This window comes from Alligator mississippiensis, chromosome 5 (genome assembly GCF_030867095.1).
Source record: "Alligator mississippiensis isolate rAllMis1 chromosome 5, rAllMis1, whole genome shotgun sequence".
In the NCBI taxonomy this organism is placed as follows: Eukaryota; Metazoa; Chordata; order Crocodylia; family Alligatoridae; genus Alligator; species Alligator mississippiensis.
Genome location: NC_081828.1, coordinates 32,711,345 through 32,828,861, shown reverse-complemented (window position 1 = coordinate 32,828,861; position 117,517 = coordinate 32,711,345). Strand labels below are relative to the sequence as shown.

Sequence of the window (117,517 nt, the reverse complement as noted above, 5' to 3'; positions counted from 1 at the left end):
ACTGCGTGCTTGTTGCCAGTCCAATGGTGGTTTCACATCTCCACGCATTGTCTCCATGTTGATTACACTTGGCTTCCCAGCCAATGCACCAGTTTTGTGATAGGTAAGTAATATCTTAAGGTTCCTGCTTATGGATCTAGGAAACTGGCGGCTATCTTCGTTCATTCACTCACCTGCCACGCCTTTGATGGGAGACTATATGGATATATCAGTAAACAAACAGAAGATAATTGCAGGTCATACAGTCAGGTTTATATGATGGTCCTTAATATGCCTTTTTTTACCCGGTGTGGTCATACACGGAGTCATAACAAGGTCTATCTGGTGTATTATCTTGAGTCATATTAGTTAAGTTTATCTAGCTCACAAGATGGGTGCCACCATGTCAAGGAGCTGTACGTGTATTCGCTCTGACATGGCTTAACTTAATTTGACGTAGTTAACTCGCCTTATTTTAAGTGGACTTAGTACCTGTGTACGCACCCCATGTTAGTGAAGTTTACCATAACCTGGATTGGTATAGTCATTGAATCTCTTCTTCGCTAAGCAGAAAAATTTAGCAGCATTCCTTGGAGACAGGAATAGTTATCATAGGAGGGAGGCTTTATTTTGTACAAATTTCAACAATAAAAGCATGAGAAAGTCTGCACAGTGACAGCAGACACTTAAGTTAGTATTCACCTTCAGTAAGAAATACGGTATCTCTGTAAAGAATCAGGTGAAGGGCATAAGATATATTTTATTAGACATAGGTGGATTTGATACATGTCATGAATATAGCTCTTCCATTCTACTTGTTCAGACAGGTTGTGCGTACAGATTTCTACTTTTTTTTCAATTAGGAAAAAATACGCCATAAAAAGCAGCTGCTATTTGACAATACAAGATATGTATGAGTTATCACCTGAAGACTACAAATGTGCGCAGAAATTTTTCTTTTGCCTGATACATTAAAATGCAGTCAATAAAAACATTTTAAATGGTCAAGTACAGTAAAAAAATTCAGCTGGTAGAATGAAAACTGATAGATATATGATTTCATTTTATATGGCACCCCTCCATTGTTTCATTATAAATTTGTAAAAGGCACCACACATTAAAATTGTAAAGCAAGAAAGAAATCAAAACCAAGCAACTTTCCATGATTTCCATACTGTACAAATACATACATCTTAAGGCATGTGTTTTTATGTGCAAAAGACAGGTATACAAGTAAAACCAATTTTAACATTATATAATCTCACACTATCATTTTCTTTTAGTAATAACATTGGTGTTCAAATATTTACAGTATATTGAAAACACTTTTCTCTAACAGAACCCAAAATAGAAGGTAGGCTGGATATATGGCCCTGATAACAATAAGTTTTTAAATTAAGAGCTTTTACAAAGACCTCTTAAAACACGTAGGAAAAGTCACTCTCTTTTTCTTGTTACGTCTTCTTTTAAAAAAGTCCATATCAACTTGTTCACTATGTCAGGCTGATCCTGCTGGAGCCAATGGCTGGCTTCAGACAAAATAGTTAACCTGAAATGATTTTTAACATAAATCCGTGTAATTTCTGCCATTTCAACTTCCATAAATGCATCTTTTTCTCCCCATAGCAACAGGGTAGGCATGGTGACCTCATGATGCTGCAGAGGTAAGCAACTTTAAAAACAAAACACAAAGTTTAATTTTGTTTTACAAAATCTTCCTGGTAAATGTCAATCAGTTTAGCTTTCTAATTATAAACATATGAAAGTCTCACTGTAGGCTTTCAGGGTCCAAGTTATCCATAACATTATCAGGAAAATACTAATTTGGACTACAGTCCTTTAAAATTAGACATAAACTTCTTTAAAAGGTATCTTTATTACTGCATTTACCATTGTCTGAAACCTACAGATGCTTTTTAAAACAAAATCTCATTGCTGATCTAGCCTGTTTTTAATTGCTATAGCAAGAGATAATTTTAAAACTCATTAGTTGGAAAGGAACTTTGTTAAACATTTCTGTAATACAGTAATATCTCTGCACCTATAGGCAATGCATAGGGGAACATGGAAGGGCATGTGCCCCTCCTGAGATTGGCCACCAGGGCTTGCCACCTCCCGCCCACCCCCACTGCTGATGCCACCAATGGCTTCTGTGGTGCAGTCACTGCTCACCACTGCTGGCTTCTGCAGGTGGTTGGCACTCGCTACCACTGACGCTGGCTTCTGTGGGTGGTCACCAATCGCTGCTCGCAAACCTTCAACCCCCCCACCCCCACCCCCATCCGCCTCTCTGGCTTCTGCAGGTGGTTGCCACTTGCCACCCTGCCACTGCCACCCACAAATTGTGCCCTCCCAGTCTTGGGAGGCACCAGTCATTCACGTTTGCACCAATTATTTGCAAATCATTTCCAAGTGCCCTTTGCTTTATCTGATATGTTTTGAACTGTAACTATTTAAAAATATCTTCATGTGCCTAATAAATTATCTGAAACAAAAAACAAGCAGCAGCCAGATCCCTACTCCCAGTTTTGTGTTGCAAAGCAGACTTAAACTTGGAAAATCTTTTTGGTAGAGGACCCCCCCCCCCCCCCAGCATGAAAGCGCCTTGTTACATGGTAATTTTGGGCAGCGCCTGGAGCTTTTAACACGTGGATTGTGCATACATTAACACCTGAAACTAGTTTTAAGTCCTTGTTAGGGCCTTGTTATACCTTACTCTGTCAGCCAAACAAATGTTGATTGGCTTAGTGTTTGATTTAGTGGAGCAGTCACATGGTAAGGTACAATGGAGGGCCCAGCACCAGAGGGCATGCAGACAGGGAACAAGGGCCCAGTGATGACAGGAGGCCAAACTAGATCAAAGCCTCAGAGGGACAACGTTTGAATACGACTGCGAGGCATGGGGCGTGGTAAATGGGTGGTTTTGGAGCTATGCATCTAGCCGATAAGGCTTTGGATGGCCCACAAGTCCCTGACTTTAAGTGAGACCCAGCAAGGGATCCAAGATCAGCAGGATCTAGTGGGGTTCAGCAGGACTGTGACCACATAAAATCATGGGAAGCCTCCCAACTTATTATTTCAACCAATAAGACATGGCAGGTGAGATTAGAAGGTGCCCGTAGAGCAGAACTGGCATGGTCACAGAGCCCTAGGGTTATCACGGCTATCCCTGGGGACCCCATGCCATGACATGACTCCATGATGAGCAGAGCTGTCAGGGCTTAAGCCTGGAGGCCCCACTCCCAGTGCAGAGTTGCTGTCAGTTTCAGTGAGAACAGAGGGCATTTTTACATGTGCTCCGAGAGGTGTGGGAGGGCACTTTAATTAGCAAGCCACACTAATTAAAAGTGCCTGAGTATCATGTGCATCAGCATTCCCGTGCTGAAAAATGGCAGTGGGGCACTTTAAACTAAAGCTCATTGAATGAGCTCATCGAACGAGCTTTAGTTCGAAGCACACCATCGCCATTTTTCAGCACAGGGGTGCTGATGCATGTGATGCTAGAATCCGCTGGAGCATGTTTATTTCTGCGCTCCAGCAGACTCGATTAATTGATTAATCTGGGACTCTGTTCTTGGTGAAATTGACACAGCGGTTTGGGATTGAGAACAGGGCTGCCAAGCTTAAACCCTGATTGCCCTACTCTCAGCATAGAGCCACTGTGTCAGTTTCATTGAGACCAGAGCTCCAAGGTGCCCAATCCTTTTTTCTCTGGAGCTCAAGTAAGAGCAGAGCCAGTCTGGGCAGTGACCGGAGGCACCACAGCCATCAAGCACTCTGGGGAAAAAAGGGTTTGGGTCCCTTGGAGCTCAGGCATGCCTGGCTGACTGACAGCCTGGCTGGTGGAATGTGGGGAAGTGGATGCTTCCTGAGTGCCAGAGAAAGAAAGGATAAGGGCCCTCAGAGCATTCTGGGATACTGGAGGATTTCAACTTGAATGGAATAGATGTGAGAAGCGGCCACATGGTAATGGAACAAGAACAAATTTAAACAGATTGGAGATAATACTACCCTGGAGTGGTGTAACTCTACGCTGAATCACCTGTGCTTTAAGCCAGATAAAAGGTGTTAATGTGCAGCCAGTCCAGGGGTTAAGAGCTCCAGAAGCCACTTAAACTTAACTGTGTACCAAGGCCCTTATGTGATTCAAAGTTACGCCACTCCAGGGCAGGATTGTCACTGATCTGTGTTACCCAGCTTGTGTTGCACTAAAGTGTAGCCACACCTACCCACTCCCTCTGGCCTCTAGTTGTTGAAGGCCTCTCTTCTTTCTTCACATTCCCTTTTTATGTTATGATTATTTATTCATATGGCAAAGGCACCTAGAAGATGCTACCGTAAACCAAGACTCCATTTTGCTAGACAGTGTACAACTATAGGACAGAATGTCCTTTCCATAAAAAGGTATAGGCAGTAGTGATAGTTACACCCTGTTATCCACTTTGTTTTGAGTTGCTCCTCTAGGCTTTCAGCAAAGAACCTTAACACTTGTGGCAACAAATAGAAGACCACTATCACATGACGAGTGAAGTCTGCAGACTACAAGGTGCATAGCCAAGAGCCTGGAAACCAATTTTTTAGGCTATTTCTTCTGTGGATAAGGTCTTAAAGGCAGAGGTTTTCATTTATGAGTATGGGCATTTAATGATGCTATTTACATGAGCGTACCTTCATCCTGCTTCTGTAGAAGTTGAAGGTAAAATTCTTCTTTGGTTTTCATAGGAGTAAGCCTGTAATCTGAAGTACCTTGAGTTTTTATGAAATAAGATTTTCATTGTTGTCATGCATTAAACTCTCTTGGACTATCTGGCTTATATGGAAGAAGGAATAGATTTAATAAATGTTTTGTTCCCCTTTTTCTGTGCTTCAGATTTATTTTGTAGAATTGTTGAAGTCTTCTCCATACATAGCTTTACTGGCTAGTAGCAGGGACTAGGGATTCTCAAACTTATCTTTAGAAATACTATGGTAGTAAATTATGCTCTGAGGGACCTGCTGATCTAGACGATGGCCTAGATGGTAATGAGATATGCAACCTTTAACATATAGGTCACCAGTTCCAATCCACTGTGAGCTAACAGAATGAAAATAATTGGGATCTAAGTGATGTCCTGTGTCTTAAGGAAAATCAAATGGTGGCTTTAAACTATTTCCTTGTGAACAGCTATTTATGTGCCATGTTATCTCCCTCGTAACACATAACTGGTTCTCCTGACATCCTTCAGACAGGCTAGAACTAAATGAATCCAAAGGCTGCTGCATTGTGAGCTGTGGGGCTTTAATACCCTAAAATTGTATCCCCTCAGTTTCCCAAAGATGCACCTCCATTTTTAAAAACAGTTGCTAGCTCTTCTGTTTCTGAAGACAATCTGAATGACAATTGATGGAGTCTTTCTTCTCAAGTCTTAAGAAAACTTGAAACAATAGCCCTGTGCCATGTGACCACCCTATTTATATTATCCATATCCTAATGAAATTTAAATATCAGAATGTTAACTGTTTCACTGCTGACTATTTTAACAGAAGCACCTGGTTAATGTGCTCATTGGTGAGATGTTGTCGTAGACATGTGAAATCACTTCCTGCATTATTTTAAACAATGACATTGGTATCAGCCAGCAGCTGGGAACTTTTGCAAACCACAGGCCAGAACAACCCATCTCTGGTCTGATTCAAGCCAAATGGCTTTGGCAGCACATCAGTGGTGGGGGGGGCTTTCCTTGTGCCTGCACCATTCCAGGCAGCTGGGAGCTGTACCCACACCATCATCACTTCTCCCTGCTCCTCACTTCCCAGCTGAGATGCAACTGCTGCTTCCAGGCAGCGACGAGCTGTGTCCATGCAAGCTGTGTCCATGCTGCTGCCACTTCTCTTTGTGCCCCTGCACCAGCCTCCCAGCTGTAGTACCAGTGCAGCTGGAAGCTGCCCAGCCCTGGCACAGCTCCCCACTGGCTGGAAGTTGTGCCCATGTCTCAACCTTGGAGAGGACATGGGAGGCGTGGAGAAGCAGCGGTGCCATGGGTGCAGCTGGATATTGCCCAGCCCTGACTCAGCTCCTCACTGCTTACCTCCAGCATAGGTATCAGTGTGGACATGAGCAAGGGCATGAGCATAGGTAAAGCCCTTTGGCTTTGTGGGTCAGATCCAGTGGCTCCATGGGCCAGATCTGGCCTGCAGACTGTATGTTGCCAACTCCTAGTATAAGCAATACTTTTCTTCTCTCTCCAACTTGCTGTGCCTGAGTTTGCCCACTCAGTGAGTTTTGTGTTGCCTTGTTTAGAGGAAGGATTGTTGTCTATGGAGAAGAATGACCCATCTCTATAGTTTTCTGAAAAGGCCCAGGAATAGAAAATTGTTTGTGGGGGTAGGAGTATGAATATTGAAATATGACTTTCTGCCTCTAGAGTCAGCAGCTGACTCCTATCCTCCAGTCCTGTCACTGTTTTGTCTGTTGGTTGCACAGTGTGCCATGGGGGAGGAGAGAGTAGGGAGGCACAGAAAATAACTGTTTGAAAATAGCAACAAGAGGAGTCCTGATCTGTAGGATCATCTGCTTTTCTAATCCATCATCTGAATTCAGAGAGGGAAGAGGATAGGATGTGTTGCCCGTGATCATTGCTAAGGATCATTGTGCAGCCTGCACTGGGATTCGAGAGACATCAAGGAAACTAGGTACTTTTGAGGATGATGGGGAGGGAGCATAAATAAAGATCTGAAACCCACTATCAAACTTCAAATCAACTCCCCCTTTATCCAGGGAAGTCAAGACATTAATATGTGGCATTTATCTTCAGGGATCCATCTGAGACGTGGTACTTGGTTTATAAACATTGAAAATGTTATATTTACCTGAAAATATTTCTGTAGTGGTTAATTGGTCCAGTTAGCGCTCCAGGTTGAGAGAAGATGTAGAGATAAGCATCAATATCCTCTGCTGTTAATCTGCAGCCTTTTCTTCCAATGCCAGTGGTCTGGCTGGTAAACAGGTTTTTCAGAACCTGCAAAAGGATAGCACATAAGCTATCTTGATGACAAGACTGTAACACTTTTCTCCCTGGGTAAGAATTATTCATCTAAAATCCATTTACCACTTCGTTTGGAGTATAGTGAATGGTAAGGATACTTTTTTATGTAGATAGAAATAACAAAATATAGAGGTTTTTTTTCTGGTATGACTTATGTCAGAGTAACAAGCTATATATATAAAATATTACAAACTTCTTTACATTGGGTCCTAACACTGCCATAAGCAAAGGTAGGTTCTGTATACAGATTTTGAGTGTCCTAGATTTCCTAGAAGAAAAATATATTTTAAATGCTGTGATTTGATTTAAAGCATTATTCTTCTAGAAACTTCAATTCAGTTTTTTTAGTTTGTTTTCTGATGCTCGAAGCATGGTCTGGCCATACAGATTACTTAGGCAACTTACAGCACATAAAAAAGTTTAATATTTTAGAAGTCCTTGCTCTGAACTAGGCAGCCCCTTCCTCAGAAGCTACTGTTGTATTGCTATGGAAGGAAGTTAACATGTAAATATTTTGGATTTGTTTTGAGAGAAAAAAGGGATAACGTTTCTTAGAGGAAGTTCCACTGTATACACAAATACCCACTAAATTCAGTGAGCATTCCTTATACACAGAATTTGATCTCTGACAGAAACTGGTAGCATATGACCAGCTGGGTAGCCTTGTTGAAATATATATTATCACGCTGGAGGTCAGGTATATCATGCTATATTGAAGTACCTACTAGGAAGCCTGGCTGAGGTTAAGTAATGAATATTATTCAGTTCTACCCATACATAAATTAGTCTGCTAAATGCTAAGGCTAATATAAATTAAGCCTTGCTAAAACCCAGATTGTAGTCAAGTCTTATTAGCCAACCTTAATATTTCCATAACTACCACTATGTCAGAAAAGAATAAGGCAGGTGATAGTATTTCCATCAGTAACATGTTAAACATATAAACAAGAGCCCTATTTTTGCTCACCTTGAAATCATTTATTGTAAACATGAATTCAGGAAACCATGGCATTTGGAAAAAGAAGTAGTAGCCAGATTTAATCAGTTGTGAAGGATGCTGTAGAATATATTCTGGAACAAAAATGCCCATGCATTAAAAATGAAAGCTGATGACAACAACAAAAATATTGTTTGTATAATTATTTTAAAGGAACATTTTGAAAAGGATTTAGTTAGCTCATGCTGCATGACAATAAAGTGAATACACTTTTTAAGGAACAAAATCTGAGATATAGTTCCAGGTGTTTCACAGACCTCTGGAACTAAAAGCTGTCTATACCATTTCCAGTGCCAGTTAGTGTAGCTACCTTCAGTGTGGCACTGCAGGTGGGCTAATTAGTTCTGCTGACATGAGGCTGCATTGTGATACATCTTCTCATCAGGTGCATCAGTGTGCCAGGGATGTAGAACAATCCAGGACCAATTTCTCAAATTCAGGGCAGGAGTCTTATTTGCAGATATTCTTTAGAGATACCAGACATAGCTTTAAAATGTGGGTCTGTTCTGGAAAATTTGAAGAAGAGGTACTTTGTGCCCAAAAGCTTGTCTTGGGTCCAATAAAATATCACCAACAAAACAGTGGGTACATTAAAATATATTACCAAAAACACCCTGCTTCTGGAAAATCTGGGTCAGTTAGATGCTTTATCTAAAGAGGAATGATTATAGTTTTAGAAATATATGAAGTAGCTGTTAACATATAACCAATTTATTTTTCTCTGTCTTAAAACAGACCACAAAAGGGAGGCCAACCAAAAATTGAGAAATGGGTTCTAGTCTGGAAAGGGTTGGGATCTTGTTCAAATTAATTGAAGAGATCTCTTGTTACTAGTCAAAAACATCTTCCAATTTTACAAAAATAATTATATAAATAGCATATTAAACATTTCCTCTTTAAGAATGTGATGCACAGAAATCTGTGGATAATAATCCTTTCCATTTTCTCAAAACAGCATCAATCCTGTTTATGAAAAGATAAAACCAAAGTCTTCTTTCTTAGCAGGTATAAAACTGTAACTAAGATACCATCATACCACTTTGGAAGCACATTGAAAGCATGCATAATGTAGTTAAATTATTTTCTTTGTTGCTATTAAGGACCTTAAGCAAGTGGAAGTGCAATTTTGTGCCTGCAAAGCATTGTAATACAAATTTTCTGTGTAGCCCTTTTATTGTGTAGGTTGCAAGCACAGGAGGTGGAAGTCTAAAGGTTTCTAGATGTAAAGTTAGATATGCAATTATTTGAAAGCGAAAAGTTGCCCCTAAAAAGGGAGCTCTATCTCAAATGTCAGTTCCTAAAAATGAAATTAACTTTTAAAATGAAGTAAATGTAATTGCAATTAATAGCTAGAGTCCCGAGTGCCTTTTGAAACATTCAGATTTTATACATTCTTAAATGTCTTCACCTGTTATGCTTTTCCTTTGATGGCTCGCCAACACTGGTCCCTTGACTTTTCTGCACTATAAGACAATGGTAAACTAACATATTTTCAGTATTGCCTGATCTCTAAAGTTTTCATTTAAATACTGTCATTCTACAAAGAGGACTATAGAGATCTGTTCAATATTGGAAAAAGTTAACTCACCATTTTCTAATAGGCAGACTTCCCCACTTTGCCATTGGTTATTAGTAATACATACAGATGATCTGCCATGAGACCTTTGACATTTGGATATGTGCATATGATGGGAAGTCAAGCAATTCTTGTATGGAGACTTTGGGGAACTATGAAAGATTTTTTTATCATTATTGCTATTATTTAACAGTAAGAAATGATATGAACATATGACTAAGCAATTATAAAAAAATCTGAAGTGGCGTTATATAAGGCAGGTAGCTTAAGGCCAAGTGATTCTGACACATTAGAAATGCAATACTACCTTAGAAATTAATTTATGTATATTACTGCTATCATTAAATTCAATGTATGATTGAAAATATAAGGAAAAATCAGACTTTCAGGTACTGCACATTGCAATAGTGATTATACCAATCAGAATGTTCCAGTTATATAACTTTAATATTTTTATTCAGTGTATAAAAGACCCTAAGTAGTTAATGGTTTTTACTCTGATTGTATCAAATTGCAGAATGTAATTTATACATAGGTAGGCATATACACACTGGAAAGGCTATAATATTACTAATTGTGTTTTATTCATGTAAATTCTTGCTCCTGCTCTCAAAACACTGATGAAGTTTCCCTTGGCTATAATGGTGCAGAATAAGCCTCTATTTTGGTAAGTGTAGCTTAATTGTTCTTTAAAGTATTCTATAGTATATTAGCAAAAAAACCTGTGATATATTTTGTGAGTGAGTGGTTGTGATCTCACGTTGATTTTACCTCCGTATGACTTCATTGACTAACAGAGTTATATCAAATAGAGATAATTATTAAGCCCTTGTTAAGTACTGTTCTGGTAAATATTTCTGGAGAAGTGGGGTGAAACCACAACATTTTTAATGACAAAAAACAGGTCTGCAATTAAAGAATGAAAATTAAAGAGTGGCTGCTGTTCATCTTAATACTGTATATACACTTAACGCTTGGGAAAGTGTACATCAAGCACATCTGGCTAGAGCCAGCTATACCACAGACATGACCTTTGCATACCACATGTCACAGATCTCCTAATATATCGCTATCTTACCTTAAACTCCCTGCTTTTGCACATGTGGGCTTCTATTAAATACACTGCAGTGATTGTTCTGTTATAATGTATAGTGTTCTAATGTAGTGCAAGACCATAACTTTTAATTTCACTGGTCAGCTCTATCATGGTTACATTCTAAAAGCCAGATTCTCATTTACACAAAGGCTGGCTAACACCATTCAGCCAGTGTAAATGTAAACACCGCCTAAGTGGTCTAAAATGGCTTTCGTGTAAATGAGGATTAAGCTTCCTGTTTTTCAAAGACAAAAGCCAATGTGTTTGCATGCAAGGACCCTTGTTCCCTATTGTGTAACTGTGCATTAATGAAAAATATTTGTCACGTCAGTGTTTCATGTAATTGAAAATCTAGACTTTGGGCGCAGACAGAAGTTATGTTTGTTGTGTGATTGGCCTCTTGAAAGCATTCTACAGCCATGCACTTACAGAACTGCATGGCTGCAGAGCACTTTAAAAAGACTTGATCCCACAACAGTTTGAACCCTCATTACATGAGGGTTCAGATGAAGGTGCTTCAAAGCAGAGTGCCTTCATCTATGTCTGCGAGCACGCGCTGGGAGCAGGACTGGGCTGACACAGCCCAGCCCTGCTCCCAGCACTGTCTTCAGAATGAGAGGGGAGTGGAGGGAACTCAGTCTGGGGTTTTTTCAGCCAGCGCTGGAGAGGGGTGGGTGGATTGGAGCTCTGAGGTGCGGGGGGAGGGCTCCTATTTACCTGCCCCACCCTCCAGCACTGGCTGAAAAATCCCCAGACTGAGCTCTCTCTGCTCTCTTCCGCCCCAACCATTCTGAAGACAGAGCCAGGGCTGGGAGGTGGGAGGGGGCGGCACTAGGGGAGAGTGACTGGAGACTCGCAGCCACTCCAAATTGCAGCTAGATCCCTCAGTGAAAGTCTGTTGGGTCGGGGGAATCACTGTAACTCATGGTGCTTCCTGCAAAGCAGCTTGAGTTACAGTGGGGAGCTGCACTTCTGTCTGCACCCATTGAGAGGTGCTGAGCATCTGTAGCCTTCTTTCACAGCACATCTTGGGGTCTGGCTCTTCAGAGCTTCTATGAACCTGCCCATAAATAAGCATCAGTGTCTACATGGAACCAAGCAAAGCTATGCAGAAATATTTGGTCTAGCCACGGGTGTCTGGTGCCTCTTGAGTCAGGGGGGGCAGATGCCCCCCCTGACACCAGTCAGCAACCGGGGGGAGGGTCCCTGGTGGCCGATCCTGCTGGTTGCGGGGCTGCTGATCTCACTCACTGTAAAAGCAGCCATGCCACTGCCGGAACTCCTGAAGCCACTTCTGGGAGCAGCGTAGCTGCTTTTGCTGGCTGCCCCGCTCCCTGGCCGGTGCTCACAGGGGGGGCACTGGTGCTCCCGCCTGGCCCCCTACCCATTGGCTAAACAGGAAGTGCGGCCTGACAGGGGGTGCACCGGTGCTCTCAGGGGGTGCACATGCACCCTCGTGCACATCACCCCTGGGGTTAGCTCTGCCTAAGCACTATAGCCTAGTTCAGGAGTGGGCAATTATTTCAGCTGGAGGGCTGCTTAATGACTTTTGGTGAGCTGTTGGGGGCCACAGGGATAGCCCTGCCTTTTGACAGGTGCCCTGCCCCTTGGTCACCATCTTGGGACCAGAAGTCCCACCCCTAACCACTGACCTTTGCCACTAGAAGTCCCTCCCCTTGCCTCTACATGGGGCTCCCAGCCAGAAGCACTCCTTTGGAGAGGGCAGGGTTGCCATCTTGGAACCAGGAAAAAAAACAAATCTTATACTAAAAATCAAACATCTACTATAACATATTTTAATTTTATTTCAAAAAATATTTTTGTCCTGATTTTACATGAGTTTGCATAGTGTACATAGAGCTGATTGCAAAATAGCTCAAAATAAAGTTTTACTTTTGTATGGGGGGGATTGGTATGGGTGGTGTGTGTGTGTGTGTGTGTGGGATTTGTGGGGGGTGGGAGGGGCTGCAAAGGGGTGTGGGTGTGTGAGAGCAGGTGTGGGGTTTGGGGTGGGGGGAATTTGTGAAGGGGTGCCAGAAAGAATGCCAGGAGCTGCATATGGTGACACAGAACCTGCCTGACCTGATGGCGCACAACTCCCTGTGGCTCCCGTTTCACATGACATCAGGCCGAGTGGGCTCTGTGCCAGCATGTTGGGCTCCCACACTGCAGCCGGGAGAGTGTGCCGTCGGGTTGGGCCAGGCTGGCTCTGTGCTTCCATGTGCGGCTCCCAGCACTGCAGGTGAGTGGGGAGCTCCCCTCCCCACTCAGTAGCTGACCAGTTGTGCGCCATTGCACTTGGTACCTGTACATGGAGCTCCCAGCTGGAGTGCTGGATGCTCCACAGAGCTGCAGGCATAGAGATGGCCCAGTCTGATGGCATGTGACTTCTGAAAGCCTACCTCCTGCTGGCTTTCACAGGAGCAGCTGTGGGATGGTAATAATTGTTTCTTGGATGGGTCCCATGGGGCCGGATAGAATGGCCTGGCAGCCTGGATCTGGCTCAGGGGCTGTAATTGCCTGCCCCTGGCCTAGTTAGTGTAGAGCTACACTCTGTTGTGTATTGAGTGTGTGTATGTCCAGCTCTCTAACAGGAGAGAGTGCTGCTTAAGCTGCATTATAATGTGGTGCTATTTGCTGTTCTGCTCTTATCATATAGTGTTAGGGAGTTGTTAGTTACTGTTAATAAAGATGGTTCTCCTGTTCTTCCTTCTCTCAAGGACAAGAACCCAACAGATATACAAAAATATCCATTACTGAGAAACAGACTGGGGCAGCTGCCACACAATGGCAGCAGTGACTTCTAGCTGCTGGTGGTGGAGGCAGGATTGTATGGCTGCGGTGGCAGATGTTTTTTGTTTGTTTGTTTTTCTGTGGTCCCTCTCCTCTCTCTGTCTTCTTTGACCCCTAGGGCTGTTGCTCCAGTTGACCTGTCTTAGTTATGCCACTGAACACAGCAGTTTATACTAACGTGATCATACTGCTTCCAGCTCCAGAACTAAGGCATGCAAGTACCTCTGCATGGCACTTTGTTGTACTGCATAGACTCTGGTATGTGAGTGAGTGGCTTCACAACTACCTTAAGGTATCTCTATATGACACTGCATTGTACCATATAGACATGTCCCAAAATTGCCATGATTGTGAAAATGTGGATATCTTAGATTAAATAAAAATTATTCAGAACTTACCTGTAAACACAGAGGGATGAGGGAAATTAACCACAATAAGCTTAGTCACCATTTCTGGGTAACAGATAGCAACCAACCAAGCAATCATTCCACCCCAGTCATGGCCAATCAACATACACTTGTTGTACCCTGCCACAAAAACAGATTTGGACATTTTTACTGGCACTTATCTTCAAAAGAACTATCACATAAAATGAAATGATACATAATGATAAAATGTCCCAACATATTTGCTAACAATGTTTCAAATTCTTCAGCTTTCTATTAAGAAATTATTCACACTACAACAGTTAAGACATCTGCACTTCTACTATTAAATGTAAAAATGAAGCCCAGTGTGCTAGTATGGTAAAAAAAGTTACAGATAATTAAAATCAGTTTTCCACTGCAGTTATACCTTGCTTGCATGCAGTATTTCATCTTATTGTGTGGGATAACTTCAGTGCTTTTCTATATGTATGCATGTAACAGGAAACCCCTACCCTTGTTACTAGGAAGTGGGGAGTGTATCTGGGGCAGGTTGAAGAGAGTCTGACAGCAAAGGGACAACAGGTGTGAGCTGCCTGTGTGAACTGAGCCACTGGGTGTAGAGGGCTAGACTGCGGATGTGGGAATCAGTACTACCTGAGCCATGGGAGTAGTGAACTGGATCAGATGACCAAAAGGTGGCTGGGCTGGGCTTGGGCTCTGGTTTTAGATGGGGCAATCTGAGCCTGCTTGTTACAGGGGAAGATGTTTTGAGTGGTAGTGATTGTAGTTTGAGTCAGACTGGCCCAGGTAAAGTACCTGGTAGACCAGGGGGTGGAAACAAGTCTACCTAGGTAGGAGGGCTTGAGGACCAGAGACCTGGAAGGATTTATATTTGAGTTAGAGCTGTTTAGGTTGCTGTTTTGAGTTTGACTGGAGATTTGGGTTGTGGCTTTGGGTGAAGTTTCGAGGCCATTTGACAGGGTGCCAGGAGCATTCTGCAGAACTAGATTTGCTCTGGGCAGGGATGCAAAGAGCTGAGGCCTAGGAGCGAAGGTCTGAGGCAGTGGATTAGGGCTGAGAACTTGGCCAGAGAAAAATGGGCTGAGCCTGGGATGGCTGAAGACCCAAAAAATGCTTTGAGTTGTAAGGGGGTTGCCTTAAAGAGGAAACATGGGGACCCCTCTTGAGCCTGAGTTTGGGCAGAGAAGCTCAAGGACAGAGTCGGAAGGGAGGAGCTACTCCCCTCAGGGACCTCTTGGGACTGCTTCCTCAGTAAAATAACAGGAATGGTAACGTTGTGGCAAAAGAGAGACTAGAGGTGAAGGGGGACTAGTGAGTGCAACAGGTGGATCAGACCTGACGGGGGGAGCACCAGGCACTGTGGGTGGACACACAGCATGCTATAATGCAGTATAGCTAAATTACACACACTGTTCAAAATCTCAGCTGCAGAGGTAAATGTCTATTTCAATGTGTAGTCATGACAGAGTGTTCACTTAATTTTTTTTCCAGAATGCGCAGTGACTTTAAAGTTTGAAATTAAACACTGCAGGCACAAAGACTTTAAAGACCACCTTTTTTGTTCCAAATTAACACTTATAGAATGCTTTGAACATATGGGGTAGAATTCTATTATGCTTTACACACCTAAATAGCATTTATCAACCATGTAAGTGGCACTTGTGCACTGTCTGTGATTCTATTACTGATGGAGTGTGGGTACATAAGTGTCCATATGGCTATTGTGCATACTCAGTAGGCTATGTACAGGCCAGGCAACTACATGGCTCCATACATACCTACATACCTGGGCACAGATTCCATCCTCCTGCTCTGCCTTTATTCCTGCGTTTAGGACACACACTCGGGAAGCAGAAAACCAGGTTCCAGGTCTTCCCTCCCCGAAAAGGGGTTGAATTTATGTCTTTCTGACATCTGAGAATAGTGCTTTAACCATCATGTCACAAAGTAGGTATTAATGAAGTCACTCCTCAGCTTTCCTTTTGAAGTTGAGCCACTGCACCTTGCATTTAGCAGTCATTGAATAATATAGGTGGAGAGTAGTTGAAGTTTTTTGCTCCATTGCATGTAAGGATGTAGGCTAGAAACCTGAGCTCCAGAGTAGCAGTATTCATTGAGCCTCACATCTAGTCTGGTTTCTTTCTTCTGGTCCCACATGCCTCCCTCCCTTGGTTGCTCAGGGGAGTATGTGGGCTGGAGAAGGCATACTTTAATGACTAACCTGTGTTGTGGTACTTAGCACTATGATGGGAGTGTAGAAAGAACTAGATTCAAGCCTACTAGGTAAGGGGGACCTAAACTAGGGGTCTCCTTTTTCTTGGATGAGTACTTTAGCAGATCAGCTCTTGGGGCTAAAACATGAGGGCCTTTCTCTTCCCCTCCAACCAGTCATGGACTTTTGTTGGGCAGAATTCTGTGACTAGTGCATCTATCAGCATACCTGCCTAGCAAGTGTATAACCGATTGAGCACATGAGGCAGCTGTATGCATGCTTACATGTCCACTAGGGGTGTGTGAAGTGGGCCTTATTCAATTTGGATTCGGATTCGCCCTGAATCAGGGACAGTGATTTGATTTGTTGATTCAGATCAGTGTCCCTGATTCGATTTGGTCGAATGCGAATCTGAGGATTCGATGCTGATTCAGAGAATCAGCGATTCGGACATAGGCACAGCTTTAAAATTTTTTCTATGTACCTTGAGGTACCAGTGCGGCTTGTGATGGCTGCGATATTCAGGCGCATGGAGCGTCCCACAGGAGTTGCGCCAGGGGGGAGGGGGCCTCCACGTGTTCAGTGGCAAACCCAGAAGTGGTTTAAGTCTACTTGCAGGTCTGCTGGGGAGTGCGGGGGCCCTGGCTCAGCAGTCAGCCACAGGGGGACCCTGGGTGCTCCCCACGCCCCCACCAACTCAGGAAGCACCAGTCGCTGAGCTGGGGGGGGAGGTGCCAGCACGCTCCCTGGGGAACCCCTTCCGGGTCTGCTGCTGAGTGTGCTGGGGAGCCCCCCCCTGCCCCACACTTCTGTGGGACACTCCATGCACCCCTGCATCGCAGCACTCACAAGCCCCTGCTACCTAGAGGTATGTAGAAAAAACATTTAAAGCTGTGCCTATGTCCAAATCTCCGAAACTTTCCGAATCTCTCTGCATTGATTCAGAGGGTTCCATTTTGAATTGCAGGGATTAAAGGGCAGTCTGATTTGATTCGAACATTTGGCCACCGAATCGGGCCAAATCTCCACCAAACTGAATCAGGGACCAAAGCTTCACACAGCCTTAATGTCCACACTGCACAGGTAATAGAATTGCTAACTGCATTCATGCCAAAAATGTGATATCATAAGGTTCTTAATGAAATTATGCTGCCCTGGCATTACATTTAAGGTCTACTTGTGGATGAGTAAGTGGCTAAGGGACAGGAAACAAAGACTAGATATAAATGGTGAGTTCTCACAATAAAGAGAAGTAATCAACTGTGCTTAACACATTCTTCAATGATTTGGAAAGTGGGGTGAATAGTGAGGTGGCTCAATTTTGCAGATGACACCAAATTAGCGTAGTAAAAAATCAAAACTGATTGTGAAGAATTGCAGAAGGATCTTACAGAATTGAGTGAATGGTCAATAAAATGGCAGATGAAGTTCAATGTTGATAAGTTCAAAGTAATGCAGGTGGGAAATAACTTGTGATGCACACACATGATGATGGGCTTTACATTATCTGGTGCCACTCAAGAAAGAAATCTTAGAATTACTGTAGATAGTTCTGTGAAAATATCATCCCAGTGTTCAGCAGGTGTCAATTGGACAAACTGTTAGGAATTAAGAGAACTGAAAACAAAACAAAATGTCATTATGCCACTGTATAAATTAGTGGTATGCCTACAAGGGGTGTGCGAAATGGGCCCTATTCAATTCGGATTTGGCTTGAATCAGGGACAGTGATTCAATGAATTGATTTGGATCACTGTCCCTGATTCGATTCAGCTGCATCCAAATCTGAAGATTCGATGCTGATTTGGAGAATCAGCGATTCAGCCATAGACACAGCTTTAAATGTTTTTTTTTCTACATACCTCCAGGTACCAGGTGTGGCTCATGATTGCTGCAATGCTGGGGCGGATGGAGCATCCCACAGGAGTGCAGGGGGGGCCCCCCAGCTCGGTGATCAGACACAAGGGGACCCCAGGTGTCCCCCCCAGACCAAGAAGACACCAGTCACCGAGCTGGGGAGGTGTGGGAGGCTCCCTAGCACACTCCCCCACAGACCCAGAAACGGACTGGAAGTGCTTCTGGTCCACTTCTGGGTCTGCTGTTGAGCATGCTGGGGAGACCCTCATGCCTTACTGGCTCAGCGAGTGGTGTCTCCTGGGTCTGGTGGGGCACCCGGGGTCTCCTTGCAGCCGATCGCCAAGCCAGGGGGCCCCCCTGCACTCCTGTGGGATGCTCTATCTGTCCCAGCATGGCAGCAATCATGAGCTATACCTGGTACCTTGAGGTATGTAGAAGAAAAAAACATTTAAAGCTGTGTTTATGTCCGAATCACCGAATCTTTCCGAATCTTTCTGTATTGATTTGGTGGGTTCCAATTCTATTTGGAGAGATTAAAGGGTCTCCTGGTTCAATTAGGATTCGGAGATTTGGCCACCGAATTGGGCCGAACCGAATCAATGACCAAAGCTTCGCAGAGCCTTAATGACCAGTTTGAATAATGTATGCAGTTCTGGTACTCCCACCTCCAAAAGGGTATAGCAGAACAGTAGCAGGCTGGCTGGCAAAGGCTTATAGCAGACTGAATGAACACTCCAGGCTGAAAGAGTCTGTGGGCTTGCAGGGACTACAGCCAGCTGTGAGTAGTAAAGCTAATTACAGTCCTGCTCCGAGGACTGAGCCAGCTGTGAAAGACAAGGGGCTGGCCAAAAGAAATTATAACGTTCCCAGGAAAGGAGTTGAAGAGACTGAGAGAGAGGAGATGAAAGAATTGGAAGCAGTAAGCTAAGAAAGCAAAAAGAAAAAGAATGTCACTTTGGGCATCTATACACGTGCTCTAGGGTGGAGGGGAAGGCGCTTTAATTAGAGCAGCTTTTAGAGGGAAATCACCCCAAGGAAGAGAAAGAGGATTGTAGTATAGGAAGAAGGTAGCAGACAGCTGGAGGCATCTTCTCAGGGGCTGAGTTTACCTGTTGAGGTCTGTGAGTGAACCCTGTGTGGACTGTGTTTAATGTTTGGGTACTGAGTGGGTTTTATGCTGGTTTCCTGAGAGGCCAGTGGGCCCAGAAAAAACCCTCTGTATATTTAAAGGACTATTTGAGCTAATTAAACCCAAATCCACTATAAAAGCTAGAAAAGGTACTCAGAAAGGCAAGTGATGGCCAGATGTATGGAGAGGCTTCTATACAAGGCAAGACTAAAATAGACCAGGACTTTTCAGTTCACCGAAGATGGTTGAAGAGGGACCTATAGTCTATAAAATAAGGAATGATGTGGATATGGAAAGAAAATAAGGCTATACTATTCAGAATCTCTTACAATACTAGAGCTAGAAGACATGCAATAAAATTATTAGGGAGCAACTTAAAAAAAGTCTTTAATTTGTTTATCACCCAGTGTAGAATTCACTTGTGGAGCTTATTGCCACAAGATATTGTAGAGGGTTGACAGCTTCAAAAGAGGATTAAAACAATTCATGCAGGATAGGCCCATCAGTGAGTATTGAACATGATAGCAGGACTGTAACCCTCAAGTTAGGAGTTTCTAGGCCTCTAATGCTAGAAGGTATAGGGGAAAAGGGACAGCTTAGTTGTGATAGGTTCTGCATAAATACTTTTCCATTTAGAATCTGATCTGTGCCACTGTGAGACATGGAATACTGGGCTAGATGAACCTATTGTCTGATGAGGTATAGCATCTTTTATATTCTTAGTAAATGAATTTGGATCTAAGTGTCATCATCACCTGAGAAGTGGGTTTATACCTCCATCACAGCAGTTACTGCACACTTAAATGGGTGGGCTTGGAAGGCTTCTTCACATACTCATAATCTCTTTTTGAGTGGGGCTATCAAAAGTACTCAGCATTGACCTGGTTATGCCAAGTGGAATTTCACTATTGATTTCAGTGTGAGCAGAGTCAAATTTTAAACTGATCTTTCAGAAATTCCACCCTTTATTCCTTAACCAGTGCTCTTATACATTGCAGAGTCCTTATTCCTCACTGAGAATTACAATAGTGAATCTATATGCCAAGTCAGATATGTAAAATCCAGACTATTTTGCTATTCTGTGCTATTAGAATGGCAACTGGGGGAGAGATGTCAAATATGATGCACATCTTTGAACCACTCTTTGATAAAAATGTTTGGCCACTTTTTAGTGAGATTTTCCAAACTAGTTCACATTTGGGGTGATAACAAGCAGAGGAGACAAGTGTCAAGAGTCATTGTTTCCAGAAGGCTTTAAATCCCTGTGGAGAGGGGCTGCTTGTTAGAGCACTTCAGCAAACAAAACTATGGCTTTTTACCTTGGAGATTAATAAAGATAGCACAAGTTGGAAAATGCAAACACAGTTTGTGGGTTGCATGTCCAATCTCTTGCTGAAGTTCAAAATGCCCAGGGCAGCTCTCAGTTCAAACCTGAGGGCTAGATTGAAACTTTATAGTTTGCCCAGCGTAAGGAATAAAAATTTGTTTTCACTGCCCCTTGAGTACCCAGCGAGAGACTGATTGTGACTCAGAGAATCTCCTCGAGGGCAAGTATCTTTTGCTGTGTTTATATGCAGCGCAGCTACCTTTTTGCTGTATACAGCTGTGAGTCTCAACCAGGGTGCCAGGGCACTGTAGTGTGCCAACAGATCTTTTGAAGGGTGCCCTGAGGTGTGAGGCAATAAGCAGGTACAGGGAGGAAAGTGCAGACTTGAGCTAGTCCCTGCTGCCTGGCTACTGCCCTGCCTCCACTACCCAAGCCCTTCTGCAAGGGTTAATACAATTTATCACAATAGTAATAAATAAGTTAGCTTTTAAAATGGGATGTTGCTAAATTCACAAGAGTTGGGGGTGGGGGAGTGCCTGGAATTGAACAAAGGTGTGCCTCAAGTCTGAAAATGTTGAAAGCTACTGGTATAGGGTATTCATAGGAATTGTGCAGGGCTTGCATCCCCTTGAGTGCTGCTACTGGGGTAGCTAGTGTAAGAAAAGGCAGGGCACTATTTATCACTTGCTTCCCCTTATGACTGGGCAAGCCAGACCATGATTTGACCCTTGTATTAAGGGCCCAGTAAACACAAATGCATGTTAACAATTGAGAGTATGCTGTAATATTTAGTGAGCTGTTTCCTTTTTTTCTTTTTTTAGCAACACCATACAGTGTTCACACTACTGTCATATAGTGTAAAGCATACGAATTTTACTTTGTGGATGCCAAAAAATCTTACCACATTGTTTTGAGTTATTTCTTTGAGAACTAAGACTCTGCAAGTGTGACTGAACCTTAAAACCCTAATCTTGCACTTCTGAAAACCCTATTCCTGCATAGACTTCAGTGGAAAACAGCGAGGTTTTGCTCCTGAATCCCAATGCTGGATTGGAGAAAGAGATTTTTATAGGGCTTTACATTTGATGGAAAAAAAAATTTGTATATTGTCTATGCATTTGACTTGAATACAATTTTTCACGTTCAAGTGTTAGTATGGACAAAATTAAGTCAAAACAAATTTACTTCTAGACTATCCTCAGCTTTGTGCATGTATGCATTAAAACAAATACTTTGGAAAAGTTTTTTTTAATTCACAGGAAAGCTATTCATATATCTTCAACAAATTCGACAGTTTGGCTTGTGCTAACTCACCTAGAGATTCCAAAATGTCCTTTATATCTGTAATTAGGCAATCTAACTTGTAATTTTCTTTGTGAGAAGGAGCATCTGTTTCTCCATAGCCTCTCAAGTCCAGTGCCACAACTCGATATTCACTTTTAAATTCTCGCAATTGATGACGCCATGAATACCTAATAAAGGGGAAAAAGCTATAGTTAAAAGGCTAAATGATATAATGCTGAAACTTAGTCTGAAGTACTGCTTCTTTGGTGGGGTGATATTAAATGTTATAGGTTCAGTTTTTGTAACACTACTGCCTGAATAGGCTAAATCATATTTACCTTTACTTGTATAAGTGCCAATTACATAGTTGTGTGACAGGAATTTTTGGCACTTATGCAGCTTGGATTCTGTTTGGATTCCTTGTGGTGGCACAGGAACATTTGGGAGGATATGCATCAGAGGAGGAGTTTCCACCTTTTAGCTCACTAATGTACTAACTAGGAAACTTACCCAGGGAGCAGAATACCTGGGTTCTAGGCCCCCTCATCTAGAGAGGTTTTGAATCCGCATTGACTACTTTCCAGTAAAGTGCTCAAGCCACCAGGCCACAGTTTACTGTGCTCTTCCCCCTTCCTGAAACTGGAATGCTGTAACTTGCATTTAATAATCATTGAATAAAACAGTGAGATAATTAGGATAAACAGATGCGTGGGGCCTAGGTTATAGCTTGGCCTTTTCCCTACTGGGTGCATCTACACAAGACATGTTACTGCACATCTGCCTAGTTTTTTGTACAGTAAGTGCACATCTACATATGTACATGCTTACTGCACAGTAAAATGCAGGTAGCACATTTAAGTGCGATTAGTAACTGAGCAGTAATGCATGTATAGCCGTAACCTGGCAGGAAATTTGCTGCTTGGTCTGCCCAGCCACTAGCGTGCTAAAGCCTAGGAGCCTCTCCTGCTCCAGGGCTGGGCTGCCTCTATGGCAGCCCCTGTCTGCAAGCTATAAAAGCCTGTGAATGTTTTGTGCCCTGGGGCACATGCACCAGGGAGCCTGAGGGCACTACAGGTGCTGTGTGTCCCCCTGGGCAGGCCACAGTCCTGCTGTGCCTGCCTCCCACCGCCCCAGCAGTGCTGCTGGACACTGAGCTGCCACACAGCTACCTGGGCAGGTAGGTGCAGCCCTGTCAGCTCCCCAGGGCCGCCTGCAGGCTATCTCTGGCAACAGGGCCAGCACCACATCCCTGTTGCACACCCCCAGCAGCCTGCCCTGTGCCTGCAGGTGCTGTGGGGCATAGCCTCTGCCTTACAGCTGCCAGTCCCTTGCCATACCCCTGCACTGTGCTCTGCTGGCAGCTGTCCAGGGCCAGCAACAGAGGGACAGCCACATGGGGGCCCAGAGAGCTGGCATGGGACCTAGGATAGCATCCTCCTTCCCATCCCATGTGCACATGCCCTTGCCCTACACCCAGGGCCTCAACTGGGGCCAGGAGGAGGTTGGTGACCTCATGGCACTCTGGGATGACATGGAGGTGCTGCACCAGTTTGAGCAGGGTGGGAGCTCCGACACCCACATTTGAAGCCCTGTTGGGCAGGATGCAGGAGCGAGGGAACAACTGATCGGCATGGCAGTGCTGCATAAAGATCAAGGCCTTGTGGGCACAGTAAGTGGCTGTGACTAACCATAATTGTTGGTCCAGCTGTGCCCCCAAGACTATGCCCTTTATGTGGCAGCTGACCTCTGTTCTAGTACCCCAGGACTGAGGGTGCAACTTTGTGGTTTATACCAGCATGGGCAGTTTCCCAAGCTCCCACCCCACCCCACCCCACCCCAGAACCACCAGTGATGTGTTGCCAGAGGAGGGACACTCAGGTATTCAGCATTTCATTCTGCCCAGCTCCCTACCTGCTCGCTTCACCAGCAGCTCAGAGACCTGACCAGCGCCTGCCTTGGCAGCTGTGCAGCCCCAGGGTCAGCCACAAGGAGCCACTGGCCGTGTCACTGCTAACCATCAGCAATGCCAACTCCTCCCCAGGTGGAGCCCCTGGCCAGGCACCTGCACACTGTGACCTATGGACTGAGGACACCGGGCGCAACCAGATGCCTTCATCTGCTGGAAGGATAGTGCTGAGCTCCTAGCTGTGCCAGCGCTGGATACATGGTAAGCCCTGCACTGGGGAGGAAGGGCCCTCCCTGCCCCAGCCCCTGTGCCCCTCCCTGGCTTGCCTGCACACCCCTGGCCCTGGGTTTCTCTCCCCTTAACAGCCCATGTCCCTGCAGCTAGGCAGGCACAGGCCTCACCGGCCATACCACAGCATAAAGATCAGCTGCAGCAGGGCAGAGTGGGCCGGGCATCCCTTGGCCTGCACAAACAGCTCATTGTGCGCTGCTTGGGGCACACGCAGCAGGAGTGCGGCAGGGGGGTTGGCTCTGGGGAGCCTCCATAGAGAGGCCCCTAGCAGGGAGATCTGCGGAATGGCCAGCTCCTTGTCCCAGTTGTCCAGGAGCCCTGAGTTCCCTGAGCCCAGGTGCTGTGGGCTGGGCAACAACACAGCAGAACAGGTGGCCTGCAAGAGGAGGACAGAAGCAGAGTCTGGAGCCTCAGCAGCAGGTGCTACCAGAAACTTGGCCTCTCCTGCCCTGGGAATGGAGCAAGGGAGGCAAGCTGCCTGTGGCCAGCACACAGCGGGCCACCAGCCCCAGGGGAGCATGCAAGGATGGAGGGCTTGGCCAGCGGCTGCCTAGGCCCTGGCCTACCTGCCTGACTTACCATGGTTCCTGGGCATCCATGCACAGCTGACCCCGGATCTGAGACCGGGCAGTGCACAGCCCCTGGTGCAGAGAATCTTATCTCTGAAGTATTGCAAACTCACAAAAAGCTTCTGTCTCATGGCTCTGCAGGTACACCATGTGGACACAGGGGAGAAGCTGCAGGCACCAGTGGGGATGCTGGCTCAGGGAAGATGCTGCTCACCCCTGGGGCCCTCCGGATGCACCGGTTGTGCCAGAGGTGCATTATGGACAGGACTCTCCTTCTCCAACAGCTGGTGGTGGTGGCTCAGGAGCAGGAGGAGACCGCCAGGGGCTAGTGGGAGGAGGACTTGGCCTACCAGGCCAGGTGGCGGAGGGAGGACATTGCCTGGGAAGAGGTGTTCCGGGCTGAGCTCCTGGCCCTGGAATGGGAGTGGATTGAGGTCCTTCAGGTGCAAAATACCATCCTGGGCCAGGCCATACAGGCCACAGACAACGATCATTGGACCCTGGACACTCCTGGGCCTGGTGGCCTCGTTTGTGACTGCTGCTGCTCAGGCCCCAGCCATAGTCCCACAGGCCCCCTAGCAGTCATCCACTACCCCATAGCAGACCCCTTCCTGGGCTTGGGAGGAGGTCCTCTGCCACCTCCTGCCTCCAGGAGCTCCTGGCCCAGCCCTTGCCCCAGGCTTGCTGCCCAACCTGACCCCATGCAGGCATGGAGCCGGAGATGCCTGGAGCAGCGCCAGGACTGAATGCTTCATAGATTCATAGATGCTAGGGTCAGAAGGGACCTCAGTCATCAAGTCCAACCCCTGCTGGGCCTGGACCTTGCCAGCTGGAGAGGAAGCCACCCACTTTGGCAGAGCATCAGGTGCTGTCACCTCTGGGTGAGCCCCTCACCTGCTGCAGTCACTGCAGTGTACAGACCCATGGGGGGAATGGCCAGAGGCTGGGGTGGTGCTGGCCGCCTGCCCCCTAGGTATGCCCACCCTCCAGCCCCCCACTCCAGGACTCCACAAAAACACCTTGTATATAGTTTCCAGCAGGAAGAGGGTTTTTTTATTGTTGGAGCGGGGGGTGGTGGTGGAGGGGCTCTGTGTGTTGGGGAGGGAGGTGGGGTCTGTTGTTTGTGAGGGAAATAAAGACTTGTTCTTCTGATGTGTCTACAGTGACCATGATAACGGAGGGTGGGGAGAGGAGAGGAGAGTCTGTGGGCAGCAGTGCAGGTGGGCTAGAGTGGGCAGTTTAGGAGGAGGTGGTTGGCCAGGACCTCCCACACCTGGTGTGCTGGGTGCATGGCTCTCCTGGGACCTGGGTGGGGGTGCCTGCTGGGACCAGCAGGGTCACAGGGTATTGGCTGTCACTGCTAAGGGCAGGGGCTGGAGCAGCCATGGCATCAGGAGGCAGAGTGGGCAGGGAAGGAGCTTCTGTATGCTGCCCCTGATCTGGGCACACTACTCCTAAGCAGGAATGGGACTGCCCAGAGAGCGGAGAGTGGGGCTGGCTTCTAAATATGGCTGCTGGGTGCTGGCAGCTGCAACCAGAGCCTGGAGCTTCCCTTGGTGGCCACAGGAGTGCATTGCTGGGCTGCAGGGACCTGGCAACAAATTTTCTCCCTAATTTCTGCATGTGTAGACAGCTAGCCAAAAATACTTACTGTGCAGTAAACTACTGCAAAGTAAATTTAGGCTGGAATAAATGCATGTGTAGACATGCACACTAGGGCACTTAACTATATTCCCTCTGACTTGTGCTTCTTCTCCTGGACTAGCTGTGCTGGGAAGTAGGAGATGTCTCAAACAATCTCAGGCTGAGGGGATGCAGGAGGTGGACAAAGCTCACATGTGGCAGCTGCCGCCATTGGTGCCTTGCTCCTTGGGCCATATCCTAACCATGTAACTAGACCATTGAGTTGAGAGATAGAAGGGTCCTCCCCTGGTGAGGTTTTTTTGGCAACTAAATTTTTGGGACTTACTCAGCATTATGCTCAGGTCTGGGTAATTCTGTTTCACTTAGGCACTTCTGTAGCTGCAGTGCAGCCTTCTGACCATGCTCACGAATCCCAAACTCTGTGTGTAAGTGCCAATAAATGGCAGTTGGTATGTGCTCTTTCTGGACAGCATCATCTGGAAAGAGCACAGACCAACTGCAGATGCTTCCTCAGCCTGATGAAGGGTATTTGTACCCAAAAGCTTGCAAAGAAGAATTTTTCCACCTATTTCAGTTGGTCTAATAAAAGATACCAGATTTACCCAAAGAACCATGTCTGCCTATATCCTTAGACCAACACGGCTAAACCTATACCCCTGAAAAAATGGCACAATTATGAAAGTGCCACTTGGGTGCGCAAAGGTAAAATAAGATTTAGTTCTTTAGGCCTTAGCTTGATGGTTTTGTCCAGGTAGGAATTCTACTACTAGAAGGGAAATCTCTGCATGAAGATGAGTTGGTGTACTAGTTCTACCTTTCCAACCTCTTGAAGCCCACAACACAAGAAACATAATTGAACAATAGTTGACCTGACTCTGGATGTTTCCAGTCATTTTTAGCTTCTGTAGTGGTTCCACGTAAGCCCTGAGGTTGCACATCCCATGTTCTGGTACTAGTTCACCTCAGTGTGAATTAAAACAAAGTCATCTCTCCTCCTTGCCTTGTTCATATGCCAAATAGGGTTTGGATAGAATGGAAACCAAGACTTCAGATGACAAGATACACACATTTGGTTTTCTTTTCAGGGAAAAAAATGGGTAACCCATCCACTAAGTGAAGTAAAGGACAATAAAGAATGTAACAAATTAATTTGATCAACTTATATGCTATGGTTCATCATCAATGTATTACTCAGTCTAATCCTGAAATAACAAAGAATAACAGCTATCACTGGATCAGTACTGAACATAGAATTTCAGTGTTTATGCTTCTATGTATAAAGATAGAAATCACTTAAGGGAAATCCAGAATAAAGAAGAGTTTAGTAATAATCTAGAGGTAGATAGAGATTATTCTTGATTTTAGCAATAGTTGTTTGTGACTGGATAAAAATGGGGAAAGCTAAAATCACAAAAGATAAAGGCCTTGATCCTGTGAAGTGCTACTTTCCCTAAACTCAGTTTGAAATTACTTTAATTTTGAGGCTATTCAACACTGTCTAGGAGGTGCACAGCCCCATGAAGAACTGGGCCCCATTTTGACACAATTTAAGAGGACATGAAAAATAACGTGATCATTCCAACCATAGATAACATTTGATGAACTTTTCTGTGCTAAGAGTCAAGTTTTGCTGCAACAATTTCAAGTAAACAACATGAATGAAGCATTTGGTTAGTCAAATACCACAAGGGAGATTCCTGAAAATTCTGCCAAATTGCAAATAGTATTTTACATCAGACCCTGGCCTTTTCTGCATCGAGTCTAGCATGAACCAGTAAGGGATTCTGAATACAATATGGCCATTACAGTGGCACTGGATTAAGCAAAGAAAAATTTAGTTATATAAATATGAGGTCTATCAAGTATAAGATTTAAGTAATGTAGTTCTCTAATAATGAATTTTAAAAAATCAATATACGCTGCCTCATGAGTTAAGTTTACCATGGTAACTGTAGGAGCTATGAGAAATACTTCACAAAGAAAAAATAACAGGGCATAGCAAACATTTTCTTTTTTAAGAATATGCCCACTTTCTATGCCCACATCCTGCTGTCACAGGGTCCATCAATCAATTAAAAGCTTGACTGAACAGTTAGTTCTTGCACTGCACCCAGAAGCTTACCAAATTCTAACCTTAGCAGACCATCAAAAGCAGCAGATCCAAAGCCTGGGGCTTCCAATGAGGGTATTCTGCCCTTGACCTCAGAGAATTCTGTGCATTTTATAGAACACCTTACTATGTATGAAGTATATCTAACCTGACCTCTGTTTTGCATGAATGATTTGGAAATGTTAGTAAATGCCTGTGTTTTTCTCAAGGCTAAGTAATTGTAACTTATTTTGGGGATTTTCTGATTGTGTTATTTTGGGAAGGCAGCTTATACAAAATTCAGCAGCTTAGATACCTTCTTACAGGCACTCAGCTGTCACAACATATTATCTTCACTTTAAAATATTTATATTGGCTTCTCATAACATTTGTATTGATTTAAAAATTCCTTTGCATATAAGGCACTTAATGCCTGTGGTGCTTTATATATATACAGTAATTGACTGATTTTTGTCTTTATACATCCTCAGTTGCTCACTGAGGTCAGTCCTGGCTTGTTATATAGTTTGTCCTAGGTATAACCTTGAGACATTGAAAGCTAGAAGATTTTGTAATTAAGTTTCCCAATTATGGAATCACTCCCATTGTTTTTACTATCCAAACAGTATATGTCCCTGCTGCCTTAAATGGCTCTAAAATTGCAGTTATTTTATTCAGCATTTTAAACACAGAATCTTGGTCCATACATAAGAATCCTGCAGTGTTATGACAACCCTATTTTTTTTTAGTATGCATATTTTATTCTTATACATCTCAAACAGCACTTTTCACACTTAATATTCTATTCTATTTGAACTGTCAGGTACTGAATGAGGCTAAAGCTATGACAAACAATCAATTTAGTATATTTTGGAGTCTTGTCTAATTTTCTTTAAAAATAATACAAGATGCTTTAAGTGGAACATGAGCATGATTTTCTAAATTATATCAGTATTATAAATTTAGTAGATTATTCATACTATTATATTAGCAGAAAGTCTGAATTAAAGAAGAAACACAACACATGCACACAGAACAGGGTTGTTATTTGGATAAAATCTGTCCTCTAAAATATCTTATTAGACTAGAATATGAAAAAAAAAGATAGTTAATAACCAACTGGCAGATTTTAATCTATATTTATATTTCCTTACCCAATTAATTAGCAAGATATTATTAAAACAATCTGTTTTTTTAAATTAATAGTTTAATGAGAAAAATTGCTCATGCTTTCACCAGCAGCCTCTATGCCTTCAATAGTTATAAAATATTGTAGATGTTGGGTAAATTTGAGATTGATTGCGTATGTCAGCCCATCATGGACATAAATTGAGCGCAATTTGATCTCTATTTAGGAATCATTACCATCTTTCTTTTAAAATATTCGGATTCATTAGTTCAGTTATGATGAAGGTATGTTGGCAGTAAAACATTTCTAAGCACTCTAGTCAGTTTGACAGCTCAGAACTTCAAAATATCAATATAATATAAATATCCATGTAAATGAAATCTGTTCACAACAATAAGAACAGCACCTCAAAGCTTGGAAAAGGAGTCATTGGGGGTGTCATTATTAGAAGTGGTCAAGACCCCTTTATGTCTCACCTGAACAACAATACCTCCACTAGGGAACCTAAACAAGCTAAAATCTGTAGTTTAGAAGGAAAGACAACCATTCATTGAATTATCACATCCTTTATAACCTATTTGTTCCCTGAATGCAATTTCTCTAAATACTTAACAAACTCTACTTCACTTGTTAAATTTGGCAGCTATGGGTTAAATTTTACAGCCAAAACAATCACTTTTGCATTATTCTGAGCAGGAATTTATGGTTTGTTTAACTTTGATCCACTAGGCATATTCATTTATTATAGATGCTATCACTTGTCTTCTGGTGAACTAATTATAGGACCTGTCTTTGAAGAATGTCTTGTATTTGAAAGCTTGCATTGGACCTATGCAGTTGGTCCAATGAAAGACATCACTCTAAAAAAGCCTTGCTTCCCACATAATTCCAGGACCATCATGGCTACAATTTCACTGTAACACTACCATGGAAACTGTATATACTTCAAGAAATATTTTCTGATCTTGAATAGAAGCAGAAGATTTGGTATGTTGGTATGTTGGCTTGTAACAACTCCTGGGATTACATTGCGGCTGGTGCAATTAGAAAAAAATGGTGCAATTAAAAAAGATCATAATCAAATGGAATGGTTTGTCCTGTTCTAAAACTTAGCTTTACCAGGATGCTTGAACATAGTTATGAAAAATATCAGAGGATTTAAGAGTCATAAGAGTGAGCATCTAAATCTTACAAAAGGAGAGCAAGAAGTGAATTTTACCAGAATTCTGGAAAGCCATGAAGCAGCAGCATGAGCGGTTTGCCCCTTTCTCCTGCAGCTACGTAGTGGAATCTTAGCCCTGAATCCTGGAGAGAAAAGAAAAGAAGTGTTCTGTATGTATTGCTGTACAATGTTGCTGAAATTGGGATTTAAGTGGTGTTACTTCTCTGCCTATTCAGCTATTGCACTCTGATGATATTTCCAACTAATATACCACCTGAGATGGTAACAGGGCATGTGGAATTTGCTAGAAACCAGCACCCATTAATTTCCCACAGGATGCCAAACAGTGACTAAATGGGAAGGCTTTCAGTCAATACCAAGAGTACATTCTACTGTCAATCTTGTCAGTTAGATGAGGCTATTCTTAGCTAATTAAAACTGTCTCACATTGCAATCTGGTGTACAGCTGACAGACCAAATGGAATGTTTTAAATCAAACGTGATAAAAATTAAGGTTGTTAAAAATCAGGTATTTCTGCCTCTCTTGCATGGTTGTGGTTTAAAACATGTTTATTTTTACCTTTAAAAGTTGAAGGTTCATAAAGATGTTATTCAGAGGGACAGAAAAGAAGATTAATTAACTGTCTTCTTCCAACCCTGTCTGCATTCACTCTTATTGATCGGGGCCATGAGCCTTCTGAGAAATAAGCTTCAATCATTCATTATCATGATGAAAATTATCAATAGGCAAGTTACTTGTTGTTATTTTGCCAGAAGCAAAGCCATTTTCAATTGACATAATGGAATTTTGCTGACTTACATTAGCTGAAGGTCAGGGTTAGTAGAATTTAAATAGACTGAAATGAAGATCCAGTAGATTTGTTTGGATTCCTGCCTGCTTAATGAGGAAAACATCATGCTCAACAACAGATTCCAGACATGTCCAAAAGTTCATAGTTATAGAACTGAGTAATATGACCTGGATATTGCCCCTGAGCTTGTATGGTCTTCACCCAAGAAATCAGTTTAGTAGTAGATGCAAAAAGATGCTTGTCATGGAGTGCCCCAAGGGGGTACTTGCTTAGTCTCAGGAGACCCTAGTATTTCAGTCCCTGAACCTCCTTGGTGGTCCATGCCCCTGATTCCATGAGATAGCTCTCAGTTCATTAACTGGCAGAGGGACTTGATCTCATTGTTGGGGAGAATAAGTGCAAAATTGTGACCAGCAAAATAGGTAGCTCTTCTTCAATAAAAGCATTTACTGGGGAAGAGGACACCCAGCCAGAGGTTCTCTGCCCCTTCTAAAGGGTTAAGCAATCTCTTGGTCCTCAGTCCAGTGTGCACCCAAAGTTACTCAGCTGTTCCCTCCCCAGTTTGTATAACTGGGAGCCCCAAGGCTGTTCTGCTGATTCCTGTCAACAGATTCCCTCCATCAGCAGACACTCTGCTTGTTCACCCTGTCATGACCATTATCACACTTATATCCTTCAGTTTCCCTGGAGCATCCTGGGTGTCCTGATACTATCTTGTTGAGGTGTCAAAATGGCTATTCAAGCCCTGTTAATGCTGAAGATCCTGCACATGAGCAGCTCTGGCACTTAGTAGGGAGATGTAAATGTAAAGGAAAGTAATGTCTATTTTGGAGGGCCCAGACTATCTCTTATAGTGTAGGCAAAATGTAAATTTGAAAGTTTTTCTATCAGATGAATTTTCTCTGCAGGGATCAGTTAAATGGATCCATTAGCAAACTGAATGCATACAATTGAATTTATTAATTTGGTTATAACACAGAGTAGTGCCTACTCTTTTACTATATATTGTTGACTCATTATCTCTGTCAAAAAATTCTTACGAAAAACAGCAGTGAAGTGCACCTTGCACATAGGTTCCCCATGGACTCTACAGAGTTATTGCTTATGTTTTATTAATATCTGGTACTTAGTGAAACAAATACTGAGACTGAAATTCTATTTCACCAGGTTGGGAGATTACATTTCCTGAATGCTTATTGCCAGCACTACTTTCAAGAGTCCATCAGCAATTAATGAAAAAGTCAAGAAAATATAGTGTTTATATTGTTTTTTAAAAAACCTTAAAATGTACTATATATATGCTTTCCTCACTGCAGCCAATGTCACTTCATTTAGTGTAGTTATTAGAGTAGGGGACCACAGGTAGAAGAGTCACCAGAAATATGACAGCAGTACAAGGGAAATAGGTTTTAAGTTGCAATGTCTTTGGCACAAAGGTGCCTTTTGGCCAGCATTTGCTATGACTGGGACTTGAGGTGCTACTACATGAACAGTGAAGGATGACAGTAAAAACAGAATATTGGAAAGAGTCATAGAGAAAGATCTGATAGAAACTAAGAAAAATGACAGGATAAAAGGATGAGAAAGCAAGAGACAGGAACGGAAGACTAGCCATTATGACAATATTGGGAGCCCTGCAGTCTCGTAACAACTTAGGCAAAAGAGCCACCACCGTCTTGACTCAGATCTGGCTTCCGAATGGTGGGATGGTGCAATCCCAGCTCAACCCTGTCCAGACCTCACTTCATTTAAAGTCAGGGCACACTCTGCAGCCCCGCAGGCTGGCACCAAGCAGCAGCAGCCTTGTTTGTTGGAGGCAAATCAGGTTATTTTTTGTGGGAGGCAGGACACCTTCCATCTTCAGAACCCGGAGGAAGGAATTCAGTCCGCCCAGAGGCGACTGGTAGGGGATGCATGGGGCTGCACTGCCCCCCTGACCGCCGACACTGATGCTGTTGGTAGGGCTGGTGCCCCCCCTGACAGGGTCGGTGGCTTCTGCGGGTGCCCCCAGATTCAGGAGGCTCCAGTCACTCGTGAGCCAGCCAGCAGGTGGGCAACCTAGTCTGGTGGCTCAAGACATCTCCGACCCAGCCATTGAACAGGCTTTGCTCTTCACAACCCAGTCCTGTATTTACCAACATGGGAGCTTGCTCCCAGCAAGGTGAGAGGCAGCTCAGCCACAGGGGAGGGCCGCGGTCACCTCAGGAAGGTGCGCACAGTTCATGCCTGGGGCAGGACTCTGCCTCCTGGCACCGGGCAGCCCCAGAAGCGCGGGCGGACTCGCGGGGAGCGCCGCCTCGCATTTCCCCCGGTCCCCGGGGCTTTCTACGAGTGATTACCAGCAGCGCAGCGAGCTGGTTGTTACTGCACTCTAGGACACACGCCACGTCCCCTGGCTGAGCCGATTTGCACCGCCCTGGGCTATTGGCACGGTGTTTCCAGCGGCTCCTGCCGCGGGGACGGAGTCAGGCCATTCCCGGCCTGAGCGGAGCCGATGCCGCTAAGGTCGAGGCGCTCGCGCGGAGGACGAAGGTGACCCGCAAGGATCCGGCGTGTCTCGCGCAGCAAAGCCCTGGGCCGGCAGCGAGCGGCGGCGGCGAGGGGAAGCTGCTCGGCGAGACCGTGAGCGTTTCAAAATGGATCGCTGCTCGCAAGCCCCATCTTTGTGATGCGCACGGAGCCGGGCGCGGGAGGGAGGCAGGGAGGCTGCCGGTCACCTCGGCGGGGTGCGGGTGTCCCCCGGGCCCCCAGGGCCGAGCAAGGCAGCGCCGCCGCCCAGCTCGCGAGGGGCTCCCGCGCCGCAGGCGGACATGGCAAGTCATCCGGGCGGGCGGGGGCCCTCGCCAGCAGCCGCTCCTGCCCCGCGCCCTTACCTTGATGCGCACGTAGTAGTGGGTGCCCAGGGAGGGGTCATTGAGGCAGGCGGGGGGGTTCTCGCGGGTGACCCACTGGAAGGTCTTGCCCGGCCTCCTGCCGATGCTCCACAAAAGTTTCAGCAGCTCGAGGCAGGCGCAGAGCCCGCAGTAGCTATAGACCAGCGCCCAGAAGAGCAGAGCCCGGAGCGGCACCATGAACCTGCCGCGGATCCGCCCCGGAGGCTCCCCGGGTCTCGCCATGCGGCGGCGGCGGCAGCTGCCTCTCGCCAGCCTCCCTCCCCGTTAGTGCCGAGGAGACGGGCTCCGCCAGCAGGGAGAGCAGCCGCGCGAATGGAGGCATGGAGACCAGCCCAGCCGGGAGAGGCAGCACGTCTGCCTCGCGCCAGCTGCAGGGAGCCAGCCGGGGCAGTCCAGAAATGCACCCCTCACCTTGCCCTCCCTCCTGCCGCCGCCCACCCCCTGGGCCGGGGGCGCCCCGTCCTGGCAGAGGGCTTCCCCCCCGCCCCCCTGGGCAGCGCTCCCTGCCCCGCGCTGGACAACACGGGCACGCACATCGTGAAAGTCGTGTCATCAACTGCAGTCACGTCCGTCTTCCAGCAGCAAGTGTAAGCACGAGCACCTTATCACTTCCTCTTTCAACGGGAATTAAAAGCCATTAAAAAAAAGGGAATCGCCTCCCTTATGTTTTGTCTCTCCCCTTACATAAGCATGAACATATCACTTCTATAAATATTAATTGCCTGCATTTCAACCGCATCGGTTCAGCAAATCCTAAATATGTATCTTAAAATGATGACACCGTGAGCCAAGTTACAGAGACATACGTGCATTGCAATATACACTTGTTCTTTAAAAGATCACAACTTCGCTTTCTGCAGGTGCACTTATTCTGGATGATGTCTTCAGGGGGTCCCTCCAGGGGGCAGGACCCCATGCACCTGCCTCATGAAGGTGCCAGGCATTACCTCTGAAAAACAGAAGCTGAAAAAGTGATGGGAGAGGTGCAACTGTGCAAAATGTTATTCCATGAAATAACACAATTGGTTTTTGATAGAATTGCTCCATGCAAGTTTGACTCTCTCACTAGATATGACCTATAATCGGGATATGACTAAAAACTACAAGTAAAATATTCATTAGAGTAGAAATTTTAGTACCAGTACCTAACCCAGATTATTCAATCATGTTTATTTGTTGCTAGTGGATAGTCATTTTCTGTTTCCTTTTCTGCTCAAACACACGGTGTTTAAATACCACAATTTTCTGTTTCTTACCATTAAGCCTTCTTTTTTGCCCTTAATGTGGTTGTAGTAGTCTTCCATGCTCTTGAAAATCAGTATAAACTAATCTATGGGTGATTTCACAATGAGGAGAGCTACACTGAGATCCTAAGTGTTAGTTAATGCAATATATATTTAAAAGATTAATTTGCAAATTTCTCATTTTTTTAACAAAAATTCCAGTCTGGGTCATTAGTGAAAAAGATGAAAGGTACATTAATCTATTTGTCTTATATAGTTACTCACTTTCATGGTGGTAGATATAACTATATCTCATCACTGACTGACATTGAAAGAACATTAAATAGTTTTTCAGTTTGCATTGACAAAAGTCTTTATTTATTTATGCTCTGGCTTCATTAGAAATATGCCTCAAAGTTATTATGCAAATCTTTCATTAACAGAATCACTACTTCTGTGCATACTCAGTCTTACATATGGTTTCTGTGTGGGTCATGTCTATGCTCCAAGTATGTTCCTGCAAATAAATATATTATAATTTTAAATTAATTTAAAAATTAATCATGATTGTACATGATGATTAAAAATAATAGTCAAAATGTGACATTGAATATTCTGAGGCTGTGTGACCCATTGTTGTGTTTATCCTATTGTCTCTTGCATTGCCCAGACTTTCTTTATAGATGTACAGGGATGTTTTAAAATGCATTACAAACAGCGAATGTTTAATTTCATGTAACCTGGGCGGTACTCCAAAAGGTACCCCCTCTCCAATTGAAGGGATCAAAACAGGTGCACAAGTGCTGTGGGAGGTGTAGGGACTCTCCTCCCCCTATAGAGCAGAGCCAGACCATCACTGGGGACTTAACCATATACCTTTTAATGAGGGAACAATACTGGGAACATAGCAGGCATAATCAGGGGGTATAGCGGACACTACAATGCCCCAAAGGGCAGGATTCAACAAAGGTTAGACACTTACAATCATTGACAAAAGACAGGGTTAACAAAATATAAAACACAAACAGCAGAGCAAACAATACTGGTTGGGGAAATATAAAAAGGCACAAAATGCAAAATGTCAAAGGACAAAGAAATATAGGGCCTAGGTACCTGGAAGGGGAGAAAGGGGGAAAACACAATGGCCCCTTTCCACTGCAAGAAAAATTGCTCCTTGTTAGCTTACTCACCAAAGCTGGGACTTGAACTTGGATCACCCATGTGATCGACAGAAATCCTGCTACACAACCACCAGTGCTGGTACCATTCTGAGCTGCTAGGGGTCTTGACCATCCTGGAGCCCCAGTCTCACATCAAGCTGCCTGGTCTCTGCTTGGAGGAGCTAGAAGCTGAGCTGGGAACCCCTCAGGTTGCTGCTCAGATCCTTGCTGAAGCGGGAAGCCTCTCCTGCTGGCCACAGCCTCTCGTAGGCAATCCTGGAGCCCAGTAGGAAGCCTCTCCTGCTGGCTGCAGCCTCTCGTAGGGGATCCTGGAGCCCAGCAGGAAGCCTCTCCTGCTGGCCATATGCCATGCTGCTGAGGGTCCAACTGCTGCCTGCAGGTCCTGCTCCTTCAGGCTCTTCTGGGGCAACTGCTCCCACCCCGCTGGCTCAGCTCTTGCTAGCTCTTTGAAGCTCCTTCCTTGTGGTCCCTTGCTGGTCTCTTCCCTGAGTCAGCCATGCTGCCCCTTTTATCCCCCTCCAGGTGACCCAAGGGGCCAATCAGGGGACATGAGGGGTGAATCTCTGGGGCCTGATTGGTGAGGAAAGGGAATCCTGAGTCTTCCAATCATCTTTTACCCCTTCAAAACCCCTGGGCGAAATCATTACCAGATTGGTGAGGAAAGGGAATCCTAAGTCCTCCAATCATCTTTTGCCCTTTCAAAACCCCTGGGCTAGGTCACTGCCAGCTAGCCCGTCACATTCATAAGATGTTTCATTTAAAAAAGTAACTATGATTATTTATTCCTTTTATTGAATGAATAGTTGCAACCTGATTGTGTGTATGTATTCACTGGATCCTCTGTGTATCCACTCTGTTTTATACTATGGTGCATATCTATTGCCTGCTGAAATGGCATGTTGCATGTTGCTGATTTGTTCTTGTACACACCCTATTCAGTGTTTTGTTTGCTGCCATTCTGGTGACTGTTTTTTTTGGGGATGCTGACAACAAGACCGCAAAATAAATTTGGACTGATTAAGACCTATTTAACTTGAGGCTAATATAGGCAAAAACTAAAGTCTGATGAACTCATTTGTGATTTTTTTTCACTTACAGTTATCACTGACAGTCCACCAATTTAGTGAACTCATTTCATCAGGACATACTGTAACTTGCTGTGCCTGTCTTGAGCTCCCTGCTTAGGTTTCCTAGTTGCCCAGAGCTAACCGCTGTCTTGCGGCCTGATAGTTTGACCACTGGCACCAGTTACCAAGACCACCAATGCTTCTTGCTTACCACGTCTTTGTTGGAACTTCAATCTTGGGGGAATGGTGTCAATCCCAGCTCAGTGGTATCTTGTTAGGTCTAATCGTTAGCACAAGAACATTGGGGCTTCACCTCCCCTACACCCCATCTAGTGTCAATCCATTGTTACTCCGATGTTGCATGGGTCTGATTTTACCTTGGATTTGTTCAGTCCCTTTTTCAGCTTGGTTCACCCGGGCCAAGTCAATGTCTGGTCTGGCTGTCCACAATTTAAACCATGTTTAAAATGATCTAATTCAGAGGTAGGCAACCCCTGTCACGGGTGTCAGAACATGGCACTGGAAGGCATTTTGCTTGGCACACGTGCCTTGGGGTGGGTGGTGGGCAGGGGCCAGGGCTGCGCTGCCCACAACAAGGATTGGGCCCTTCGCCACTCCCCCGCTGTCTACCCTTGGTATGCCAACATTTTACAAGTCAAGGTTGTGGGTGTTTTTGGTACTCTGCCCAAAAATGTTGCCAACCCCTGACCTTATTGTTACATGTGATATTCTCAGAGTCATGCTGAATGCTGCGATCTTACACCTAGTTTCTGTAATGCACTTCATAACATTCTCTAATTTTGTAAATACAGTGTTCAGTATTAAGATGATACAGCACGTATATCCGTTATGTATTTTTAAATTTCTATTTTTCTATTGCTAACAATATTCTCCTGCAGAATTTTTATGACTTATTCATCCAAAATGTAATCACACAGTTACAATTCTAATATTTAGTTTTTTATTAATATTTAGTTATTGAAAAATCATCTCTGGTTCCTTAGAAAGACTCTTTCTTATGACTTTTCAGCAAATGAGATGTGGGGAGTGTGTGGAGGTATCAATTATTAGCATTTCTTTTGTTTCCATTATTTTTAAAATACACGTATATAGGTATGTCACAGTCTAATATTTTATAATGATCTTTTAAAACAACTCATAAATAATTTCTTTAGCATTTTACTGAGATTCATTTAAAATAACATTGTGAAGGATTTTTACTAAAACCACACCAAATGTACTCTTTATATATACATTATTTCAAGCAGAATTCATTTCTCAAAGAGTGACAATTTACTTCTGAATGGTAGTGCCAAAATTTAAAACCTGATATAGAAAATCTATTTTTGTGTTTTTATTTTCAGCTTATTAAAACACTCCAATAGAGGTAGTTTGATCATAGCTATTAGCTCTAATTTAATAGTATTATTTAGTACTGAAATGATTGATACAATCCATAACAAAGAAAAATAACTACAATAAACCAATGATATCTGGGTTCTAAGAAAGCAATAGTCAATGAGTTGTGTAATTCTGTGTTCCCTGAAAAATGGTAAAATAAAATCTAGAGTTATACTTGTTGATGACTCAAAACATGAAGCTGGGATTATATGATATTTCTTGATTAAACTGATTGATCTAAATTGTGGTGCTCAAGCTTTTTTGGCTCTCTGGGAGCGTGAAACACTGGTTCAAGAAACAAAACACTGGTCTAAAACATACTTCTTGCTGCAGAGATATACAGAGCAACTTGGTGTCCTTGGGCCCATTTTGGACATAAAAGTCTATTTAACATTTACCTTTTTAGAAGTCATTTTCTTTGCTGTCAGTAGAATGTTAGCAGAAATTAATGCAGACAGAATGTGCCCGTTAACTCAAAAAATATTGAATTTAATCAGTCATTTAAAAATATAAGGTAGATAATATATAATCATATGTGTACAAAAAGGATATTCACTCTGTTTTTTAACATTAAACATGGAGCACAGCTTATAGACAATATTCTGTCTGAAACAGACCAAATGGTCTCTCCTACTTGTTCTAAATGCAGACTTACAAATATAGATACCAGTGGTGAAAGTGCTGGCTCCACTGAAATCAGTGGCAAAATAAATGGTGATTTCAACAAGTCTGGATGGACTTAATGCACGTGGCCCTTTGAAAGAGTTCAAAGGAGGGCCATGTACATGTTTAGAGGCCTTGAGACCAGGTCATATGAGGAGAGGCTGAAAGACTTGGGACTGGTCAGCCTGGAGAAGAGAAGACTCATAGGGGACTTGGTGGCAGCTGGTAAGTCTATCAGGGGCAGGGCCATCCCTAGTGAGGGGCGAATTGGGGCGACCACCCTGGGCCCTGCGCTTTGGGGGGCCCTGCGGAGCCAGGCAGAGCAGTGGCAGCGCGGAGCTGGGTGGAGCAGCGGCTCTATGTCCAGCCACTCGCTACCTATCCCCCCTTGCCACTGCCACCAATGGCGGTGGCAGCTTCTTCAGGTCCAGGATCAGAGTGGGGGTGGGGGTGAGGCCCTGCATGGGCTGATTTGCCCCGGGCCCTGCACCCTGCTCGGGTCACCTCTGATCAAGAGAGTATATCAGGGCCTGGGGGAGCAACTATTCACTAAGGCCCCCAGGGGAGGACAAGAAATAATGGGCACAAACTGATTGAAGATTGCTTCAGACTCAACATAAGGAAAAACTTTTTTACAAGTTGAGTACTGAGGGTTTGGAACAGTCTCCCCCACAAGGTGGTCCGGTCACCCACCCTGGCAATCTTCAAAAAGAATCTTGACACCCATCTTGCTGGGGTCATCTGACCACAGCGGTCTGTGCTGCCCAAGTGCAAGAGGGCTGGACCCAATGATCTGTAAGGTCCCTTCCAGCTCCTAAGAACTATGAAACTATGACAGACCAATGGGGCCCATACCGCCTGCTGGCCTCTACATCCTTCCCTCCAGCAGAAGCCCAACAAAGTTTCTGCTGCTATTCTTGCAGCCCCTCAAAGTTGATGCCTGGTCACCCACCTTTGGTTACACTACTGCCCTTCAGCCTAAGCCTTCTTCTGCATCCAGATTCACAGATCCCAGCTCTGCTGGCATTACTGTAAAGTCTGTACCTATTGCCTATTCTGGGGACAGAGAGAGAACTTTCTTCTCACAGTGAGATTCGTTGGGATAGAGCAGGTTTTTTGCCTTCTTCAGAACAGGCCAAGGTCCCAGTTGGGTAGATCAGGAAATGAGGTTCATGATGTCATGACTTGGCAGGTGTCAGATGTCCAATTCAGGTATTTATTCCAAAGAGGCTCTAGTTCCTTGGTAAGACAGAATTGGAAGTAGAATAGGAAAAGGCATCTCCTAAATTGTGAGGAACTGGTTTGAGACTCCTAATGTCTGGAGACAATCCTGTTTCCATGTCCCCTTAACCTGCATACAAGGAGAAAGTGACTGGGTCCTGTGAATGATTTAGAGGAATGGGGAGCTGACTGCAAGCCTCCACAGGCATAAACTGTTAAGGACAGCATACTGCAGGAGTTGTTACCAGATCATTTCTCAATGAGTTAGGTTAATAGTTAGTTGTGCCTAATTAAAATGTCATAATTGCATTCTTCATATCTTGCTTTCTTTCTGAATGTCTGGGACAATGTATCCCACCATCCAACCAATTCCTTCGCAAAACAGGAAAAGAAGAGTCATACAAATTGAATTTTCTTCCTTGGGCCTTTTATAGCTGGCTTGTAACTTTCTGGCAGCAACTTTCTTTAATTAAAAAGAAAACTTAACCCATATTTCCATTCAAATTATGACTGCATTTTTTTCTTTGTCACAGTTCTTTTGTATGCTACCCTTTGCAAATTAAAATCCTTTTCTCTACCAGATAGGGTTTTTTTTGTAAATTACATCAATTTATTAAGCAGTCGCCTGTGTGAAACTATTCTTCATCTTCCATAATCATGTTATGTTATATTAGAACTATCACTTGTAACTTCTGTTGCCATACATTTAATTTCTCTTCTGTGTGATCTCTAAGCATCATTACAGTTCATGGGTTGTTGGCTGTAGCTGTTCTGTAGGTAAATGTCTTTTACTAGACCAACTAAATAGTTGGAAAAATTGTTTCTTGCAATTGTTCTTTGGAACAATTTTTCCAACTATTTAGTTAGTCTAATAAAAGATATCACATTTACCCAGAGACCCTTGTCTACATTACAGTTCTTGAACATATATATCTTTAATAACCTTTGGAAGAACTATAGTTTCACTACTACTCATGGCATTTTCTGCTTCTGATACTTCATTTTCAGTATCTATTATTTATAGGTTTATTTTAACAGCTTTATTCTGAGGAACTACACATGTACCATAACTTGTTTGCTGACAAGGTTCCTGCTTTAATTTTTACTTACAATAGTGCTTAATTTGTGGTTATTCATAAGTGGATTTGTGCTGTTTTCTCTTTCTTGATCACATTGAATTGAATAATATAATGCATTATTAAATATTACTTTTTATATTTAGAAATCCCCTTCATTTTATTCTTTTTGCCAATTTTCTTGTTCTTAAGAAATATATTTACATCCAATGAACTACAGGTGTGCATTTTTTAATTTCAATATGCTGTAGTACTCTAAACAAATGTTGTTATCAGGACACTGCAGATATCCTGGCTGGATCAAGAAACAAAATCACAGAAGGCTCTGGTATTTAAATACCAGTACATCTGTCATGTAATGCCATACAAATTCTTTTGGAAATCTTACTTCTTGGGCATACATCAGTCAAAAGAAATGCTGTATTCTTTTTATCATGTTTCAGCTACAAAGAAAATGGCTCCAATACATTCATCCCATTCTTCCTGATAATCATTCACCATCTTCCTTGTTGGTTGGCTTGTTAAAATATTAGGAAGCAAATTTCATGGGCAAGATAATTTTTATATGGAATTTGCAAAGTGTAAAGGGGAAACAAATCATACTGCATTGCTATGATAACTTTCTGTTTTAGATTTGATAAGTAGTAATGTTATCAATGTAATAATTCAATGCTGAAGATCTTTCATAGTATGCAGCATGTAGTATATTCCCCTCTGTTTTCTATGGGTTCTTAGAAAGTCCTTTAATTTTCCACCAATGCACTCATTTACTTGGTAAAGGTACCTTATATCCTCTGTCACAAAGGCAAAGACTAAGAAAATTAATATTTTCCTTAATCTTCCTATAATCCTTAATCCTGTGTGCTTCAGAAATATCTTCATTTATATTCCTATCCTTAGATCTCACTAACATGATGGTTGTTACAATGGGTTTGCTACTAATTTTTACTGTGTTAAAACATAAGGAAATAATGTTGATGAACAGGTGAATCAAAAAGTTAGTTTTTGGCTGCACGAAGATACATACAAATGTTCACATTAACATTTTCTGCATTAAACATTATGAAGACAATGAAGGTAATGATCATATTCAAATATCTGTTACATGGTTGTGTTGCTGAAAAAATAGGAACAGGAATGCCAAATAAGAATCATTACCTTTTTGTTGCATACAGAATCCTGATCATATATGCTGTCTCATTTTTAAATACAAATGCATCCATCCATCTTGTAAAATAATCTGTATTGGTCAATATATCTTGGTTTGTATTATCTGTTGCTTTGAATCACCCACTTAAAAATATTCCAGCTAATTCCCAGGGTTTCCCTACAGGGTTGTAAGGTAGAATTACAAATGTAGTCTGTCCTATGAATTTTTTGAAAATCCAATGTCATCCATTGCTGATCCAATTGATCGAAATAACTTGATAATGTGCTTCTTATAATAGTTGGTAGCTCCACATAGCATCTTTTTTTCAGAAGTGAATACATAATATAAATGAGCTAGTCCAAAATCCATCAAATCATAACTTTCATGAGTATCCTGTGTCAGTGCAGCGAACAATAAAAATTATTGTTGCACTGAGTTGGCTCAATAGCTAGCATAAAGCATTTGTACACTTCATAATTGGCTTTTTGTTGCAATAATACATGCAGATAAAGATAAGTAATTAGCTTGGGTAATCTTTACATCCTTCCCCATTGATTTTTAAAGTAGTGAATAAAACTTTCTATCATGTAGATTTGGCCTGAAATTAAATCAATAATGCTTTGAGAATGAGAAGATGATGCCCACATTTATTAATACAGATAGGTAGGAGACAGTTAAGAATATAGGCCAGGTATAGAAGTTACACTTATTGCACTGTAGGTGCACAGAAACCTCTCTACAGCCGTAACTGAACAGATGGTCAGGGCCCATAGAGCACTGTAAAAATGGCAGATCCTGCTCTAAGATAACCTTGGATGGATGTGGTATCAGAATTCAGTGTTGTAGGTTAGAGCTCCACAACAAACATCTGTACCACATCCCATCCTGACTCATGGTAGGCCACATTCTGCCGCCATCCCATGGAGCATTGTGGCACCCTGCTCACCCCCTTCACTGGGCGGTGGTTTAGCCTGGGCCAGAACTTGTCTCCTCTGGCTGAGCACTGGGCTGGCCTGCCCCCAGGCTGTCACTGACAGGAGTCAGTGAAGCCCCTGTTTCCAACCCCCTCCCTGCCTTGTTCCCCTTGGCCAGCTATGAGCCATTGTCTGGTATTATCCCTTAGCGTGCAGATTCCATCTACTCTGTCTGGGCATTTGTAAAGATTGCAGCTTTTGATTAGGTGCTGTGCTGATTAAGGACATTGCATTCTCAGAGGGGGCTGTCCAAGATGTTCATCTTGTACAGTGTTGTTTTTAAGTATCTGTTTCCAGATCTCAGTCTGTTCAGCTTGACCCATGCTTCTCTGTCAAGGTCACGCCCAGTGGGGGACTTGTTTGGTGTTGGTATAGATTTCAGGCCAGATTACTCCGAAAAATCATGTCATTTCCATTTACCCCACCCCTTATCTAAATTTAGCACAACACCCAAGGCCACAATACCCAGTCTGCCAGGTTCTCCACAGGTCCAGAAACCTGGCAGCAGGGGAGCAGTTAGGATTTGTCTTCTTATGTCACTTGGTCTAATGCCTGAGGGCACTTGTACATGTGATGGGGGTTTAGTCTTCAGGGTTTTATTCTATGTCCCCTAAATTGTAATGGTGGCATTTTAACTGAAACTCACCTTTTCAATTTTTCCATCATGTTATGGCGAGGGGCCCATTCCTTTTTTTTATTTTTTTTTGGTCAGAGCTGGAGCCGGCCCGCAGCTTGGGGGATGAGCTGCCAGTGGGCCATGTGGCCCCTGAGCTGTGGGGGGCCCCAGTCCTTCCCTCTACATTGGCGGAGCCCCCCGGGGTGCCTGGGCTGGCTGCTAGCAGGCTGGCTGCTGCCCCAGCTCGGAGGCAGCACCCGGCCCAATCCAACTATTCCCTGAGCCTGCCCAGGGAGCAGGCACCTGCTGAAGGCAGAAACGGTGAGGTCTATCTGGCAGCCGGCCTTCCTGGCAGCTGAAAGTTTTAACTTCATAACTATTTTGAATAGTTTTTAGATGAAAGCGAGACTGCTAAAACTCAGGTGGGAGTATTTATAGTAGTAGTGCAGTGATCCAGTTGAGCATGCAGGGCACGGGCCCAGTGTTGACTTTCAGTTGTCATTACACTACTGGTACAATCATGTGGCTGCCCATGATCCTTTTTTTTCCATGGAGCCTGCCTACCTCTCCTGTGGCCAGGGGGCGAGCTAACAGCTGCATTATTGAAATTTGCAATGTTTCAAACTAAAATACATCCAGATGTAGTTTAGTTTGCAATGATGCAAACTCATCTAAAATCCCCAAATACGCATTTGTAATGTGTGATGCCATTAAGCCACACAAATGACATTTTCATCATGTGTACATTGTGACGACCGTCACATGTACAAGCACACTTGGAGCCTGAGAGATGCTGGATCCAGGATGGTTGGCCAGATACTTGCAGAGTGCCAGAGACATGCACAATCAGTGCCAGCAACATGAGGACCAAAGGGGACCATTGATGCAGGGGGTTGGAATGGACAGGTTGGTGACTGCTTGTACCTGTGGTGCAAGAATGAGGTCTACAGATGGCCAGCCGCTCTCTGTGGGAGGCCACATGTGCCACTACAGAGCTGAGAGTCACAGCACTAGGATAAGAAGTTTATGCACAGGGTCAAAGACTGTTTAGGATGCAGCAACAACACCCTGGAGTGGCATTAGTACTGCCTCCCATGGGAAAACCATAGCCCTCCTGGGCCATTCAGAGTTGTGGGGCAGGCTGCTGTCCATCTCCCCCACCATGGAAAGCCCTGCTATAGGGACTGCTCCATAGGGCAATATGCCCATGAGTCCTATGGGGCGGGGCCCTGGATGGAGGTTGTGGGGAATGCTCCACACTGTGCATTGATTGGGAGATGCTAGGGGGTGGAGAGTATCACAGAACAGGAGTCATGGTGTGTGGGAGCTGCTGACCCATGATCCAAGGAGTCAGGAAGGCATCTGGCAGGGCCTGTTCTGGGAAGCAGCAGTGTGGGAGGGGGACCAAGCTGCCTGAGACCGAATGCCAGGGTTGGCATTGGCTCAGCCTGCCTTCCAGGGCCAATTCACTACACCCAGCTGCTGGCAGTTGTCAGTGTAGGCACAGGGCCCCAAAGAGAATGGAGGGTGGAGGGAAAAGATGAGATGGGCCACATCAGGCCAGTGCCAGGGCTCCTGGGCTGAAAGCTGCAGGGAGTTGCCATTCCAGTCACCAGATTTAGGCCTGTGCTTCAATCGGAGCACTCAGAGTGTCTGTGAGGAACAGGAACTTGGTGCGGCCAAAATGAATTTTCTTTTCTTTTTCAATTTTGGGGCAGCCGAGACCATTGAGGCCCTAACAATGAGGAAGCCATCAGTCCTGGAGGCTTGCGTTGTATCTCTGGGGTGGAGCATGATGCTGGCAAGGAAAAGGGGCAGGTTTGTGGTTGCCTGTGGCCTCTTCCTAAGGATACAACTGGCCACCCCTCAGTTCATGGATTCTTTTTTTTTGGTCAGGTGGTGGTATGCATAGGTATGTGTGGTGTCTGATCTAGGCAGGGAGGTTGGGAAGGACATATCGTTGATGTCCTTGTCTGGCTTAGGGGTTTGTGTACTGAGGTCCTATCTGAATGATGGTGAATTCAAGCCTGAGTACATACCCAATACCTCACCTGGGCAATATGGGTGCAAAAGAATTTTTTTTCAGCCTGACACATAGGAAGATGAGATGGGCCATAGAACCCATCCAACCAGTGCCAGGGCTCTCACCAGCCCACCGGGCCAGGCCCCTGTGGGCCCAGGTCCTACTGCAAGGAACCCCTCTGGGCTCTGGATCAAGTTCTGGAGTGGGCAACATTCCAGTTTTTCTTTATTATGCACATGAAAAGTTTCAAAACTGTAACCTTTAATTAAACTGAGGGGTGGCAGTTTTTCACATGACATTTTCCCTGCTGCCCCAAGGTTTCATGTTTAAGTTGAGCCTTCTGTGGTTGCCCACCCTGTTTCCTCTTCAACAGTGTAACCCTCCGGTGCAAGCAGGGTCTTTCCCTACTTTCTCAGTGTTAACTGAGAAGAAGGTTCCAAGTTCTGGAGCAGGCAATATTGCACAGTTGTTGTTTAATAAACACACTAACTGTTTGGCAGTTTCAACGTTTGGTTAAAATAAGGCACATCATCTCTTTCTCATGCTGCATTCTCCTGTACCCTGGTGTGTGGCCCTGGGGGTGGTTGGGGAGGAAAAGGGGAAGGGGGATGGTGTCTGGGCAGCCTGGCTTGTAGGCAGCGGTGCCCGTGAGGCAGGGCCAGAGAAGCCCATGGCAGGCAACCCATGGTGCCATGGCATGGGCACTTGAAGCCCTCAGGCCCTACTTAGCCAGGGAAGGATCCCAGTCCATGTGGGTGAGGAGGCAGTTGGCCAAGGCTTCACAGATCTAGATGGCCTGCTGCAGCGTGGGACTGGGGCCATGCACACCGATGGGGTGCTTGCCCTTTCCCCCATCCCTGCACTGTACCAGGCCTGGTCCATAGTTGAAGTGCACCTTCCGGTGGTCCAGCTGTCCCCTATAGGGCCCCATGAGTCAGGGCAGGAGGGGGTAGGCCGGGCCCCAATGAGGGACCCATAGACTGTCTGCTCCCAGGATACTGGATCCGGTGACTGGTCCAGCTGGTCAGGGACCTGTGCTGTGTGCAGCATAGATCCCAGAGGGGCCAGAATGAGAGTCATGTGCAGTGTAATGTAGATAAGGGTGTATAGCATGGATCCTAGACTAGCTGGAGCAGGTGCTGTGCTACACACAGGGCCCACTCTGGCAGGACTGCACTGCATGTGGTGCCTGCTTTGGGAACTACGCTGCACACATTGCCTGCTTCTTCCAGTCCAGGACCTGTGTTGCATGTGGTACAGCTGGTCTGGGATCCATGCTACATGCCCCTTGCTGGACTATGCTTCATTCAGCACCTGTTCTGGCTACTCTGGGAGCTGCACTGAATAAGCACGCCCATGCAGCCAGTCCTGGAGTGGCTGGGGTGGGTGCTGCATACAGCATGTGTCTGTCCCAAGCCCTACCCACAGGGCTGGTCCAGTATGCTGTGATCTGTGTGGGTCTGCTCTGACCCAAGGACAGTACTGCAGGGGCCAGACAGCAGGTTTTCATGGGCTGTATGTTTGACACTCCAGATGTAAAGAAATCTTTTTGAATGTCCCAATCCTCCTAGCCCAGTCCTTCAGCCAAACAGCAGGTCTAATTTTTTTCCATTGAAATTACTGTTAAAACTCCCAATGAACTTCAATGTTGCATTATCAGGTCCATCATTTATGTGCCAAAAATGTTATTGTATCATACATTTGAAATAACGATTGCCTTTCAGTGAGAATTTAGCAGAATACCAACACAGAACTAGTCTCTTGTTTATTGATTTCTTCAGGGACCGTCCTGTTCTTGTATTCCAAAACCTACAAGATACTTTTCAAAAAAGAGTATTTGTCAGAGAAGATAATGCTTCATGTATTATTCATATACATTTGAGAACTGCTAACACACAATAGCTACAGATATAGTGAGCATGTTATTTTTTGTTACAAGTTTATTTTAGATTTATAATCACCATTCTGTGATACGCTGAATTTCAGGCCAAGGAAAAACTGACAATAAGGGCTGCAGAGAGATAGACAGTAGCTCAGGTGCACTGGACCTTCTGGTGGTACTAAGAAGCCTCTCAGGTGCTTAGATGATTGATGTTTCTTATATGGTGAGGGTTAAACTGATTGGCTAGGACCTCTGTAGTGGTGTAGAGCAGTGCTTCTCAAACTATCTGATGTGGCGGACCGGCAATTTTTTTTCCAGTGGGCCAGGGACCGGTGCCCGGTTCAGCCAGTGGCAGCAACTGTGTGTAACAGTGCTACACAAATGCACGACCAGCTGTTTCTTTCTCTTTCCTCACCTCGCATGACGCGACATCACCTGGAGTGTTGGAACGTACGAACTGTGGCGCTATGACATATCAATATTATGCTTCTGAAAATATATTTCTTTCTTTCCTGGCAACTCACTGTGGGCGGGGAATATATTTCTTTCTTTCCTGGCACTTCATTGAGGGCCGGTCTGCAGACCACCCCTTTGAAAAGCACTGGTGTAGAGCACTACCTATTTCCTAACAATATCTTGGTGTATTTTAATTAATCCCTTGCTGTTTGAGGAGAGAAAGGCATTGGTGATATTACTATCTCTTCTACTCACTTTTTATGGCACAGTTGTAGGTTTTTTTGCACTATAGATCATAAGCCTGACAGAGGGTATTAAAAGCAGCATTGTGGCATGTGAACCAGAGTGGATATTTCTGTGGACGCTTTTAGTTACTTCCTTCTTGCTTGGGACTGCACGGCAACAGTCTTTTCCAGGTGCTCTATGTTCCAGTGTGCAGCTGTGTGCCTAAATGCCAATTTGGCCGTAGAAATCTTCATTAAACTATTAGTTAAGGTAGAGTTTTATTTGAATTAACTGGGGCACATGCAGTTTACTCAGTTAACTTATAATTAATGGGAATGAGAAATGTAATAGTGACAGAACAATAAAAAAATATTCAATCAATCAAAAGGGGGTAAGTTATTGGTCTACTGTGTTTAAAGAAAACATGATTTACACAGCTGGCATAAACTGTTCAACTTCTAGGGCTGACAAATGTTTTCCTCTCAGTTCTGCCTCTAAGTCCACAAAATACAATAGACTGGACTCCCCCCATCCAACAAATGGCATCTTTATGAAATAAAATGAGAATAGCACACATCCATATTCAAAGAAGGTAATTTATTTATTACAAGCCACCTCCCACAGAAGATGCATCTCATGGCCCTTCATCAAACCAGCCACTAAACCTGAAGAGTTGCTATTAAGGCTAGGGACAGAAGTTACATAGAAATCCATTTAAGTGATCAGAAACTGGTTTAAACCTGTAACACAACAGAAGCTCAGTGCACATAAACCAGTTTCAAAATGGCTGAAACTTGTTTAAGATAAACCCGGTTGAATGTAGGTATCAGACTTAACTGATTCAGGTCAAACCGGTTTATGAAACTTCTGTCCCAGATCCCTACTTGGTTCAGATTAAGTGTCAGTCCCCCAGCATTCAGCAGCCCTAGGCTGGGCTGGGCTGTCTGCTCCAGAGAGCAGGGATGGCCCTGCCCCTCTACTCCCTACCTGGAGCAGGGAGGGCTGGCTGACAAGGGGGGCTGGGGGCAAGCCCAGCTGGTGGGGTGGGGACTACTGCCCAGGCAAACCCCAGCTGAGGTCTGGGACATGGGAGGGGGGTTAAACACCCCTTCCCACCCTCAAACTTACTGCTGGCTATGGCTATGGCTACAAATCCCAGAGGCACCAGGAAGCAGGAAAAAGAAGTGATGAGTAACCCTGCGGAGTCCTGCTGTTTGAGATCGTGGACTGCAAATCTCAGAGACCTTGGGGGCAGCAGGAAGAGGAAGTGCTGGCTATGTACCAGAAATCTATGCTTTACCACCACCTGGCTTCTGTCCTGAGCCACTGCAGGCATGTGACTGCATTTCATGAATCAAAGGTAAATGTCTGTTCACTTCTGTTTCAATTTAATCTCTGCAGTTTAGATTAACCTGCAAAGACTGAATCAATTCAGCCTCGGGTTTTTAGGCTGTCTGTACTTAGCCTAACTATTTATAAACTTCTTCCCCTTTAGCTCTGATTGACTCAGCTTTCCAATATTAAATATGGAAGTAACATACCAGACAGCTTTCCCACACTTAAACTCTGCATAGCTTTTGAAGCTGCTAAGTATGTCCAGTAACTACAACCATACATCTGGGCATTTCTGGGAACTTATATCTGACCTACCTCCTTGCACTCTACATACATGCAAACACAAACTGGTCATATTCAAATCTAAGCCTCTTCCCCACTGTTTTTCTCCCTCTCTGTGATCTTTCCAAAACGACACACTACAGTGCAAATATGCAGCTTACACCTGGAACTTATAAAATTTGAAACATTTTCCAAACAAATCAAAGCCTAATGTTTTAAGGACTAAGCTCTGGAATATTGCCTGGTTGCCCTGGCAGATGATGGTAAAACATGAATGAAGGAAACGAGAAATCTTTAGAAGACTATTAGGACAGGCTGTTTGTTGGCATCTCTCACTGTGTTTTGGATTTCTTTTTTTTTTTTTTAATGTTGTTGCTCTAATGCACATCAAGTAAATCAAATGTCAGGCCTAGTTGTCTAAAGGGCTTTCTTTCACAATGTACCCTGCCATTCAGGACGTGGCTTCTGCTTGCTTGTCTGAGGCCACTTCAGCTAATCCTGCTTCTAGGAAAGAGGTGGAAATGATGTCTGTCAAAACAACCCTGCCTCCAGCACCCTGATAGAGGCCTTCCTGGCAGCTGAAAGTTTTAACTTCATAACTATTTTGAATAGTTTTTAGATGAAAGTGAGACTACTAAAACTCAGGTGGGAGTATTTATAGTAGTAGTGCAGTGATCTAGTTGGGCATGCAGGGCACGGGCCTAGTGTTGACTTTCAGTTGGCATCACACTACTGGTGCAATCATGTGGCTGCCTGTAGCAGCTGTTTTTCACCCTCCCCAAATTAGCACCTGGAACAATTGTCCCAGTCACCCCACCCTAGTTATGCTACTAGTTTATAGCAGTATAAAAAATTATTTGTCTGGGTTCAAATATTCCCTTTCCTGATAGGAATAAGTAGTATAAAGTGTTTGTGTACCAAAGAATTGCATTACACTAGGGAGTTGTGCCACTAAACCCATTTTTTAAAATTTAAATGAGCACTTCTGACAAGAGCTTCTACCTTTTCTTTTCCTTCTTATTCTGTCTTTGTGTTGGGGTTGAAAAAAATAATTATCCTACTTATTGGGAGAACTGTTAAACTGTATTTATAACTGTCACAGAGTACCATCTCCAGTGGTGGCTGGAAAGCCCCTGAAGACCAAAAAAAATTACCTTTACCCTGCTATATGGGCAATGTGCCCTCCCCCCGCCTCCTTTAATTGCCACTAAAATATGAGAGTATGCCCTGGTTTTAATTGAATGGCTACCAGCTGTTTGTGGTCCAAGCCTTATGGGCTAATTGTGTGGATCCATTCCACCCCTACACCATGCCCCAAGCCTTGCAGATGGTATCCTCATTGATGTTCTCTCAATATACACAAAGCCCCACCCTCGTCTACCAGACCCCAAAGTCTCTCCCTTAGCCCCTCTCTGGGCTGTCAGGCCCCTTGGTCTCTCCCTCAGTCCCACTCTTCCCCAGCCCTTTACTGGGCCTCTGGACCCTTAGGGTCCCAGTCTTGCTTTAGGCATCCAGTTCTCCCTGTGAGGACCCACTCTCAGCCTCAGGCTCCTGTTCTTTCTGCTGGGCTCACTCTCAGCCTCAGGGCTCTTTTTCTTACCTTCTCCTTTGGACCCTCCTAAACTTGGATGGCTCCACCTTGGCTATTGTCATGCAGGGCCCCAATATCCTTGATCCCCTTCCTCTGAGGCTGTAGCTACACATGGACCATGGGCATTCGTGGTCATCTAGCCAGATGCCGGGGGATTGGAAACTAGCTAATGTAGTCCCCATTTTTAAGAAAGGGAGGAAGGAGGACCCAAGTAACTATAGGCCCATAAGCCTCACCTCGGTCCTTGGGAAGATCTTGGAGAAAATCATCAAGGAGAACATCTGTGGGGGGCCAGCAGGGGAGATCATGCTCAGGGGCAATTAGCATGAGTTCATCAAACGCAGGTCCTGCCTGACCAACCTGATTGCCTTTTATGACCAGGTAACTAAATCTTTGGATGATGGTGTCACTGTGGACGTAATCGTACTAGACTTTAGGAAGGCCTTTGACACTGTTTCTCACCCCATTCTCATTAATAAACTAAGCAACTGTGGCATTGATGCCTGCACAGTTGGATGGGTAAAAAACTGGCTGATGGGGCGCACCCAGAGAGTAGTGGTAGACGGGTCATACTCAACCTGGCAAGATGTGAGCAGTGGGGTCCCCTAGGGCTCAGTCCTCGGGCCCGCACTGTTTAACATCTTCATCAGCGACTTGGACGAGGGGGTTGAAAGCACGTTGTCCAAGTTTGCTGATGACACTAAGATGTAGGGTGAGGTGAGCACACTTGAAGGGAGATAGAGGCTGCAACTAGATTTAGACAGACTACAAAAGTGGGCAGATGAGAATAGGATGGGGCTCAACGTAGATAAATGCAGGGTGCTGTACCTTGGGAGAAGGAATCCACAGCATACATACAGGCTGGGGAGTTCCCTTCTTGAAAGCATAGAGGCGGAAAGGGATCTTGGAGTCATTATTGACTCCAAGATGAACATGAGCCGCCAATGCCAGACCGCAGCCAGCAAGGCCAGCCATACCTTGTCATGCATCCAAAGATGCAACTCAAGCTGGTCCAGAGAGGTGATACTCCCCCTCTATGCGACATCGGTCAGGCCACAATTGGAGTACTGCATCCAATACTGGGTGCCACACTTTAAAAAGGATATGGCCAGCCTGGAGAGAGTTCAGGGGAGGGCCACCCACTTGGTGAGAGGGCAGCAGGACAGGCCCTATGAGGAGAGACTGAGGGACCTGAACCTGTTCAGCCTCAGCAAGAGGAGGCTGAGGGGGGACTTGGTGACTGCCTACAAACTCATCAGGGGAGATCAACAGCAAATAGGTAGAGCCCTTTTCTCCCCAGCACCACCTGGGGTGATGAGGAACAATGGTAATAAGCTGATGGAGAATAGGCTTAGATTAGAGATCTGGAGGCAATATTTTACAGTTAGTGTGACCAGAATCTGGAACTAACTTCCTAGGGAAGTGGTCCTTGCCCCTACCTTGGGTAAATTAAAAAAGAGATTAAATGATCACCTGTCTGGGGTCTTGTGAACCTAGCTTTCATTCCTGCCTGTGGCAGGGGGTCAGGCTAGATGATCTGTTCAGGTCCCTCCTGACCCTAGCTACTATGAAACTATGAAATTATGGACCTTCAACCTATTCATTCTAAGACCCTGTCCCCACCTCAGGCCAGTTGAGATCTCCAGGCTCACCAGGCTCTGGCAGTCTCTGCAGTAGTCCTTCCTAGACCTTTTGATCCTGTTGGGAACTGGTCCCACATGCCAGTTGAGATTCCATGGGGCAATCTCTTGCTGACAGCCCTTACTCACCCATGGGCCCACTTGCTCTACTAACAACTCCCTTCTGTGGGCTCAAGCCCCCTCAGACTTTCTTCTGGACTCCAAGACACCCCTCACTGGGCCCTAGGCCCATGGGTGCTCTGGCCCTGCTGGTAACTTCCCTGGTTATAGTCCCTCCACCCAACCCCCTCTTGGACTCTAGGACCACTGGCAATCCTGATGTTACATGCCCCTCCTGGACTTCCAGCCTCATTCCTTGCCCCTCATGTGCTACAGACCTCTAGGCTCCCTGGCCCTAGCTCAGTCTCACCTCCAGGCCCTTTGGCCCCAGCTTTCTCCACCCCTAGTCTCTCTGGGCTCCCACACTCAGCACCTCAGAAGGCTCTGGACCCTTAAACAGGTCCCACATGCTTAGCTTCTCTTTAGGCCCAGGTCCCTGACCCCTCATCAGGTCCCACATACTTGTCCCCTCTTTCTGGGCTCACCTGGACCCCACAGTAGGTCCCCATAGACATAACCCCTCTTTTTGGGCTCACCTGGACCTTTCAATAGGTTCTATACACACAGCCCCTCTTGTTCTGGGCTCACCCAGAACTCTCAATAATCAGCCCCACTCTTTTGGGGTCTGGACCCCTCCCTGGGTCTCTAGGAATCTGCCTCACTGCTTTAGTTTCTTCCCAAACCTCCAAACTGCTTCAGAAGTTATCTCTGCACTGGCACCATAGACATTCACTTAGCAGCCCCCAAGAAGTTACTGTGAACTCTGTTGTTAGGGTTTGGGCTTTGATTAAGCCTGGCCCTCCACTAGTCCAATGACTCCAACAGCCCTAGCATCACCTGCAGCAGTGGCGACATGTAGTGGGTGCACAGGGGCATGTGTGCACTGCCTGAGCAGCCGTGCTTGCCGCTTAGGCAATGGGCGGGGGAGGGGGGGGCAGGTAGGCAGGAATGCTGGTGCCCCCCCTGCAAGCAGCAGCTGGGGAGTGGGATACCCCCCCCCCCCGGCTCTGGGATCCGCTATGAGTCCCTCCCCAGTCACTGACTGGTCACTAGGGGGGTACGTGACTAAAGTGGCACCAGTTGCCCATGACCTGCAGGCTCCCTGGGTCAGCTGATTGCAGTTAGTGCTGGCTTGCTCCTGCAGGCTGCTCCAGCCCTTAGTGGCAGGCACCTTAAGTATCCTGCCACACTAACCAGTCAGACTGTCCTCAAAAGATATGGCAATACATTGCAAATATGAACTCATTAATATTACCATTATCAATTAGAAAACGTGCAAGAGACAAGGTTGAATGTTCTTAGTATCACATACTTAAAAGAGAAAACTGTAGTCACGATTACAGCTACTATAGAGCAGGCAGCTGTAATCATAAGGATTTCACCTGTGATCAACAAGATTAATTGATTTTAATAAGAGTACCATCATTTTATGTGATTTGGTTATAGAAGTGATTTCCCATGGACAGAGAGCTGAACTGGACAGAGTGATATTGCCCATAATGGCTACTACCACCATCTGCTTACAAAGAAGGATCATCCAGGACACTTGGAATTTTAGTATTGGAGCTTGAGAAAGGATACCCTGAGAAGTTTTAGTCTGAGAGAAAGAACCAGGGTATCTTGAATACTGACATCAAGATTTCATAGTTGGTAGGGTTGGAAGCAACCTGAGCAGATCATCAAGTCCAACCCCCTGCCATGTTTCCCTACAAGCTTGAAACAGGCAGGTATACTTCTCCTTGGTAGCAGCCCCCTGCTTCCATAGCCTGTAGGCTGCTTTTTTTCCCCTCCAGCCTCTCCTGGATTTCCCTGCTCCACCAGGAGGGTTTCTTTGCTTTTTTGCCCCTTTTTGTGTGTACTGGGATGGTCCTTTTCTGTGCCTGCAGGATTAGTCCCTTGAGAAATGCCCATCCTTCCTGAACTCCCATCTCTCCAAGGCTTTTACCAGTCAGTCCCTCCCTAACTAATCTCCTGAGCTTCTCGAAGTTAGCCTTCCTGAAGTCTAGCACTTCCACTCTACTAGTTATCTTCCCCACCTTTCTCCAGATAGTGAACCCTATCCCCTAGATTACCGTGCACCTGCAGATCCCCCACCAACATTTTCAGATTTTGCCTGATCTGGCCCCAGAAAATAGTCTGTAGCTGTGCCCAAACAAGTGCAAAGCTACAGACCACTTAAAAAAAGTGGCTGATCTGGTAAAAATCTGAACCCTCATTGCATAAGGGGCAGATGAAGATGTTTCAAAACAGCATTTTCTGTAACTTGTGTCTGCACTACCTCCCAGCCTCAAACTTTTTTCAGAGTGGGAAGGGGTAAAAAAGACCAGAAAGAGTTTGGTCTAGGGGGTTTTCAGCCCCTGCTGAAGGGAGGGAAGGAAGTGTCTAATACATCCACCCCACCCACCAGCACTGATTGCATTCTCTCAACCTGCCCCTGTTTCAGAATGGGTGGGGGCAGGGGAGGAAAAGGAGGGGACGTTGCTAGCGGAAACTGGCTGCAGGCTCCCAGCTAGCTGCTAGTTTCCCCTCCCCTTAAGAACCAACTGTAAACTTGTTTGGTTCAAGGGATCTTTACAACTCAGGACACTTCTTGCTAAGTGTTCTCAGCTGTAGTGAGAAACTGCACTTTTGTCTGCCCTTAAATTCTTGGCATTGCCAACACTGTCTATGAATGTTTAGTAAAAGTTTCAGACTAGAAATTTGTTCTTTAGGGAGATTTATTCTTTAACTATAAGCTTATGTAGCACCCTCAATAGAGTATTTGAGAAGTAAATTTTACACTGAAGTGGCAATTTGAAAAAAAAACCCCACACAATATGCTGGTTAAGAATGATGTAGTAATATGTTCTTGACTTTAACCAACTTCAAAGTGGTACTGTGTAATAGCACAGAACTCAAAACAGGATGCATTAGGACTATACATATTTTTTTGGTATTCCTACCATAACAAAAAATATGTTTTATTATTGTGGAAACCTGTAAAACACAGTCAACAGGAAGTCTAAGTCATTTGTTTGAGTTTCTACTTTAAGGGCTTCAGCAATTTCAGATATTCTTTTTAAACTCTAGCCAGAAATAATTTAGTGTTAATGAATCTTAGGAAAGAAAAGATTGAGTTATTAAGCACTCTTCCATGCTTGTTCTCACCTGCATATAACATAAAAATAGCTACTGTATTAACAAAAATATCATCATGCCTATACCTCAATTAAAAAATTGTAAGCATACAGGATATAGCAAGTGAGAAATGGAGATCTAGTACAGACAACAGGGAAGTTTCCACATATTGTAGTTTCTAAATACAACTTCCCTACAGATTTTATATTATTACATAGTCTTTTGGTACAATCAATATTTAATAGCATATTTCTGTGGGCCAATAACAGTGATATTTGCTACTGGAAGGCACAAAACTATGGTTTGGAGAAGTTTTTGTAAAGTATGCACTTATACTTGGTGGTATGTAGAGTTTACCATTACCAGAAAAGTGGCTGGTGAAAACAAGATTGAAAATCAGCTGCAAACAATATATTAAAACAATTTTGAAAGACATTTAAACATAACATTTTAAATTCAAAACAGGGAGACAGTTGTTCCAAAAAGTCTCTGTATAAACATGTCACTTAAAAAAAAAAAAAAAAAAGCCTAGTAAAAAATGACTGTCCTTAACTAGCTAGCAACAAGTAGATTTTACAGATAAACACAAGGGAGGGAGATATCAAATTATGCATTGACAATTAGGGGTATTTAAATAGCACACAGGCATTCAGCACTTATGAATTTTATTGTACAAACAATATTGAATAGTATCACTTAAGCTGTAGCCAGGTTGCAGCCATTTTCAGGGTCAAAGATGTCACTCAAGATTTTCTTCAAAAGTTGCCATTATAACACTCTGCATATTCATATCAATGGTACCAGTCATCTGCAGGAAACAATTAACAGAGTCTTACTTATGATAATGAGTTTTGAAGAGCTAATGTTATGTCACCCAGGATCTTTTCTAAAATGACAAATCATACTCTGTTTGTAGTAGCATCCACAGTAGTACTATTATCTGCTTTCCAGGTCACATTAAAAAGAGTAACTAGTCCAGTTCCACTGTCACTTCACATAGACTTTAATACATGGTTTGTAACAGGATTCCCATTTTAAAAAGGCAGCCAGCTTTAGTCTGTGCTACTCCAATCTAGTAATTATGACATTGGAAGCACTGGAATCATATCATGAAGCAAGCAAAAGTATTAGATAGTTGAGAGTGAGAAGAGCCCTTTGATTAGGAAAAAGGGTATACAGCATTGATCAGATAGAAAGAAAAGTAGCCTTTGGGAATTTTGGTTTTTTTTTTTTTTAAAGGGGCTTTATTTTGGTATTGCAAAAAAATGGTTTGATCACAAGGCAAGTATGTATGAAAGAACAACTTAAGTCTTTTGCCTTAAGCTTTTTAAGAGATCAAAAACTATTGGGAACTAAGTATTTTGAGCTGATGAGCATAAGGAAACAAATTGGTAAATACAATTATACAAAAACCAAAGATGCTTTTATAGCATTGTTCTTTTGCATCATATTTGTTATTATTATTATTATTTTTTTTTTTTAAAGAAAACTGATTAGTTACATGCTTTGACAGAAGTATTGATGACCTACTGAGGTCCCTTCTGATCCCAACACCTATAAATGCATCAAACAGAAGAACAGTAGAGGAGTCTATAGCAGGCCTAAGGGCATATCTACATGTTAAAAGCTATTTTAAATTAAAGCTAGGGTGTGAATTTAAAGTGTTTTAATAACTTCTGGGAAGCCATCAGGATATTCGTATTCCATAACAGATGCCTTTTTCCAATTTTGTTTTATCCATGTGGGAAGCTAATGTGGAATAACAATTTCAGTTAATAGTTACTGTAGAAACAAAGTCCCAAGTTATGATAGATCCTTTAAGGGATGATCCAAAGTTCATCATAATCTGTTGGGAGTCTTTCCATTCAAGTCAATGGGCTTTGCATACAATTGCAAAACTGGTAAACTTGGCTTGCGTCTATACTTGTGACCTTCTGTCCTCAGAAACAATATATTCAAGCAGTCTGTGCTTCTCTAGGCAGGCCTCCTCCTAAAAACTGTGATGCCACTGCATTTGGATGGGTGGACAAACTGACAAACCAGGGGGCAAAATGGATAGACCAGTTTGCTTATCTCAGCCCCTTAAATGCCACAGAGATGACCACAATGCTTCTGGTAAAGATAGCCTGCCCAGAGCAGTGCAGAGTATTTGAGGCTGCTGCTCTTGGGAACACCTGTGTTTGCAGTATAGACAGTCAGGGTGTCACTGGAAAGGGCTGAGGTGCAAAATGTAAGTGCCATGAAGTTCAATTAGGATTCTGGGGAATCCACAACATCTTCATGTTAATTAAGGCATTATTTCAGTGACTGGAAGAGAAAATACCTATATTTTCACTTCTGTCTAGGCAAACTTCTACAATCTCTGCTCTCTCCTATGCAGGATGAAGCATGTGTGCCTAAAAGCATGCAGATAACTAAAATAATTCGTTTGCAAATATCTAGTTGGTCTAATAAAAGATATTACCTCTTCCATTAGTTTTGATTCCATATACCCCTAGCACATACTTCAAGGCAGCATCTTATCACAATACAGCTGTCATTTAAATGTCCTTTTCTGACCAGTCCAAAAGTAGCTGAAAGCCACCTTTGATTAACTCCTTTTCAGACCCTTTCCAGCTGCATTTTGTACTGTACCTCCTGGAGAAGGAGCATGGAGCCAAAACAGACATTTTATTTATTACCCAGAGACTCAACAAAACTTGGGTCAGCATGATCATTGTCTTCAATGATTAACACTAGCAGTAACTTACTGCTTCCTTTCTCCTGCGTTCTTGTTCCATTTTTCTAGCCAAGTCACGGTCTTTGACAAGACCTTGTTGCAAATTTTGTTGTGCCCTCAATGATTGTTGCTGTTCTTTTATTGGGTCCTCTTTCTGGGGCTCCTGGGCTTTTATTGCCACTGGTTCCAGTTCCATTCCTTCTTGGTTCCTTATAAAAACGTAGAGCAAATTATTCCTCTTTTCCCGTATCCCTTACAGCTTTTACATGTCAATGTCAGCCAAAAAGTGTCAGTTAAAGCAGCATAGCACACTTTATATGTGGTCCAACATCATGTAAATGTGGATTCACAATCCTTTTCCTTTCCAGCATAACATCTGTATGGAATGCCCAGGAATTAAAAAAAACAAACAAACACACTCCAAAACAATCAAGTAGCAATGCTACAATAACTACTGATTTTTTCCCTACATTAATGCCATAAGAATATTGATTTTTTTTTCTTTAAAAGAAAGCCATATACTTGTGAACAACACCTTTTCTCCCCCAAACAACTAACTGCTAGAGATTGGAATGCATGTTATATGAAAGGAAATATGGTAAAAGCAGTTTCTGTTGCTTGAACTTTGGTTGGGCAAAAGCTAAAGCAAAGCCTGTTCTGCTCCCTGTGGATTGCATGTAATTTGCAGGCTCTGCTTTCCCTAGCTGGTACTACTCTGTCACTCATCTACAAGTAAAGACCCCCTCCGGGTTCATTCTGCCTTTCAAAAAACAAGGTGCATATCTTATTCTAAGGCATACTGCATGCAAGAAAATATGGTATATGAACTGAGGTTTTCCTGAGTCACATTTGACATTTGCCTTACTAGGGAGCCTTGGAATCTTGGCTTCTGCCTTCCTGAAAGCTTCCATACTAAGGGAGGCCTTGCTAGCCAAGATCAGGTAATTTTTTCAAAGAACAGATTACATAGATGTGTCTTGCATTATGAGATGTGGGAAAAACATGGAGAGAAACCAAGAGCAGCCTCATCCTACTCAGTCTATAGATTGTCTAAGGACTTGCAGAGAGGCTTTAAGAGGGCATGAAAAAGAAGGAAAAAAAAAAGGGCTTGTTAACTCATGAACTAAGGAGCTGTTCAATCTAGACAGCAGAGTCAACAGTGCCCTAATTGTGTAGACAGTACAGGTGCAATGCACTGGCAGAGAGATGCAAGGCTTATGCCTACACATTAAGAGTTGTATAGGTTTTCCTTCTTTATAGAGAAAATTGACTGAAGTATCTTGAAGTCAATAATTCTTGAAGTCAATATAAATTCTTCCAGCATAGGAAGGGGCTCTAAATGATGACTCCAACACCACTGTCTTTTCAAGAATATTAGTTAATAGATGTAGGGTCAGATGGGACCTGAGCAGATTATCAAGTCTGACCCCCTGCCATGGGCAGGAATGAATACTGGGCTCATATGACCCCAGCTAGGTAGTTATTGAGCCTCCTTTTAAAGACCCCCAAGGTAAAAGCCAGCATCACTTCCCTTGGAAGCTGAAATCAGCTGAATCCAAATCTGAAGATCCAATGCCGATTCAGAAAAATCAGCGATTTGGCCATTGACACAGCTTTAAATGTTCCCTCTACCCACCTCGAGGTACCAGGCATGACTTGTGAATGCCAAGATGATGGGGCCCATGGGCACCTGACCTGAGCAGCTTGATAGTGTTTGTTTGCTTACAAGCAGACCACCTCAGGGATTCAACTTAGTCCTTACAGTAATTCCTTTTCTGTTTTAAAACAGGGGTGCTATTTAGTGTAATTTTGATCAGAGGCCCTCAACTGTTTCATGTAATTTTCATGTGAGGCAGGGAGGGAGATTCCCAGAATAGAGAAGCATTCATGCATGTCCACAAGTGACATCACCTTGATGCAGTTTGGCACCAACTGAAGCTGCTTGGACTCTACGCCCTCCAATTGCAAATAGGTATCAAACACTACAAAGGTGGAAGAAAGCCATTCCCAGTTAGACCTCCCAAGAGAAAATAAGTGAATTATTTTAAATACCAAGAAGCAGACAACAGCTAAGGACAAGATTCTGGCACCAGATGATAAATTTAGTTTTCCAAAAGGCCAAATAAGCAAAATCAAGAGAGTTAGCCAATTTCTTTACTAGATTTCTGAGGGGGAAGCTTTTTTCAAGGCACACAAGTAGACATGTACATTGTGCTTCTGGTACTGCTGCACCACTCTTAAATTTGCATCTCTCAGAATAAAATTAAATCGCTGTCATCAAGGAGTCTTGGATCTTAAGATACACAAATCTCTTGCAAGCTTAGCGTGCATGAAGAGCTCTTAAGCTGGGAGGAGATCAAGTCCCATTATTTAGTAAAAGCTGCAGAGAATGGAATCTGTTATTATGGCTCCTGACAGACGTTCTGTTTAATATGCAATTAACCTGTTAATATCTTAATTAGTAACCTGACCACATGGCCAGGTAATTAATGTTGTGACAAAATGAGAAACCATTTTACAGAAACATCCCACAAAACATGTAATGTCTTATGGCTGTTTTCCTTCGTGCCTTAAGTTCAATTCATGGCAGGTTCCTGTTGTGCATGATGTCAGCTGCATAGTGGGGGTTGGTTGACAGCCCTATTTTAGAATCGTAGCAAGTTAGGATTGGAAGGGACCTCAGGAGGTCATGTAGTCCAACCCCCAGCTCAAAAGCAGAACCATTCCCAACTAGATCATCCCAACCAAAGCTTTCACTTAAAAACCCTTCAAGGATGGAGTATCCACAACCTCTCTGGGTAGCTTGTTCCACTGCTTTACTGTTCTCCTTGTGAGAGGTTTTTTTTTTTTTTTTTTTCCCCCCCCTAATGTCCAAGCTAAAAACTTCCCTTGGTACAACTTTCAGGGTGCTGAGTCAAGGGGAACTCATCAGCTGGGCCAGAGTGCAGGTTGTCAGGAGCCAGGGGACTCCCTGCAACCTAGGAGGTTGATTGCTTTGCCCTGCAGCTCTGAGTGAGAACCAGCTAGGGGGTGGCACTGCTCCCTCTGCTTGACACTAGGAGCCAAGTTGTCCAAGTAGCTGGGCAAAGTCCTCTTGGCTACTTCTTACGTTAATATGAGGCAGGGAGGGGTGGGGGGGGGGGGAGAAAGCTAGGGCTACTCCTCCCCTCTCCATATGAGATGGCTGGGAGCAACTGCCTCCTGTACCTTCTTTAGAACAAGGTGACCCCAGGCTCCAAAAGGCAAGGAAGCTTATCCCCTGTGACTCAGCTCCTCCTGAAGGCCAAGAGAAGTGAAGTGAAGTCACAACATACGCAAGTTTATTCTCAAGAGAAACTCTCCTTGGAGCAACTTCTAACTGGTTGGAATTGTTATTTTTCTCCTAGAACTGCCATTTTTGCTCCAGGAGGAACATTTGGAACACCTGTTGTTTCTACCGAGAAAACAGCAATTCTTGTTGTAGAAACAGAATGTCTGTATGTGACCTACAAGTGGGGATAGTGAAAGCAGTTTTGAAGAAGCCCTTTCAAGTGCTGGAGGTTGTCTAGATAGGGTAAAGAGATCAACACAGGCCAACACCATATTTTTCATGGCAGAGCAAAGGCAGTGCTAAGGGTCCTCTTGCTGCCACAGAGGTTAGGATACTAATTTGACTGAACACTGCAAGCCAGCAGAAATCAAATATGACCAGCAGCAGCAGGCTCCTTAGTCAGCCCACAGCAGTTGACCATGCATTTCTGAGCACAAGACTGCTTGCCATGCATTTCTACTCTGTTCAGGAAGCTAGAAAGGTACATTTTTTTACATTAAAATTACCAGTATGACATCACCAATTTCATATAGTAAGCTGAAACACTCAAAATTTTGGCTAAAAATGCAAGTTTTTTTTTTTTTTTTTTTTTTTTTTTTTTATATAGAGTTGAAGGAAATCAATGCACACAAAGTTCTTTATTCCAGGTCCAACATTTAAAAAAAAAGTGTCCTGCACTTTCTGGCTAATTAAGAGATCTATGAACTATGCACCATTTTTTCCAGCCAAAATTACTGTTGTAGTGCACAGGTACAGTAGCATATTCCAAACAGAGGTAATTATGAGGAGATTAAAAATTTGTACATCTGTATCTTGCTTCTTTTTAGGTTTTTACAGAGTTGGATACTCAAAATATTAGTAAGCCATCTTAAGAGGAAAACACTGACATAACAAGTGTTGCACAGTTACTGTAGCAGTCTTCTATAGCAGTTTTACACTGACAGTTTCAATTCTTAGCCATTGTAATGGAACACTGGCAATTTCTAGAAAAAAAAAATTAAGTTACTCTAGATATTAAAGACTACTAATGCCCATATTTCAGTTATTGAAGAAGGTTTTATTGGCTTATAAAACAAAGAGCACTGCACATAATGTAGGCCTATCCACTAAAGCAGATTTTAGACAAGTCACATTGTATTGTTGTCAATTAAGCAGATTCCTTTTGACTTAAGAGTAAGCGTGTGTTCCTCCCATATGAAGGTAATAGAAAGTACTTAATGCATTCCACAGGGCCATCCAACCATCTGGTCCACAGGCTCATGGTATAGAAGGAGCTAAGACTTAAGAAAATTGGACTGTTGAAGTTACCTTTCTTGAGGAAGAGGATTCCACTGCCCCTCACCTTCTACTGGTTTCCTCAATTCCTGCACTCGCTCACTCTTTTCCTTTTCTAGTGCCACTTTCCTGAATTGTTTGAAGCTTTCAGTTGAAGCTTTTATGGGAGCTGGAAGTGCCATCTTCTTACATAAGCTTATCCAGGACTCTGTATTCTTGAGCTTTAAGTCCTGAAACAAAAGAAAGTACCTGTCCAGTTTAAATAGTCTGTGTACCAAGGTACATTACTATACAAAGTTCCTTAAGGTGAAGACAGAAGTGACAATTTTTGCCTGATCTGGCACCCTCGGGTCATGATCAAAGAAGTGCTTGGCGGCAAAGCACTTTAAAAAGGGCACGATCCCACAAAAGTCTGAACCCTCATTGCATGAGGGCTCAGATGAAGAAGTTTCAAAACGTAGCATCTTCAGCAACATCTGCCTGCCTCCCAGCCTGGGAAGGGGGAAAGGGAGAGGAGGGAGTTTGCTCTGGGGTTTTTTTTTTCAGCTAGTGCTGAAGGGTGGGGTGAGTCTACTAGAACCTCCAGAGGAGGTAGGGGCTTCAATCCACCCACCCCAGCCTCCAACGGTGACTGGTGAACCCCTAAAACAAGCTCCCCTCCCACCCACACCCATTCTGAAAACAGTGCCTGCGCTGGGAGGGAGAAGGGGGTCATTGCTAGAGGTTACAAACCTGCAGCTGGATTTCCCAACCCTCAACAGCCCCCCCCCAGCCAACAGCAAACTTCTGTTTTGTCTAGAGGATCGTTGCAACTCAGAATGCTTCCTGCAAAGCATTACAAGTTACAGCAGGGAGCTGCTTTTCTGTCTGCATCCTTAATTTTTAGAGTAGAGTACCAAAAGATGATGCAGTTTTCATCTGACATATTTAAAAGGTCCTGCATTACTGAAGTCATAATCTATTTGCAGTTCAGTTTCTTAGTGACTGAAATTGCCAGTATGTTTAATCCAATTTCTTATAGCAAGATGAAATACCCAGAATTTTGGCTAAGAAAACATCCCCAATGAAAGCTTCCAAAATTTGATTCAGATATTGGGTATATTCCAAGCACATCAGAAAAATGGGTTACTAGCCATTGGCACAGCTGCTGTCAAATAACTTCCCCAAACTCTCATTATAAAGACAATATGTCTTAATATTCCACTCCTAAGAAGTGCAAAATCCTTGAATAAGCTTTCTGCACAGAAGCATAACAGTATTTTCCCCTCTGCCTAGCTTCCATTATACTACAGTAAAACAAACAACAAATGGATGCATATGGCTCTATTGGAAGTACTCTGGCTTTCTACCAATATTTGCTTCACAGGTCCAGTAACCAATATTCTGTTAATAAGCAATGCCTTTAGAGGTACTGGGTTTTTTTGGAGAATCTCACTCTGTTTGACTAACGATGCATCAGCATCTGAAAAGTATCTACTACTGGAAGAGCAGAATTTAGTAGCATTACTGCTTCTGAAGCCACATGTGGAGAACAGTTTTAAGTATATGTTTTGCTGAATTGAGATGAAGTCCACTAATGTCTAGTGCCCATGAGGCCAACAGCTTGTCTGGAGAATTAAACCTTGCTTTAAAATTTAGATGATCTGCAAGCATCAACTCTTCCTACAGCCACAACTTAGTAGGGACTAGAAGATTTTAGGATGAAGTTGAAACAGGTTCTTGAATCTTTGAATGTGTTCTATTAGCCACAAGTCTACCAGGCACCAAATGCCTAAGCCATAAGAGTCATATTTATGGAGAAGAACTTGAGATAACCAACTACTACTTCATTATGTACTTGGTTAGACAAACATCCAAAACTGTTTCTTCAAATTAAAACTTATGAGGGATACTCAGAGGCTACTCCTACCTTCTCAGAAAAAATTTGAGATTTAGCCTCTAGTGGGTTTTTATCAGTGTCATCAGAATGACCTGTTGGAACAATAGAATGAGCATAGTCAGTAATGCATCAAAATCAATTAGACCTTCTGACAAACTAGTTTATTTTGGGGAGAATTAGATGTTCTAACAAAAAATGGCTTCTTTTTTTTTTAAAAGAACATGCAGCTTTTTCCTTGTGGCAGGGTTGCTTTGAATTCAGTAACAATTAAGACCAGAAAAGAGGATTACAGGAGCACCAAGGAGATGTTGAAATGAAATGAATCAATGAGTGGTTATACACCCGAATACCACTTTGAACTTGGCCCACAAGGGCCTAAACCACTGAGACAGATTTTTAAATACCTCTGAGGGACTGCTGTTTCACGATATGGTCTAATGACCAGACATCCAGAGGGCTTTCACTTTCCAAATAGAGGCCTACATCGGGATTGTAAATTTCATCCCACCTTCTTGTTCTAGGAAAGTAGGCAGGCATGGTACCTTCTTCCCCATGGCTAGAATAGGAATCTCTCTATTTACTTCCTTCCCCTGAATTCTTCAAAAGTATGACTATAGAGCAAGTTGGAACATCAAGCTAGGGATAGAGGGAGTACTCCATTTCTAAGTAAACCTACAATTTAACCTGCCTATTTCTACTTTTTATAAAATATGTCAGCCAGTAAGGTTGAGTCACATAATCCCTTCTCTTACTCCCAGTGGAAAGTGGTACAGGAGGCATAGGGAACGGTCGTATTTGTTGTTGAACTGCTGAGATCATACATCCAAGGCAAAAAACTAGAAAGGCAATTTCAATAACATTACTTCAGAGTAATCAGGTTTTCCTTTGTATTGTATTATTTTAAGATTCCTACTTTGAAGTATGTTGATCGTGTGCTTTTGCACAAGTTACTTTTTGTATACAAATACAAGAAAACACACCTTCCTAATCAGGCATTTTCATATTAGAGTATTAATAGTCGAGGTGCCTATTAGTTGCATGTATAATTTTGCAACATTTCACTGCTTGAACATACTGTTCCTGAAATAAGTGGGGGAAAGTTAAAAAATAAGTGGGGAAAAGTTAAAAAAAAAAAAGAAATTAGCACAACAACAGAAGTGGCATGTTCTACTTTTACTCCAAGTATCATTTTTAGTATTAGGAGAGGATTTCTAGTGTACTTTGCCGATAACAGCTTTCTAGCTTTCCAACCCCAAAGGACCTTGTTATCAACATGCAATAGAACTACTGTTACACTATTATCAGCACCTTTTGTGAGGGGGCAATTACAACCGAATTCTGGTTAACTAAATGTAGTCAGCAGTTTCATAGCTCTCTTATCCTGTAGCTATCAAAACCTATTAAATATTTGATAAAGTATTAAAAATACATAGAGCATCCTGGGCCCATAAACATAAAAAAAAAAAGTAATTATGAATTCAAAGACGTGTGTGGGGGGGGGGGGAAGGGGAGTAACTAAACTCTCCCAATGAACTCTGTAAATACTTTCCTGTTGGCAACAAAAAGATTCTCAAAATACAACACACATATCTAGAATAGTTAAGGAGCCAAGATAACCAGCAGAATTTGTCTAGCCAGCCCTATAACTAAATAAAATAGAAAGGTAGACTAACGTAACCTTGTGACAGGGCTCCAAGCCTGGTACTATTTAGTCTCCCTTATACATTTCTGGGCCATTTAAAAAAGCAAAATCATCCTGCTTTAGATACCTTTATGAGAGGTCTATGTGAAAGAGTGTCACTATCTTATTTAGCAGAGTAGTCCTTTTGTTCTTCTGAATGTAAATGGCAACCTTCACCATCCTAATCTTTTTGACCCCACAAACAGATGGTATTACAACAATAGGAATCCTAGAGCATAATCTTAGCAGATGAAGCATTAAAGGAAGGTCAAAGCATGCCTGCTCTTGGGGCTTGAACATTTATCTTGGTACACTGTCCAACTAGCCTGAAGAGGAAATTTACCATAATGCTGATGACTGATGAACGGATTTTCCTGAAGCAGACTGAAGATTTCACAACGGGTTAGGAGTAGTCGATTAGCACCCACAATGCTCAATTTCTTCTTCAAAACCATGGATGGTAGATCAAGTGGCTGGAAAGCTTAATAATGAAGCTGCCAGGGGCCAAGAGTTCACAAATGAGGTGTGTGTAGACTTCTGCCATGGAAGGTCCTACACTTTTAGCTAGTATTGAGCTTCAGCTAGCTTAGTTGAGACCCTGGAGCAGCCAACACTCAGCTCATGATTCTGGTAGTAGTAGTGTGCTTCACCATGAGGAAGCTTTACTGGGAGCTATTACAGGACTGCTAAGTTGCCACCAACTTGTGTAATACCAAAGTTGACTGGAGAACCTCAGGAAAAGCCATTTTCCACTATTTTTAGTAAGCCTGGGCAGTCTCAGAACAAAGCCTGATTGGATATCAATTTTTTCTGAAACTGACAAGTGGTGGAGATAAGTATACAGTTTTTAAAATAAATTGGTTTTCAACTTTTACTTATGTCAGAAAGATGTACATATTAGTACTAGCTGCTCCTACAGCATCTGTTATCCAAAGGCTACATAGTGCAATATTCTAAAAGGAGCAAAGACTGAAATGTCTTTTCTTTTCCTTGTTTTTTAAAAAAGGAAAAATGTTTTACCAGGGTATTAAATAATGGAAAAGGAATTTAAGACTTAATAGCAAGCACAGACCAGGGGAGCAGGCTATGGCAGCCATAGCCCACTGCAGTAGCAAATCTGGTACAGGTACAAGCTCTGCTCATCCTTCCTAGTCTAATAAATTAGTTAGCTGCCCCTCTTCCAAAATCCAGAAAGTTTGAAGGAAACAGAATTAATACTGGTTAACAAAAGTTTGCAAAGAAGAAAATAGAAGAGGAAGCAGAAACAAGACACACACCGAATAGGAAGAACAAAAGAACAACTTTTTTTTTTTTTTTTGTGGAAAAGGTACATTTTAAATCTCATTTAATCCCAGTAAGATTAGGATATTCATGACAAGAACTTTGTCAGAATGTTTTAAAGCAGCAGGAGTCAATCCTTTTGGCAGGCATACCACAAATTAGCCCTGTACCCTCCTTGGCTAGGGAAAGACATTACACATAAACTGGTTTAAGTGATGAGAAACTGGTTTAAACCCATAACAGAACAGACATTCAGTGCACATAAACTGGTTTGGAAGTGGCTGAAACCAGTTTGAGATAAGCCTGGTTGAATGTAGTATCAGGCTTAACTATTTTGGGTCAAACCAGTTTATGCAATGCCTGTTCCAGACCCCCTCCTGCTTTAAGTTAAGCCAGAGTTCTCCAGCATTCCAGATGCTTTGCAGCACTGGGTGGCAACCTCAGCTCCAGAGACCTGGGCTGGCCCCTCCCTTCTGCTCCCTGTCTGGAGCTCCCAGAAACTTGCAGACACAGAGGCAGAAAAGGATCTTGGAGTTGTTACTGATTCCAAGATGAACATGGGCTGCCAGTGTGAGGACATGGTCAGGAAGGCTAACCGCACTTTGTCATGCATCCACAGATGCATCATGAGCAGGTCCAAGGAGGTGATCCCTCCCCCTCTATGCAACATTGGTTAGGCTGCAGTTGGAATACTACGTCCAGTTCTGGGCTCCACACTTCAGGAGGGATGTGGACAGCACTGAGAGAGTCCAAAGGAGGGCCACTCACATGATCAGGGGGCAGCAGGGCAGGTCCTATGAGGACAGGCTACGGGACCTGAACCTGTTCAGCCTCTACAGGAGAAGACAGAGGGGATCTGGTGGCCATCTATAAACTTGCCAAGGGGGACCAGCAGGCAGGGAGAGTCCCCGTTCCCTTGAGTATTACCGGGAATAACAAGGAATAACGGCCATAAGTTGACAGAGTAGATTCAGGCTAGACATCAGGAAGCACTACTTCACAGTCAGGGTGGCTAGGATCTGGAACCAACTTCCAAGGGAAGTGGTGCCCACTCCTACCCTGGGGGTCTTCAAAAGGAGGCTGGATAATCACCTAGCTGAGGTTGTTTGACCCCAGCATTCTTTCCTGCCTGTGGCAGGGGGTCAGACTTGATGATCTGCTCAGGTCTCTTCCGACCCTACCAGCTACAAAACTATGAAGCAGGGTTTGCCTGGCTCCACCCCCCAAATGCTCAAGCATGGCTCTCTCCCACAACATGGACTGTAGCCAGCATGTGGTATGCTAGCTATTGCTGAGAGGTGTCTGTGCAAGACAGACAGGACCAAGGCAGACAGGACAGTATCCGCTTAGTGCTTTTTGGAGCTAATCAACAGGTAGCTGGTAATGTCCCACTGTTCCTTCCTTGGAAAAGCCTGTTTAAGAAGAGCTTGAATTAAGAGAGGCTATTATTTTGCTCCCTAATCAGAGCACCCTGTTGGGGCCTGGCCACTCCCACCCCCCTCAGCTCAGCACTATGGAAGGGGGGAGGGCTGCTGTAGTGCCCCCCACCACCAGATTTTAGCCTGAGCCAATGCAAGCATGTGCCTGTATTTCCTCAGTCCAAAGGGGATGTCTGTCTGTGTGGTTACAAACTGGTTCAGCCTAGCCAGGTTAGACTAACCTGCAAAGATTGAATCACCTCAGGCTCAGGCTTTTTGAATGTCTGTCCCGAGCCACAGTGTCTGGGCTAGCTCATCCATAGGTCTCCATTCTAAGCCCTAGAACTGCAAACTAGTATGAAAAGATTTTAAATACTAGTACAGCAATTTTTGTTTTTCTGTGAAAGTGTGCCTTATTACTTCCTGGAAGGCAATGGATTTTCTAATAGTAGACTTAATTTTCTAGATGATTTGGGTGCAGCTTTTATTTCAAAGGGCAACTTATCCAATCAGCTGCATAGGACTGCTTATGAGCTCTGTCTGACTTAAGGGCACTACTTCACTGTAGAAAAAGCTGCAGCAAAACAACTAAAGCTCCTTTTTCTTAATTCAGCAACCCACAATTAATAAATCAGATTGAAAGCCATCCAGATAGGAGTCATCTGGGTTTTATTGTGTGTAGTGCTGCAAAATGTTATGACATTGGTAGATGTTTCTGTCTCCATTAGTTTGGGCCCAGAAAAAAAAAAAAAGTTCCATTCTCTGATGGCACTTTCCCCTGCTTCCAAGAAGGGGCTAATCCATCCTTAGCAGGGACAACTGATTTCCAGCTCATCAAAATATATTTCAAAACTACTAAAGTCTGTTGCATCCTTAAGTAAAGAAAGAGTTCTAGGGACAGGATATTCCCAAACCACTCCCAAGACAGTCCTTCAGTCCCACTCTGAAAGCTACTTTCTGGTTATGGGCTATATAAGACCTCTTTCCTGGGAAAACTTTGCCCTTTGTAGGCAATGTTGTAGAATTCCTTACTTCAGGATGCTCTATTGGAAGTCCTAAGAGAATGAAATTCTATAGGTAGACATACTCTTTTCTTATTGCATGAGAAAAATATAAAAATGTAGAAATCACTTAATTAGACACTTCAGAAAAATGGAGCATCTGTTTATTTTGGCAGTTACTTGCCAGAAATACAGCTATTGCTATGTGGAGACATTCCAGGGAGCTTCAGAGAAGTTTTGAAGTTAAGCCAAGTTTTGTTATGTAACAGGTCATCAGTAAGCTGAATCTGAATCTAGGTTCCTTTAAAAACTTTCTGAAGCATTAGGTTATTGTTCCTGCTGAAAAAGTTCCAGTTAAAAATTAAGCCTTTAAAATGTTCATTGACTGTATGTTTTCTTCCTATTGGATACAGCCAGAAGAACAGGACATCTTTTACCTAGCTTTATGAAAAATCAGCAAGGAAAAAAAAAAAAAATAGCAAAGGAACAAAGTATACCTGGAAAGAAAGAGCACCCTCTCTTAAAAAGTGTGCATGCAGCATTTCCATATTAGCTTGGAAACAAACGTATCTGAATATCACTGGTCAAACAAAAGTACACATACATATATGTATTTAAAGTCTGTGCCTTTGATCTCCGTTATATTTCTATGATGACAATACATACTTTGTTCTTGATTTATGGATTTAGATTCAACTGTTCCTTCAGAGATCTTGTTTTGAAGAGCATTTGATTTTTCTGGATGAAGTGGCGATGCTTTTTCTGTTTCTACTTTGACATCATCCCCTGGAATATTCTGGGAAGAATTAGATGCCTAGGAGAAAAGGCAAGGCACTTTTCAAAGTATATACTCAAGCTACTGAATGGGAGATTTATGTAGCTGTTCTACTGCAAGGAAGATTTAGGTTTCATTCCTAACATTTAGTGCCATGTTAAAAAAGAAGCGAAGTGAGGGGACAAGAAGAAGCTTATGGTTCAGATTCCATTTTGTTCACAACACTTAAATTGTGCCACATGGTAGAATTTGGTTCTTAGATCAGCTGAGCTTGTGCTAAATGTTATTGCTGACTTTCAAAGGCAACTGTCCTACTTCATCATGGGGACAGTACCTTAATGTACGCTCTTGTAGAGCGTATCAAGAAAAAAAAAAAAAAGTCATTTAAAAATAGCGGTGCAAGCATAGGGAGCCAGAAGTCTTGCAATATTGGATCTACTTGTTTGGATGGATAGTGTTAATTACCAGAAGCTACCCCAAATTGTCTGTAGATAGTTTTGTATAAAAATAATGAATATTCACCTGTGGAACAATGCAAATAGGTTGGAGGACAAGAGACTGGTGAGGTTTTAGATTATTCTGAGGAACTGGCTGGAATGGAGCAGGGTGCAAGGGAGATATAGCTTTGATTATACCTAAGGAAAAGTAAGTTAGATGTATAAATTTTTCCTACTATACAACATCTCAATACTTAGTCAACTAATTTTGAGGTATGTTGCATATTTAAAAACTGCAGCTAAACCAAGTATGTAGATAGGCATTCCAGCTGGGTACTTTGAAACAGTTATGTATTTTTAATTACCTTCTCAGTTGAATAATTAGCAACCCATTCAGATTTTATATCAGAACTCAGAAAGACCCAATAAGATGAAGGGTTTTTGAACCCGAAAGCTTGCTTAATAACTATTCTCCAACTATTTGGGTTGGTCTAATAAAAGATATCAAATTCACCCAAGGAACCTTGTCTGCCAATAAGACTATGGCATTTTTAAAAATAGTTAACATTTGCTAATTACCCTTACAACGAACTGTATGTTTAGTATTCTAACCCCGTCCCAGGCATTTCAACATGGGTCCACTTCTACTATTAAAAGTAGTAGTAGTAGTAGTATTTAAAATGATTCAGTGGTGGCTAGAGCAGATGACTGATTTTTATGCATTTTAGAGGTGTAGTTATAAATGGGTTACATTATTCTATTGGGGTTATCCCTCTTCCTTGTTTTGTTGTACATAAATAGCAGAGCAACTCTTACTAGAGGCTCCAATACTTGAAATGACATCTGCCATCATGTCAAGCAACCAGACATTTTTTGCATTCCACCACAAAGTTAAACGTCAGCCCTAAATAAGTCAACTGTTGTAGAATTAGAGTTTAATATTCCCCCCTGCACCTGCATGAAGACAAACATGGACAAGCAAACATCACTTTTTTTTCCCCCCTGTACATAATTTATACAAAAACAACAAAACGAAAAAGATTATTTTGTTTTCTATCAATTTTACCTGAAGGAGACTGGGTTTGTTCTAGTGGTTTAAATGGACTGTATCGTAGAGGCCAAGGTTGCAGCTGCTGTGGTACTTTGGGAGAAGGCAGTCTCTCTGAGGATTTTTGGTTTTGTAAGCTACTAGCAAAAGAAAATGGGTTCTGCACTTGAGGAACAGCATTGTGGGACATCCTCTGTAGAGAAAGCGGCACTTGCTATAGGAAGATTTTAATGTTAGTTGGTCGTTTCTCTGCCTTAACCCCTCACCAGCTCTTACTTAGATTGAGTCAGATTCTGCTCTCCACTGCTGCCCTATTCAAAGTGGATGCACTTCTGATATTATGCAAGATGCATTTAAATCATTCTGTGTTATCTCAAGCAGATGACTAGTTGCCTTTCTAGCCCTTCTGCAAGTGTAAATATAAATAGGCATATCATTCCATTTAAAACAACGGTACCAGATTTAAGTTTAAGTTTAACATTAAACAACGTCTGCTGGCTGGTAGGTAAATGTTTTGGTAAAATATACACAGTGGACATGTCTACACATGCTTTAATGTGTAATATCTTAATGTGCATTAAAGCATCACTAAAAAAAACACAACAACAAAAAACAACCCCCCCCCAAAAAAAACAACAAAAAAAAAAACTGTTCTGGGTGCCTGTACACGAGCAAGGAGGCTACTCTAATGCACTGCAATTACAGTGCATGGGAGCAGACTTTCATAGATTCATAGATGTTAGGGTCGGAAGGGACCTCAATAGATCATCGAGTCCGACCCCCTGCATAAGCAGGAAAGAGTGCTGGGTCTAGATGACCCCAGCTAGATACTCGTCTAACCTCCTCTTGAAGACCCTCAGGGTAGGGGAGAGCACCACCTCCCTTGGGAGCCCGTTCCAGACCTTGGCCACTCGAACTGAGAAGAAGTTCTTCCTTATGTCCAGTCTAAATCTGCTCTCTACTAGCTTGTGGCCATTGTTTCTTGTAACCCCCGGGGGCGCCTTGGTGAATAAATCCTCACCAATTCCCTTCTGTGCCCCCGTGATGAACTTATAGGCAGCTACAAGGTCGCCTCTCAACCTTCTCTTGCGGAGGCTGAAAAGGTCCAGTTTCTCTAGTCTCTCCTCATAGGGCTTGGTCTGCAGGCCCTTGACCATACGAGTTGCCCTTCGCTGTACCCTCTCCAGGTTATCCGCATCCTTCTTGAAGTGTGGCGCCCAGAATTGCACGCAGTACTCCAACTGCGGTCTGACCAACGCCCTATAAAGGGGAAGTATCACCTCCCTGGACCTATTTGTCATGCATCTGCTGATACACGATAAAGTGCCATTGGCTTTTCTGATGGCTTCGTCACACTGCCGGCTCATGTTCATCTTGGAGTCCACTAGGACTCCAAGATCCCTTTCCACCTCCGTGCCACCCAGCAGGTCATTCCCTAGGCTGTAGGTGTGCTGGACATTTTTCCTCCCTAGGTGCAGCACTTTGCATTTCTCCTTGTTGAACTGCATCCCGTTGTTTTCTGCCCACTTGTCCAACCTATCCAGGTCTGCCTGCAGCTGTTCCCTGCCCTCCGGCGTGTCCACTTCTCCCCATAGCTTTGTGTCATCTGCAAACTTGGACAGAGTACATTTCACTCCCTCGTCCAAGTCGCTGATGAAGACATTAAAGAGTATCGGTCCAAGGACCGAACCCTGCAGGACCCCACTGCCCACACCCTTCCAGGTCGAGACCGACCCATCTACCACGACTCTTTGGGTGCGACCCTCTAGCCAATTCGCCACCCACCGGACTGTGCAGTCATCCAAGTCACAGTCTCTTAACTTGATAAAATCAGACTTGATAAAACTGAGTCTGCTGGAGTGTGGTAATTACTGTGCTGCAGCAGCCTCTTGTCTTGTGTTTCAGCATCCCCATGCATAAAAATGATGGTGGGAGTGCTTGAACTAAAGCTTGTCAAACAAGCCCCAGCTGCCATTTAAGCATGGAGATACAAGATGCTGCAGCACTTTAGAGTGGTGCTCAGAGCTGCTCCAATTAAAAAGTGTCCCCCCGCCCCTCTGGAGCATGTGTAAAAGTGCCCTGTGCTCTTTAATTAATGCACATTAAGACAGGATAATGTGAGGTATTAAGAAAATGCACAATGGAAGTACTAGATTTAATGCATATTAACTAAAGCACGTTAAGGCACATATAGAAACGCCCAGTATATCAAACATCCTATTTCAGTCATGACAGCAGGTTGTGGACAACAACTCAAATCTAGTACAAAGTCCAACTTAGTGGTCTAGCAGCATCTTTCTGTAGTTTTGTATTTGTTTTCTAAAGGAGCAGAAGAGAACAACACCTAAGCAAAAGCTGTTTCCAGTGTCTTAAGCATGCCTGTATTCTTTTCAGGGTCAAAGCCTCTGAATGAAAGATTTGCTCCAAAATACCTTTCTCCTCCTCCCACCCCAAAGATGGATAAACAAGCTCCTGAATAAAAAGTGGCAAATTAAGTTTCTGTAGCTGGAAACATAGATGGAGGCAGGTGCTCTGCTTTAACAATGAAAAGGATATTTTGGGGTTATCAAGGTTTTTCTTTTAGAAAAGCCACTCAAGCTTTTCTAAAAGTAAAAAAAAAAAAAAAAGCACCAAAATGGAATCTGCCTCAGACATGTACACATGATTACACATGTTGCACAATAAACTGTGCAGAGCACTGCTAATTAGCATCTCTGGGGCAAAAATTTGCTACTGGGATTTCCTGGTAGCAAAAAAATAGATATCCCTGCCTGCTGGCTAATCCCACACTGAGGCACCCTGTGCCCCAGCCAGCCCCCATTGCAGCACATGGAGCAGCAGGACAATGCATCCCACTGCAAACCTCACAAACAGGGGTATGCACCGCAGCACAAAGTAGTAGCATAAGTTTGTGCCACTGCAAAGGCATGCCCCTGCTCATGTGGATGCAGTCAAAAGCTTTTCTATCAACTTACTCTGACATACTAGATCTCCCCATCAGTGGGGGTCTTTTGGGAGTAGAGAGGACAAGCATAGGAAGTGGGAACTGTAGCAGGTGGTTACACTGGCACATGAAATTAATATGCATGGGGGAAAAAGGGGGAGAGTCAGGACAAGTCTCACATTATACTGTTCCCACTTTAGTTCTGCTCACTGCTTGCATGGCATTCAGCATTCCAGATAGTTAGTTTAACTGTCACTGTATCTGAACTAATTTGCTTAAAAAGACTTTTTGTAATAAGCTTATGGCTAAGATAGAATGCGACTATCTCTCTCATGGTTTATTAATTATTACCTCCCGGTGAACAAGCAACAAGTCATTGTTTATTTAAAATTTAAACTTAAAAAGCATCTGTTCAAAAGAAGAAAAGTCCTATCATTGCTCCCATTCCAGCAGCTGGCATAGATCTACCTAGACTTCACACTGCTATGGTAAACACACACACACACACCACTCTTTACTGCAAGTGAGGTCAGCCAAAGAAACCACCGACATGAAAATCTCACTCAGCCTTCTACCCCAACCACTGACATCATACAGTAGTGAGTGGCAAAGCATTTAAAGCTAGATTTAATATTACATTCACTCCAACAGAAAAAAAAAGTGCAGGTTTACCTTCATTTGCTTGTTAGAAGTTAAGCCATTTTGACTTGAGCTGTTCTGCTTTGAGCATATTTCTGTAATTATAAGCAGTGAAATAGGAAATGCAGCTATTTCCACAGATTACATTATTCACATGTGCTAAATGTCTAGGTTTAGATGGGACCTGGAAAGCCAAACCCTATTTCTCCAGGCACTCAAGAAACAGAAGAGGCATCTACCTATCCTGAAGAGCTTAGTTTTATGCACTGTGAGATGTCCTTCATAATGGAGTTTGCTCCTGTGCTCAGTTATACACACACAGGTTTTTGCAGGAACAGGACTTTTGTGGTAGTTAATTTTGGCTCCTGCATTGTATAAAAGGACATGCACGCATGCACGCATGCACACACACGCGCGCACACATGCGTGCACAGAAAAAGGGCAAGAGTCTGAGTGAGATAAGGTTATGGTATTCTGAGATGCTTTCTATGCTCCTTGGATTATGCTGGGGACTGTAGGCACTGGTAGAGCATCTGGCTGACTAGTTTATCAGGGCCAACCTTTGGACTGCAACGCTACCCAGACTCTTAGCAGGATGCATATAGCACTCTCTCCCCAACTAGTGCTTCAGCCCAACACACTTCAGAAAACAATCTTCCAGCAGTCTATTCCTGCTCTAGAGAATCTACCTAACTGCCTCCCTGCCCTAAGAATATAGCTTTTAGTGGACCTTCATTTCATTGGCTCTGGTGGAAAAAGGCTAGTTAGAACACCTCCATGACAGTGCTCTTCAGCACTTTTGCTCCTTAACCCCAAGACCACTCAATTCAGTGCCCAATTTGACAACAGGCAACTGAACAGCTTTTGCTTCTTTAAAACAAAAGAAACAGAACCACTCTAAATAAGCTTGTTATTGATCAACATTTTTGCTGAAGGAAACATAAGGCCACAAATTTCAAGCTAAAAAGGATGTTTGGTGACACTTGCATTTGGGGTTTCTTTAAGCCAATGCAGCTTCCATAACTCATTCTTGTTCAGAAGATTCCAGGCTCCAGTCATTCATTAATAAAGAAATATTTTCCTAAAGTAAAATAAACTGTGAGGAATGAAACAAATCCGTGTTATCAAGTAAGAAGTGAATAAGCTTTGACTGAAGCAGCAAGACTCCTTTAGAATTTCAATTGATGCAGTATTTGCAACCTAGATTACACAGTAATTAAAAGTACATGGATGAACAGATATCTTCAAACTTTGCAAAAAAATTTTTTTAGCACAAAACCTCAGGGGGTCATAACTATGTTCAAAACTATCAAATACAGCGTTGGTTTAGTTTTCCAAATTCTGGACCTTCAGGTTCCTCCATCAAGATCCTGCTTATATCTAATGATGTGGTTGTCATATTGAAATGTAATAGTTTGAATGTTTGGAATAGTTGCCCATTAGCCAGTTTAGGAAGAAGACAAGATTCATCTTCTTATCTAGGCCATTGTTTTGGCCTACGTGCGAAAGGTCCTGACTTTGCTCAAAGTCTTAACTCTTGAATTTTATCTTTAGAGGCCTTTAACAAGGTTAACATAAAAACGATCCTTAAGCAAACATCCCACATTCTGAGAAATCAAACCCTAGGAGCCTTTGAAAAGACTGGAAAGAAAGGAAATTCCCCTAAGTAATTAAATTATCAACAAAAGAAACTGAACCCAGCAGAAATCTGTTGAGTAGGATCCGAGCCCAAATTTGGGAGTAGTGACAGGTTTGGGTAGGAGGGGCCCAAGACAGCAACTCACTCAAAAACTGTAACCTACTGTCCCAATTTGGAGGTAACCTCACTTGCAGAACAAAGGAAGAATCACAAGTGTAGGCCGGATCAGACTGATCACCTGAACCACCCTCTCCGTGAACACGAATCTTAGTTCATGCTGAAACTGCAGAGTGCCCGAAAAGGACTGAAGGAAGGGGACTTAGTCCTATCAGTATTGAGGCCAGCTAATTGAACCGTACTGCTGAGGCAAGCCCATTAAATTGTACTACTGAGGAATGAAACCATATTTAGGTGTTTGGCTTCTCAGAATTGTAGGATTGTAAGTATATTATGAAAATAATAGTATTGATTCAAATTTAACTTTTAGTTGCAATTGTAATTGTTTTCAGGAAGTGCATTTGGAGCATTGTTTCTGATATATGTAGTTATTGTGTTCTTAATGTTTGTGGTATTTCTTAAAGCTAAGCAGTGTTATATGCGTAGCAAAGAATTTAAAAATAAAATTGTGTTGTATGAATTAAGAGAGTGTAATCATTGTGAAATCGTGCAAGTAGCTAAAAATTTCCACAGCCAGTACATCAAACAAATCAGTAAGTTGTGTGGGATTTTCTCTATTCCATAACCCACTAGAGACAGTGGTAAATACCCACCACCTAAGAAGGTACAAGAAAGCTATAAGGGTTTTTGTAGGTGATCCATTAGACCAACTGCATAATTGGGATATTTAGATAAGTTTCAGGCAAAATACAATAATATTAAACAGACCTGAGAGAGGGTAAAGTCACTGAAAAGTATAAGCATTTTGCTTGAAAGCATCAAGTGTTCAGAACATTTCTTCAAATATCCTCAAGCCAAAACATGGGATAAGTTTCACCTTTGTACCCCAACATACAGTCTTCAAAAACATTATGCCAGTTCTCCCCATGAGTTAGGTGCTGTACATGCAACTAATCTCTTTAATGCCATTTAAATTCCATATTAGAGGGGGTTTAAGGCTTTGTAAAAGAGTGCAGCTTTCCAGTATTTTCCTAATGGGGGGAGGAGCGGCAAGACAGACAGAAGGACATCAGTTCAATGTTCAGCAGTGACCAAAAGAGTTATAAAGAGTCATTAAGAAAAGAACTGACGACCTCATCATGCCACTATATAAAATCCATATTATGCACATTTTGACTCCTGTATGCAGCTCTGGTCTCCACATCCTCAAGTAAAATGAAGTGGAATTAGAAAAACTATATAGACAGTCGAGGATTATCAGGCATATAGAAGAGATGCTGTACCAGGAGAGGCTAAAAGACTCAGCCTCCTCTTCTAAACTTAGAGTCAAAGAGTAGGAAAAGAAAAAAAACCAAACAAAAACAAAACACATGCTAGGGATTAGGGCTGTGCAAAATTTTGGCAGCCGTTTTATTTTGGAGGTGTTTCAACCCGTTTTGGTGCCCGAAACACCAAATCTAAAACCAAACAAAACCATCTGAAATGTTTTGGAGGTGGGCTTGCGGGGAAACAAATTCCGTCCAGATCACTGGATGGAGGTGTTGGTGAACGGACCCAGGGAGGCAGAAGGGCAGAGGCAGGGGGACGTGGAAGGTGGGAATCCACTTTCCCATGCCAGCACTCCATTCACCAACCAGTCTTCTCCACCACAGGAACTGCCAAGGGCATGGCTTCCATGTTGGGGTCCAGAGGCACCAGACCCTGACACTGGGCAGATAGGTAGCCACTGAGGTCTTGGTGCTCTCTCGCCAAGGACTTGGAGCCACTGCTCTTCGACCCCTTGGCCTACTGGGCAAGCCACAGCCAGATGTAGCAGGATCTGGTCACGGTTGCCTGGGAACACTCATCCTGTCCACCAACCAGTGTTCCGAGCAAGAGGGTGTTCAGCATTGTTGGGCATGTTGTGACACCACACCATACCTCCTTGGATCCTGGTTTGGTGGAGCAGCTGGTATTCTGAGGTGAACCTCCCACTGCTGGGGTTCCCCAAGCTCCACATGGAGATGGAATGAGTGCCACCCTCCTCACTCTGCCTGCACCCATTTCCATTTTTTATTTTTATTTTTTTTAAAAACATTTAAATGCCTCTCTGAGCTGAAGGCAGCACTTGTTCTTCCCCTGCTGGCTGGTGATACAGCATCTCCCTGCAGGACAAACTTGGAAGTGTGGGCTAGGGCTATGGAAAAGGAGGCCCAGGTCCTCAGCATGACATAAAACGGCACCCTGTTAGGTTGGGAGGCCTGATGGGACTGCTAGTGGCATGGGAGCCCCCAAGAAATGCCAGAACCCCCAAACTTCCCTGGTAAAAGGCAGGTAGGAGGCACCTTGTAACCTCCAGCCATCACATGCAAGTGCTGTCCTGGCTAGGGAAAGCCCAGACCTGTAAGATCTTCGAGAGGCCTGAGGCTTGCTGGTTGCAGTGGAGCCATGAGGCTCTAGGTGAGCGTAGCTGCCTGGGATGCCACCTATGAGGCATGGGCCACAGCATTAGGGGAGGGATGAGCTGTGGAATGGCTGTCACCCCTAGACATCAGGGGCCTAAATGGGTAGGATCCCACTTGGGAAACATCCGAATCACTTTTCCATCAAGGCATGGCAGGAAGAAGAGGCGCGGGTGGTTGGCTGGCCCAGAAACAGGAGGGTAGGCCGAGATCTCACCCACACTGGGAAGGCCCCCTGCTGTTCCTGCATGGAATGAATAGTGAAGAAGCCACAGGCTGGCAAGCCAGTAAGTGAAAACATAAATTGAGGTGTCAGGGGGTGAGGGATTGAGCAGGTAAAAGTGGAGAGGTACCTGGGGAGTTGGATGCGAGGCAGGTTATAGTGCATCATAAATCCAGTGTTTATACCACATCCACAAGTTTCTGTATCTAGGAGGTTGATGAAATGCAGGTCACAGGCTCGTCTGTGAAAAGTGGTTTGTAAATTCCCTTTGAGGATCAGGCCTGAGAGATTGGAGACAGAGTGGCTTTCTTCTGAGAAATGTGCCCCCACAAGTAGTTGGGTATTCTTGTCTGTAATAGATTGGATTAGTATGTTGGCAGGTTTTGCATTTCTTGTCATGGCACAGTCTGGATACATTTGGTGTGTTTTGGGCTGTAGGAAGTTTGCTTTTGGTGATGAGGTTGGCCAGGTTCAGTGCTTGTTTGAATTTACAAGCCACCTTTCACAGATGAGCCTATGAACTGCACTTCATCAACCTTCTAGATACAGAAACTCATGAACTCAATATAGACATTGGATTTATGACATACTAGATGTACCTGGGGAGTCATAACTTGCCTGACCTCTCCACTTTCACCTGCTAAACCCCCCTTCCCCCTCCCCACTCAGTCTGTGTCTCACCCCAACACTTCAATTTCTATTTTCACTGACTGGCTTTCTTGCCTGCATTGCATGCCAGCCTCTGGCTTCTCCACTATTCATTCCATCCAGGAAAAGCACACACACACCAACTAGATGCTTCCTCAGCCTGACTAAGGGTTTTTAAACCTGAAAGCTCACTAAGATACATTTCTCCATCTATTCAGTTGGTCTAAAAAGATATCAGAGGTACCCTCGACTGGTCTGTGCTGGGGTCAGGACCCAGAGGGGGGGGGGGTCAAAGGGTCAGGGGCCCACCACGAGAAATGCCCAGAGCAGGAAGCTTAGAATTCTGACTGGCCTGAAGGCAGGGCCAGGGCCTAAGAGGGAACCAAAAGGTCCCAGAGAGAGGACCACAGCTGGAGGGGGTGAAGGATTCAGTGTGCAAGGCATGGGCTACAGCTTAAACAATGCATGCCCCCATTGGCTGGGGTGGCATGACGACTGCCTGCAGGCAGTGCTAGCAGCCATGAGCAGGGAGCTCCACAAGTGGCTGCAGCTGTGTCGGCAGCAGGGGATGGGGTGGCAAGCGCTAACTGGTGGTCAGTGACCACCTGCAGATGCCCCCGGTGGTGTTGGTGGCAAGGGATGGGGTCTACAGGCAGTCGCCACTCGCCACAGCGCTTTTTTCAGGGGATGCACCAATCTCAGGGGGTGCATGTGCACCCACTACACATTGCCAGTGGGCCACAGTGTTAGGGGAGGTATGGAGCTGTGGAATGGACGTCATCCCAAGACACCAAATGGGCAGCCTCCCACCTGGGAAACGTCCGAATCAGTTTTCCATCATTCATGGCAGGTAATTGGCCCAGAAACAGGTGGGTGGGTGGAGATCTAACCAGCACCAGGAAGGCCCCGTTACATGCTACCATTCTGGCTGATTTCATCCCTGTGCCTTAACAATGTCATGAGTTTTGTTTTGAACAGTTTGAGATGCAGTTTTTGCACCCATCTCCTTGAAACCTGGCAGGCATCATGGCCTAAGAAGGGGCTACCATCCCTGTAGTTTTCATCTGAATCAGGAAACAAATGATAAAAGTTAGTTATAGGCATTTCAGTGATTCTCCATTATAGCCGAATCACCAATACAGCGTCGAAACTCCAAAACAGATTAGGCCAAATCGAAATGGAACAGTGATCTGAAACTCCAAAAAGAATCACTGTCCTCCGAAACAACCGAATCCAAAACCAAAACATAGCCGTTTCACGCTACCCTACTAGGGATCTACGAAATCATGAAATAAAGTGTGGATAATGCAAATAGGGAATTGTTATTTTACCAAGTCCCAGGATACAGGAACTGAGGGGCACCCACTGCATTAAAAAGGAGTAATGGGTTTAAACAACCAACCCCCCTTCCCCACAAAAAAAAACTCAAACCAAAGCCACAGGAAGTATTTCTATACTCAACTGTACAGTTAACTTGTGGAACTCATTGCTACAAGAAGTTCCAGAGGCAGATTGTTCCATTCATTTTTGAACATGGCTATACTAATTCATGGAGGACAGCCCCATCGAGAACCATCAAGAATAGCCAGCTGTATATCCTCCAACATCCCTAAGCCAATGATGTGGAGGCCAGGAATGGTAGGACAGGGGATGGATCACTCTAGAAGGAGACCATATGAACAGGGCACATTTAAAGCACTAAATTACAGCCACTGTAAGAGACAGGATGCTGCGACAAATGGACTTTTGGCCTGACCCAGCATGGCACTGCTTATGATTTAACATTCTTATGGGATGTAGGTTAGACCATGCATTTGTTTCAAATTCTAAAGCAAGTTACACAGTTTTACTGAGCTGCTAAAAAAAAAAAAAAAAATCAAAATTAACACTCATTCATGTGCCTCCTCCAAAGAGGAATTTATACCTCTTGGAAGTCATACTAATTGATAACACTCAAAAGTTATCATAAACTATTTCAAAATTAAAAGTTATAGTTCAAGATACAGGTATACTATTTGTTCTCATTCCTCCATAGTAGCTTACATAGTCTTTCAAATCCCATTTCAAGTCCTGTATTTCTTGAGCGGTTTATTTTGCTGTTTTGTTATAGACCCACACAAATGGAATTATAGTCAAAAGAAGGAGAGTGCATCTTATATCCAAGAAAGTTGCTTTTAAGAAAAAAAGTCAGATTTAACCCTTTTTAAAAATAAAAAAAAAGAAAGGCTGTAAACACCACTTTAGATGCTTTGAATTCAGGCATGAAAACATCTAGCAATTAAATGTATTTTCCATTACTTTTTCAAGAGTACTTAAAAAAAAAAAAAGGAGAGAGAAAGGAAAAAAGGGAAAAGGCCTAGTATTTCAGTTTTATAGCACTGCCCTAAACAAAGAGTAAGCAAGTAGGCTTAGTGGTGGCCACAGTTTCTTTGTAAAAAGCTAAAACAAGCCCAGAATCTCACATGATAGGTGAATTGTCTGTATAGCCATGTAGTGAGGTGATCTGACCTGACTCAGAGTCACTGCTATCTGACGAGGAGCTAGAATCACTGCTGCTGCCAGAGTCAGAGGAGCTGCTGCTCTCGCTTAGTCGGCTTGGGCCACCCATAATGTTTGGCAGAGTGTTGTTTTCAGCTGCAAGAAGAGGGGAAGTTAGACAGTATAGCAAAGTCTTATGACTACATAAACCAGAAATAGAAAGCCATACAGCTAAAGTTTGTGCTCCATGGGACTGACTAACTTTTCCAGGTTCTGGCCATTATTTTGGCTCCTTCTAAACATTAAAAAAAAAAAAGAAACTCACACTGCAGAGAATAAAGACGGGCAAGTTATAGAGGAAAGGCCTTACTCTTTAGAACAGATACAATTCTAGAATAGCAAACTTCAAGCAAAGATCTATGCCTACACACATGCACCAATGCATTCCAATTAGAACTGAGGATTAAATCAAGTTGACTGGAGTGTTCCAGGTAGCATTTTAGTTAAACTCAAACAAGCTTCAGTTAGAGCACCCCCCATGCCCATTTTGGAACACAGGATGCTGAATACATGTGACACAACATTTTAAAGTGGCTGTCTAATTAAAACACACCCTCACCCCACCCTGGGACACGTATATAGACACTTGGGAGTTTTGGTATCTGTAGTGCTAGAATCAGGATTCTTGGGGGGCAGGGGTTGAGATTACCAAGAGCAATTTGGTATTGGTACTAGATTAAATCAACAGTTCACATTTCAGAAGAATAGGAATTGCCATGCCAGCTTTAATAGCACTGGTTTCTGGCTAGAAAAGTAAATCAAGACACAAATTAATGCCACTAAGTACTACCCACTTTACACTTGATTGTTTTAGTTTGAGAACTTTGTTTTTTCCCTCTGCATGTCAGCAATTTTCAAACTTGCATGGGTCTAGTACATTACCTGAAGATTTGCCTGGAAAGAAGTAGCTATGGAATTAGCTTTAGTTGTTGTTCAAGTTAAATAGCCCTTCCACTGTCTCAAATGCTTTTTTGGAGAGAAGCACTGCTTTTCAAGTGAAATGCAGTGAGGATTCTTCTGTTCCCTGTAAGTTAGAAGTACTTCTAGTAGTAAATATACTCTTTGGTTATTCTTCCTGCTCAAGAGCCCAATAGTATTTTTTTTAAAAAAATCTGCGCTCTAATGAATGATTTTTTTTAACTGCATCCACCCATTGTATGTAGTCTTTCCTTACAGTATCAAAGATATTTAGATGTGTGTTGAACTCAGGAACCAAGCAAGATCTGCCTGCCAAGCTAATTCTATTTAAACAAGTTCTATTAGCTTGAACAGCAACAACCTCTCTCATCAGAAGTCTCTACTTTAGCAGCTAAAGTGCAGCATTTACTATTGTGGCATCTGCTTACACAATACTGATAGTTTTGAGGGCAAATTTTGCATAATGTTCCTTTGTATGCTGTGTTCTCGGTCAGAGTGTCAGATTTGGGAAAAGAAGTCTGCATATCGATATAACAGCTATACCCTTATTGAGAAGGGGAGTCCATTAAGAGCAACCCTAGACCATAGGAAAGTATGGCTGGAAGAGACCTCAAGATCAACTAGTCAAGCCCCCCGCTCAAGCCAGGATCATCCCTGACTATACCACTCCACTCAAATGCCTGTTCAACCTGGAAAAAATTTCCAGGAATGGCTAGTCTCTAGGCAGACTATTCCAATGCTTTACCACCCTCATGGTCAGAAAGTTCCTCCTGATCTCCAACCCAAATTTCTTCTGCTAAAACTTGAAGCCATTGGTCTTAGTCCTGTCCCCTACAGCCACAGGCTTTACTCTATAAATCACGCTGTTATAAAATCCCTACTTCCCCCAGTCTTCTTTTCAACAGACTAAATAACTTTAAATCTTTCAGTCTGTCCTCGTAAACCATGCATCCCAGGCCTGTAATCATTTTTTGTTGCTCTGCACAGACTCTTTCCAATTTGTTCGCATCCTTCTTAAAGTATAGGGCCCAAAACTGGACACTAGGGGCATTTACACACATGCTCCAGGGAGAGAGGGGGGCTTTAAATTAGAGCAACTCCAAAAGCTGATCTAATTAAACCACCTGGAGCATCTTGTGTATCAGCATTCCCGCACTGAAAAATGGTGGCAGGGGTGCTTTAACTAAAGCTCAAATGAAAAGCTCATTCGAGCTTTAGTGCATATTTAGATGTGTATTGAACTCAAACCAAGCAAGATCTGCCTGCCAAGCTAATTCTATTTAAGTTCTATTAGCTTGAATAGCATATATAGCTTGAATATATATATTTAGGTAAGTCTGTTTTGGAGAAAGGCCCTATCAGTTCAGCTACCTGGTTCCAAAGGTTTGGTACTCAAATAGCAACTGTTTTGGCTGCACTTGGACCTCTAAGTTTAGGCACTTGCTATCAGGCCTACAAGGCAAGACAGACTTCTGCAACAATGCACAGGGTACCAGAACTTTTGAAGTGACACTGCAAGGCTAACTAAAGATGGGAAAAGATATAGAATACCTTTGCTACCATAAGAGGCAATATGCCATCATTCGGACAGTAGCAAAAGCCGATTAGTCAGTTATGGGAGCATGACTTAAGAGAGCTGGAGTTACCAGAAGCCTTTGGAATCATGCCTGCGAGTCAAAGGAAAGGAAAAATGAAGTAGTGTCAGTTTCTGAACACATGCTTTAAAGTGTTTGTTGGAAGTCAGTGCAGCGCACCAACACAGCAGGTGTTAATGCATTTCATTGTATACTTCATGACTGACATGGATTCCTTCAAAGAAGGAAGTGAAGGCTTATTCCAATGAGGAGTGCTGGAGGGACTGGTATTAATAGGCCTCTACCTAGGTGTGACTCCTTACCAGTGTGCTTAGTTTTAGACTTACCAACAGAAATGCAACTACAAATTGGATGGAAAGAGGGTCTCCTGAACTCCCATAGGAGTCACACTGGACTCTACTCCACCCTGGGTACCCTCTGAAGACCCTAGTGGATATTTTCAAAACAGCACATACAGACACTTAGAAGGTCTTTGGCTAGGTCTTTGCCATCTGAAAGAAGATATCAGTACAAAGGGAGAGAGATTAAAATTGAATTTCTGTACTGCACAGAAGAATTTCTGAAGCATCTATTATCAGCCATTGTCAAAACAGACAGGATGACAGGCTATATGCAGTATAGCCTGTCTTGCTGACACCCCATATGATTAGAGATGCTAAAGCCAGGAGGCATAAAAGTTACTTTCTTCGATTTCTTAAAAATCTAGGAAAGAAGGATAGATTAAAACAGCTGCTGTGTTTTATTTGACCCAATACAGAAAACACTGTGCTAACTCATAAGTGAGCAAAATCCAGTGACTAGGAATTTCTTGCATTTCCAGAAAAAGTCTCATCAGTTACATCATGGAGCACAAACCCGATAAAGGAAATACCATTTCAAAGCCACCCCTGCCTCACACTCCCTCCCCTTGCTTTTGGAAAGCACTACAGTAAAAGAGCCCATTACGTTTGGCGTTTTGCTTCTTGGGGTTTAGTTGCCCATTGACATCCAAAAGTCTCTTTTCTAACTCTCTTTTTTTCTCAAAATTAAGTTCTTCTTTTGACTTTACTGGCTTCTTAGCTGTATATGAAGAAAGAACAGTTAAAATGTACATCCAAACCTGATAAGTTCTAGCCAATCACAGAATGATTATGTAGTTTACTCATGGTACACACATACCATGTTGTTTTCTTGTTTTTTTCCTTAAGCAAGCCACCACATATTTCTCTAGTTCTCTAAGTGTTGATGCTTTTAAAGTTTCAAAGTCTATTTCTATCTCATCAGGGTTAGAGTTTCTCAGTGAAGGCTCTCTTGACTGTATTATATGCACTACTCTTCCAAGTTTATCTCCAGGGAGTTTATTTATGTCCAGACTTAACTGTCTTTTTTCATCATAATTCATAGGCTTGGCACTATCCTCATCTTCTGACTTATGTGCCAATAAAACTTGCTGCTTGGTTTTCTTTGATTGACTGAGAGATAGAGGCAGAAAAAAAAAAAGTTAGTGCATTGACAGCAATTTAAAATAATTTAGGACACCCACACAATCCTACACACTTACAGGTTTAACGCCAATTTTTTCTTCAGTTTTTTTGTGTACTTTATCTTCTTTTTTTTCTGAGTCACATTTTTCATTTTAGATTTTTCCTTGCTTCCTCTCTTTTCTTTCTTAGCCATTCCTTTTCTCTTCCTGGGTTTGGGGAAAGATGTTTTGGTCAAAGCCCGCAACTGCTGTTGAAGAACTTTAAGCTGTCAAGGGAAGATAGAAAAGCCTGCTTGAAATCATTACACACATTACTGCATAGGGTGAAACTGGCCCTAGAAGTCATTGGAGACTTTTGGCAGTTGGAATGGCACCAATAGGATGTTTATTAATGTTAACCTTTTTATGCTCCGACTAGCCCAGCTCTTATAAATGGGGAGGGACTTGCATGAAAAGAAAAAAAAAAAAAAGTCAAAGGAATGTTTTTGCGAACAGGTACATTTGTATGTGGGCTTGTCCACATGCATCTCCTCATTCTATGGAACCATGAAGTTGACCTTTTACAGCCATATTTAAACCAAGACAAAGCATTCAGAACAGACCTTGAAAATAGTTCTATTTGTTAGGGCTGTGCAAAACTTTGGTTGCCGATTTGATTCAGAGGAGATTTGGCTCAATTCAGCAGCTGAATCTGAAATCGGATCAGGGGATCAATAGAGGTCTGAATCGATTTGGACGCTTTGAATCGATTTAAAAAGATTTGAAGAGATCCAGGCAGTCTCCACTCACCGCCGCAGGGAGCTGGTATGGAGTTTGGGTCCAACAAGTAGGGGCGGGCAGGAGGAGTGGGGAGGGGACCATGAGGGGTCTCCTGCCAGGCCCCACCCCCTGCTTGGTCCCCCAGTCCCTCCACCTGCTCTCCCAGCCCTGTCAATGGCTGCCCGACTCAGCCCCAGCATCCTGGCACTTTTTAAAAAAAAAAAATGCCCCCACTCACTGACTGCTTCAGTGGCAATTAGGGCTTCTGGGGGCTCATGGCAGAGCCCCCCCAATGCAGCATGAGGCAGTGGGGATCGCCCCCTGCCTGGCAGAAGCCGGTGAGTGCAGGGCTTTTAAAGAGTACCTGGATGCTGGGGCCAGGCAGTCATTGATGGGGCTGGGGCCTGTTCGATTCAGAGATTTGGCCGATTCAGTGGTGGCTGAATCAATTTTGGACAGCGATTCAAATCAAATTGAATCCCTGTCCCTCGACTTGGCCAAATCTGAAGCGAATATTAGCCATTTTGCAGGGGCCTACTATTTATACTACATATAGATTATTAAAAGGATGGGCAAGTCTAGTCTAATTATATTTTCTGGCTAATTCTACCATGAAAGAACTGCTTATACACACACCCCCAGATAAAAAAAAAAAATCAAGCAGCATACATGCTTCTTGGTACCATTTATGGGCCTTTCAAACCATTAAATTCAGTGGCCAAAATTATTGCGCTTTATATTAGTTTCCAGCTTTTTGGCTAATGTGCTACAATAAGAAACATTTTGTTTTGAAACTAGTGATTTTTGTTTTGAAATTAAATCTTTACCCAGATATTAGAAATGAACACTAAAGTCTCCCACAACCAAGTTTACCTTAAACCAAGATAAACTGCTTGAACCCAAAAGGCAGATATTCTCCTCCTCCCCCCACTAGCAATCAAAGAAAAAAGATTCAGTTATTTGTAGAGCTTGCCAGCCATTAGAAGTTTCACATTACCATTAAGCTGAATGGATTTGAAACCATTTTTAAGACTAATCACAATTAATTATGAGCACAAGCAATAAGGAATGAGATTTTAAACAGTATTGGCAACTCATATTCAATAGTCATTCTAGTGATAGAAGTGCAGGTCCGTGGTGCCTGTAAGGATTTAACAGAGGATGGCAATATGGTTTGTGAAGCCATTTTAGGAGTCAGAAAGCCCATTAAAAAGAAGTCTAGGCTAGAAGAAAGTGGAACAGAGCTAAATGGATGGATTAATTGAAGAGTCAAGAGCTAGATCCATGACTCCAAGAGATGTAGAGTAAGCAAAGCAATGGAGCTTGAGCAGCTTATCTTGCTATTTATTAGCTGCCTTTGTCTTCTTTTGAAAAGAAAGAGGCGATTGTAATTAGATCACTAAGCAAGTCAACCCCAGGTGGACTTAGGCACTTTGAAAAGAAAAAGAAAAAAATAGTGTTCAGTGTAAGATTTCTCTTAGCAGGTAAAAAATGTATTTCCCAAAAGCTCCAAAATCATCATCTAGAAAATTAAAGTCTACTGTTAGAAAAATCCATTGCCTTCCAGAAAGTAATAAGGCAGACTTTCACATGAGAACAAAAAAAATGCTACACCAATACTTAAAGTATTTTCATACTAGCTTGCAGTTCTAGGGCTTAGAATGGAGACCTGCGAATGAGAGCTAGCCCAGACACTGTAGCTAAGGACAGACATTCAAAGAGCCTAAGCTGAAACAGATTCCATCTTTGCAGGTTAGTCTAACCTGGTAAGGCTAAATCAATAAGTTTTGTAACTGTACAGGCATCCTAGAAATGCCACCACATGCCTGCAGTGGCTCAGGCTAGAAGCCAGGGGGTGCTAGAGCAGCCCTCCAGTCCCTTCCACAGAAGGGAGCTGAGGGGCATGTGGCCAGACCCAGCAGGGTGCTCCGATTAGCCCAGCAGGGAACTGGCAAGTGATAAGTGTTTATCACCCTCCAACTCAGTTTTTAATCACCCCATTAAGAAAACAGGGACATTACCAGCTACCTGTCGATTCAGCACAGACCATAGCCAGCATGTGGTCTGCTAGCTAATACACAGACACCTAAGGCAGAGGGGAGGGGGAAATTCCTGCTTAGCAGGGAGTGGGGGAAGGGGGGGAGCAGCCTGCAGTCTGGCTTCCCCCCCTCCCCCACTCCCTGCAGAGGGGTTGGGCCAGCCCTACTGTGGAGCAGAGCCCCACCCAGCTCAGAGAACATACCGGGATGCTGGAGGAGACTGGTTCAACTTGAACCAGCAAAGGGTCTGGGACAGACATTGCATAAAACTGGTTTGACCCAAATCAGTTAAGTCTGATAAACCTGGTTGAATGTAGCATCTCAAACCAGTTTTGCCATTTTCAAACTCATTTATGTGCACTGAACAGCTGTTCTATTACAGGTTTAAACCAGTTTGATTATTTAAATGGCCCCTAGCCTGTGAGTTTATAATGGCCATACACACTGCTGCTTACTTGCTCCTGAAGCTTTGCAAGGCGCTGTACTCTTTCATCTTCTGAGTCTTCAGAAGAGGACTTTTTTTCAGAGGAGTCTTCACTGCTGCTTTCAGTAGAAAAAGCTTTTACTAGTTTAGTTGTGGAGTGTGACAGAGGTAGCTTTGCAACAGGTTCATCTGGAATTTTAGCAAACTGTCTCTCAAAAATATCCTTTAAAAAAAAAAAAAAACAAAAACAAAAACACAGAACAAAACCATACACGACATACAATCAGAATCATGTCAGTTGGGGAGGAGGGGTAACTTTCTTTATAGAACAGAAATCAATAGTTTTACAAGCTTTAGAGGCTAGATATTACTTTAAGACATGTGACAACGACTTATTGGTTCAACTCCTGTAAGAACCTAGTGATTCTCCTTATTTTGGGTAGGCTAACATTTTAAAAGCCTGAAACTTTAGATTGAGATTCAATAATGGGAACATTAAGTTTGTCTAGTGATAACTCACCTGGAGTTTTCTTGCCAGAGCAACCACTTCATGGTCTGGAGAATTATATTTGTAGCAGTTCATAAACATTAACCGAACATCTGCAGCAAATTCTTGTGTATCTTTATATTCATAGTTATCCATTTTTTTCTACAAAAAAGGAGAAGGGTTTAGGAGATCACAGCTTTAGAGCTCCACAGTACATTCCTGGAACTAAAAAGGTAAAAATACAACAATCAAAAGAAGAATAAAACCAGAACTTAAACTTAAAACATTGCTGTTGTATCTGGACTAGTAGAGTTAGCTTATTATAGCAGCTCCAAAAACTAAATATAGAAAAATGTGTTCTTCTCTCTCCATTTATGTTGCTGATAGCCGATTCCATGGGTGGATCTAGGATTTTGAAAAGAGGGGGGCAGATGGTGTGGTGCATCACCATATATAAAAAAAACAAAAAACAAAAGATACAAAACACTTTTTTTTCCCTTCCAGGTCAAAAGAAACAAGAAGCTTTACTAATATGCTAGGGGTTGAGGGTTATATTATTTAGTTCAAGATCAAAGCAAAAGCAAATATAATTTTTATTGGAATATTCATTCATTTGCCATATCAGATATAACATAGAACATATAACACCACAAACTACACAAAAAGTAAATCCAAAGACATAGAACAAAACGTAGCCTTGAGGATCTTGACAATACATCCAAGGCTTCATTGAAAAGCCATTTCCATACCCAAGTTGATGTTCACCCAAGTTAAATGTTTTCGCAGTTGAATTACTGTTTTTGCTAGAGTTAAAAACAGATCTGCAGGGCTGTGATATAGAAGCTACATTAGAGGAGCAGCAACACAGACAGCAGAATTGCAGAAGAAAGGAGACTTTGATTAGTAGATCATAAAAAAGGGAGAGGGTTGTTAATACTTGTAGTATAAAGAGTTTAGATGAAATCAGGTAGATTATAATGAGCCACTAAGTCAAGCAACTCTCTCACTGCTGCCTGAATAGAAATACTGCTGCCACTGCTTTGCAAGGACCAGGCATCAAAAAAAGGGGGCATGACTGCATCACTGTAATGCTCCTGGATCTGCCCCGGCTAGTTCAATTAAGCTTTGTTAATTAAATTAACCTAATCAATTCTAAGCAGGGTAAAAAACAAACAAACAAATCTAGCCTTTTTCAGTACTAGTGTTAGCTTTTGAAATAGTTTGCCTTTCATTTTGTTTGTGTGTCCTATACTGCATGCTTTGAATATAGCATTTTTTGTATTGCAATACTGAAAAAAAAAGAATTAAAGGATGACAGTACTTTCTTTAAAATAAACTTCAGCACAGACATTCTCTAAGAAAATGTTTTGGCACAGACGCACAGAACTGGCCAGTACAGTTTGCTGTACATGGTACAGGAGCAGCATGCCAGATGTTCACTGCTGTGAAGAAAGATGTTACCTCCTTTCCTTGCTGCCAAAATGCATGTGAAGAGGCTATTTAAAACACCAATTTTGGGTGGCAAAAAGGTGACATCTTTTCTGCACTAGCTGGAGGTTCATTGTTTTGAGGTGAGTGCTAGGTGTGTATTGAGGGGCTAGTAACCCTCTAGCTCAATTCCATTACTGCTTTCCCTTCCCCCCCTCTGGCAGCAGCTAGGGCATGTACCCCACTTGCACACACTGCTATGGCTAGAAAAAGCTGAGCAACTGACAGCTTTATTTAAATTCAGGGTTTTAAATAATATTTGGCCCCAATTAAAGAGGGTATTTGTTAGATAGCCAAGGAACTTTAGGGCACAAGATTCCACCAGAAGTGGGCACCTATCTTGTCCCCCCTTCCCCAATTTAGTCCCTTAGTGTGTTGTTTTTTTTTGTTTTGTTTTTTTATATACATGAGGGCTGTGGCAGGCCAGTAGGGGGCACTCCTGCGTTGAGCTGCCCACCTCATTGTGCCCGCTCCCCTTCCAGGCTCTGAGTGCCCTCCCTGGGGTGCCTCACATCCAGCTGATCCCTTTCCTGGAGCACACCCGCTAGCCTGGGGTTCCCACTGCCACCATCCAAGGCTCTGGACCCAATTCTGGCTCTGCGCACCTTGGAAAATGCAGGCCTGATCGTCCAGTGGGTACTAGACCCAATACAAGCACTTGGGGCACTTCCCCAAGTCAGGGGCTTATTAGAAAAAGTCTCCCTTAGTCCACAGACCTAAGGGGCCTCCTCAGCATAATTTAGACCCACCTCTCAAAAAGTCTCCCACACCCGTCACCAAGGAGAACTTTATTGATTACAGGGGGCAGGGTGAAAACGGGATAAAAAGGTAGAGCAATATCAGAGGAATCCCATAGAGCAAACTAAAAGGCTACCTCAGCTATTCTAAACACGCATCCGAGTTACTGTAAGCTAAATATCTAGTCGGATCTCGAGTAGCTTACTCACATGCATCATCCAGAGGTGGTTGGAGTTTTCCTCTGAAGGCAGGTCACTCTTTGAGCATGCGGTTATGAGGAGAGCGCCAGTTTCAGATTCAGCTGGATGACTGCATGGCTAATGGCTGCCTTCTTCCTGGCCCGGGCCTTTAAATAACCTCTCTGACCTCAGCAGCCCGGTCCAACTGAAGCTGCCAGTGCTGGCCACTAGCCAACCAATCTGAAAAAGCATCACTGGCTACCTGGGCCGGTGGGCTGGGCTTTTCCCTCCCCCACCCCAGGTGACCAGAGAACCCACACCTGAGGCACCAGGCCCCTGTCATGTGAGCAGGGAGGAAGATCCCCTGCCCTGAGGAATGCAACACCAGCCTCTCATGCTGGCAGAGACAGATCTCCGGAGAGGGGCACAGACGGTGGCCTTTCTGCCACAAGGGCAAATAGGAGCACTTTAATAGTAGCCAAGTGACTAAGTCTAAAGCTGTTCCTTCATTTAAAGGTGAGGCAGCACCTAGAATTGAGATGCATGGCTTTTGCATTTTCAGGTAACATTATAAAAATGGGCAGGTTCAAACAGGAAATACTAGAAGACTATGCAAAAATACCTGTGAACAATCAGGGTTAAAAACAGAACAAAACAAAAAAAAAAAAACCACCAAACACTCTTGGGAGAGTGAATGTTTGTCCATGCTGTGCCTTGTCTCAGAAAATAATATAATTCTCCAGCACCCCCACCCTCAGCAAGTTGACAGTCACCCAAGACTCTGGTGCTCCAGCAGAGCAGAACACTCCCCTCACAAGCCCCATGCTGTGCTGCAGGGAAATTCAGAATGACTGCAGGCAGTCTGTGTCGGCCAATCAGGGCTGCCCCCATGCACTACTGGCACCTAAGGAAGCCTGCAGAACATGGAGATGTGTGCACAGGCTACTCTTTCCCAACATGCCAGCTGCAGTGTCAGCATTGCAGGCTCTCATCATTCAAATGTTTGTGCATGCAGCTCTGGAAAAGTTTTTGTACCAGGAGAACAAACCTGGGAGAATTCTCCTTGAGTATTTAAATATTTGTACACAGCCTTAAATAGCCCCTAGAAGTTTATATACAGCTAAGGAAAAAAAATAAAAATAAAAATAAAAATTCTACTCATAGCTCACTTGAATCATAAAGAGAATGTAATTTAGGATCCTATATTCATTTTAGTTAAGATCGGATTAGCCTACAGGCAAGAAAAAGAGTTTTGTCAGTCATCTACAATACAAAACAGCCAACATATTCTTTGAATAAGCCACTGTGTATAGAAAGATGTAGTCTCTGTGCTTGTTTATTTCTTTCAAAAGAGGAAGTTTGTTACATGTTTTCAGGTTACACTTAAGATACCTTGTTAGGGGACCAAAAAGCCAGAAATATATTCAAGTCTGAAGCCACTTACCTTAATAATACCAAGGTCCATAGGGCATTTAATTATATCAAGTCCCAAGGCTGCAATATCTGCAGACTTATAAAAAGGCCAAGCATATGCTGCATGTTTCTTCAAAAACATTTCTTTAAGGATCTCATTGCAATGTTTCAGTTGTTCTGAAAGTTGAACTTTTTTGACCACCTCAGGAGACTGTTGAGAATCTGGCACATCTCGCTTTGGAAACTTCTCTGGTAGACTACAGTCATTCTCTCCTCTACATGGTTTAGCAACTTTTGGTTCATTAAGTACAGGAGAAAATTCACTGCTTGCTGTAAATAATGCAGTAGGAGTTGTAGTATCAGCCTTCCTTTTCACACCTTTTTTAACCTGAAATACAATTTTGCAGTTCTAATCACTTGAAATATTCTGAGTAAAAAAAGACAATCTCCTCATTAAATGGAGCAAAGAGAGGCAGGTTAGTAACCAGCTAGTTTAGCACATGGGAGAAGTCTCTTGCTTCTTACCACATACAGGTTCTGCTCATTCACAGCATTTTTTATTAAACGGCAGGGGCAACATATAGGGGGTGCATGTGCATCCCCTGAGCGTGGCAGTGCACCCCCTACAAAGAGGCATTGCTGACATGGTTGACAGCACCTATGGGTGGTTGCTGCTTACCACTGTCATATTGAATGTAGTAGTTTGAATGTTTGTAATCGTTGCCCATTAGCCAGTTTAGGAAGAAGACAAGATTCATCTTCTTATCTAGGCCATTGTTTTGGCCTACGTGCGGAAGGTCCTGACTTTGCTCAAAGTCTTAACTCTTGAATTTTATCTTTAGAGGCCTTTAACAAAGTTAACCTAAAAATGACCCTTAAGCAAACATCCCACATTCCGAGAAATCAAACCCTAGGAGCCTTTGAAAAGATTGGAAAGAAAGGAATTTCCCCAAAGTAACTGAATAGTCAACAAAAGAAACTGATTACCAAGCAAAAGAATCTGTCAAGTAAGATCCAAGCCCAAATTTGGGAGTAGTGACAGATTTGTGTAGGCGGGGCCCAAGGCAGCAACTCACTCAATAAAAACTGTAACCTACTGTCCCAATTTGGAGGTAACCTCACTTGCAGAACAACGAAGGAAGAATCGCAAGTGTAGGCCGGATCAGACTGATCACCTGAACCACCCTCTCCGTGAGCATGAATCTCTTAGTTCACGCTGAAGCCGCAGAGCACCTGAAAGAAGGGGACTTGTTCCTATCACTGCTGAGACCAACCCTAAAAACGTAACTAAAGAATGAAGGTATACCTGGGGGTTTGGTTTCTCAGAATTCTAGGATTGTAAGTATATTATGAAAAATAATAGTATTGATTCAAATTTAACTTTGAGTTGTAATTGTAGTTGTTTTTGTAATACGAATTCTTATAGCATTGTTTGGGAAGGAAGTGCATTTGGAGCATTGTTTCTGCTCTATGTAGTTATTGTGTTCTTAATGTTTGTGGTATTTCTTAAAGCTAAAGCAGTGTTATATGCGTAGCAAAGAATTTAAAAATAAAATTGTGTTGTATGAATTAAAAGTGTAATCATTGTGAAATCGTGCAAGTAGCTAAAAATTTCCCCAGCTAGTGCATCAAACGAAATCAGTAAGTTGTGTGGGATTTTCTCCATTCCGTAAGCCACTAGAGACAACCACCCTGCCACTGGCAGGCGGTCTGCAAACCCCGCGGGCCTCTGCTGACACTGCCAGTGGCGGCTGCTCATTGATCCTTGGTTGATGCTTGCCACCCCACCCCCTCCTCCTCTGCTGCCAACAGCGTCTGCAGGAGCTCCCCTGCTTACTGCCACCACCATGCTCCAGCCACCACCGTGCCCCCCACCCCCCCCCAGCCTCTGGGGACACAAGTTGTTCATGTTAAATGGGGTTACATTTTGTTTTGTGGGGCATATTACATTTGTACCGACTACTGTCTTGGGCAATATTGATATACTTCCCTTTAGAGATAAATATATTCAGAGCAACTTACTTTTGTTATAGGGACTGTGGCTGGCATTAAAGTACTCAAATGAGCTGTAGACAAAGATGCTGATATACCCTTCTGTGACACTGGAGTTATAACTTGAGAATGTCTTGAGCAGTCAAGTGGTTTCTGTGGAAGACTTTGCTTAGCCTCAGAAGCCCTTGGATCAGTCTGCTGAGGTCCTAATAAAAGTCAAAACAGTTTTAAAAAAGAGCACACATTTTTCAATTATATTCCAAACCAATTTATTTCTCTCATTTGACTGCTGTTCATTTTACATGGTTATTTAGAATTATGTGCAGGATAATGTTCCTTATTTTTAATGCTTATCTGCCAGTGGTATATACAAGAGTGCCATAGGTTATGCTTCTTGGGTCTATGTTCCTAATGGAAGAACAAATTGAACAGCTTTCATTTCTGATCAGAAGTTCTGGTTCAGTAGTAGTCACAGACACCCACCACAAGGTATGCCCTGGAAGAGGGAAAGGAAAAAAACAGACACGAAACCAAACCAACCCCCCCCCCCCCCTCCTCCACACACACACACACACACACACACACACACACACACACACAGTAACCTGTATACATATTCTTTATAAAAAACAGGAAAAATGGAAGTTGGCAAACTACTAATAGTTTTCAAATATAAATGTAACTATCATTTCTTCAAAGATACACACTTAGTAGGTATTCTGGAAATTAGAGCCCCCTCCCCCACAGTCTGCTATTATGAATAAAGAGTGGAAATACAAAAGTTATTGTAATCCTCACTGGCACTAGAACCAGTCAGTGGACAGACTGTAAATGGTGAGAACTTTCCTTGATGAATTTTTAAAACAGCTCAGTGTTCCAGAAATAAGTTTTCTTAAATAATAGCTGACTTATTTAAGCTTTCTAGGTTTTATGGGAGGAATTCAAAACAATGAGTTCAAATTGTGCTTAGATGGCAAAGTGGTTGTCCTTACAATTTCCTTATAGAAACAAGTGCTTCTCTGATTTACAGGACCAGAGCAGATGCCTACCAAGGCCCCTGGCCTCAGCTGTATGTGATGATACAGCAGAATATTGTAATGGTGATCAACAAGCCAGACAGATAAGTCCCGTACATTAGTGATTTTAGACAGGGTCTTTGAGACCTTTAGAAGAATGTATGGGAATAGAATGGCTATACAAATAATGGATTATTCATTAAAACTGAATTTTGATATTAGCTCTGAAAGAGATGAATTTATAGCGGTGACTGTAAGAATTTTAAAAAGCCTGAAATTCATTCCGTTTAAGCCACCACGTTCTCTGGAAGATGGAAATGGGAAGGGTTGAGAGGGTAGAAAAAGCCGACGTTACCCCCTTGGAAACAAACTCTCTCTCTCTCCCTGCGCCCAGTGTTTACCATCAAGATAAAACATTAAGTACTTCAAGAAACAGCCAGCCCAAGTATTGTAAAGAGTTTATTCTTGAGAGGTTCATAGAACAGTTCACTGGCTCTCCTCTTAGAGAAAAGATCTAGCACAAGAGAGCGCTCTCCCTTCTATCTTAGAGAAAGATGTCCATGGATTTAGCAAGGATCATGCTTGTGTAGTATTTCTCGATTTGCAGCAGGCTCAATAATTTTCTTAGCACATGTTTTAGCACCAAATATCATTAAAGTCTGCGCTTGGTTCACAAGCAATGAAGTGCCCAGCAAGCCAAGAGCTCTGATACTTTGTATATGGTAAGCTTTAGCCAGATTGCAGCATGTATACATTTGAGAGAGGAAACAATTGGCACGGTAGACACTGGACAATAGATCCTCAAGTGAGAGCCTTTCATGGATGTAGGTTTGTTATCCAGAAATTGGATTTGTATAGGAAGCATTGATTAGACCAGAAGCCATGAAGGTTGCACTGCACCATAAAACAGCTGTAGCATGATATTTAGTGGATGCACAGTCTTGTCTCACCTTACCAGAAGTCATTAGATGCCCTTGTTAAAAGTAAACAGATACAACCAGTTGTGAGACTAGAAAGGATCACTAGAAGGAGCTGGAATAACTAAGTGTTGTAGCTTCATTTAACCCTAGTCAAGGGGGTTGCCTTAAGAGCTCATGAGCAAGCTTCATCCAATCTGCCAACAAGGGACACGGACCGAAAAGAGTTCATGCATGTGACATTGGCATTTCTGGAAAGGGTCTCTTGTGCATTTGCCTTGCGCTTCATTGGAATTCCAAGTAATTGTTGCAATTGCTATCAAATGTTTTTCTCTGGCAATATTCAGTACACTGAAAGCAGAAGAGTATGATAGCTTAAAAATGCACTAAATATTCATTAGCATTTAATGAAAAGCAGCAGCAGGGAAGCTTCGGAAGGGTCGAGTCATATTCAGAGAGCATAATAGTGCCATTTTCTAGAGTCAAGAGTCAGACCGTCAAAAAACAAAACATGTAGTTCACTTAAGAGGAGAAACATTTTTGTCGTCTGTTTTTCTTTCTTCTCATGATATTACTATATAGACATTGCTTGGCTTAGTTTACATTTGAAATCTGGATATTTGATTTTTTATGAGAAAAAAAAAAATCACCACCTCAAGTTACATATTTTTTCCTCATATTCAAGTGGGTTTTTGTGTGCGCGCACGCTTAAGATTAACCTGTTCAAGTATGTTACCCTAAAATTAGTTTCTTGACCCACGTTCATCTGCTCTTAAGACTAAATATTGTAATGGGAAAGTTTGTTATTACCCCGAAATAAAATAGTTTTTTTTGATAAGCATACTGTTAGGTTAACAATAATTTAGATTATTGAAAAGTATTATCTTTGCAGCTGAATACTAGGCATGACCTGTGGCCTAGCAATGCAGCCGACCACAAGGCAGAATGATAGCTAAGCCTTTGTTTATGTTAAGTAACCATTTTAACTGCGTCAACCATTTTCTGAGAAAAAAAGACAACGAACGTAATTCTGTCTAGGCCTTTGCACTGAGGACCAGCTACAGCATGGTACGAGATAAGATCAGTGGGGCCACAGAAGGAGGGAAGATGACACCGCTGAAAACAGAACAGATTGGAATGCAAAAGATAACATGTAACCGTTACTTAATTTCTGCCTTTGGAAAAGTATTAGCTATAATAGATTAATGTAGTGTTACTATGGAAATTTGTAATGCACTATATAAGGAGATGATGACCATAAGTATTGCATATTTAATGACCTTGTAGTTTTCTTTGTTAGAAAAGGTATAAAAGACAGCCCCACCTTAAGTCAGGGCCATTTTCCCTCTTTGCTGGTTTATGGTCTTTGCTCGAGCAAATAAACTGCAGTTAATTCTTTACTTGTGTTTTCTGGTCCCTATACAGCTAGACAATGGACACTAGGGAGTTCTCCCACGACAATATCTCACAATATTTGGAAAAGTAGAATGTATGTTGGGGGAGGAATCTACTAGAGACATTAGCTTTTCTATCTATCTCAGTTCACATATTTTAAAAGAAAAGCATAAAGATATTACCTAATTTGTTAAAGATCAGTGTTCATGAAAGGAACAGTGACCTGAGAAAAATATTGCAACTGTACTGTAGCCCTATTACCAGAACTGTTAAGTAGTAATAGAGCTTGTTCTTGAAACTCATATCAACAGAATATTAAGTTGGTTTAGCTAGAACTGACAGGATTTATTGGGATATTTAGCTACCAGAAACCTTGAAATAGATTGTTTCCTCCTGCCTGTTGTGTTCCTAACAGTGTTGTTGTCACATGAAAGTGTACAATAATGTCAACCCTTATGTTGCTTTGAAAGTAGAGTGGCAAGTTCATAGGATGGCGATTGTATTTGACTTAATGGCTGTATGCAAACTTCCCCTGCAACTCCTTACAGAAACAAAGGAGTAACTGAGTTTACAGTCAACTTACTGTTAAGCTATTAATGTAGTACTTAGTATTTACCTTCTGGTTTCTTTCCTTTTCTCTTCCCTTTATTGGCAATCACCACTTTCTCTTCTGGTGGCATGTGCGCCAATTTCTGCAAGAATACTTTTTCTAATGATTGGGCCATGAACACAATGTCATCACCTGGCTGCAAGATATAAATTTGTAGATTGCAATATATAGGAGATAAGAAGATGAACATCTAGTATTGTCTTATATAAATCATAGGATAGTCTTATTACATAAGTTGCCACACCAAAAACAAGAAAGGGATTACAGACTTCTCAACTAATTCCAGTGGAAGCTAACTTCATGTTGAAAGCTTAAATGTTTTTCCCACTGTACCCTGGAGCACCTTTCTAATTCCCTTCTGTGCTTCTCTAAACATCCCACCCTCACAGTGAGGAAGAGTGTTGTGATCCACTTCAAAACTGCTCCAAGGATGTAACTGAGACTATCTGGTAAGTATCAGAATATGCTGTTTATGCTTGGAGATCTTGGCCAGCTATTTTATATTACAAAGTGCATCTAAATCAGGAAAAAAAAAATTAAAATGGAGCATAGCATTAGTAATAGTTGACTGTGGGCTTTAAACATAGTAGCTCTGAATATCAGTTAAATGGGTTGTGTAGAACTGTGTTCTAGTGGATGCAATGGCAAAGCCTTCATGCAGACGCCACAGGAGAAGTAGGTAGAACTTTGCCTAGTTTCTTTAAGTATGAATAAATGCTAGAGACCAAATGCCACATTTACACAATGAGATTCCCCCCACTACTTAACGTGGGGAGGGGAGGGAGAAAGAGAGGGGAAGTCTCATCTTATTTTCAAGTACAAGCAGAGGAGGGAAGCCTCTAGCCATGGCTGCAGCTTTCTGCAGCCTTGGGGTCAGGGTCAGAGCTGCAGGCACAGCCCCATCCCCACCTGTCCCTGTAGCCTCTGCTTACCTCCACCTTGCAGCTCCAGCTGGGGTCCTGCTCCATCTGGGGGTAGGGAGGACAGAACATGTACTGCCTCTGTCCCCAGCCCAGCCAGGCAGTGGCAGCTCTAACTCCAGGGCTGGGGCTGAAGCTACCACAGACACCATGAGAGCTGCATGGCCAGGCTGGGGACAAGGAACACAGAGCATGTACTGGTCTCCAGCAGGAGCTGGAGCTGCAAAAGGGAAAGTAAATAGCAGCAGGGGGCAAGGGCAAGGGTGTGTGGAGAAAGGGACTGGTACTCAGAGGTTCAGGCAATGCAAGGAGTAGCAGGCAGGGGTTAGATCAGATTTCTGCCACCTGCCCCACTACCACCTGCCCTTCCCACCCCCCCTCCCGCTGCTGCTTGCCCCACTACAGGGGTTAAGGGTGGGAAATTAATGCAAACATGACCCTCCAAATGTTAGATCCTAGACTATGGAAAGTTGCAATAAAAATGTATATGTTTTCCACATCTAGAATCTAATTTATTATTGCAGGGGGAGGAGGGGAGAAAGGGGTCCATCTTAAATTCAGATGCATCTTGAATTTGGGTAAATATGGTACATCCTTTTAAAAAGGAAATGCATTTTCACTAAAGCATAAAAGAAATGGTGGCAACGTAACCTAGCTACATAAATAGCTAATATTTTCAGACTTGTTTCTATTCTTAGTTAATAGAAGTGATGGTCAATAAAGCCATTTTGATAATCTACCTACCTTGTTATACACATAGCAGTTTGTGAACATTGTTTTGAAGTCTTCAATGCAGTCTGTAGCTTGTGTGTAATAATTGTGTTCCAAACGCTTCTTAATTGTGCTCAAGTCCATGGGTTTCTTGATGATATTATAGTAATCCTGCAGTTTTGAAAGAGGTTAATTCACAAGCTATATAGAATTGCTTATTTAAAGAGATTAGACACACATTTTTGTAAATTAGCTACAATGCCAGACTTCTGCTCTCCTTCTGTTAACTGTGTTGTCAAGTTTGTACATTTAAGTTTATTCAAAGAAGGTTTCCCTTCAGATTTTTAAATTGTAAGTGGTCACAACTATAAAAAGGTACTATGGAACTTCGCTTATCCACCTTGTACTTTATTGGTAGCTCTCCTGTGATAGACTGGGGGGCATCCATTTCAATAGTTTGAGGTCTATTGGGATAAGTAGCTGTTTTACCAGGGAAAGTGCTAAACGAAAGAACCATCAGCAAATCTCTAAAAAGTTAGAGGTAAAAGCAAGCATTTCCATTTTCCAGATGGAGAAAGAGAAATGAGAGCTTTGGAACCATTACCCAGTCAGATACTCTATCCAAAAGGGTGTTGCCCCTCTAGTGGCTAAGTGCAGTGATGGGCAGATGATAGTACTAATTGACTGATTAATACTAATAAAGTTATTTTAACCAAGTCTACTTCTAGGAAAGAACATACTTAATCCTTGGGCTGGGAGACATTGGGACCTCTTAACTACATAAATGGTTAATATTTTCAGACTTGTTTTGCAGTCCTATTAGTTAACTTGCACATAATTCCTGTTATTAGTGGGGATCTTTGAAGCAGTCATAACTAGAGCCGTTGATCCACTTTAATGAAGGCAGAAGGCCAAATACTTCACAATGCAGATAATAGTTCTAGCGGAGAGGTGATGAGCTTGCATCATGCATGCTACAGGTGGAACAGGCAGCCTCTGTGTGGGATGTAGCAGACTGAAGAGGGGATAGACAGCACAGTGGCTGATAGAGCAGCAGATTGGGCAGGAGAAGGGAATCAGAGTGGCACTTGGGAATGGTTTGGGGCTAATTTGTAGCACACCTGTCAAAAAAGTTGCCCCCTACTACTCTAGCATAAATGACTGCTGGACCTGTAGAGCTAAATATCAATAATTGTGACATGAATTGCTTCTGTCCACTTCTGGGATCAGAATATCAGTATAAACCTTCACCGTCCTTGTCATGAGGGCAGAAAGTTTATTGTTGACCATGCAAGGGTTGAAGCTACACAAATTTAATACATGCATTTGGAAATATAAGTGGCTGCTATGGAAATCTGAAGAGGCAGAACTGGTCTGAGGCTAGCTACAATTCTTGCTGCAACTGATTAAATGACGTTTAATATTCATCTCAAGTGACAGTTCCTCCTAAGAACAAAAGATACAGTGACTCTCTGTATCTGTTTTGGGTGTAACAGTGCCTTTAGACAAACTGACCAAATGAGTTTGTCAAGAGAAAGATCCAGATAAAAGGTTTGTCTGGTCCAAATAAAACCAGTGATTTGAAGAGACTAGTTTTGAGAAAACTTTAAAGTACTAATATGTTGTGGCTAGAACTAGGGAAGGGAGACTATAAGAATTCAATAAGTCTAAACAATAACGAAGAAAATGTAAAGTTTACTTAGGATTTAATAATACAGACTTAAGAAATTATTGAAACTGACTTCAGCATCTCTCAGGCTATCAGACGTTATAACCATACTAATAATAGATATTTTGATTTGACTGCCAAATGGAAACAATGCTTTGGCTTGATCAGAAACTGGGGTTTCAGAATATTTGACAATGGGTCATATAAAACATAGGGTTTTATACAGTTTTAATAAAATAGAAGTTCTAGATTTGTAGTAAACTGTTAACAGAACTGGAGCAAGAAACTTAACCCAAGGTGTCTCACTCCTTGGGAGGATATCCTAGTCATTTGAACATGAACGATCCTACAGGCAATGAGAATTTAACAGAATGGAATGGTTTCAGACAAAAGATTGTCAGAGACCTTAGGGCACCGAAGTATCTGAGCAGCCTTGCTGCTCGTGTATTGTAATTACAGCACATTGGAGCAGACTCAGTTAAATAGTCTGCTGGAGCGTGATGTCATATTGAATGAAATAGTTTGAATGTTTGCAATGGTTGCCCATTAGCCAGTTTCAGGAAGAAGATAAGATTTATCTCCTTATCTAAGTCATTGTTTTTGGACTACGTGCAAAAGGTCCCGACTTTGTTTAAAGTCTTAAACTTCTGAATTTTATCTTTAGAAGTCTTTTACAAAGAGCAAATATCCTGAGTTCCGAGAGATCAAACCCTAGAGCCTTTTGACAGATTGGTAAGAAAAGAGCACTTGCAGTGATACGGAAGTTCCCCAAGAGTAATTAAAATGCTCAACAAAGGAAACTAATTACTAAGCAAAAGAATCTGTTGAGTAAGATCCGAGCCCAAATTTGGGGGTAATGACAGGTTTGAGGAGTGGCCCAAGACGGCAGCTCACTCAATAAAAACTGTAACTTACTGTCCCAATTTGGAGGTGACTATTCTTCCTTCGTTGTTCTGCAAGTATCGCAAGTGTAGGCCGGATCAGATTGATCACCTGAACCAACCTCTCCGTGAACACGAATCTCTTAGTTCACGCTGAAGCTGCAGAGCGCCCGAAAGGGACTGAAGGAAGGGGACTTAGTCCCATCACTGCTGAGCCCAGCTCATTGAATCGTATTGCTGAGGCGAGCCCATTGAACCGTACTACTGAGGCCAACCCATTAAATTGTATTACTGAGGAATGAAACCATATTTTGGTATTTGGCTTCTCAGAATTCTAGGATTGTAAGTATATTATGAAAAATAACAGTATTGATTCAAATTTAACTTTTAGTTGTAATTGTAGTTGTTTTTGTAATACTAACTCTTATAGCATTGTTTGGGAAGGAAGTGCATTCGGAGCATTGTTTCTGATATATGTAATTATTGTGTTCTTAATGTTTGTGGTGTTTCTTAAAGCTAAGCAGTGTTATATACATAGCAAAGAGTTTTAAAATAAAATTGTGTTGTATGAATTGTGTGTAATCATTGTGAAATCGTGCAATCAGCTAACTACTCCCCCAGCCAGTGCATCAAAACGAATCAGTAAATTGTGTGGGATTTTCTCTATTCCATAACCCGCTAGAGACACGTGATAATTACCACGCTTCAGCATCTCATGCTTCAGTGTCCCCACACTTTAAGATGGTAGCGGGAGTGCTTTATCCAACCTCATTTCAATGAGCTTTAGATAAAAGTGCCCCTGCCACTGCCGTTTTGAAGCATGGGGATGCTGATACACAAGATGCCCTGGGTGATTTAATTAAAGTAGTTCTGGAAGCTGCTCTAAATAAAGCACCCAGTACCCTCCCCTCCCCTACTCCCAGAGCACACATATAGAGCACACACTCTTAGAGACCAGGGGCTAGGGCCATCTCCTGGTAGGTGAAAGATACCAGGAGACGGCCCTAGTCCCTGCACAGTATTAATGGGAGAGGAAATCTGCACTTGGCTCTCTCATATCTATGCAACTTTCCAGACAACTAGGTTATAGGGCAAGGCAGCTAGCCTTCTGCAAACAGCTATTAAGTCTCCTTGCAGACCTAACCCACTCCAAAAAACAAACATACAGGCACATTTTAGGATAGAGAGAAAGGAAGTCAACTCTTTGCCTGAAGTTTTGCAAACTTCTTTGGCAATGAAGCTGGAAGCCCCAGTTCAAGGCAAGATATTTAAAAACCCACACGCACTTCTGGTGTGGGAAAGAAAAAAAAATAACAAAGAAAAAAAGGCAATTATAATATCCATAAGGGGTTCAGCGATAGACTGGAAGAACAGTTAGATGAATAAGGTAAAGGTAAGAGTATAAAATAAAACCAATGCTATTGAGAAGATTGTTCAGAGGAAGAATAGTAGTTGATTCACTCCAGAAGAATGAAGGGAACATTCAAAAACTTGACATTGTAAAGTGTAGGACTAATGAAAGGAAATGCATTGCATGGTGGTCACTGTTCGTGGAACTCATTGTTATAGGAGATAGAGAGACACTCCTAGAACTGTCTCTCTAAAAGGGATGAGAAGTTTATAGATAAGTAAATGTTTCAAATACCAGAAATCATAAGTAAGGGATTTGGAAAGGATAAAATCTCCCATGCTTCAGTATGCAATACAAAAGATAATGAGGACTAGGAAGCAGCTTTTCTTAAAGACATTATTGCCTACCAGACTCCCTTCAAGGTTCTCTCTCTCTCCGAATCTAGTTCTGGCTCTTGCTTAATATCATAGATTAAATTGACAATTCAGAACCATGCCAGTTCCTAGGTTTAACTCTTAATAGGTAGGGAACTTGGAAAGAATTATCTTCAATACCCATGAAGCTTTAAAATGCATTACCTAATGTACTGTGCATTGGAATTCTGCTATGAAAAAAAAGAGTTAATAAGGGAAGGGGTAACACTTTTCTGATCACAGTCAAATCTGTTGCACTGAGCAAGCATTTCTTAGAATAGTATTTCATTCTTCTAAAGTTGAAGATCCATTAAGTAACTAGTATGACCAGAGGAAATGCTCTAGTAGGATAAAGTCAGTTTCCTCTTGGTGTATTACACAGTTAGTTTCCAGTATTTTAAGATATGGAAATTTTCTTTATTTTGGTGAAAGTAGTAGAAAGATTTTAGACAGATTTGATGTCAATTTTACTGTTCTCAAAAAGTTGCCAAGTCAGATTAGTTGCCCGACACTTCCCATCATATCATAATATTGCGATTCATATGTAAAGGCATTTTCTGAGATTGTTTCATACTTCTGTGAGGCATAACTTAAAACAGTCCAAAGGAAACTGCACGGGGCATTTTAAAGCCACCTTTACCCCTTCCAGCATTGACTTTCATGAAGAGCTGGAAAGACCCTGGAATAACATGGCTAATGAACCTAAATTGCAATATGGAGCAGAATCTTTCTGTATTAAAAAACACAAAACAAAAATTAAATCCTCTAGCACCAAAATTTCAATTTACTCCTAGGGCCCAACTTATTTTACTGTTTTACAGGTTATTAAGGTCGCCATATAATACCAGACTGAATTCTTACCGGAAGGTTTAGTGCAACAGCATCGACAGGCTGGTGAAATGGCCAGGAAAAGCTGTGCCTCCAGACAGCTTTCATGACCACCTTCTGCAGATATTGAAGTTGATTTGTTAGACAACCATTGTTTTTAGGATTTATGTATTCTGGTGGCAGAGGATTAACAATAGTTGAATGGTGCTGGTTTGGAACAGACATCTTTAGTAGGTTTCTGTTGTCATGTGTTTCAAGGTCTTGATTATAGGCTTAATCTGGAAGAAGGAAGCAAGGCAAAGAACAAATTTATGATTTTTGGAACATAGTGGGAGAAGAGAAAAAAAAGGGTCACATTAGTTGAGACTTGGAAGCTTGTGGGAAGGCTAGCTACGGTTAAGCAAACTATTTCCAATATCAACAGTCAACACAGTTTAATTCAGAATAGGAAGTATTGTTATTTTAGCTTGCCTTTTGGTACCTGTAGGCAGTGCACTGGTTTTTTTTGTTTTTTTTTTTTTAGATTAATGAAAAGTGCTGACACTTTAATTCGTTAAGAGGAAGACTAATTTAAGTTGAACTTAAGTTATGCAATTTATAATTTAAATTTAAATTCTGGGTTCAGCAGCTTCTTCTAGGGAAATTATACTCTATTTAATAATCTTATACCCCCTCCTGCCCCCCAAATATCTTTTAATGAAACAGTTAAGGCCTACAGCCTTCTTAGGGCCATAGATACAGCATTAAGCAATAACATGGATGTGCAAGACCAGTCAAATATTGCTTAAGCCGAGATGTGTAATCTTAATCATAGAAGCCATGAATAAGTAAGACTGAAAAACAAAACTCCAGAATTTTGAACCCTTGCCTTAGCAAGACACCAACATCCCTCACCCCCCTACTTCACCTGTGGCAGTTCAGCATGCTCTTGGTGTCTTTGGGCAACATGTCTTTTAGTTGTACAACAGGGTTGATTGGGTAGTTTTAGGAATGTTTGGCTCATGCAAGTGCTTGTCTGTTAGGGTAGGGATGATTCTGCCTTGGGCAGAGGGTTGAACTAAATGACTTCCTGAAGTCCTTTCCAGCCCCTTTCCTAGCATCCCACTGCAAGATGAATCAAAAGTTGACCTTGTTCACTGTTCCCTCTACTATCAGTTTCTCTATTTCCAGTCTTTGTAGGTCACCAATTTGCTCAAATGATTTGATTTGTTCTCTTTTTTATTAATATTCTTCCTTAAAGGAAAAAAACCCAAACACTTACTTTTTCATTTCTTAACACACACACAGACTGAATGAAATTCATTGCCATTGACTTCAACTAGGCCAACTTGCATTAATTTCAGGGGTACAAGGATATCAACTGTAATACACAGATGACTAGATAAAGTCTTTAATTAGGGAGAAAACAAAAACATCTACATAGTTATATATGATTCTATGAACTGACCCCTAAAGGTTAGGAGTATGGCAACAAAGAGCTGGAAAATTTTCTGCTTGGATTCAGAAAATTCTCAGGGAAGTTTTCCTTTACATGAAACTTGGTGTAGACATTTGAGCCATGGAAAGCTAAACAGATTTTTTACTGCCCTGCAGTTAGGATGTAGATTTACATACATGTTCCAGGTGTGCTATAGACTAGAAGTCTGTCATCACTGTCCTGAGTTCTCCAAGAAGCCACCTCAGTAAGGACACAAATGATCACACACACAAAAAAAAAAAAACAACAAACCAAACAAACTGTGTGGGGGGAGCAATTTTAAGAATAAATGCTTACTTTGATGGCTTGCTTTTCAAGTTGGAAAATGTGCATGGAGATGCAAAGAGGACAGTTACATATAAAACAAGGCTATGAAAGCTCTCTGTAATGCTACAGATACAGTTCCCAAATATCTTGGAGCATTTGAAGTCTGATAAGTGAACATTGCCGTAAATTGCATGTAGTCAATTGACCAATATTAAAGTTGTGTGGTACACTTACTCAGTCTTGCATGAATATAAACTTGTTTAAGTACATGCTGCTGTACTACACCACAATGTAAGCTACAAGACTAGGTGTCATAGTTTGAAGGTTAAGAGAACACACAAAACAAGAAGTCTCCTTTTCTTTACTATGTTGGGAGAATTTGTCTGTCAACAAGATGCAGACATCTATATTAAAAATAAAATAATTTTATTCCCAAATGTTTGTATCAATGTGAAAGTTTAAAAACCAGAATCCGTGTGTTATTTTCTACTGACCTTGTCAAAGGAAATATTATCTATTCACCTCTCAAATAATCTTACCTACTTTCTGCTCACAAGCTGATAAAAGTCACTTTTGATCTTGGAATACAGTGGGATGTGAAATCTTAGGAGTTATTGTTAGCTTTATGAGTACTTGCCTTGTTAAAATGTTTCACCTTTCCTACATTTTTTAGGAAGTGAGAATAGCTTCTCTCATTTTTCCATTTGAAGAGACATACATCTCACTGCTCTTCCAGAAAAAGAACTGTTCCAATTTCTCCCCCGTGTGTTCAATCTGTTTACTTACAGAAAGTGGAAGACACTTCAATAATGACAGTGCTGTCCATTTGAACAGGGAAGCCTGAAGGCCACATCCAACCTCTAAGGTATTAAACTGAAGCTCCTGGGCTCCCTATCTGGGTGCTACTCACCCGACAGCTCAAGCTGCTGATGTCTCCCAGCTGCCCATCCCTCCTCTGGCTTTCTCTGCCTGTCCCTGCCCCTAGGGATAGGGCAAGGTCAAGGGAGTCCACAGCCAGGTGGACTATGGGTTGCTGAGGATCCCAATCAGCACCGTGTGGCAGTGCCAACAAGGTATAGTGAAGTCATGTGTTGTGCAGCAGGTAGAATGAGAAGCGGTCCTGGGTATGACCATAAACTGTATCCAACTGGAAAGCCTGGTGGCAATGTGGTAGGACTATTCATGGCAAAATAGCTATTATAAAATATGAATGTTGCAACTTCCAGAGTAAGGCAAGTATAGGGCACCTCAAAGCACTATCCCCCACGACTTTGTGGGTACTTCTTGGTTGAAGAAAGGCTAAGGGACATCAGTCACCCCAACAGAAACACACCCTTGCTGAGGCATTAGGTAGTCAGCAGCAGTTTGCATGCTTTGGCAGAAGCTATAACCATTGAGGAACTGAACATCTGGACTCAGTCTGGCCTTTGGATTCTGATTCAATGGTCTAAAGCGGGGTAGGAGGTCTTAGGCACCCTCTACTCCTCCATGCTGTTGCCTAGGCATATGTGTTGAATGTCTTGATGCGATGACTGCAAGCCTCCATATAAGCAGATTCATCAGGCTCCTAACTAGACTTCTTATACATACACCATGATCCAAAGGATTGACAGTTGCCTACTAGTATGGGGCAGCATGGAAATAGCTGTCACCAGAGTTACATAACTAACTATGTAAAACAACACCAACACTGGTATGCAAGAGAATGCTTGAGCTTGAACAAGGACTAAAATGAGAACTTGTTTTTAGGTTGTATCAAGCCCCCCCCCACAAAGAGTACCAAGAAAATTACTTGTAAGCTGGAGAATCATTGTACTTTGGTCTTCCAAAGAGGCTGAACTTATCGCATGATAAGCCTCAAAAGCCAAGGTAAATTGAATACCTGTCATATCCCACACCAAGAGGCAAACTGAAGGTAAGCTGATGCAGCTGCCAGACAGCCTGAAACAAGAGTTTGAAGTAAAATGCAACTGCAGCTGCCTTTTATCGTAATATTATTTCTATGGACTGAGACAGAGGTATTAACTGTTCCTCAAGAAAACGCTTATTCAGAAAGACTAAATACTGTGGCAGATACAGGGGTAGGGTTGTTTGAAAACATGAGTTTTCATGAGCTGAAGCACACTTCATGAGATGTTGTACAAGGATATGCACAAAGGATCTCTCACAAAAAGAGAAATTTGAATACAAAAGCAAAAGGGAGGGGATGGTGGGCAGTAATGGAGGAGTCAAACCAACCTATAGAAGCAAAGGAATCACAAAAAACTAATCCAGGTAATGGGATAAGAATGCCTAGTCCTTTTTAAAACCATACTTAAACACAATCCAGCCTGTGGATGATTTCTTATTCCACAATTTCCTATTCAAATCTGTTTTTAAAGGTTTACTGCCGGAGAACAACCACCATTAATTTCCCCGGACACTCCTCTGAGCTAAAGTGTTTTCCCCTGGGACTGCATGTCTTCCTGAAACTGATGTCAGATTATTGTTCAGGGATCATCCTGTCTGTTCAACAGGGGCACTGTCAGTGGGTTACGGCATATATGACACTGGTAGAATTGCAAGTGAATGAACCTCAGAGGTTATAATCAATATTATTCAGTCCAGTGATGATGTAGTCTGTATTGATATTGGGGCACAGAGGACATCTGGATCTGTTTGCAAGGCCTGGTGCCTCAGTGAAACTGGGAGTTAGGCAACCTATTGCTTCAGAAATGCTGTTTGAAGTTGGGGGGGGGGGGGGGGGGGGCTGCCTGTAAACCAGGACAGGTTTGTCCTCCACAACTGCTTGCGGACCAACTCTTCATGGAAGAGGACAACAGAGATCGCTAATGATGAATCTCGGGTGTTCAAGCCAGGGGCTTTAGATGATAAAACAAAGGGGCCAGAGAAACTCTGTTGTCCTTGTCTTGGGATTGGTATTGTAGCAGGTCTGAGTCTGACTTCATTGATTCAAATGGCTGTAGTTTGGGAATTGTATTGTAATTGTAAGAATCCCTGCTCCAGCTCCTTAAAGGTGTTCACCCCGTCAGTGGGATCGCAGCAGATACTGTTGCAATGTAGAACTTGTCTGTAGATGGTGGATCTAGCGATGTGCTTAGTTTATTTACTCCAAGTACAGAGCATCTTTATCTTGGATAAATTAAGTATTCTTTATCCATGATAGGCCTAAGGAAACTCCAGCTGAGCCATCATGGTCCCTCCACATGCCCAACAGCTCCAACTGCCATGGAATTTTCCCCTTCAAACTGCTCCAAGCAGAAGCCCCAAAAGTGGCAGAGTCAACTTACTGCCCAGTCAGTATCTTGCAATAGATGCATTTACATTTTCCCTATTTGGAGTCACGAAAGAAACATCCATTCAGCTTACCAGAGTCCCTCAGATGCCAAATAAAATTGAAGTGGGGCAAGGGGAAGCCGATATAGGGGACAGAAGTTTAAGACCCCATATACTACTAGGCACATGGTATTTACTTAAGGGTCCCAGTAGTATGGGGGGGAGGGAGAGGGGGGGAGAAAAAGAGATGTTTACAACAGTATCCAGGACATGAAAGACCAGAAACTATGTATAAAGCTTTCTGTTATGCCACTAGAAGCAGCCCTAGACACAAGGGAGGCAGGTTTTATGGATTTAGCTTCCTTTCTATATAATCCATATGGTGCATGTTCCAAGACAGGCTGCCATGCATAAAGATCTGAATGAAGATTACATTTGTGTACTAACAATAATATACAGATAGGAGACACAAGTCACTGTCCATTGAATAACTGGAGTTGAACTTCAGGCATACTAGTTAATATTTACATGAGCAGTGCTCCCCAGGTTCACAACAGTGATGCTCTTCAAGCAGAAGGCAAAATGCTTTATAGAGGAAAGCAGGCCAGTGGTAGAGCTGGGGTGGGGACAGGGGAGGGGAGAAAGCTCGTGGTCAAACAAGTCTCACGTTCAAGTGTAAGACTAGTCTTCCTACACAAAATGGAGTGTGTCTTAAGTTTCCTTTTGCCAAAGGCAAAGAAAAATTAATAGCGGTGCACAAATTGTTTTACGGCTGCAGGTAAAGGCAGATTTTTTTCCTTAAATTGTAGGAAGGCATCTTTACTTTTAAAAATTGATATTTAAATCATTGTATTATGATCCAGTCATAAGCCTATTAACCAGATAAAAAGGTGCAGAAAAAGTAAATTAAGATGTTTTCTAATATATTTAGTTAGCTAAAATAGAGTGCTGAAGAAAAAACAAATGGTTAAATAGAGAAATTTACAAATACAACAGTTTAAATGGGGTTTTCATTAGGGAACTATCATTACATCTACACTAAGAAGTTAAACACACACATGCCCCCCCACTTATAGTACATTCCTTTGGCTTAAAATAAACTTTGTTTTTGTATATTAAATGCAGAGATTGGTTCAGATTGCATCCAGCAAAGCTGTTTGAGGTTTTTCTGAACTACTGCCCTCCAGCTATGAGAGTACAGTATTGCCAACCCCAAGCATGCAAAAAAAAATGCTGACTCAGGTTCCCAGAAAGTCATAAGATTTTTAGAAGATGAAAAGTTTTGGGTTCTTTTAACAGCCAGAAGGCAAACGATTTTTAGTTCAACCTGATCTCGACTTTATTTTAAAATGAACACTACATCACTCCAAGTTTGTGGTTTTTAGAAAAAAAAAAAAAACACAAAACAAAACACCCAACCCAAAACAAAACAACACCCCCACATACACACAAATTACTAGAGACAACACGCACGTAAAATTTTTAAAAAGTGGCAAAGCTGTTAGGATATTTTAGTTCATCTGTTCATCATAGTTAAGATCAAGTAATCTGCTGGAAGAAGCTTGTGAGAGAAGGAAGAAAAGGAAGCTTTCCCTTTGCTAGTACAGGATTGTTTTTTGTTTGCCTTTCTGGAAATTCACATTTTCAGTCAGGAACAGCAACACATATGACAGAGAATGAGGTTTCATTATTATATCCTGTAACAAGTTATTATTTAACCAAACAATTTCTATAGTAAATCCCAAAAGGCTGATATAGCTGCTATCAGGGACCAACCAGCTTCTCACCATTCCTAGTCACCCACTGAAAAACAAAATGCAGCCGTAACAAAACCCACCCAAACCTTTGCCACAGCCTCAGAGGAATCACCTCAACTCACCATTTCTTTTCCCACAAAGAAGGGAAAGAGGACCAGAGTTCTGGAGAAGAAAGAGGAGACCTTATTATAATTCTACCCACCCTCTTTCTACTGTAATGTAGGTACAAACTAAGAATCCCAGTTTAACCCAAACTGCAGATTTCATCCCTAACCCATTAAGGTTTTATCATTATAAAAGGGAAACAGCTGCAAAGAGGCTAGGAGTCAATTGTTACCACCTTAGCTGTTATACCCTGTGACCCACCCATGCATTAGTTAGTCAGCAAAACACCTGGGAAAAGGTAAAACCTAGTTCCACTTGGATTCAGATAATTTTTATCTTCTAACTCCCTCTAATTTCTAATACCTCTGTAAAGAGCAAATACTTCCATTGCACCGATAATATTTGGGCAAAGATGAATCCTGGTACAGCAGAAAAGGTAAACTTGGATCAGCCAGGTTTTTGTCCCCAATCCTTTAAAATCAATTGCTTCAATAAAATAATAATAATAAAAATGAATTACACGAGTTAAACTGATGCACTTTATAAATGTAGCTTCTCATATGGCTACATCACCAAAACTTGGAACCAGCATTTGCAATCAGCCAGTTCCTGCAAATATTATCCAGACAGAAATTGTTATATGAACTAAGAAAACAAGCTTTGCTTCTACTCTTCCACCTAAAAACTGAGCCAGAATACATTTTGGAAGAAGAAAGTTGCAAAAAGTAAGATTTGTCTTGTGTCTCCTCCTATATTCAGCTGAGTTTTGGGACTCGGGGTCAAAAACTGCCTCAACTGAGCAGCAAGCACTAGATTATTTTCCTTTTAAGGTACATCGCACTGGGATGTGCCAATATCTGGGTATGATTTAGCCTGTAAGAATAGGTAGACTTTTCCTGTGTTTTGGTGGTAGTAGTATGGGATTGAGCATAAAAAGACAACAAGAATCTGTTTTGGTCTTTATGCCTTTAGAAGTTAGTTAGATATGCCAGGTAATGCTGCAACTATGGAAACCCTCAACTAAAAATAATATTG

At 42.8% G+C, this 117,517-nt stretch overlaps 2 protein-coding genes and 1 long non-coding RNA gene across 7 annotated transcripts; 1 reads left to right on the top strand and 2 right to left on the bottom strand.

The window, feature by feature from the left end:
* Positions 1–719: 719 nt before the first annotated feature.
* Positions 720–34,521, bottom strand: EPHX4 (epoxide hydrolase 4). Its single transcript, XM_006275069.3, has 7 exons — positions 34,140–34,521; positions 30,512–30,597; positions 21,695–21,852; positions 13,865–13,993; positions 7,972–8,075; positions 6,829–6,977; positions 720–1,651 (listed from the first exon to the last, which is right to left on the bottom strand). Exons 1-7 carry the CDS (start codon positions 34,380–34,382, stop codon positions 1,417–1,419), a joined length of 1,104 nt encoding a protein of 367 aa, XP_006275131.3. The 5' UTR covers positions 34,383–34,521; the 3' UTR covers positions 720–1,416.
* On the top strand, positions 18,757–25,527 carry LOC132250766 (uncharacterized). 2 transcript variants are annotated; one of them, XR_009462379.1, is made up of 4 exons: positions 18,757–18,843; positions 19,690–19,752; positions 23,706–23,831; positions 24,572–25,527. It is a non-coding gene; the product is annotated as an uncharacterized LOC132250766 (long non-coding RNA). The 2 variants fall into 2 exon arrangements; XR_009462378.1 differs by lacking the exon at positions 19,690–19,752.
* Positions 34,522–56,759: 22,238 nt separating the features above from the next.
* On the bottom strand, positions 56,760–116,682 carry BRDT (bromodomain testis associated). Of its 4 annotated transcripts, none has more exons than XM_019479025.2 (20): positions 116,500–116,682; positions 109,634–109,878; positions 104,492–104,629; positions 102,834–102,963; positions 98,920–99,095; positions 96,929–97,285; positions 93,113–93,241; positions 92,624–92,815; positions 89,449–89,636; positions 89,067–89,359; positions 88,854–88,967; positions 85,366–85,491; positions 77,823–77,884; positions 74,225–74,420; positions 73,244–73,356; positions 72,613–72,760; positions 66,596–66,657; positions 64,720–64,916; positions 60,133–60,310; positions 56,761–58,190 (listed from the first exon to the last, which is right to left on the bottom strand). In XM_019479025.2, the coding sequence occupies exons 2-20, from the start codon at positions 109,823–109,825 to the stop codon at positions 58,122–58,124; spliced, it is 3,060 nt and encodes a 1,019-aa protein (XP_019334570.1). In that variant the 5' UTR covers positions 109,826–109,878; positions 116,500–116,682; the 3' UTR covers positions 56,761–58,121. The 4 variants fall into 4 exon arrangements, with proteins under 4 accessions (XP_059584031.1, XP_019334570.1, XP_019334571.1 ...); XM_019479026.2 differs by having other exon boundaries at positions 56,864–58,190; positions 74,225–74,399; XM_059728048.1 differs by lacking the exon at positions 116,500–116,682 and having other exon boundaries at positions 56,760–58,190; positions 109,634–109,873.
* Positions 116,683–117,517: the final 835 nt, after the last annotated feature.

Coding starts and splice junctions, on each gene's coding strand:
- EPHX4 (XM_006275069.3), bottom strand. CDS start 34,382: ATGGCGAGACCCGGGGAGCCTCCGGGGCGGATCCGCGGCAGGTTCATG. Junction 6,978..7,971: donor TTACAATAAATGATTTCAAG/GTGAGCAAAAAT, acceptor ATCCTTTTGCAG/GTTCTGAAAAACCTGTTTAC. Junction 1,652..6,828: donor CACTACAGAAATATTTTCAG/GTAAATATAACA, acceptor TTGTTTTTAAAG/TTGCTTACCTCTGCAGCATC.
- BRDT (XM_019479025.2), bottom strand. CDS start 109,825: ATGTCTGTTCCAAACCAGCACCATTCAACTATTGTTAATCCTCTGCCA. Junction 93,242..96,928: donor TGGACCTTGGTATTATTAAG/GTAAGTGGCTTC, acceptor CCTTTTTTGTAG/AAAAAAATGGATAACTATGA. Junction 74,421..77,822: donor CTTCTAACAAGCAAATGAAG/GTAAACCTGCAC, acceptor ATCTTCCTATAG/CAAGTGCCGCTTTCTCTACA.